General features: G+C 28.7%; 4 protein-coding genes across 7 annotated transcripts; 2 read left to right on the forward strand and 2 right to left on the reverse strand.

Moving 5' to 3' along the window:
- Positions 1-2,339: 2,339 nt before the first annotated feature.
- LOC123269840 (chaoptin) lies at positions 2,340-44,783 on the forward strand. 3 transcript variants are annotated; one of them, XM_044735710.1, is made up of 9 exons: positions 2,340-3,236; positions 5,407-5,590; positions 12,919-13,066; positions 15,205-15,315; positions 19,296-21,007; positions 26,124-26,878; positions 40,783-41,299; positions 42,862-43,229; positions 44,757-44,783. In XM_044735710.1, the coding sequence occupies exons 1-8, from the start codon at positions 3,210-3,212 to the stop codon at positions 43,191-43,193; spliced, it is 3,786 nt and encodes a 1,261-aa protein (XP_044591645.1). In that variant the 5' UTR covers positions 2,340-3,209; the 3' UTR covers positions 43,194-43,229; positions 44,757-44,783. The 3 variants fall into 3 exon arrangements, with proteins under 3 accessions (XP_044591645.1, XP_044591646.1, XP_044591648.1); XM_044735711.1 differs by lacking the exon at positions 44,757-44,783 and having other exon boundaries at positions 2,344-3,779; positions 42,862-43,312; XM_044735713.1 differs by lacking the exons at positions 2,340-3,236; positions 44,757-44,783 and adding an exon at positions 3,909-4,219 and having other exon boundaries at positions 42,862-43,312.
- Positions 34,476-36,442, forward strand: LOC123269842. 2 transcript variants are annotated; one of them, XM_044735715.1, is made up of 3 exons: positions 34,476-34,742; positions 34,811-35,130; positions 35,200-36,442. In XM_044735715.1, exons 2-3 carry the CDS (start codon positions 35,121-35,123, stop codon positions 36,012-36,014), a joined length of 825 nt encoding a protein of 274 aa, XP_044591650.1. In that variant the 5' UTR covers positions 34,476-34,742; positions 34,811-35,120; the 3' UTR covers positions 36,015-36,442. The 2 variants fall into 2 exon arrangements, with proteins under 2 accessions (XP_044591650.1, XP_044591651.1); XM_044735716.1 differs by having other exon boundaries at positions 34,476-35,130.
- LOC123269841 (probable chitinase 10) lies at positions 44,413-102,779 on the reverse strand. The gene is made up of 16 exons (XM_044735714.1): positions 102,438-102,779; positions 79,712-79,796; positions 76,730-76,920; positions 75,393-75,630; positions 73,137-73,316; positions 71,425-71,548; positions 69,170-69,479; positions 65,705-66,131; positions 61,501-61,718; positions 54,483-54,637; positions 54,153-54,293; positions 52,304-52,451; positions 51,573-51,758; positions 51,225-51,347; positions 46,781-46,982; positions 44,413-45,085 (listed from the first exon to the last, which is right to left on the reverse strand). Exons 1-16 carry the CDS (start codon positions 102,438-102,440, stop codon positions 44,874-44,876), a joined length of 2,943 nt encoding a protein of 980 aa, XP_044591649.1. The 5' UTR covers positions 102,441-102,779; the 3' UTR covers positions 44,413-44,873.
- Positions 102,780-105,142: 2,363 nt separating this feature from the next.
- LOC123269843 (guanine nucleotide-binding protein subunit gamma-e) lies at positions 105,143-120,211 on the reverse strand. Its single transcript, XM_044735717.1, has 3 exons — positions 120,060-120,211; positions 113,707-113,868; positions 105,143-105,867 (listed from the first exon to the last, which is right to left on the reverse strand). Exons 2-3 carry the CDS (start codon positions 113,817-113,819, stop codon positions 105,762-105,764), a joined length of 219 nt encoding a protein of 72 aa, XP_044591652.1. The 5' UTR covers positions 113,820-113,868; positions 120,060-120,211; the 3' UTR covers positions 105,143-105,761.
- Between the last annotated feature and the right edge of the window lie 21,524 nt (positions 120,212-141,735).

A 141,735-nucleotide genomic window follows, 5' to 3' on the forward strand; every position in this document is an offset into this window, starting at 1 on the left:
AGTTTATGAAGTATTGTTTTGTATTTTCTTTTGGAGATTACAGGAAAAAATATTAAATAAATATATTGGAGATAAATTTAATTACGGCGAGAGATTATTTATTTTACACGCTTATTTGGAGAAATTTTTTAATACAAAATAATTATTGAACCTGGTGACCCATGCAAATATTTTGATCAAATAACAATTGTAGTTGTTAATTTTATAATTTGTAAATACGCCTGATACTTATTATTGATATTAAAAATAAATTATTTTTCATTAGAAAATATTTTCATTTACTCATTTTCATGGAATATAACTATCCGTTCTTTCATTACGATATTTTGTGAAATATTTCGTTGGTAACATTAATTTGTTCAGTTTATTTATGTATGAACTTAGTGGATAAGGTTTTTGCACTCGTGCGTTAATGCACACGCTTCGCTTGTTGCGCTAACACACCCTTAGTTAAAACCCCATCTACTCAGTTACATAGTTAAATGTATTGTCAACAGACGGTGTTGCATGTTTTCAAATCAAAAGTTTTTAAGATAAATTTAGTTATTAATATAAATTTCAAGATAGAATTTTAATTTTTAAGGTCGGTCAAAAATTAAAAGATATCTAGCCGTAACATATAAAAATACTTTTTAAAAATACTGTACTGACATGGGTTTTCTCTGTGGTTTCTCCTTTTGTCACTATTCCAACAGCCTATAGAAAGAGGTGAGGAATAGGGCGAATACAGTACAGAAAGCACAAGTTGGTCCACAGCCGCAGTGATAATAAGGAAGCTGAAAGTTTGAATGAAATAAATATGTGCGAAATATAAGGTGGATAATAAGGAAAATATAGGAGTGAAAACGAGACGTGCTGAGGTCCAATAGTAAGTGCACTTATTATCATGATAATAAAAAAAAATTGAAAGTAACAATCAGCCTTGTAAAAACCAAGACCGGTATGCAAGTAAAAAGTGGATTATTATTATTATTACTTTTTAGAAATAAGAAACATGATGACGATTTTCATAAATATTTTTTAAAGCTTACAAATTCGTAAGTCTACATTTAAAACTTTAAATTGAAATTTTGTCTAAAAAATTGAAAACTCAAAAAAATTGATAAGGACAGTTTTATTCAGTACATACGGATTCAAACTTTTCTTAAAAAATTTCTACTTTTTCTTAAAAAAACTTTCTGAAAACAATAATTCCGTAAAATTTAAGATTCGTGTCCCTATAAATAAAAATTCATACGTTTAATAGAAAATATTGTTGCCCCCAGGACCCCGAGTCGTAAAACGGGCAGAAATAATTCCCAGTTGAATAAACTTTTCCCGTGGCGACCTGAGACAATCATCAATCGAGTCGGGCAATCTCCAATTTTCCGGCTCGTATAATCTCGAGAGAAATTTTCGTTTAGCTGCGGTACGACGACGAGCTAGTAAAGTGGGTAGTGAACCCATCTGTACACGAACCTCCGTCCACGAGAAAACGTGGAATAACCCATCACTTGTACATATGACCGATACGAAACTAATTCCCCTTATCCCACCGGGATTGATTGATTGCACAAGATTTCATCGATTGTGCATTTCTATTTGATTCTATTCTATTCTCTAGAATTCAACCTCCTTTTCTTCTGTTCCATCTATTTGTCTTCGTCTGTTACGGTTTTCAGCCAGGCGTCTCTCCAAATCCTGAGCTTTTAGCCTTAATAGAAACAAACAGAATTAGAAACAGGAACCGAACCAAACCAAACCAAACGTAAATATGCAGAAACAGAAATAAAGGCACCACCTAAGAAAGCCACCTCCATACCTCAAGTTACCCCTAAGTACTCGTCTCTAATAAAGAGAGCAGTGCTGACCTGTACAGGCAAACAGTAAGTAAAGTGATTCAAGATTCAACAGCTAGACAACAAAGAGTGAATCTATGTACGGCTTCCTTTCGTTGGATCTCGACGTAAACGCACCGGATCAACAACCCTTTCGATAAATCCTCGGGGTATTTTGCGGCGATCCATAACACACAATCCTAATGTAGAGTGTAGAGTGCGGAGTGTGCAGGTGTGGATGCACCTATCCCGTCGAAGCAATACAAGCTATAAGCCAGAAGCTTGCACCGTACTACCACGGTACTAGTCCTACTCCACATCCACAATAAATGTAGTAAGCGCCTGCGTTTACCCCGGCACTTGCGCAACTTCGATTTACCCCGCATATATCCACAAGCTCCCTCCCCTGGAACTCCTGCCCCTTCTTCAACTTGTTCTTGCTTCTTGCTTCTTCCTACAGCAACCCCTATACCTATATTCATAGATACTAACTAAACCATTAGAGAGAGAGTTTGTCTGACTACGACACCGACTATGACTATGACTAGTCTCTTCTACCCCTGGCTAACCGTCGGCTCACTACACACTACACGCAACTCTACTGCTATACTGTTGCCAACCCTGCACTCATCTCAACTACCCCTTCTTTTACTCCTTCACCATCTACCATCCACCATCCACCCTCAGAGTCTACACCACGCTGTCTACTCTCCTACTATCAAAATGTGTGCATCCCCGTTGGCAATTCTCGTCACGCTACGAAGGAATCAGCAGTAGCATTGCGCGCTGCTACGCGAAACGATCTTACGCGTTATTTATTGTATTAGATTGTTTTGTACAGTTACGCTTATTTATATTTATTGTGATTTTAACATTGTTGGTATTCGAATTTATGGTAAAAAATATTGAAAAAATAACAAAAAAAAAGTTCACCAAGAGAGCTGTTTTTCAATCACTTTAGAAGAAGGAAACAATTTACCGTTGAAGGAGTTGATTTCTTACCTGTCTAGTGTAGTTCCTCTGCAGAATATAAGGAATTGGTACGGCGGAACCCCTGGAGAATGAGGTCCCGCCGGAAAATCTCGCCGGCCGGCGGGTAACGCTGCTCTGTTAAAGTTTTTGTTGGGTTGTTTATGGAGATATTTATGTTTTAATGGGAACATGTGCTGGCTAGAAGTATACAAATCGGTTAGATAAATGAATATACTTATGAGAGAGTAGTGTACCTGCGGCTCACCACTGACATCCTGAGCAATAAACGTCCATGACCGTAAATGCCAGAAAGTTGGGCTTTGGAATTTAAACCGACGGATATAACGACAACCGGGACCAGGACCAGAGAAAAGGAAGAAAAGAGAAGAGAAGTTAATAGAAGAGAAAGAGGAAAAGTGGATGGGAAGAGAACGAAAAAAGGACGAGGTTCGTTTCTGTCTATACATTATTCAACGGACCGTGTGTTTTTGCTTATACACAAACTAGTTTTTAATTAACGTTTTTCCGGTAAATATATGCAGTGGTTACGCGAATTTTAGCCTTTTTTAACGGAAAAAGGATCTTTAAATAATTTATCTGCTTTTATTTTTACCCTGGGAATACTTTTGTGGGGATGGTTGGTTACAAATGCACTGTTTTTAAATTTCGTGGTTATTTTTATTGTGTTTGTTGTTTCTGGAAAATGTAAATTAAACTTTTGATGATTGTGTTGTTTTACCGCTTCCGAAAGTTGTGGCAGAGTAAGGAATTTTAGTGTTATTTATAATGTAACACTCAATAACTGCCAAGTTAACTTTTTTGTGACGGTTTAACTCTGAGAATGTGTTGCTTGTTGTTAATGACGTTGATGTGTGGGAAATTACCACACTATATATGTTTTTTTGATCACGTTAATGCATCGATGTCAAGTAGCGCTTTTTGAGTGTTATTGGCTAGAAATATTTAAATGTTTTGGAATTTTTTAATACTGTAAGCTCGCTTATTTTAATTTCGAAATTTAAAATTTATGTACCGACGAATCATATCAGAAAAATCAATTAAAATGATAAAATAATGATCTAGTAACTTTTTATATAATTAATATACGGTAACTCAAATTGTAATTTTGATGAGAAGTTTAAACTTTTAGATTAACAAATTTTATTTTGAACCAACTAATTAAATCGTGTTTGCAAAATTTAAATAGACTATGTACATTTGTAAAGCTCAATACCACTAGTAGCGGACGCGGTTACGATGCGACTTTCAAGCCAATGATTCCGGGATTTAATAATTCATTGCATTTCAAGGAGTTTCAAATTCTCTAGTTTCAGTAAATGTTTATTAGTAAAACAATATACTATTACTACCATGAATTCAAAAGTTGGAAAAAATAATACACTGACAAAATTAATTTTCTTTTAGTGCAGGTAAAGTTTTTTGTTTTCATATAAAGAACAAAAACGTGTCAAGTAAGACCAAATTAATGTTAACTTGTTTACAGAATATACTTGAGTTTCTCTTTCACGTCCTTGCATATGTTGAGTCAACACAAAAAATGTAAATTTGAGTTTCTTGTTTATTTAAATTCAACGCTGTGTTTATGTTGAAAGTACCCTACAAAAATATTAATAAGTTTACACATTAATCCTGTTAAATATTTAACACACAACTTTTGTTAAGGCAGTCACTTTTCATGATTTGTTTTGAATCAACACAAAAATTTGGAGTTAGTGGTAAATTTAACAGAGTAACTGCTAAATTTTTGGTAATATTTTTTTTTCGGTATTGCTGAATTTTTATTACTCTAAATAAACAACTTGACATGTTTTTTCTTATATATTTTTACTTGGTATATTTTCGGTGTATAAATCAAATTTTTTATCGATTTGGAGTAAAAACTTTTTTATTAATTCTATCAAACAAGGGGTAGTTAAAAAAATTATTTGCACACTTTCTTAGATAAAAATTTTTTGTCAAGTTTCAATTTTTTTAAATGATGGCAATAATCCGAGCTAAAATTAAATTTTAATTAAACGAACCAATTTAACCGAACATCGAATCTGTATTTTCTTAACACACTGGAATAAATGCAACAATCTAAAGATCGTATAAATTGAGAATTTTAAAGTAACTTTTATATTTTTCAAGCAATTTCATTTCTGCAAAATTAAACTGAAATTTTTCAAGTATGTAACTGATGAATAAAGTTGATTTAAAATTAAAGTTTGAAAGTGTTCTTAGAGACAAGCCTTTTTGAGGTATAAGGTACGACTTTAAAAGACAAACTGAAAGAGCTTTGTTTACATTCAATGTGCATTTACCGAGCTTTAAAGTCGAGTTCATCCAATGTACACGGGCTTATAACTAATAGCATTTGACGCGACTCTACACTTTTCTTCTTTACTTAGTTCCTTACTTTGCCAAAAACTAAAAAAGTCATCCTCGAATTCGTACTCATACTCATACTCATATTTACTTTTACGGACATTCTAGCTTGCCGGGGATCATTACACATTTTCTTTTTACTTAAATTTATTTTAAAGTTTTCCTTTACTTTGCACTCGGCTGTAGGATACGTTTCTCTAGTGATTTGGCTGTACGTTTGACGTTGTAGATGGAGACCACCGGGAAGTTCCTCTACTTTACGATAATTCTGCTACAATGTCACGTACACCCTCTCGAGTCTTACAACGTGCCCTGTGCCTTCAATTCTATGTGTCTCTGCTGGCTACAAGACGAGGATGAGTTTACACGGATGGACATCAGCTGCCTGGGTGTTTCTTTTTCTCGATTTCCCGGTAGGTCAATAATATGTAATCACGTCATTTTTTTCTTGCTTCTCCTAAAATATGAGATCCTAATATGATTTCTTACAAGGCAGCCTGGCAAAATTGGATTTTTCGCTCGATAAAATATTATTTCAACTGTCAATATTTATTTTTGTAATGAAATATTTTAACTCTTAATCGATCAAAAATATGAAGTTGAAAGTTACAGACATTTAATATTTTTTTAAAAAATAAATTAGTACAGAAAAACAAAAAAAAATTTCACTTGAAGAAATTATAAAAAATTATGGATGCAGATTTTTAATAACAATTTATTTGATTAAAAAATTATGAAAACTGTCCAACGTCGGATAATTTCAGTATAATTTATTTAAGAACCAAAAATATAAACTAAAAAATCTGGAGTGAATTTTTAATTCAAACCCACAATGTCATCCGAAGTTTTAGAGTTAAATTAAATTAAATTCTTCTTTCTTCCGTATTAAACACGGTTTTTTGGCAGAGTGATTTTTAAATGCGTAATTTTATTTGAATTTACATCTATGCTGATTTTGTTGTCTTCTGATCTGGAAAAAAAAAGATTGTTCATATCAAAATAAAAATATTGTGATACTCTGAATACCGATACTTTGCTCAAAACAATACCTAGCTTAGTTGTGAGTTTACTTCAATAAAATATTGAAATTAATTAATTAATGTCATCAATAGATTGATATAGAAAGAATCTTAATAATTAAAACTTATTATTTTATTTTCCATCGATTTTTACAGCCATCAAAAATGTGAATAATGTATACTTTTGAGCAGTTTGGGTATAGTTCTAAGCAGAGCAATAACAAGTTTCGTTATCAGAACAAGAAATATCATTAGTGAAAAAATATTGTTTTTTTTTAGTGTATAGTATTTTAATAATACTTTTGTTAAAAGGTTCTAAAGAGATATTTTCTATCAGAAGTTAAAAAAAAAAAAATAAGTTTGCATGAAAAAATTAATACTAATATAATATAGACACACCTTTTTAGTAAAAGCTTTTTGTTTCTTCGGTTTTTTCAAACTATTGTTATTATTCGAGATTTTTTGTTATTTATTTGACAAGTCATTTAATTTGGATAATAGAATTATTAAGGTGGGTGAAACATTTTCTTCTTTATATTATTAAAACAAATCATATTAATTTTTTTATTTTTATTTTTATACGGTATGATATTATATGACTAGCCTTAGGGTATAAGTTGTAGCAAATAAAAAAAAAAATATTTTCTTCTACATGACTCATAACGCAAACCGCTTCAAGATATTTTCGAAATTGATATCGATTTATAAGAAACTTATTACTTATGACGAAATGTTTGTCGAGAAAAGTCCAAATGGCGATCGGAAAAAATGGAATAGGTGATAAGAAATCAAATAAACTTTGCGATCATTTATTATAAAAATTTATTCATAGTATCTATAATTATGCTTTGGCAGAATTACAAATAAAAATTTTTAATTGAAATAGTACCGAGGTATTTAAAGTATAGTTTTCCACCAAATCAATTTTTTTAAATTTACTTAACGTTTATCATTCAAATAATTCAACATCAATCGTTAGAAAATGAGTCATGCATTAGTGTGTTAATTAAGTGCTATGGGAATTTTTCGTAACATACTATTGCATAACAGGGTTCAACTAAGAAACTCTTCCTAAGATTTTTATAAAAAAATAAACTTACATTATGTCAGACATAATTTTTTTTAAAAAGCTTCATAGTTACATACTGAAAAAAAATATAAGCCCGACGTCGATATATTTTGGTACTATAGCAATATTTATATAAGCTATGCACTAATACACTACAATATTTTTTCAGTAGCACAGCGATACTTGTATAAGCACCAAACTAATATGAAGTTTTAGTCCGTCCACAATACGTATGAGCTCAATTTTTAAACGGATTTATTAAAATTGAAAAGTAAAACGATATAGAAGTTACGATATAGAAGACGTTATAAACACCGTTATAAATAAACTATTAATATAATCATTTCTCATGATACTGAAATTAGTAGATATCTGACAATTTTAAGAATTTTCATAACTATTCAATTATTATGAAAAACCTATTTTTAAAAATTGACACTTGTAATTTTTTAAAATTTCTATATGTCCAATTTTTTCGTTTAATTTTTTTCGTTATAATTTAATTGCAATAAAAATCTAAAAAATTTTTAGATGTCCGTTAAATTCAGTATCATTAATTTCTTTCGATTTATTACTATTTGCTGCTAATAATATACTGCAATTGACTTTTTAACAATCAATTAATCAAATAAATTTTTAATACATTAAAATTTTAAAAACTCTATAATTAACAAAATATCTATAAGTACATGAATTGATAATATAATATACTTTAAACGCACAAGTCTATCCTGATTTCATATTTTACCGTTGAACAATGCAAACATATGAGCGAATAGATATACGGGAATCTTCTCACTTTATTAACTGTTAATTTGCTATAGTATTGTACAAGAAATATAATCCCTATACTGATACTGATTTTTCTGATAATTCAGACACTCATATTAAAACCACTTTAATTGGTATTTGTATAATAGAAAACTCATTTTTTGTTTCAATACAATATAGTTTTTTTTTTTTTTTTTCGAGTGATTTCTAATTTGTTTTTTCAATGAAGTTAAAATAATAAGAATCTTTAACGAGAAAAAAAATAAAACTTTGGACTATTTTTAAATTTTGAACAATGAAAAATTTGAAAACAGATATGAATCTGGCAACTTGAGAGTGGGTTTGGATTAAAAATAAATTCGTATCTTTTGTAAATAAAGTGAAAAATTTGAAACACTGAATTATATTTTTTCATAATAAATTTGATAAATTAAAAATAGAAGCAATAGCTATCTAAATTAAAAGAAAAATAATATTTCAATCCCCTAAAAAACATCCTTTTCAAACACTTGCAAAAGCAACAAAACCAATTACTTAACTCCTACTAAAACTCATCTTCTATTTTCCACTGCAAGTTCTACATGCATTGTTCAAAATTATCTAGTCTCCTTTGAGAACCCTCGCTTATCTGGCAGTGAGTCCCAATTAATGTACAATACACACTATTTCGGGTCGTAAATCCCTGACATAATTTTCGAAATATAGCTAAAGAAATCTCGAAAAATGTTATTCCGGGGCGAGTTTTCCCTTAAGTAATAACTGTAACAATAAAAGGGTGTAAATTATTAAGTATAAAGGAATAAAAATAGAGTAATAAAGCTGGAATTTTCGAGCGAAAAAATTTCACGTTCCATTCATGCAACAAAGTCTATTGTACTCCTGTATACTTGAAGCGAAAAAAAAAACAAGTCCACCACTTGATGTACAATCGCACCCATATGCACCAGATTTTTACACAAGAGTACGTACACGTATCCAGTGCCGCACCACACTCATATTTTTTTCATCTATACAGTCATATATATCTTCACAAAAACGCAAGGGATGCCTTTGATGATCGACTAGGAGGTACATTCGAGGAAACCACATCAAAGACATCTCGTATCATTTTTCAAATTGTATACACGTTTTCTCGCGTTTTTCACTTACACCTCAACATACGTTTATGCATGTATATCTTCTCACATATATGGAGAGTTTCCATACCAGTTATCCACACGAATATAAATATAAACTCTTATTCTCAGGTATAAAGTATGAATGTACATTTACTATTTCGTATGCACTTTTCAAAAGGATATAGACACATTTCCGTAATTTAGTCTTCAACATTTTTTTAACTATTTTCCCTAGTACTCCGACGTAAAAACACTTGTTCTGTCTGGAGTACCAACCTAGTTTACTACACTAGTCTTCATACCGGCACAGTTCGTATAGTATACACGACTCATATTCATACATCCTCACATCCGAACATTTGTATACATGAAAAGATTCCCACAAACTTTAATGAGTATTTTTGTTTTTATTTAATGAAATTATAAAAAAATATTTATAATCTGGATATAATTAAGGTAACTACACCCATAAACATTGAGTATGAATGTGGGTGTAATATAGTGCAGTAGTTAACGAATGATAAGTGACTTTTAACATCTTATGAATCCCCTAAAATCTAGCGTTAATCCGTTCCAAGTTCCTTTGCTATACTCCACTGGCTACGATCCTCCAGTGCAATAATTTTAAAAGTGCGGGTGGTTTATAAACTGGTAAATTCATAACTACTTGAGCACAAAAACCCACTGTTTTACTGTATACCTGCTCGAGATGGTACAGCCGAATGGGTTTTTCACTGTAATTTTGTAAAAATTTTACTGAATAGTACAGATGATTATTGTGAAATTTTTATATACTGAATTTTGTAGTGAAAGAACAACTTTTTTTTCTATAGTTCAATTTTTCTGCTTCCAATCGTTGTATTAAATATATATATTCATTTATTTATTACTACTGCACTGACTACTAACATGCAGAATAATATCATGTGTACTAATAAGGTTACTAGATGAGTGATGCAACATAAGTTGCAATACCATTTACAACACTAACTAGTAAAAATTACTCCATGATAAATTACGACTGTAATTTTTACTACTACATAGTTCAATTTTTCTGCTTTCAATTATTTTATTGAATAGCATTTATTAGATTTCATCATTTTTCGTAAAAGTTAAATTTTGGATGATTAAAATATATCATATGTATCACGTATTTAGAGTTAAAATTTTTCTCAATTGAGCGACAATTAAATAAAAGCAGATGAAGAATTAAAAATATTACGAGTCCTAAATTTTTTAAACTAACTTTCAATTAGTAAATATGTATATTTTTTCAATCACGTTAAAAAGTAATTAGACTGATTCATATTTTTATCAGTTGGTTGAATGTAAAGTATTTTCCAATATAAAATATAATAAATTTGTTAGTTCAGAAAATCTGAATTTGAGAAGGTTGTGATCTAATAATGATTTGAATAATGTCGAAAAAAAGTCGAGCTGGAGAGGCAGCTTTGAAAATTTCAAATATTTATAATTTATTTTTCATTAACTCGTAACTAATTTTTTCATACTAAAATACAATGATATAAGACAGTGAAGTAACAAAGTTTTCAGTATTACTACACTGTAAAAAAAGCGGTGTTAAAATGGACTCATTTTAACACCGCTATGTAACACCTGTGTATTAACACCGATGTAGCGTCGCTCTTTTGCGGTGTTAAAAATCTGGTGTTAAACCGGTGTAACAGTAGAATAATTTTACACCATATCGGAGTATGAATATTACATGATCCATAAAACACAATTAATATTCAATATTTATCAAAATGAGACAAGTAACATTTATTTAAGAATTTTCAATTTATAAAATTACGCAGAAATCGATTTAATGAATGTTATACAAGTTAAATAGTATTTACAATATTAAATGTTTAGGAACAATATAATAATTATTTTTATCGTAACCATGATGTTTCTCATAATATAATGGATGTTTTAAACATGAAAAATCTACAGCTGTGCAAAAATAAATTATCTATATGAAAATCATTTAAAAAACGTTCAAAATTGTCGTAAAATTGTTCTAGAAATGTTTCAAATTTGTTGTAAAAACACTCTAAAACTGTCCAGAAAATGTTCCAAAATTGTCTCAAAAATATCCGAAAAATGTCTCAAAAGTATTTAAAATTTGTTCTCAAATAGTTAAAAAAATGTTTTAAGATTATTCAAAAAAGGTTCCACATAAGATTTAAGGACAAAATTTTAACTATATTGCTTCAAATAAATTGCATTGATTCTAAAATTATCTTAGAAGTATTCCGAAAATCTTAAAAAAAATACTTAAAAGTTATGAAATAATTACTAAAATCCACTATTTTAGAGTTTCCGATTATCTATATGATGTCCTAAAATTGTCCTTTAATAATGGTGTTGAAGTAACACGGATCGAAAATTTACACCGAGAGAATTTCACACTACACGGCCATGTAAAGTGCTCTGGGTCCATTTTTACATCGAAATTTTTTACAGTGTATTTATTTTAATCAAAAACTTTTATCTACTTTATATTTTATTATTTTAAACTTTCTAAATTAAATATTAACTTTTTTTTTATTATTTATCTTTAATTATTAAGCACAAAAAGTTTAATTATAAAAATTGTGTTACATAAAATATTATCAACACCGGAAAATTTATAACACCGATTTAACACCAAGAAAAAATATTTACACCGCGACCGGTGTTACTGCTACACCGATTTCGGTGTTGAATTTAACACCGGAATTTTTAACACCGTCCACCGCATGGACTCACACCGGTTTTTTTTTACAGTGTACGATTGCGTCTTTAAATACCACACGGTGTAGTAAAAAAATTTTAAGATGGCATTAATGTTTTTTTCTCCACTGAATTTACTTCAAGATGTAGTCAATCGTACTTACAATGTAGTATTATATCGTTTACGACAAAAATAGTATGAATACAAGTAAATATAAATTTGTGTAGTAACAAGAACAACAGAAGTTGTTTATTATACACCAATCAGAAGTTATCGTACTATATATTTAAACTTTATCATGGTAGTAAATAGGAGTACTGCTGGGGCTGAATACTCGAAGTGTCACTTATGCTGGTACATATGTTGATGCGATAACCTCAAATTGTACTTAAAATTTAACTAGTCTAGTGTTGTTAACGTTTACACCGCTTTTTTGTGTACATAACAATGAAAAGTAAAAATGAATGTAAATTTTCACGGTGCAGTATATTCTAACTGTGCTTATAGTTGCTTATAGTATGATAGTAATAATATTGTTTAGAATATATAATGCATGCATGAAGGGTGTGCAGTGGATATTGGGTAGCGTGGAGACTAGCATACTGAATACTGCATTTTCCTCACAATTTATATCCATTATTTCCTGAATACCGGGAGAAAGCATTAATACGGATGTACAATGGAAAACAATAAGCGGTGTACAGGGATACCACAATGCACTTTAACTTTACCTTCTGGCCCTTTCCCTTCTATATCCCCGATTTTCTCGGACCAATGCCGCCTACCGCCTTATTACCATTGTTGTTGTTAAATAATTTAAGTACTTTATATACAAAACATTTAATCTATTGTTGACGAAGAGAACTTTCATAGCAGAGGTCTCAGTCTTTTGTTATTGACTCGACAAAGAGAAGTTTGTTTGATCTTTGACTGAAAAATCCAAGAGAAGAGGAGCTGAAAAAGAGTTGGGAACAAGTTTAGATACAGAAGAAGAGGGAAAAAGAGATGAAAATTAAAGTTTATCCAAAGTTTTATTTATCCTCAGATGTATCGGTGAGTTATGTGGCGCAGCTGGACATCGTGAAATCGGGGATGCTGGCGCTGGAAAATGACGCACTGGTGAGCTTGTCGGGAATCGAGGCGCTCGGGCTCATGAGCAATCGTCTGGCCACCGTCGGGGAGAAGTCTCTCGTGTGAGTGTTTGCACTACTTGCTCATATGTATGTAATACTGTTTTAGGAGCTACGCTATAGTAATAGTATTATATGGAGTATGGAGAATGGAGTTCTACTACTTCGACCTTTACTCTTTACTTGCCTCTCCAATCTTCATCGATTTGGGTTATATGTATATGTATAGAGTTACTGCACTTGTACTTTTATTTCATTTTTTTGCTTCCCCTTTTTTTTTATTTTAGAGTTTTGTTGATCGCGACCCGGTGTATTTTACGCCCACGGAAATTGTCTTTCATCGATTACCTGGGCTCTCGGTCTCACTCGATCTTTATTTTTCATTCTAATTTTTTACCTTTTGTTTATTTTATTATAATTTATTTTTTTACCTGGGATTGAACTTTTTATTAGTCGTATACTTTTTTTTTTATTTTGTTATCGGGTCGTTTTTTTTATTCTCAGGTAAATTAACGTTTATTCAATAGAAATTCTGTCAATGATTTCGTATAGCAGCGTTGTGAATAAAGTGTCGAAATATCAATTTTCTTTACAAAAAAAAAAAAATTACAATAAATTAACATGTGTATATTACCGAGGGTGATTTAAAAAATAAATTTTTTTACTCAGAAACAAGCTCTAAAGTTATGTATAGGCATAAAAATGAGCCTGAAAAAGGCGACGCGCAAAATTTTAATATTAATATTAAGCTTATCTTCTAACAGCTCACTTTTATACTTAAACGGAACTTTTGAGCTTGTTTCCGAGAAAAGAAAATTTTTTTTTTTTTAATCACCCTTTTACCATTATCACTTACATGAGTGATATTGGAATCCAAACATCGTAATAATTTTTTTTTTATGAAAAGAAAATTTATTCATAAGATATATCGGCTGTCCGTATCATCTCAATAACTCTCTAATCTCCTACCTTTTGATATATGTGATCTATTATCAACTAATTTGATATAAAATTTATTTTACCACACTCTGAGGCTTATATTCCTTGAAAAAAAATTACTCATATCTTAGCAAAAATAATCATTGAAACTAGGTTAATAATATTCACATATAAAGCCGTGACAAATATTAACAATTTATAAAATATTAATTTTTATGTTAAGCAATAGTAATTCTGTAATAAATCAGCATTATTTACTTTATTCTATAATACATGTTACTGATCTAATTTTATACATTATTAATTACCATTAAATATATATATGATACCTGAAAAAAAAAATTCCATGTCAACAAAATGGCATTAATTCCATAAAAAGTTATTCATTTAAATTTGATTTTTTGATTAATTAATTAATAACTAATTGTTCATTGAAATAATTTTAAATTAAGGAATTCAAGTATCCGATGACGATGTCGATATTTATTTTTTTCTATGATATTTTATGTTTCAATAAATAAAATACTGTCAATATTTTTATAATTAGTCATATTGATTCGTGATGTTTACAAAAAATATAACACTCCAGCGTATAAAGTAGTAATATAGTTTTAAGTAATAATATTATCAAGTAAAACTTATATTATTGAAATAACTGTTTGAAACTTCAATTTTTTCAATTTTCTAGTGGAAGCACTAGCGTGTTACTATTTCAAAGTAAAACAGTTTCCATTTTCTTTTTTCCGTGCAAATAAAAAAAATTACTACGAACACATTCGTACCTGACAATTTTATTTTTAAAAGTTTTTCGCTCTAAACTAAAAATAACCGTTAAAAAAAAATTCCTTTGAGCCGAAATTATGACTCCGATCAACGAAGGTAAAATATCTGACCGATTTACAATTTAACAGGATTACTCGGCTTACAAACAAAAAATCCGCTTAAATTTTTTAGCTGAATCGTGACCTAAATTCACCAAAAAAAAAAAAAAAAACGTCATTTAAAAAGTGCTAATAAGTCGTTGATAAAAAAAAATAATAAACGACTCTAAATTCAATATAATAAATTTCAATTCTGCTCGAAAGCTAAAGATCAAATCTCGAATCCATACCCACGTAAACGTAAAATTTCAAAGCTGAGCAGCCTTTTTTTTTATCAGTATTTATTAGCTTCACAAATATCGCCTCAAATCGAAAGTTATTGGAAAAAATTCAATACGGCGGTTTTTAATTTTAAAATATTTCTTTGCTTGACCATTGCAGCGAAGTATCGAGCAGTTTACGATCACTGGATCTGAGCTATAACTCCCTGGAAGAAATGCCGTTCAAAGCACTTCGAGGATTGAAAAAGTTGAATTGGCTCAACATGCACAGGTAAGAAAGAAGGAGTAAAAGAAATGAGTTGAGTGTAGTCGTATACCAAAAAAAGAAAAATCTTAAAGTAAAAGTATAAGAAGACGACAAAGTCACACAAAAAAGATCGTAAAGTCCAGAAGTAGAAGTTAGATTTGACTGTTGTCACGCTCTTACCCTAAATCGATCTTACGTCAGTACACGATTAATAGTTTCTACGGGCGAACAATATTCAACTCTTCTGTTTGTTTAATAATTTATTATTTTTCAAAATTATTCAACTGAAATTCTTATCTGCCAGAAAAAGAAAAAAGACTTAGAATAAGAAGAAGAAGAAGAAGAAGAAGAAGAACTCGAAGAAATCTTATTATTCATGAACGTAACGAGTAGTAAACAAAAAGTTTTAGTAAACGAATATCAATTATAAAAATTCTTATTGAAATTCAATATTATTTAGGTTTTGTTTTATTTGCTCCGTATCGTTACACCGACAACTACCTGATCTACAATGTATATAATACATAATTATTATAAATCGGTAAATATATTTTATATTTATATATTTTGCTGGGCATCATAGATATACATTATAGATTTTTTCAACCACTGCACAGCTTTTTTCAGACACCCGATACGCGGATTAAAAAGTATTCGATACGTTAATTGCCCGCGGGTTATATTTGCCACGGTCATACCATTCTATTTCTCGTTTCCGAGCATCATATTTAGTTACATATACATTTATAAAATGAAATAAACCCTCTATTATCTATAAATTTTTTTTTTTAAATAATCCTCCCCGAATCGCTCAATAGATACATAAAAAAAATATTCAATAACCATTTATTAATCTATCGAAAAAAAAAATTCACTTTTAATTGATTTTATCATTTATTATCATACTAAACTTTTATCTCCCGGAAAATGCTGTTACGAAAATCAAATAAAAGATAACTGATTTAATTATTGAATCTAGCCGTCAGTGGTGGATTCAGGGAGTGACTTTCGCAAAAAAAATTCGGTTTGTTTAATTATTTTTAATTGATATTCATCGCTGTCGGTTTCTTAATTTTGAGATGGAAAATTTTTCTGGTTTAATTAAAGGGGTTTTTTAAATATTGAAATTTTTTTAATTACAAATTTGAGAGGATGAACAATTGACAATAACGTATAGATAATGTTTGTTCAACATTTAAAATTTGATCTGTATTACTAAAAATGTTTTCTTCATTATCATACTTTCGTTATAAACTTCTCGGTAATTATTAAAATTACAAAAAATAATGTTTTGTAAACATTAATAAAAAAAAGTCAATCTTATTAGTATTTAATGAATTAAATTGTTTTATTTTTACAAAGAAAAAAAAAGCTGGTTAAAGATCACAATTATAAATAAAAAAAAAGTCTTCATTTTCTCCTAATTAAAGGGATGCGTTGAATATATTTAAATTTATATAATGAGGCGTTTTGTAACTACAAGATGAGCTTACATGAATTTATGAAAATTTTAAGCTAAAAAAAAATTTATATTTCACACATAAAACTTTTTTTGCCTGCTACTTTGAACTCTCGATTTTGTAGCTTTATTACAGTAAAAAAATTATAATAATTACTACGAAAAAAAATTTATCTTCATTAAAAAAATTCTTATTATAATAAACAATTAACTATTTTTAACAACGAATTGTTAAGAGATAAAAAACCTTAAAACGTTGAGGTTCGGATTTTAAACTTTAGTAATACGAATATTGATCTAATAAAAGTTTTTATACTCAATTTATAATATTATCAAAGCCACATGAATTTTTTAAAAAAAGGCATAAAATAGGTTTAACTAGTGTTTGCTTGAGTTTATTTTTATTGCGAGCATCCATATTGGCTGAAAAATGACATAAAAAGTTTAAATGTAGCAAAGTTCAAATCGAGAAGCTTGGGATTAAAAGGCAACATTTACATATCGTATAGAACCGAAAGTAAATAGATAATATATTGGAGTATTCTCAACCTACATAATTTGCAAATTTAAACGTGGTATTTTTAATTCTTAAATTTTAAACAAATATACTTCAGTGGTATTTTCTATTAAATCATTTCACCGGTACTAAAAATATATATCTCTAGTTACAACCTTATAAATAAGCTTTTAGCCAATTAATCCTGTTGATAACATTAATTTATCAATTATTAAAAGTCAATGAATTATTGTATTTACTGTCACGTAATTAATTTTTTCGTTATAAGAGTTTGTTCTGAAGCAAAAAAATTAGAACAGATAATGTTCCTTCGGTTAAATATCGGGAAAAGTATTTGTCAGTTTTTACGTAAAAGATTCATTGTCATAATGTTGAATTTATTCATTTTGCTCCAGAGCATATGTTATATAGATTCATATGAATAAAAATTGTTTGTACTCATTTCATGTATGAAAAAATATTGATATTTTATAGTTGTTAGATTTGTACATTCATTTAATATTTTCTTGTGGATATATTAGTTTTTCTCATTATTTTAATGTTAGAATTTAATCAAAAATTTTTTGAATGTCGCAAACTGATATTTTTTTGAACGAGCACATTAATCGTATACTGACACAAAAATAGCTCGATTTACTTGAACTAAGAAAATCATTTTGAACAATCTTAAATCAAGCGGAAAAATTGTTAAGTTAAGTTGTTAAATTAAATCTTCAATCAACTATCGTTACTTGTGTTACATTCTGGAAATTTCATAGTTCCCAGAAAATGTTTTGATTTAATTTTCAACTCTAGGTTTGGCCGCGCTTGATGATCTATAGATCACCTAGATCATCCTATGGGCCTGTTTTTTAACTTTCTCTCTTAAAATTGGTTTGATGAAGGGTTTTAGTAAAATTAAACACATCAAGTTCCAATAAATTAAATATATTGCCTAAACTTAATAATTTTGGGTGGAGTTAGTCTGTCTCCGGACATAATTTCGGAACCGAAGGTGTTCATCGGCTGACTCCCTGAGACTAACTGCTTTGACTTTGCATCCAGAGTACAATAGTCATCGTAATAATTAATAAACTGGGCAACGTTGCATCTCAGGTTACCTTATAGAGAAGTCGTAGGAGTTCTGTTCTCACGATGCTTAGGCTGGAGCCCGGCGACTCTCTTATCAAAGCGATTTCCGTTACTTTATTCATCACCAACGAAGCATTTATTATTCTCGAATAAATTAATTTAAATAATATTTTTAATTTAGCAACAACGTAACACTTGATTCAAAAATATTTTTCAGCCAGTAAAATAAAATTCTTTACCCAAGAACAATTTTCTTCAACTAAAAATAATTTTGTTTTCCTTTAAGAATTTCATATTTTGGATTCAAGAGGTTTTTTTTTTGAAAATAGCAAATTTGCTTAAGTAACTTAATAAAAAAAAAATAATTAATTTTTTACTTCAATTAATTCGAGCATTGTTGTCATTTTTTAATCATAGCATAGTACATAGCATAGTACACAGAAAAAAAATACTTTTACTCAATTAACAATTTCTTGGTTCAAGAATATAAATTCTTGTGACAAGAAAATTTTCTTAATAAAAATATTTTTTTTCTCAGTGTATTATGTTGAACTCGTAAATTTTTAAATAAAAAATTTCTTATCTTTATCAAAGGGTTTTATTTTCCTGTGGATTTTTTAAATGGAATATTTCCAAGCAAGAGTGAAATTTTAATAATTTCCGTGATTCAAGATTATTTTTCTTTTGAATAAAGTCAATTTTTTCCCAGCGTACCAAAAGCGAGTATAGAAAAAACTAAAAACAATTACGCGCTATAATTATTTAATGATAAAACACTTGACCACACTGTCAGGAAAAAAAAAATAAACTCGGCAACAACTTTTAAAACCGAGCTTAAAATCCCCTGAAAGGTAAAAGTTAGCAGGATTGACAGTAGGGATTTAACCCTGCCCCTTCGGTGTAAGAGCGGATTAATTAAACACACATTTATATCCATTTCGTTATTGACTTTTTCAGTAATCACTTGACAACTCTGGACGTTGATTGGGGCCACGTGTCAGAAACATTGACCAACGGATATTTCGGCGATAACAGCATAACCGAGCTTCCGCGAGTAATATCCCACTTTAAAAATTTAATATCGCTCAATTTGGACGATAATAACATAAAACAAGTGCCAGAAGAGTCGCTGCCTCGAAACATCCGTACACTAAGTTTGAACAATAATTTGATAACTCATTTCCCTCTGAGTGTTAGCAATTTAGAGTCCCTGAGCTGGTTGTATCTGCGCAGTAACTTCATTAGAATACTAGAGTTACCCTCGTCTTTTAAAAGTAACTCCCTCGAATCGATAGACCTGAGTGACAATTTAATAGAGTCTATTCAAGTTATCACGACATCTGTCATTAGTAACACCGTAAACAAAAATTCAACATCAAAAGTTATAGTTAAAGATTTTAATTTGTCAAACAATAAGCTGTCAGTAATAGCATCTGGCGTTTTCCGGTTTCTCGAAACTCGTCGGCTCCATCTGTCATCAAACAATATAAGTTACATCCATGAGGAAGCGTTTACCGGTCTCGATAATATTTTGGAGTACCTAAATTTGGATAATAACGATCTACATAATATCCCAAGTGCATTGTCGTCTCTCACGAGGATCGCTTATCTCTACCTTTCTAATAACAATATTTACAATATCACCAGTGACACTTTTGAATCATACAGTGGGTACTTACGAGTCCTGTCTTTAGCGACGAATAATTTAGCAGCAGTGCCTGTTGGAGCGTTCGCTCCTTGCAAAAGGCTCCAGCATCTAAATTTGGGTTACAACAAGATTACCCACGTATTTCCTGGGGATTTTGAGTGGGCAACCAACCTCGAGGTTCTCCTCTTACGGAACAATGCTCTGTCTAAACTAAAAGCCGACACTTTCAAGGGCGCTTACAAGCTTAAAGAACTCAGCTTGTCATTCAATCAATTGACCGAGTTAGATGACAAAGCGTTCGCTGGAACAGAAGAGACCCTGGAAATGCTCGAGCTGAGTTTCGCCTTTTCCACAGACATTTATCCAAAATCGGCGTTGTCTCCGCTAACCAATTTGCAGTGGCTGGTCCTCGACAACAACAATTTCCATTTACTAGAACCGGATGTCCTCTATCCGTTCAACCAACTCCGTTACATTAATTTGGAGTCGAATCGATTGCATTATCTCCCGGACAACCTATTTTTGCCGCAAGTTCACGGGGAATTGCGTGACATCAAAATGGGGTATAATTACCTAGAAGAGCTACCAGCTAACCCCTTCAAAAATTTAACGGAACTGAGGACGATTGATCTGACAGGAAATCGATTGAGTTATTTGTCAAGTGGGACTGTTGAAGACTGTGGGAAATTGGTGACTGTTTCGTTGGCTTACAACCGAATAACTACTATGGAGAAGGCCGCGTTTCGACGATTGTCAGCTCTCAGGTTTCTAAATTTGGAATTTAACGGTTTAACTACTCTTGATCTCGACGCTATTGTTGAATGCGGTGGATCAGTATTCTCGCTAAATGTCTCTTTCAATTCAATCTCGGTTATTAATTCCGAGTTCAGACTGATCAATCTCACGGAAATTGATCTGGGGTTCAACAACATCACTACGCTACCCAGCGACACGTTTGATGGATTGCCAAATTTGAGGACTCTCGATTTGAGGGGCAATTTTCTTACTACTCTTCATCCTGGTGAGTTTTTAAAACAATTTTTTTTGTGTTTTGTTCTTAGTTGCATGATAGTTCGTTTTTTAAAATTTTATTATTACATCTGTTTGTTACGAAAACAGATCAATTTTTGAACATAATTTAGAAGTAGATTACAAAATATTTCAACTTAAATACAAATTACATAAATAAAAAAATCATTTCAAAAATATCAATTGTCAATTTAAAAAATTTTTTTCAATTAAAAAAAAATATAAGTGAACCCTGCTTGTAAAAAATCTATACTAATAAATGGAAAGCCGGTTTTTTTGTCCAGTTATACTGCGAAAACTACTAAACCGATCGGAATAATACTTATACCATAATATGCAGCGTGTTTTGGAGAAGGTTTTAGTATATAATATGGTGGTGATTACTTATCCGGAACCTATTTTTTTTGACTTATATAATGAATTTTATTGCAACTAAATTTATTCTATTTGATTGTCATTTGTTTAAAATAACTTTTTTAGTTCTATTGGTTATGTTTATATACTAGGCAGATTTTTTCACTTATGAACCCTGCAATTTCTTTAATTGAAACTTTCAATGCTCATTACAAATTTTTTTTTTTCATATCAATTATTATTCATTCTTATAAGAAAGATAAGGGAATGTTATAATGATTGCACATTGAAAGTTACAATGAATATTAGCTAGAATAATTACATGGATAAAAGGTGCATGCCAGTTCGATAGAATTGGGAATTTGTGCAAGTCAAAACAATACTCTAATTAAATTTCAAGTCTAGATCTAAAAAGGCAATTCTACAAAGCGCTCAGCGGAGCTAGTATCTCATTAATTTACTATAATTATATTAATTAAATCCTTTAAAATTTTTCATATTCCCTAAAAAAATTGTTTTAAAGTCATTGTCTAATTTCAAATTTAAATGATTAATTTCTTGAATGTATCCACTTTCCGAAATTATATTTTTGTACTTTGTTTTATTACTTTTTCACTGTAAAAGTTGTTATGTTTTATGTCTCGGGTTTATTCAGTAAGTTTTTTATTAACCTTACACAATAGGTTTTATGACACCGTAAGTGCTGTAAAAATGTTAAAAAAAAAAAAAAATCAACACGGAAAAAGAAAAAAAAAAGGTTTTAATGAAGTGCAGGATAATCAAGTTACGAGTTGTTGTTGCTGTTTCTGGATACGAATGTACTAACATTTAACATATGCGTGTACAAATGGAATAAAGGTAGTCGAGTGTAATTTCTATTTCAAAGTGACATTTCTAAAACGTAAGGTATATTCATGTATTTATGTGCTTGCGTACATACGATACAGTATGAGTACGTATATATCTGCATATATGACTGCATATAGATAAGTTTGTATATGTGTCACAGTGTGTGTTAAAGCAACATTCAGACGCGGTGCTTTCATGCTCGGGTGCACTGAAGGCATAATCCTAGTTAAGCACTTGACTAAAGTGCCCATTAAAAATCATGATCTAAAAAGCGGTTAAATTAAACTACCTAATGATCACTCAGCTTTGAAAATAAAAATTTGATTTTAGTTGATACAACCATAACTCATTAATTGCCTAATTTCTTTTTTAATTAACTAATTTATCTCCCTTTAAAGAAATATTTGCAACCTTTTTTAAAATTAACTTCTTGAGAGCTTTTTAACCAAATTGCAGATTAAGTTTTGTTCGGTACCCGCTCCTAAAGTCTGTGAAATCCGAAAGTTTTTTTTCAGAGTGGATTATATCAAATAATAAACCATAATGTATCTTGTGGACTTTTAATCTAGTACTACAAAAAACATAACACGTTATTCATAGAGTTAACTATGAAAGTAGTATCCTTGAAAGTAGGATGAACTTTAGGTTAGGTTGTATTTACGGTTTGAGATTATCTTAAAGTAGAAGAAATTGCTGTTGTCATCTTTTGTCAGTAGTTGTAGTGTTCTACCGCAGTACACAGAGAATAAAATTTTATTTTAATAAAAAAAAAAAATTAGGAAAACGGTTGACCCTAAAGGCCATCCCTGCAACTTCACGCCAATCCTAAGCCTGAACGCTTGAAATTGCACATGACATTTTTGAGCTCTTCGAGCGCATAAATACAATTTGTGTATTATTTTGAGCTCTCCAAACTCAAAAAAATAGCTTTTGTATGCTTTTAAGCTCTTCAAGCTCAAAAGTTTGATAAAAGTTTGATAAAACACTATTTTTTGAATTTTCAAATCGCAATAACTTTTGAATGAATGAACCGATTTTCACGCGGCTGGTGGCGTTCGAAGCAGTTTTTTAAGCTTTATAAAGAATCAAGTTTAAATTGATAGACCAAGAATTTCGGAGTAATTCCAAAAAAACACTTTTTCGGTTTTTTTTCGTCAACGATAACTGACGAACAAATCAACCGATTTTGACCGGACTGGCGGCGATAGACGTGGTTTTTTGATGTTAAGAGCTGATTAGTTTTTGGAATTGATCAGTAAAGCCGTTTAAAAGTTATTCCTAAAAATCCCCATTTGAAAAAATTTTTTTTTGTAGTTTTTTTGCGATTTCTCAAAGTCTACCGGTCCAAATCGTTCCAAAGTATATACAAAATCTAAGTTCAGTCGAGCCCTTTCGAATAGCACCAACCGCGATCAAATCGGTCAAGCCGTTCAAAAGTTCATCGAGACACCATCGCGGGAATAGTCAGGGAAGCTTCCTAGGACCTTGAAACGTCGAGATTCGATGAAAACTCAATTTTCGTAAAACGGGGTGAAAACAATAACTTCCCGATTTTTGAAAATCTTCGATTTTCTTAGCGGGAAGTTAAAAATTGTACAAAAATTTTGGTTAAAAAATTTTTACATCAGTTAATATTCAATTTAGCAATTTTTATATTAATATGAAAGAAGGCTGGCAATAGTCTAGTCGGCTCGGTGCCCGCTTTTCGAAAGAGTGGGACCCGGGTTCGATCCCGGCACGCACCACTATTTTTCAGTAATTATAATTAAAAATATGTGCGTTACGTTGCCAACCTCTGAAAGTGGCAGAGATAGCCGGGCGGCACACGTCTGACTTGGGTTATCACCTATTTAAGCAACAACTTGAATGGGTGACTACTCTAGTCAGCGTTGGTTAGCGCGAGGGATCTCTGTACACTAGGAGAGGGGCCTAATGCTCCAGTGGTCGATAAAGAAGAGTTTCTTATCAATCACTGTAGACTTAGCCCAGCTCCGACTGTACTATTATGGGTTTTCTCTGTGGTTTACCCATGTTACTGTTGCAACAGCCTGAGAGGTGAGGTTCAGGGCAAATGCAGTACAGAAAGCACAAGTCGGTCCACAGCCGTAGTATAAAGCAGAGGAAGTGTTGGGTGGGACTTGCTGAGGTCCAATATAGAAGAAGAGCAAGGAAAGCGTAAATGCTAGGAGAAAAAGGGGAGATCAGCCTTGTAAAAACCGAGAAAGTTGTACAAGTAAAAAGCAATTCTATCTCTTCTATTAATATGAAAGATTGAAAATACAAATCATGTTTCAATAAATGTAATTTGAGTCAATTGAATCTTCTAAATGGGTAGAATGGATATCAATTTGTGCCGTGATATGTGATATTTTATTCAAGGATTCAATTTTATAAAATTAATAAGTTTTTCAACTTGAAACCGGATAATAATATAATTATTCCATTAATAAGCGTTTAGAAAATCGATATTGAAACATTTGAATTTTGGATTAATCGAGCTCAGTCATGCCAATTTTTCTTGTTCATAAATCCAAACAGAAAAAACTTTTTTTTTTTATTGTTGAAATAAAATAAAATGATTTCTTTGAATTTTTTATTTCGCAAAATAATTTTTTTTTTTTTATTAAATCAACATTTTTACACAAAATTATATATTAATAAAAGTAGATAGATAGATAGATTTGTTACATTGTACAGCAGTAAGAACTGCCTTTTACAATTTTTTCATCACAATTGTACTGCCTCTCTTTATTTCACTGCGTTCGAATTTCTTTCAAATTTTCACTGCGTTCAAAGTTTCTGCCTTTCAAATTTCGCACCTAGATATCGCAACCTGCTCTTTCCACTTTTTATAATCTCTGCGTATCTCTTGCGGCTGTGGGCCGACTTGTTCTCCCTGTACTGTATTTACCCTATTCCTCACCTCTTTCGAATGGCTATTGGAATAGTGGCGATGGGGAAACCACAGAGAAAACCCATGCCAGTACAACTCGGCTACCGGAGCGACCCCCGACGGTTGGTTTGGAACTATTCAAATAACCGTCGGGGCTCGAACCCTCGCCTCACGGCATGATGTACGAACGAATTAACGATATAATGACTTAACCCGCTCGGCCATCCTGCCGTTCCTTATATTAATAAAAGTATAAAATAACATTATAACACTTAATTAAGCTTTTGTGAGTTTTATGTATTATTTACACATATTTCTATTAAATAAATAGTATTTTCAATCATACAGAAAAATGAATGCAAATGCTTATAAAGGACGTGAGAACATAACTAAGCATTTTAATATGATTAAACATTTTTTTTTGTGAATTGAAGATGCATGAGATTTTTAAAATGTGTAATCGAAGTATTCGAATTTTTTAAAGATTATTTTTGGCCAAAATTATGAGTAAATATATAAATGTAAAAAAACGACGCTGCACTCATTGAGCGAGTGTTGAAGAGTTTTAAAAATACTGACTATTTGTGAATCTCAATTTCAATTCATAGAATCGAATTACCATAGTGTATTTAAACATTAATATTTCAATTTTTATAATGATCAGAGAGTAAAAATAGCAGACGGAAGTGAAATTGACATGGATAAAAATGCACATTTTAGGTAATTATCTCTAATAATCGGACGACGAATGACATTTCTTGCAAAGTTAATTCGAGAAGTCTAAAAAAAAATCGAACGAAATGATATCCGTCACTCTACTCTGCATAAAATTCGTTAATTTTATGCTTAAAAAAGATTAGATATATATTTTAAATTTGACTTTGGGAGCAACCACCTCTAATTTTTTCAGAGTTGTAAAAGTTAATTCCATTTGAAATAGTCTTGCCATGTATAAAATATGTTATCAATCATTTATATTGGATAAAGTAAAATAAGATGATTACTATTCCAGGCACATTTGCATTGGAACATCTGGAGACACTAAACCTTCAAGACAATCGACTGTCGACATTAAGAAAGCAGACGTTCCACGGGACATCATTTTTACAGGAATTGGATCTGAGCCGAAATTCACTGTCGCAATTATCTACGGAGCAATTTCGTAATCTACGTAATCTACGTATTCTGAATTTATCAGGGAATCACATAAGATCGTTATCCCGTGACGTGTTCGAGGGTACACGTATCGAGACACTGGATTTGAGCTCTAATAGAATCAGTATCGTGCCTTCCGCAGCATTCCTAGAAGTGGGTTACACACTGCGCGACTTAAATTTAGCTGAAAATTTAATAGAACACTTAGATTCATCTGCATTCCCAGTTTCTCAGCTTATTAACTTAAATCTCGCGGATAATCGTCTGACAATATTGCCCGACAATTCCTTTGTCGCGCTCAACGGACTCCTGAGTCTTAATCTCTCGAAAAATTACATCCAGGCTAACTTCAAAGAGCTGTTTCATTATCTACCAGATTTGAAGCGGCTGTACATGGCTAATTGCGGTCTGAAAATAGTTCCTGTCTTACCACTGAGCAATCTCAATATTCTCGACCTGTCATTCAATGCTATTCAAGTTCTTGACCAGGCCAATGTACAGTATCTGACCTCCCTCAAGGAATTGAGCCTCGTTAACAACTCCCTGAATGCCGTCCCAGACGTCAGACTAAGGATTCTACGACACCTAGATCTATCGGACAACCCCATTGAGGTCAGTACCAAATCACGCTTGTCTATTTACATCAATCTATTATTAGTTCGTTATCTAATTAAATAGACACTCTTACATGTGTTTATCTGATTTATTAGAATACTTAGAAAATAAATTGTCCACTTCATAGAAAATAAATAAGTATTGCTACTTTTAAAAATACACCGTAAATTTTTGGTATTAATGCGTTTACCATAAATTTACTGTTATAATTCTGAAATAAAACGGTATTTCTGTGGTCATTTTGGCCAGTTTTTTTACTATAGTTATACAGCATTTCTACCGTACTTTTGCTGCTAAGTTCAGAAATAATACTATAAAATTACTGTAAAACTCTAGAACTTTTACCGTAAAAAATCTATGTATTAACTATAATATAATTATAATTTTACAATAATAAAATCGTATTTCTACGGTAAAAATACCAAAGATATACTGTACTTTTGCCGCGTTTATACTGATATAATTAAAGATATAATGCTTTCTACCGTAAGATGGACGGTTGTGTTTATTACTCGGTGAGTCTTATTAGGTGACTGAGTAAATCGATACGGATAGTGTCTCTGATAGCTCAACTTGTAGAGCCTTCGGTGCGTAACTAAATGATCTGGGTTCGAATCCCGGTCTAGACTAAAAAAATTTTTAACAATAATAATCGAGAAATTAATTTATCAACCTCTTAAAAATTATTCATGATAATTTATAATATTATAAAAAAAAATTTAAGCTATTGAAAAATAGTAGTAAAGCAACATATTTTTGGTATTTTGCCGGTAATAGAAAGTAGGGATCTTTTTTTCCGGTTTTTTGCTGCAATAGTGCCACAGATGTACAGTAAATATACGGTATATTTACGGTTTAAATGCTGTAAATATACCGTAATTTTTCTATTGTATTGCCATAAATATTCTGAATTTATTTCGTAATTTTTTTGTAATAATTCGACAAAAAAACTGGCTAAAATAACTGAAGCATTACAGTAAAAATACAGCATTTATATCGTATAAATACCGAATCTTTACGGAATTTCCAAAACCGTGAGAGTGAATATTTATTAAAAATTGTAAAGTAAGGTAAAAGACCCAGTTATTGATACTGGCATAGTTATTGATACTTACAATTTCATTTTAATTAAAAAAAACAAATCAACCCTAATAAATTAATAAATATAATTTTTAAATTATAAATTTTAAGAAAATCGGTTTTTTGAGAACATGTAATTTTTTTAATCAGAATAAAATTGCAAGTGTCAAACAACTAAGCCAGTATCAATAACTGGGTCTTTTATCTTAGTTACTTTAATTATATTTAACGTTAAATTATAAAGGTTGAATGTAGATGAAAAATACAATTAATAGTTAATAATATTAAGTTTTATTATCTTAAAATTTTTTTTTAATTTTTCATCTAGTGTTTTGTCTATAAATATAACGATTCAAAATTTTTAAAAGTGAGCCTAAATTTAAGTCTGAGTATTTTCTATACACTATAAAAATTTTTATCATATCTAATAATGTGGACAGTGAAGAAAAATTCTTTTTTATATAGAGAACAAATTTTCTTGACTCAATAAAATATTTAGGAACACTAAAATTTTCCTGATTGAAGTAAAATTTATTTGTCTTAAGAAAATTTCTTCTTGCTCCAAAAAAGTTTTTTCTGTGTAGTTAAATAATAATAATAACAAAATACAGATGAAAAAGTATTTAACAAATTACGATCTAATAGTAAAAAAATAACACTAAAAATGATTAACGACTTACTGCAGTAAATATGATGAACATCAATAATTCAACTAGAAATATATTACCAACACAATAAATTGAAATATGATTTGTGTGCATAATCCTCTACTATTCACGATTAAAAAGATAAATCCCAAAAAATCGACAATTAAACAATACAATAATTTTAATTGAAATAAGTGAGATAGAAAATTTTCACCGGTATTTAAAGGATCATCTGGACTGTTAATTACTGCGTGAAGTAAATACGATAATTCTATTTTGAAACTATCATTCGTAATTATTAAAGTTTATTGGAAATTTCCTTATTAAATCGAGCGGGTACGCTGGAGTCACTTATAAAACGACCACGTGATCCTAAGGAAAGTTTTAGTTAAACTCGGTTGGCTATAATGCGCCCTTACTCTCTGTACTAATCCCTCGACGTTTCTAGCTGACCCTCAACTCCACCCTCGGTCCTCCGAAGGTCGCTTTGAAAGCGGACGCTGCGGTTCTGTTCTAAAATACTCACTGGGTTTATCTGCTCGGAAACCCATCCCGGTTTAAAAATATTGTTCTACCGGTTTTGTGAGATAAAATACCGCCGACATTATCGGTCTCAAGAATGCTACAGGTTCAGCTCTTCCGACATTCTGCAAACATTCTCGTTTGCTTAATCAAACCATCTAGTTTAATATAATACTAAAACAATATTCCTTCCTAGCCCCCAGTCCCTTGTTACTTATCCACACACAAGCAAAGGTAAAGGTAAAGGTAAATACCTGAGGCAAAGAGAGACCAATTGTCGAAATCTAATTGTCTAGTGCTTAATAATAGACATTTAAATGCACGCAGATAGAGAATTCAGGACAGAGAGGCTGCAGTGTAGTTGATTGTATAGGCCTTAAGTGGGTAAACGCATTCAAAACCTATCCTTTAATTGATCAGCTGATGAAGCAGTTTGTTGTTACAACTTTACCGTTATTGCTCTAATTAAGTAAACTCTGCTGCTCTGTGTACTCTCTATTGCAAAATGTCCGCGAAAAGCGCAACTCTGTTTACTATTAAACCCATTTTTAGATCGAGGATTCATGATAACTCTTTAATTGATGTATGAAAAATCGATGATTATAATCAAAACAAAAATATTTAATGTCGAGAAAAATTTGTGAAGTCAACGCAGGTTAAAGAGCTCCAATATCTGCGCATGAGTTTAGCAAACTGTAACAAATGAAAAAGCGTTACAATACTAACAGAGCAATTTTTTTTTGCTCGCAACAATATATTATTTTTTTACACGATTTTTTAATCTCAAAATATCTCTTAGACATTTAAAATAATTCATTTGTTTCAAAAATAGAAATTTTAGTTTGCTCTAATTATTGTTACGATTTTTTTATTTTATTGGTAACGGGGCTTTATATTAATCATGTAACTATTTCATTGGTAGAGACAATAATTTTAATTACAAGTTCTATTTGGATAAATATTGAGGTGGCGCAAAAAAGCTGACTCTTTTTTATTTTCAAGTTTTCTTTACACTTAGAAGGTTACAGTAATAATCACTATCGTTTATTTTTAATGATTGCCACCTTAGTCAATGATTTGACTATTCACTTCGGTGTTGTTGATTCAAATCAGGGATGACAACTATTACCATTCCCGAGAAATATTAATTATTATCTGAAATGATATAGTAACCGCTTGCGTGAAAAATCAAAACTGAGATAAAAGTTATTCAAAAATTTTTTTTCAGTACAAAAAAATTCAAATTTTGAAAATATTTTTTTCTTGCAGCATGAAAAATTTTAGAATGATTTTATCCTGTTACTGCAACATGATTTTATCCTGTCATTATCACAAAACTGTATCATGTTGCAATAACTATTTTTTTTCATGTGCTAAAATTCAAATTTGAGAAATTTTTACATCCAAAACTCTTCATCCAACTCAATTTTTAAAAAATTAAACCATCTTTTATCTTTAACCCTTTCTATGAAAAGAACATGTTGAAAAAAAAAATTGTGAAGAATATCTAAATTTTTTTATTTTTTCCACGTAATGTTATTTATATTCACTAATGTAGTTTATTGACAAGACACAAACATAAATAATTTATTAACTGTTAAATAAAATTTTAAAGTATCGAATGTTAACTTTTTACAACTTACCATCATATCTTATTTAGTGAACGAGTATTCAAACCAATGAGTTTTATTTTCCGTATATTGAATAAATTCAATTGATAATTTGTTTTTTTATCCGATATTTATAATAAAAAAAATTTAGCTATTAATTTATTCCCATTGATAATAAAAATTTATTAAATTACTTTTTATTGCATCATAAATTTCTATTTAATGTTTTACTAAAAAAAATATTGCCCATTATTAACAATTAAAATGAATGTGACTCTTAATTATACCTCTGTTATTAATTAAAATTATTTATAAACCCTGACTAAGAAATCTAATTTTAATTGATTAAAAATAATTTGAAACAATTTGAGTTAATTAATTTAACATAGATATACACTTTGCATGGATTGAATCATTCAAAATTAAATTTATTAATCGGAGAAACTTGACTTACTGGATCAAGAGTCGAATTAACAAAATATCAAAATTTTTGTCAAGCATTCCTGAACTAAAAAAAACTTCTAACTTAACAAGAGCTTGCAAGCAGTAATTAGAGTTAGTGGTTATTGATTATGGTCAAAGCCAAGATTATAAAGGTAAGCACATACTTGAGCCACCCGGAGTAATCTCTTGCCTTTAAGCAACGTATACAATATACTAACGACGCAATATCATCAGCTAATAATAATTAATACTACGGATTCACTGGGTTATGTGCATACCCAGTGGGCTTAATTAATTACAGTAATTATTCTTCATACAGAAGACGTTGGTGTTTGCCTTTGAAAAATAGTGTCACGATGCGGTGGTCTATAAAATATTGTTCATATTGATGATTAATGCATTCAATCGATGAATTTATTAGTAGTTGTTTTGTGGTCTAGCTTATTTGGTGATTATGTATCCCTTGAATACTATATGTAATATTGTCCGGAGAACATAAATAGCTTCTACAAAGTCTCGACTAACAATAATCGGTGACTTATTTATTATATAATATGTAGAAATTAATAGTTAATAAACATAAAACAAGATCGGTGAGTTAATTTTGGAAATTGCTGAAGAGTCATGATCTAGAGGGAGCAGAGGTATAATTAAAGTTTGATTTGATAAATTTATAAAAGGTTCAATTATTAAGAATTGATATAAAAAAATTATCTATACTTAAGAATAATTATTTTATGATGAAAATTGATTTATTTTATAAAAGATTGAAATATTAATTTATTTGTGTTTTTTTAAACTTTCAAATGCAATTTAAGAAAAAAAATCGCTTTTTTTCCACATGAAAATAATTTATTTCAAAAATGTATAAAATGCTTCATGGAAAAAAGTAAATTGTAATAAATAATAGTCTATTTATAATAAGTAATGATCAACTGGAAAAAATTACCATTTAAAACTATAAAATCGTGATTTTAACAATCACTTTATAATATTTATCATTTAAATGTTACAACTTCTTATTTACATAGAAGGAAATACTATTTCAATCAGTAATATTCTCTATGTGAAAGTCGAAAATTTTAAAGTATAATAATTAACCCTAGACTGATCACCCTTTGAGCGTGACGCCGCGATTAATTATATTTTTTTTATTACATCTTCAATATTTACTAAAATTATTCAAAAAAATTTGACTTTGTTCCTTGAACATTTTAGAATATATTAATAATTTTTTCAAACATCTTCGAAAACGTTAAATTGCTGAAAAAAAATTTCTTAAAAAAATTTGCGGGACTTTCCTCATCGCTTGACCAGAGTCGTAAGTAGTTTTTTTGCTCGACGGGCAGAAAGCATTAACTTTCGGCCCGCTGCGCTAAACGAAGTTGCCACATTTTGCTTTCGTCGAGCAATAAAATAGCATACACTCCTCGGAAAGAAAATAAGAAAGCCTCAGATCACATGTTTGTTGACCTCGGCTTCGCCTCGGCCAACCTGTGATCTAAGACATTTCTTACTTTACTTCTCTCGGTGTGTAATATACTATTTTGTCCGCAGCGTTGCTGAAAATACATCTAGTCTCTGCCTGTGAAACGTGTATGAACTGGCAACACTGTACGCTCTAAAAGCATTGCGGCAAATCCCTCATCACTTGACCAAAGTTGTTAGGTCGCGTTTGTTGACCAGTCTAGGGTTAAGAATTTTGACTTTGATACTTATCATTTCGTACCTAAAAAATGATCGCATGATATGTAAAAAATATAAACTACAGTTACTAAATTTCTATACAAGCAACGTCAATATTTACAAAGTAAAATGGTAAATTTTAAACGCAACGCTAAAAATCAAACTATAATTATTGATTTGCTTGGACTGGTAAAATATATATGGGGTATTCCATGCCAAATCGACCACTTTTGACCCCGACCCTTTTCGATTTGGCCGAAAGTTTTCCATCCTTTTCTACCCTATAAAAAACGGTTCTCAGAATTTTTTTGAATTTTTTTACCTAACTCCAAAAAAGTTATGAATTTTTCAAAAAAATGGCTTTTTTATTTTCAAATAGCCATAACTTTTTCAAAACTAAACATTTAGGTACCTTTTTTTTTTTTAAAATTTTTGTTTTTAGATGTACTTTCCGATAAAAATATTAAAAATTTTTGTAAGTCAATACATATGGAATTTTTCAGTTTTTGACAAAAATCAATGATTTTTCGAAGTTCGACATTTTTTTTTAATTTTTTTTCTACAATAACCTTTAATCAATTCCACAGTAATCCCTCTAGAACCCAGATTGGGCCGATTTCTCTATCTATTTTTTTAGTCAATTGAAAAAAAGTTGTTAAATTTTCAAAAATGGAAAAAAAATTTTTTTTCATAAATTTTATTTATATAATGAGATAAATACAATTCAACGATTTCACGGCATTATATTCACAATTTAGAGGCTTCATCGATGACTGTAATTAGTAAGATTCAAATTTTAATATATCAATTAGATCGATAAACTAGGGATAACAATTATCGACTTACCTATAGCCAGTAAACTAGATGCTATAAGCTAGTATGTTTTGATTAAAAGTGCGGCTTTTTCATTTTGAGATCTAAAACATAACCTATAAATCTTTTGTGCAATCTAGTGTTTTATAAAAGTTTGTCATTACATTTGTTGTATAAATAAATAATTTCTCTAGTTTATAAGCGCTTTTTTAATTTGTTTTTATGGCGTCAAAAAAGGTATTTGATCGGTGTTGTAATCCTTTTGAGTTGGAATCTCATTTTAAAAAAATTGGTTTACGTCCGGCGACTGATATTATGAAAGTAACGTTAGGATTAGATGATAATTATTTATTATGCAGTTCATGTCGAAAAAAAGCTTCAGAGTTAGTGAAGCAACAAACAAATGCTCGTAATGATCCTAGTGCTGATGTAAGTGACCGTGAAGACAACTATAGTGACAATAATGACAACAATGATCAGGCTGATAATGATAGTAATACAACTGCCACGGATCTCCCATTATCCTTATCATTCCGTAAGTTTTTTTAATTATTTATACGTTACTTGAATACATTTCTAGTAGCTATATGTTTCAATTATTTTTTAAGGTTCCATGTCATTTGATAGCGAACCCAAAGCATCACAATCAAGCTCAGGATCCCAAGTTAGCGCTGCAACTCAATTACCCGTAATAAACCATGCATTAGAATTGTTAAATCAATCACCGATTCCATCGAAGAAATTGAATGATAATCAATTTTTGAACAATAAAATAAATCGGGTATCCGACAGCTTGAAAAGCTTTTGCTTTCTTCTTCAGATGAAGAATCGATTGATGACGATGGTGAAAATTTTCGCTCTCTAATTAAAATGTTGTATGATAAATTCAACGATAAAGAAACTGATAAGTCTTTGAAAATACAAATTTTAACATTATTACCTGTAAAATGGAGTGAGAGACGTATTTGTGAAACTATGAATACATCAAGACATTTGTCAAGAGTAGCAAAAAATTGGTTGAAGAAACGGGTTTACTTTCTACACCTGAATCGAAATTAGGTATGGGTAGCGTAAAATCGATGTTTTAAATACACTTGAAAACTAAATTACTCAACATTTTTGTATAGGGAGGACAATTACTGATCAGGTAAAATTAAAAGTTGAAAATTTTTACAACGATGATGAGTATAGTGCTCAAATGCCCGGTATGAAAGACTTTGTATCAATTCGAAGTGATGATGGTAATCGGATACACGTCCAAAAAGACTTATCCTGTCTAACTTAAAAGAATTATACCAATGTTTCTGTGAAATAAATCCTGCTGAGAGAATTGGATTTTCAAAATTCGCTTCTTTGCGACCAAAACATTGTGTGTTAGCAGGGGCAAGTGGAACACACACCATCTGCGTGTGTACGATTCATCAAAACGTGAAGTTAATGATGCTTGGTAATTATCAAATTAATTAATAATTATAAATGCGTGAATTTTAAGTTTACTAAATTACTGTTATTTTAGGTGCAAATATTTATTCTTTGACAAGGAACACAGAAAAGCCCATTAAACACTACAGCGATTACTTGAGCATGATTATATGTGAAAATCCATCTTTTCAGTGTTATTTAGGTGGATGTAAAAACTGTCCTGGGGTCGATGAGTTGAGTAAAATTTTACTGAAATGTTTTGAGGACCGGGAAATCGAGAATATTACATATAAATATTGGATATCAAAACCGAGAAGTAGTTTAGAAACTATTATTAAGCCTACAGAAGAATTTGTGGAAAAATTTTGTAGTGAGTTAGAAATTCTTCTACCTCATTCGTTCATTGCTAAGGAGCAAGCCCAATTCTTGAAGACATTGAAAGAAACATTGAAACCAAACGAATACGTTATTATTTGTGATTTTGCAGAAAATTATGCCTTCGTAGTACAAAATGCGGCAGCTGGTTTTCACTGGAATAATAATCAGGCAACAGTTTTTCCAGTCGTTATTTATTATAAAGTAAATAACAAACTTGAACACAAAAGTTTAGTAATTATCTCAGATTCTAACAAACATGATGCCGATGCTGTTCATGTTTTCATCGAAATAATAACTGATTACGTGAAAAGTCTTCCTGAACGTTGTAACAAGATTTATTATTTTTCTGATGGAGCTCCTCAACAATTTAAAAACTTTAAAAACTTTGTAAATTTATATTACCACGAAGATGATTTTGATATTCCTGCTGAATGGCATTTTTTGCGACTGCCCATGGGAAAGGTCCGTGTGATGGAATCGGTGGTATTCTCAAACGACTTGCAGCGAGAGCAAGTCTCCAACTCGCGGTAGACAAACAAATAACGACACCAGAAGAACTTTTTGAATGGGCTTCTGCACCGGATAACTTGCCGAATATTATAGTGAAGTTTTCCCCAGAAGAAGATTATGACACAGCAGTAAATGATTTAAATGATCGATTTTTGAAAACGAAACCGATTACAGGAACTCAACAACTACATTGTATAATTCCGGACAAAAATGGTTGTTTACTAGTTAAAAACTTTTCGAATTCGAATGAACACAGAATTTGTAAAATATTTAAACGACAGAGAGAAAAGTAATTAATTTTAGCTGCATCAATTATTGATCTTACTAATTACAGTCATCGATGAAGCCTCTAAATTGTGAATGTAATGCCGTAAAATCGTTGAATTGTATTTATCTCATTATATAAATAAAATTTATGAAAAAAAATTTTTTTTCCATTTTTGAAAATTCAACAATTTTTTTTCAATTGAATAAAAAATAGAAAGAGAAATCGGCCCAATCTGGGTTCTACAGGGATAACTGTGGAATTGATTAAAGTTTATTTTAGAAAAAAAATTTAAAAAAATGTCGAACTTCGAAAAATCATTGATTTTTGTCAAAAACTGAAAAATTCCATATGTATTGACTTACAAAAATTTTTAATATTTTTATCGGAAAGTACATCTAAAAACAAAAATTTAAAAAAAAAGGTACCTAAATGTTTAGTTTTGAAAAGTTATGGCTATTTGAAAATAAAAAGCCATTTTTGAAAAATTCATAACTTTTTTGGAGTTAGGTAAAAAAATTCAAAAAAATTCTGAGAACCGTTTTTTATAGGGTAGAAAAGGATGGAAAACTTTCGGCCAAATCGAAAAGGGTCGGGGTCAAAAGTGGTCGATTTGGCATGGAATACCCCATATGTTTTAAGAGTATAGAATTTTTACTGTTTCAAATGTTAAATTATCCCAGTGTGAGACCTTTCCCTTCTCCTCATAGTATTGACTATATATTGAAACGGCAATTTTAACTGTTTGAAACTGTAATTTTTTAAGATGAGAGAGTCGTTATTTACTGCAGTGACAGCTGCTAATCCATATTTTCGATCTTGAATTATAAATAGTGGTTTTTACACTTTCTACATTAAGTTTAGTACACAGTAAAAAATTTTCCGTCAAATTTAACACAAAAATTTGTGTTGATGACTTTTTTTACACAATTTGTGTTGAATCAACACTCTATTGTGTTGAATCAACATACTAAAATGTTAAATTCTACACACTAAAATTTTAAATTCTACACAAACATTTTTACACTTTACACAATGACGAAAACTTTTTTACTGTGTAGGGTAGGGCGGGGCTAGTTGATCCTAGGGGTAAGTTGTGCAATCGAAATATCTCGAAAACTAAGCAACTTACAACAAAAGTGTAAATGGTGAAAAGAAAGGGTTATGAGAGGAGAACACATCGCGCGAAAGTCAACTGCCGTCCGATGTTTAGACTAACTGACAAAACGTTTTCTTTTTTTTTTGCGTAAAAAAAAACAGGTCTTTAGAATTTTTCTCTTACACTCGCTTAAAAATGCTATTTCGTGATCACGAAAGTATTCAAAGATGACTTAATGTTTGCCCTTTCGATTATATATGATTGTTTATTTTTAATTCTTATCATTCTTTTATAACCTAACTTTTATTTCGTTACCTCAATTGGGACTAGTTGAGCAAGGCGCTGACTGCGTGTTAAACCAACCCTACTAGATTTTCAATATTGAAAAATGAAATTTTTCTTCACTAAATTGATAATTATCAATTGATTTGTACATGTGATGATTTAATATCATGTGTAAAAATTAAAATAACTCATATTGATAATATATTAATAAATATATAACATAATTATAATTAATATTGTTATGTTTATAATTATTATTATAATCATAATTATACGTATGTAGAATTATAATAAATTAAATATTCGCTTGTTAATTACAATTTTATTTTGTTTTCATATCATTCTATACAGTCATTCCGTCTATTTTAGCCATTTCACAACTACACTGTAAAAAATCCGGAGTGAATCGGGAGTGAATTTCACTCCCATCACTCGGAGTTCCGGAGTGAAGTAATTAATCACTCCGCGTAGGGAGTGAATCCGGAGTTTTTATTTGCGGAGTGATTTCGAATTTCACTCCGAAAAACATCCGCGTTCGGAGTTTTTAAAATAAATAAAATAAGGATGAATTTTCGTTCTACAAAAAAATTTAAAAATTAATTTACTATAAGGGTAATTCCACGTCAAATCGACCAATAGTTGGATTCGACCCCTTTCGATTTGGACAAATTTTGGTCAGAAGTTTTCTTTTATCCTATAACGAAGTTTTGCCAAAGGAAAAAAATTAAAAAATTTTTTTCAAAAGTTATGCAAAATCCAAAATTTCACTATTTTCCATATTTTTTAAACTTATCTTTTAAAAATCTCGAAAACTATTGGAATTAAAAAAATCGCATTGAGTAAGTTTCAAAGGGGATACTTGGGGCTATCAAAAAAAAATAAATTTCCGAAAAAAAATTTTGAAAAATCTGCAATTTGTGAATTTTTGAAAATTGTCAAAATTGACCGTCGACAATAAATTTTTGGCTCAAATTTTTTTGTGTACTACCTTGTACCAATCTTAAAAGATCCTGAAATTTTTGGAACTGTGTTTTTTGTTTTTTCAAAAATGTGAATTTTTGAAATTTGTTAAAAAAAATTTTTTTCTTTTTTTTCTTTTATCCTAATTGTGTTTGGCAAATCACGTAATTTTGATATTTTGAACAGTTGAAATTTCATTTAGTGGCATAATGATGAGAAAAAAAACATTTATTGTCGACGGTTAATTTTAACAATTTTCAAAAATTCAAAATTTCTTAAATTGGAGATTTTTAAAAATTTTTTTTCGGAAATTTTTTTTTTAATAGCCCGAAGTATTCCCTTTGAAACTTACTCAATGCGATTTTTTTAATTGCAATAGTTTTCGAGATTTTTAAAACATAAGTTTAAAAAATATGGAAAATAGTGAAATTTTGGGTTTTGCATAACTTTTGAAAAAAATTTTTTTAATTTTTTCCTTTGGCAGAACTTCGTTATAAGAAAAAAGAAAACTTCTGACCAAAATTTGTCCAAATCGAAAGGGGTCGAGTCCAACTATTGGTCGATTTGACGTGGGATGACCCAAATAAAAACATTATAATAATAATTAAAATGAAATATTATTAAAAATAATAAATTTAATTTTTAATAATTAAATATAAAAAGGTTTTATAAAAATATTTTCTTTACAAAAATTCATTTATTTCTAAATTTATTTAATTTGGGAGTGAATGCGGAGTGAATTTTATTATTAATAAAAATTAACTCCTTCTCGGAGTAAATATCACTCCCATTGGGAGTGAATCAATTAAAAATCAAATATAAATAATGCTGTGAAGCGGGAAAGAATAGGAGTTACGGTAATTATTACGTGAAGCGTTCCACATTCACGTAACAGGATATTGGTAGGAAAGGATTGAGAAAGGAATGTGGAGAGGATCATCTTAATGTGAGTTTATAGAATATGCGAGAAAAAATTACTAGATAGCTCGGACTGGGATTCGAACCCAGAACCTTCCGAAGACATGTCGGCTACTCTACCATTTGAGCTATCCGGTCTACACTAAATTTCCTTTCGATTATTCTATATACATTAAGCCACACCGTCCATCTTACGGCAAGCATTTTTACAAATATAAATAATGCTCTGAAGTGGGAAAGAATAGGAGTTACGGTAATTATTACGTGAAGCGTTCCACATTCATCATACCCATGCTCAACTAGCCTCACTAGTGGGGCACGTTGAGCAATTTGGAGCGCTCGCGTATTTCCGGGAATAACTTGAAAATTTGGACTCGGATCGTTTTTGTGTCGCTAGACCTTTTGAAGAAGGACTAAATTACGAACCTAACAGTATATGATTTGATTAAATCCGATACATCGTCTTAAAATTATGGTAGGTCGAATCAAAAAGTGATCAACTAGCCCCGCCCTACCCTATTATTTACATTTGTGCCAATCCGACATCCACTGAACTGTTTGAAAGTATAAAAATTAACCGGAATCCGAATGAATTTTACAGTTTACTTTTTTCGATGTTGAGACAGTAGAGAGCGCTATATAAAAAAACTCCCAAAAAACAAGATCGATAAAATTTTCTAAAGAAAAAGTTCTCATATTTTCCGTGTATTTCTCATAGTTAATTGAAAAAAATTATTGAAAACTTTAAAAAATTTTTCCACAAATTTGACCGTGTAAAAGTCACAAAACACAACTGGAAAAATATATTTATCAATTCTGCTTGGCTTTCAGAAAAAACTTGTACAAAAGACTATTCCTTCAGTAATCTTCCTAATAGCTTCCTCTCTTTTGTCTCCATTTTCCACCTTACGAACATTTTTCGCAGAGTTGCATTTCGTGAAGTTTGCGTTATTTTGTTTTCCTAAAGCACCAATTTTAGCGAGTAGTGTATTTGAATAATTGGGAAGCAATTTAAAAAATAAATTGTCCTATGTCTTGCACACTTGAGGCGAGCATTGAGAAATTAAATACTCTATAACTCGTATACTTAAAAGAATTACCAAGTATAATTTTAATTAAACAGAGTAGAAAAGAAAAAAAAGCAAAAGACTGGGGCGAACTAGATTGTTTGTACAAAAGTTTTTAAGTATCCCATTTCCCATTTCGTAAAATCAATTTGTGATAGTGTGTGTTATATTTTTATTTCTTTAACGTTGTTTCAGGCTCTGGAGAAGGAGACTTTCTACGGGTATCCACGTTTGGAGAGCCTGGTATTACGTAAATTGCGTCGTATTAAATTTATCGACAATGATTGTTTGCGTTACTTAAAGTACTTGAAAGAACTGAGCATCCAGACGTGGCCTTTGGTTGATAATTTTAATTTACAACGAGTTTTAAGTGGATTACCTCTACGTACAGTGGAGATAGAAGTAACAGAGAAAGTCCTCTCGACGCAGATACATAATACTTTTACAAAACGACTGAGGGAGCTTACGATAACGGGTCAAGAGCTTGAGGCGATTTCCTCGGAAGCATTTTTGACCATACAAGCAGGGAAGCTTATTCTCAGAATCAAGGACACCCACGTAAGACGCTTCCAGTCAGATATATTTTTATCGCTGGCACGTACCATGTCCCAGCTTACACTTGATTTACGCAACAACCATATCAACGAGCTCAGCCCTTCAGTCATCTACGGCAATCTCTCATGGGAAACTGTTGGCACGAATCTCGTTGCCGGTAACTATAACTATTAAACAAACTTTACCTTCTACATATTAATACTTATTTTACAATTTATCATACGTACACATCTACACATCCATTATGCATTTTCAAATATTTTATTTCTCTTTTTTTTTTTCCATGATTTTTATTTTATTCGTTCGCATCAGCATGACAACCTTTTTCTACTTTTTTTACTGTACAATTATTCGTATTCAACAGTCATTTACATTTTAATTTGTTTTTACTCGTACAAATGTTATTTTATAATATATATGTATGTTTACCTTTAATCTCTAATTTGGATTTTTACATTTATTAGTCTTAATTCCAATTTGTATTTTTAGTATCCACATAAAATAAATTTACCACTACTTTTATTTACGTCACTCGATTTTAAGTTTTCGGTAATTTTTATTTTATTTTATTTTTATACGGTGACAGAAAATGTTTGGTCTATTTTTTTTTTTGGATAATAAACCAAGTTTTTTTAGTAGTTTGAAGGTGAATTATTAAAAAAAAAAAAATTATTTTTAATTCAAGATTTTTTAATGTAATTTTAAAGATTTTTAACGTTAACCTTTTTTTGGAGCTATAATTTTCTGGATATATTTTAATTTATTCGAAATTTAAAATCTAAAAAATATTCCTACTTATTCCAATCAGTGAAATTATTAAGATTTTTATTAGAGATGTTAGATGATTTAGTAACAAAATTAAATATTTTATTAATTATAAAAACAAAATATTTGTCTAATTTTTTTGATGACAAAATAAATAATTCTGGTCATTTAAAAAAATTTCGATTCATATATATTTACTATATACATCAAATACATTTTTAAATTCATAATTAAAAATCGTGTCACTCTCAATTAAATACTTTATCATACGCTCTTAATTACTTTAGCTCTCCAATTTTCATAAATAATTTTTTTTTTATTTGGAATTCGATGAGTAAATTAAAAAAATAAATAGAATAATTAATACTGAAAGTAGCCGACACTGAAAATTTTTTCATAATATAAAAACATTTAATATTGTTATTATTAATAATAATTATAAAATTTTTGCTCTAAAAAATTTGAATGTCCGCTACTTTCCGTATCGCAAATTTAAATAATTTTCGAGCTAAAAAAAGAATTTCGCCCAAAAAATTTTATATAAATAAAATAATATAACATAAAAATAAAGAAATGATACTGAAAGAATTAGAAATCTGACAATGTCTTAGTCCTAAAATAAACTGTATTTTAATTTGGGAAAATTTATAAAAAAAATTTTCTTGAACACATTTGTTTTTTTGAAAAATAACTTTTTTGTTGAAAAAAAAAAAAAAAAAATTGTTAGACGTCTGGTACCTTCAATATCACCAATAAATGTAAAGTATATAAAATAAAACTAACCTATGTGTATAAAAGAGTCGGTATACAAGATAGTATAATAATAATAATAATAATAAAAATAAAAAAAATAACAATAAAAGATATTATTGCTTTTTAGTTATGTTAGAAGTAGTGTGAAAACGTCCTTAGGTGAGTATATAATATATATTTATAGGATTTGAAATTCTCCAGGTGGTCTTCAGGTGTCGGGGAATCCCCTGGAGTGTGATTGCGAGATCGCATGGCTAAGTCTCTGGTTACGTCGATGGCTCCGTGAGGCCCGGCAAATTCACACAGCCTCCCAGTCAGATGCACGACAACTTCGTAGCCTCGCTGGACGAGCAGTCTGTACGGAAACCACCCCGTCTTACTCGTCAGATCGAGTGCTTCTTACCCTTGGGACGCCTCACACTGCTTGCCAAGCGTCCGCCTTGAGCCCCGGACACCTCTCACGACCGCCATTACCCAAGCGACTCTTGTTTTTCCTCCTTTTTCTCATCAGATTCAGCATCAACTCTACCTAGTGTTTCTGCTCCTACATCTGATCGCATCGCATTAAGGTAATATAATATAATAATAGCATAATACTTTCTTCAATTTTTATACAACTGCTAATACAACGATCTTACTCTTTATTCGTATTCGCCATTCGAGTATTACTCCGTTACATTGCTGCTCGAAAAAAAAGTTGAGTAACATTTACAACACCAAACTACTAAAATTTTAGTACAATTTGAGGCTATCTCATCAACATACGTGCCAGCATAAGTGACACTTCGAGTATTCATCCCCAGCAGTACTTTTATTTACTACCATGATAAAGTTTAAATATGTAGTACGATAACTTCTAGATTGGTGTACAATAAACAACTTCTGTTGTTCCTGTTACTACACAAATTTTTATTTACTTGTATCCATACAATTTTTGTCGTAAACGATATAATACTACATTGTAAGTACGGTTGACTTCATCTTGAAGTTAATTCAGTGGAGAAAAAAACATTAATGCCATCTTAAAATTTTTTTACTACACCGGGTGGTATTTAAAGACGCAATCGTAGTAATACTGAAAACTTTGTTACTTCGCTGTCTTATATCATTGTATTTTAGTATGGAAAAATTAGTTACGAGTTAATAAAAAATAAATTATAAATATTTGAAATTTTCAAAGCTGCCTCTTCAGCTCGACTTTTTTTCGACATTATTCAAATCATTACTAGATTACAACCTTCTTAAATTGAGATTCTTTGAACTAACAAATTTATTATATTTTATATTGGAAAAGACTTTACATTCAACCAACAGATAAAAATATGAATCAGTCTAATTACTTTTTAACGTGATTGAAAAAATATCCATATTTACTAATTGAAAGTTAGTTTAAGAAATTTAGGACAAGTAATATTTTTAATTCATCTGCTTTTATTTAATGGTCACTCAATTGAGAAAAATTTTGACTCTAAATACGTGATACATATGATATATTTTAACCATCCAAACTTAAACTTTTACGAAAAACAATGAAATCTAATAAATGCTATTCAATGAAATAATTGAAAGCAAAAAAATTGAACTATATTATGTAGTAGTAAAAGTTACAGCCGTAATTTATCATGGAGTAATTTTTACTAGTTAGTGTTGTAAATGGTATTGCAACTTATGTTACACCACTCGATTAGTAATCTCATAAGTACGCATGATGTTACTAGTTAGTGCAGTAGCAATATTTACTAAAAATTTTTTCAGTGCGCAATTTCTTTTAATTACGAACGCGGAAATAATAAATTTAATAATAAAGCCGGAAAGTACTGAGCGCTGACAGAAATAAATAAATAAAAGTATCTCTGTAGCTATAAAGACACAAGACATCAGACAGAAGACACGACTCTAGTTAGTTGCTGGTGTCAACAAAAAGTGACAGGTAGAGTCGACGCTGACAGATGCTCAAATTTACATAGTGACGCAGCTTGTTAAAGTACTCCTTTTTATTTTATTATATTTTATTTTATATTTTAGTATTTATTTTCCCTTTTTCTTCATACCCTATTATTAATTTTTTGCTTTTATACAAACTTGGAAACTTGCAGGAAAGTGAGCGCGAGGTGTGCTCTGAGGAATAAAAAAAGTGTCAGAAGGGAAGAGTTGAAAGGAACGGAAAGGACAGGAAAGGAAAGGAGGAAAATAAATTGAGGAATAGATTATATTTAGGCGGCAGGCGGCGCTGGCGTGTGTTGAAGACAGCCTTCGACATTTTCCGGCCAGTCGCAGACATTTTCATTCGGATTGAAAACTAAATTTACCGGACACGGCATGTGATGTTTACGTTCGCCCTCGCACATGTAGTACATTGTGCAGTCGTTTTTGTCGGGGTGATACGATATGTGATTATCCTCTTCGTCACAAGTTACCTCGTTAGCTGAAAATAACATTCAAGTTCTCGTTTATTGTCATGTGTCATGTTCACGAGTTTTATTTTGTTTTGGGGAACCGAAAATTGATGGGACATTGTTTTTGGAATTCATAAATTTCATACCAATTATTGATTTACTCCATTGACAGGCAAAGTTTATCACTACAGCCTCAAGGCTGATTACTTGTTAAAGATTTAAGAAATATGTACTACTAAATTTTATAATTTGCAATCACGAACTTTTAATTATTTATTGAAAGTCAATAACTTATGGGACTTGCTACTACGCGAATGAAACTCATTATAAAGTTTGGTATTACATTAAGTCTTACAATAAAAAAATTACATGGTTCAAAAAAAAAATTTTGTCTTGAAAATTTTACTTTTGTTTCAAGATATTTAGTTTTCTTAATTTAAGAAATTAACTCTTGAATTAATTTATTAAAATTATTGAATGAGCAAAAAATTATTAAGAGAAGGTTATTACATACTTTGTTCGAAAATTTCTTTCTCGAGTTTGATACGCTATAACATTGATTTAAAATTAACTTTTAATACGCGGAATGTAGAGGAACAGAAAAGTTAGTTAATACACCTTATTATTTTATGCGACGTTTCGCAGATATAAGATATATTTCTGCTTCCTCAAGCGATCTACGAAAACACAATGATAATAATAATTTAAAAATTCTTTACAATATAATAATGATAATGAAATTATTACAACCAAATTATTACAAATTGATCGTCAAATAACATGTACCATAACGTAGTAATATCTTTGTCAATGTAAAGAATTTTATAATAGTTATCATTGTATTTTCATAGATCGCCCGAGGAAGCAGAAGTATTTCCTGTTTCTCGACATTCCTCAGATAATAAATTAATTCACAGCTTATAGGATAGAAACCTGCAGCTTTTGGCTTAAATTATTACCAACTTGTTTTAAGGATTCCGTGAAAACAAATATTGTCGGATTTTTGCTACTTTCTGTCATAAAAAAAAATTCTTTATACTTTACAGGACATACTGAAATTATTTTTAGTCTAAATAATCGTTCTGAAATACATAATATGATCTTACAGATCGAAAATAATTATACATTTGAATCAAATGGTATTAATTATAGATCAAAGATATAATTATCCGACCCAAAAAATTCAAAAACTATAAAATATTGTTCAAACAAGAATTTTTTTGCTTATGAATTTATTAAAGTGAGCTATTAAAATTTTTATTAATTTATTGACAAAACATTTCAATATTTTTCCTTGTTTTTATAAGTAAACATACGAATAGCTTTATTTGATAACTGTCAGGAATATATGTTCTTTTGTAAAGAAAAGTTTCTTGACAGAAGTTTTTTTTTTTTCAATGTAAGAGAATTAATTTTTTAAACGTGACAACCGATTTTCTTCGTAATAGTTTTCTTGAATCAAAAATATAAATTATTAAAGTTTTTCTATTAGTGTATAACTCAAAATAATAAACTTTTGCCTTTTTTGACATAAAATATTAAAAAATATTTCAAATAAAAAAAGTAAAAAAAATATGAATACCAAAAACAACATTCCATTCATAAAAATTTTCCAATTATATTAAACCATTATACGTTATACTGAAACTTGTAACAATTATAATTGTGCGTCGAGGAGACGAGTTGTGAAAATGGTTTTTAATAATTAACGAAAGGTTGCTTACGGTCTTTGGTGGTGTACTTTCCGTTGCGAGTCGAGGTCTCGTAAGGGCCCTCGTACTCCAGTTTTACTGAGTAGTTTAATAATTCATTTTTCATTGCGCTTATCAAAGGGTACTTGCCCGCGCCACAGCTCCCGCGGAAATCATCCATGTCCACAGACCAAATCATAATACCACCGAAGCCCTCCTCTTTCAGCCAATTCATCTGAGTGAGAAACAAACATATTTGTTATTTGTTGATATAATATATTATATTATACTGTATTGTATGAAATTAGTTTTTTTATAACCGAATGATCAATTAATTAATTATTAATAATAATGAGCAATATAAATATATAAAGGCACTTTAGAGTCAATGCTAGATCGCTCAATATTCAACATATCAGTTCCCAGAGGAGTTTATAATTCCTAGATTGTCACGGGAATTTTCGTGTAAATTAATTGTAAAAAAATGATAGTGTGGTAGCTAGTATAAGAGTATTGGGGGTGGCGATCGAAATTCCTTGGCTGGAGATTAAATTTTTCTCCATTTTTCGAGGACAGTTATTACCTTAATGAAATACTGTTAATTAATGCCTTTTTATCGGGGTTATTAATAATTATAATTTATAACTGTGCTGGGAAATGTGATTGCTTGAATAATTTGATTATAGTTTGCGATATTTTTAAGGAATAAAAAGTTTTATGGCAAAAATTAAAGACAAATATATTAATTAATTTTTGGAGAAAGAATTCATGCGACTGTATTATTAAAAAGTTTGGAAAATCCAAAAGTGCACGACTCATTTAATAATGCTCATTTAATTATGAAATATTGATAAAAAATGTGAAAAAAATATATAAAACAGCTAAAATAATACGGTAATGCGTACGCACCTCCAATGGGATAAATGTAGACAATATATATACTAGGGTGCGTCAAAATTTAATCTTCGAAAGCAACCTTTTAAAATTGAAATTTTGAGTTTCACTTTTAACAGAAGCTGTATTTGGGAATTTCCTGATATATTTTGGTGTGTCACAATTTATTTGATATTCACATAATTTTTTAACAGGAGTTTCGTTTGGCTAAATTTTGAAATTTTTAAATTTCAGAAAAACTGCTTCAACAAAACTCCTGTTAAACAATTATGTAAGCATCAAATAAATCCTGACACATCAAAATATCTCACGAAACGCCCAAACCTAACTTCTGCTAAAAGCGGAACTCAAAATTCCAATTTTAAAAGGTTGCTTTTAGAGATTAAATTTTGACGCACCCTAATATATACAGTAGCGCTCAAAAGTATTTTGACAACATTGTGCGTTAGTTTTTTTCAACAATATCAAAATACTTTGGAGCCAACATTTTCCTAATATTTTAAAAATTAAACTTTCTTTTGTTACGAACTAGGACCACTTTGACACTATTCTGTAGATTATTCAAAAGCTGTTAAAAAAATAAATAAATGATTATTGTGTTTCATATTTATTTTTAATTAAACGATTTAAATATATTTGTCAAAATACTTTTGAGCGCTACTATAGATATACAGTCTTCTGGTTTTTGTTTTAATTTATTAATTGTACATAAACGACACTTAATTATCTAGCTATTCGCATTCGGTGACCTACAATTTTTCCAAAAAATTAAAATTAAAAAAATTGTATCCAATTAATGCATTTTTTAGCAAGTTACAGTGTTTCCGGAGTTTCATACATGACGGGCAGGAAAATATTTTAACCTATTTTGATGTCTTTTTTCCGTTTCTATTGCACTTAATTAATTTTTTAAAAGTATTAAATTAATCTCCATTAAATTATCTTGACAATACTACGCAAAATATCTTGATTCCGTGAACTAACAAGACTACAATAATAAAAATAGTTGCCGAAATGAGGTGAAAAAAAATTTTTCGATCGTAAAGCACTTTCTGATGCTTCGTATCATGAGTCGTGCAATTATTATATTATGTAAACACGGTTATACAATTATGTTTGTTATTATGAATATAGTGTTTATTATAAATGAATAAATTAATAGCCTAATAAGGGTTAATTAATAAGATTTATCTGTTAATTGCAATAACAATGACATTAACACAGTAGCTTTTTATTTTATGCACAAGAGTGTAATGAGTCTAAAATAGTATGAATTTTATTACGCAATCTAAAATCCTGCAAGTACATACTATGTAATCAAAGAGAAAAATGGAACTGAAGTGGTACTTATCGATAATCGGAGTGGTATCGGGAATTATTGAGTATTGAGCACATTTTAAATACTTCATGGGGTCATTATATATACAAACATAAATGATGATGATGAAGAATATATAATATGAAGTTCAATTCTTATTTTTGGTTTTATAGCTGAAATTATGTGTGGTCATGCATAACCATGTGTGAAATTATGCATGATCACGCATGATATTGTCGAATAACGTATAATGTTCCATAATAAAAACGCATGATTTAGAATTTTCTGTCGTATATGTTCATATGTATACAGAAATGGTTACGAAGAATTAAGCCAAATGATACATGTCATTACATATAGAATCATGCATGACTACATGTAAAATCGTATTTACAATTTTTTGAGTAAATTTTAAATTTTAATTTTTTATGATTTATATATTCATATGTACATAGACATGATTATAAAGAACTAGACATAATTATACATCATATCTTACATCAGCGTGCATGATTATTTAAAATCACATTTGTTTAATCAGTATTTTGGATTTTTACATGCTATTAAATATGATCAACAATCATGCATGATTATATGTAGAGTCACATCTAATGTATAAAAACACATGGCGGGGATTTTTGTCATAAATGTTCATATGCACAGTCGTAATCGCGGAGAATTGAGCTTTATGATATAACATATTACATATGGAATCATGCATGACCTCGGGTGGAATAATATGTCATTTTATAGAGTAATTTCTAGTTTTGAATTTTTCATGGCTCATATATTCATATGTACATAGACATGATTATATAGAACTAAACTAGTTATTTATGTACCTTGGGCGAGCCACGCGCCAATACGGTCGAGGTGATAAATATTTTCAGCAGGGATAGTATAAGGCTGAGGCCCGATAGGGCCGAGGCTTTATATCCCTGCTGCAAATAATTATCACCGAGACCGTATTTGCACGTGGCTTGCCCATGGTGCTTAAAAAATTTTTCGTCCTATGGCGGACGTATGCGGGTTTTTACGTGTAGGGGATACTCAATTTATAAATGAATAGCGTACGACGCCATAACCCTCTAATCCTCTAAACAAAAATACATGAAAGTCCTGAAGTTAGTCAAAGGTGCGCTTTTTAATTAAGACAGTTGAAACGTAAGCTACTCGGCTGTATAGAGATTGGTGACGCTTGCGTAACATTGTCCTCGACTGTATAAAGTTCTATACAGCCCCGTAGATACTGGCGCGTACGCGTATTATTTACAAATTGAGTGTCGTCTGCGCGTAAAAACCCCCATACGTCCGCCTAGGACGAAAATAATCATACATCATATCATACATGAATATACATCAATAGCGATCACATATAGAGTTCAATCACTACTTTGGTTTTATGGATAAAATTATATGTAATATATATGATCACGTGGAATTATTTATGATCGTGCGTGGTCATGTGCACAGTAAAAAATTTTGCGTCATTGCGTCAAAAAATTTTGTGTTAAAAATTTTTGTGTTAAATATTTAACACTTTTATGTGTAAATTTAACATTAATTGTGTTAAATTAACACAGAAAAATGTTAAATTAACACAAAAAAGTGTTAAATATTTAACATAAAAATTTTTAACACAAAATTTTTTGACGCAATAACGCAAAATTTTTTACTGTGTGTGAAATTATGTGTCATTACACCAAAAAAATTAGCTTGATTCAAGAAAAATTTTTTAATTCAAGAATTTTTTTTTTAATCAAGTTAATTTTTTTTTTCAGCGCATATGTGATCATATGTGGAATTATATATGATCATATCTTAAATTATGCATATAATATTTGATTAGATTAAAATGAACGTATGATCATTGAATATATATTATATATAGAATTTCTTTTTGGGGGTACTAAATTTCTACAGTGTTATAAAAATTCTGACTGTAATAGATAGTTAAAATAAATTTTTCGTAACCGGGTTGTAAATTTCCTTTATTTTTTGAAAACGAAGGAAATTTGTGAAACTTAAAAATGATTATCCAGATCGATCGCCACCCCGTTATTTAATTAGACAATTAAATTTTAGAGGTGGATTTTTCTTGACTTTTTATCGAGAGACTAGTAAAATATTTGGTTAGGATAGAAAGTCGAAAAAAATACTTAAAATAATCTAGAGTAACAATTGGATGTAAAATGTGATTTTTAGTAGAGTATGTATGTATTATTTGTTTTTCACAAAAAAGTATGTTTTTATAGTATAAATTACCTTGTTAATAAGACTCCTCTCGTCATCAAAACCGACCCACTGGTCATCTCTGTATGCAAACGGCACCTGCTGTTCGCTATCCCAGACGAGGGTCGTGTTGTCCTCGTTCAAGAAACCACACACCTAAATAAATAAAAAAAAAAATATTAAAGTAATATTTAAATTTGAATATTTATAATAAAATAAATAAAATAAAACAAAAAAAGAAGCGCAAACGGATTTAAAAAGTAAACTATACCGATGTGATAAAAATAAAATGTTAAAATAAAAAACAAACTAGTGCACGGCACGAAAGTAAATGCAACGAAGTATTATGTGAATTCTTGTCTTAATTTCCATAGAAAGTACCTCGTAGTAAGAGAGAAAGCCAGACTCGTTAGTAAAGTTCCCAGGAACTCCACCCCCGGAGGCTGGTGCACCGATGTCAAACTTGTCCTTGTCTACCAGCGTGAAGGATCTTCCGTACGTAGGCATTCCTATCATTAGCTTCTCCTTCGGCGCCCCCTGTTTCACCCATTCGCGAGCACTATAATCCTATTTGATGCAAAAAAAAAAATAATAAAATTTAATAATATTTTAATCTATTCCAATAAAAAATAACTACTTATGTATAAGATTTACTTTTAAGTGTATGCTAAATAATAAAATTTATTAAGAGGCAGCATCACTGTGAGTTTTAAAATTTTGACTTTTGGATTTAAAATATTTTACTCAAAAATTTCAATTAAATGTTTTATAATTATAAAATTAAACATTTTTACTGTAAAAATATTGAAAAATAAAAATTGATCTGATTTGTTTTTTTATCACAGGGGTGTTTCCGCTGAAATAATTATTAAGATAAATGAAATTTATTTTTTATCATGTAAGTAAGTTTGAATTTAGGTAAAAGTAATGAATGCATTGAATAAAGTCGTGTAATGCGAGTACAAACGAAGAGTGTTATAGCTATAAATAAAACTAAAAAAATATATATAAAAATATAAATATAAGTTACAAGTATATATAAATATATAAATATGTACATAAATAAAAATGAATATGAGTTAATCAAATGAAATAAAAATTTGTTTTCTTACCACGGTGAGTTTCTTTTGATAGCTGGTTGCACTCTCTAAGGGATGCAGCGGACTATTGTGTCCGACTTGTCTCTCCCAGTGCCCATGGAAGTCGTAAGTCATTACGTTTATAAAGTCCAGGTACTTAGATATTTCAGGAACGTCGTACCTGTAAAAATAATAAACCTCTTTAATTAATATAAAATGCTTGTAATAATTATATTTGTTGTATTATAATATTTAAAGTCACCGCAGCCTCAATTAGAAACAATTAATTCATTTTGATCACTAAAAAAATCAGGTGAGGGTGTTTGCGCACTCAATGACTATATTCACGAAAGATGTTTCAAAATCCCTCGGGGTTGCACGAGTCTCGACTTCTTTATACTTTGGCAGTTTCAAATGGAGGGTCGCAGTAAGTAATAACAAAAGTTTAATCAAATAAATATTTTAAGCTTCTTCAAACCCTTGCTTCAAACTTTTACGCTTTTACACTTTTTAGCGTGTTCTGTTGAATTTTGTAAATGCGAGTTTCGAGGTTCTCGAATTAAGGTAACGACTGTCAATAAGTTCAGATCGACCGCTAAAGTTCAGACTCCTTTTAAGGCTTATTTTAATAAATTCTCTTTTGTGTTCTTGATGATTTTTTATTTTATAACTTCCCAAGTCAAAATTTAAATTGTCGATTCAACGTCGTATTGAACGTTCAAATCATAGGTTGAGCGTATTAGACGTTGAAAACGTAGGATCAACGTATTGAACGTTAAAATCGTCATTTGAAAGTAATGGACGTTGAAAACGTATGTTGAACGTATCCAACGTATTATAAATGTGAAGAGAACCAATAATAGGTGGAAATAAGTAATATTAAAACTACTCAAATAACTACACATGTTTGAAATGTAAATAGACAAAAAAAAATTTTTTTTCAGTTCTGTTAGGGAGATTTTACATTTCTTAGCTTAAATTTACCATTTTTTTTTGACGGAAATGCTTCATCGAAATTTTGTACCCTCGGAATGGTTTCCAAAATGATGTAAAATTTTAAGAAATATCATTCATACGATTTTATACCAAAAATGGCCTCATAAATCTGTATATAAAATGATAACTTTTTATACAATTTTATAAAATTTTGTACCATTGGATTTTTGCAAAAAAAAAAAATTAAAATTTTTAACTTCTCGCTAAGAAAATTAAAAATTTGTAGTTATTTGAGTAGTTTTAATATTACTATTTTCACCCATTATTGGTTCTGTTCACATTTATAATACGTTGGATACATTCAACATGCGTTTTCAACGTCCATTACGTTCAAATGACGATTTTAACGTTCAATACATTGATCCTACGTTTTCAACGTCTAATACGCTCAACCTACGATTTGAACGTTCAATACGTTGAATCTACGGTTTAAATTTTGACTCGGGAATTTCTGCTGGAGTAATTACGAAGCTCTTTTGTGTAAAAAAACCGAAAACACTTATTTATTTGTTTGCATTAATTAACTATACCCATTAATGTAGTATGAACCGGTATTTACAGGCTTCTCAGACTTAAAAGCTTCCAATTTCAAATAAACTTTCTCAAGTATATCCAATAATCTGGTAGAAAGTGATATAATAAAGACATTAAAGATAAAATCCAAAAATATTTACTTATACGTGTTAACTGAAAGTGTAAATAATATATATAAATAACATGTTATAAAATCTTTTAGAGTTCTAAAAAAAATAAATAAAAAAAAAGGGAAAGAAAAAAAGTTGAACAAATATTCTATAAAGTAGTTTTGAAAAGTTATTACAGCGCGAGTAAAGCAATTTAAGCTTGAGAAGCATTTTATATCGAGATGTAGAGTAAGATTATTTACCCAGCGGCAATGGCTTCAAAACTCGCTGGTACTGCTGCTGAAAGAATCAATTTAGGTTGGCCAGAGTCTTTGGCTTCGCCTTCGAACGCAAGTCTCAGCTCTTTCAGAAGATTCACGTAAGCGGCCTTGTCGTCAGTGCCTCTGAAACATACAGATATACTTATACATTTAAATTTATATATGTCTAAACATATGTGTAGAAAGTATATATGCTCACGTGTAGAGTGAACACGTACATAGAGGACAATGCAGAAGGTAATTTATGAATGGTCCCGGTTTGTCTATTTTATAGTTTTAGCTTCGCATAAAATTAATCTGTATAGCACTTACCGCGGATATTCCCAGTCGACATCGAGACCGTTAAATTTGTACTCCCTGAGGAACTCGATTGCCTCGTAAACGAACTGATTCATACGGAATGTATTGCTGGTGAGTTCTTTGAATGGTGTTGAACCAAATGCCCACCCACCAATTGCTAGTAATACCTGATGTCAGAAAAAAAAATTCATTTTTATATTTTTTGTTATTTCTTCTTGCAGATAATCCTGGATTTAGTTCAACGATTAAAATATTCGAAATAATAAATTTTCACTCGAATAATTACAAATTCCTGTATGAGGTTTGAATATAATTATGAAAAAGTAAAATTATTTTTATAATTAAGCACTGTAAAAAATTTTCCGTTATTGTGTTAAATATTCAATACTTTTTTGTGTTAATCTAAGAAAATGAACACAAAAAATTAAATTTACACATACAAGTGTATTGGTACAAAGAATTTTTTTGACTTGAATTTCTGTCTTTTAAAGGCTTCAAATGATTTTCGGATATAGTTAATTTATTATAAATTTACGGCATAATTATAAATAGACTCAAATTTTTCGTTTTATAAAATTTGGTTATTTTTTTTTTTTTTTTGTAAATATTGAGGAAAAAATGTGAAAAATTGTAACAGGCATATTTTTATCTTAAAATGGATTTTTTTAGTTAAGTATGGAACCCGAGTCGAAATTCGAGTTCCGTTTTAACCGTAATTTTTTCCCATCTCAATTTTACGGTCAAAACAGACTTGGCGCTGTATTGATAGCTCATTTAAACTGAGCCTGGTTTCACCGTAACTAGTGGAGTTTTGTCCCATTCTACCACGATTACGGTCAAACCAGGCTTGAAATAATGATAATAATAATAATAATAAATAATAATAAATTAAATTTTAAAATTCTTAGGGGTCCGGGTTCAAATCCAATTGAAATCCCATTTATTTATTTTTTTTTTGTTTTAATCACTGCAATAATAATTATTATTATGAATAATAATTATTATTGTTATAAAAAATAAGTAATAGTAATTAATAATAATTGTCATTAACATAAAAATTTGTAATTAACAATTATTACAATTACTACTATCAAGATTGTTTATGAGCACAAAAAAATATATAAAATTAATTTTGTAATAAAAAAAACAAAAATGGATGATTTCCCAAATTTGAGTCTTTTTTTTACGAACAGGGGTTATTTATTGTCCAGTTTATACATATTAAGGAGTAAGGAAATAGGAGGAAAGGATTACTTATGGTAACTTAACCTAATACGCTTCGTAAATAAAGAAATAATTAAAAGTCGCTTTGCCTAACCGAGAACCGAACTTGGAACCTATCGCTCGTCAAGACTTACGCGCTACCCGCATCGCTACACTGCCGATTGGTAAAAGGCGAATCTCAGTAGTCTCATAAACTTTTTAAATGACGCGTCTTGAAATGACTAAGTTCTGAGTGGAATCTGAAAAAGAACTTAGAAATTAAATTAAATTAAATTAAATTAAAAAAGAACGGAGAAATTAAATGAATAGTAATAATTATATTTATAGACATTCAAAATTGAAATTTAGTTACCCATTCTCAATTATTAATCTTATACTTCTATTTTCAATTGTAAGATTCGGTAATTGCTTATTTTCACGGGGTGTGAAATCAACATGATTAGATTATTTTCTACTTAATAGATATTTTTTTTTTTTTTAGAATAAATCTAAAATAGAAAAATTTTTCAAAATTTTTTTCAAAAATGTTAATTTTGGGATAAGAAAAATTATGAAACATTTCAATTTTAACTAAAACAAATTATGAAAAATTTCAAATTTTGGGTTAAAAAGTTTTAGCAAAATATCGAAAAATCGATAATTAAAAAAATTTTTTTTTTCTACTTGTAAAATATTTTTTTTATCAGAGTAAATCTAAAATAGAAAAATTTTTTTTAATTTTTTGAAAAATTTCAATTTTAGAGTAAAAAAAAAAATATGAAAAACGTCAGTTGTTGGATTAAAAAAAAAACTATGAAAAAATATCAAAAAATTAATTACTTTTAAAAAATGTGAAATTAAACAATTACCTGCGATTCTTATATATTTTAAAACTTTTTTCAGTGAAAATATGTGAACTAAGCTGAATTTAGAAAAGAATAATATTTTTTTTCCAAAATTCAAATTTTTGAAAGAAAAGCCCTTCTCTGAGATTATTATTGTTATTATTATTATTATTAAATTTTTAATTTTTAAATGTCAACTTTTCATGTTTTTTATTAATTTAAATTTTCGCGCCTAAGAACTACAAGATGGCAAGAGAAATAATAATAATCAACAAGATGACAAATATAGTAATAATATTTATAATGATAATATTATACTCCTGGAAATTTTTACGGTCAAAACAGACCTGCGTACGCCTGTTTTAACCGTACTTATTCTCCGATACCATCTTGTACGGTCAAAATAGACTCGATTTTTAGCGGCATATTAGACTTCAAAGAGTTGGGACATTTTTACGGTCAAAACGGGACTCGAATTTTGACTCGGGAAGGTCTATATATTTTTTTAGTGATAGTCAATTTTTTATATTAAGTGTTGGAGAAGTTTTGAATGGGTTGTTATTTTTATTAATTTTTTCTGCCGCATTTTTCATTGAATAATTATTAATTGATCCTGTAATAGCGATATTATTTAAGTAATTTATAAATTACCTCAACCATGTGTATTGTAGTGAAAATATAAAACAAAACATAGTTAATTAACAATAGTATTTAGCTCCAACTAAATTTGATTTTCTACCAAAGTCTTGTTTCAACCAAAAGTTAAATTAAATCACACGCAAAAAAAAATTTTGTCGTGACAACATAAGATTTGTTGTGGTAACAAATGAATATATGTCAGCAGAGGGTTAACAAATCATATTATATTTTATTTTTTTATTTTTAAACAATACACTGAACCCTACAGCAAAGTCAATAAGCGGGTTCCATTAGAAAAAAAAATAACAGTTACATAATGTTTGAAAATAGTGCTTATAAGTAATAATAATAGTAATAAGTCCATAATTGAAGAAGCTAGTAAATACAAACATAAAGTGCTCTGACTCAGTCTCTATTTAGTATTTAGTAAACACAGTTTCGAGAAACAATCAACATGATTTATCTGATAGACATCCAGACTGTTATCAATATTATAAAACTTGTTAAAGGCACACATTAAACGATATATAGGAACATCATATGTTATAGTGAGTAAGATCACGTCAACTGGACCCCCTATTTTCCACTTGATTATGAAAATTAAGTTCATGTATTTTTTTTATAAGTATATATCAAGATAAAATGATCCGCGAAAGGATTTTTAAAAATTTCGATTTTAACAATAATTTTTTTTACAATGAAAATTTTAGGTACTTTTAATTAAAAAATGGATTGTAAATCAACCGTTAAAATCAAATTAATGGGACTTGAAGGATTTGTTTTTAAAATGTTTGTATTTTAATAAAATATTAATAACTAAAAATTATTTGTTTATTATCATATTGTTAATTAACTTTTAAGTTAACAAATGAAAATTTCACTGACTTCTCGGTGAAAAAATGAAGTTTTTTTTTATCGGTTACATGCGTTATTTATTAAAGTTTAAGATTTCAGAAAAAAATTTCACTGCTCGCGATCTGTTTAAACAATATAAATTTATTTATCACAGCGCGCCGAGCGCCAGGCGCTGTTAGAATACCGCGCCGTCGAACGTCAGACTATGTTATAGCTTCGATTAATTATAATTAAAAATAACAATTAAAAATATAATTATCAAACAAATTTTATTATTATTATGATCAATATTATGGCTAATAAAATAAGTAAATTCTCTATTATTAAAGAAAAATAGAAAAAACGAACTAGTATTAAATATTAAATTTTGTAGACATTTGTTAACTTTATTTTATTTTTTTTTTAAAACTTGGTTAATAAAAACTTTTTTATCTTCCGAAACATTATTATATTATTATTAATAATATAGTAATATATTACTATATTATTACTAGCGGACCAGATAGACGTTTTCTTGTACACACGTCTTAAATTTAAAAATTTCAAGCTTATTTGAATGAGCTGTTACAGTTTGGACCGTTTTGATGAAAATTATTATTAAAACGTTATTATAATGACATATTTCAATTAGCACCTGATTGATTTTAACACAATTACACAAAATTTTTTTGAATTTCGATTATAATTTTTTTTCTCAAATGAATATTCGATACTGTCTGTCAGATCCAATGTAAAACATTCCAAGATCAAGAACAATTTATAAATAAAAATTTAATTGAATAAACATTTTTCCGTGGACTGAATTGTGAAGCTAAACCATTTTCGAATCCACCTAAAGACACACAAAAAGTTTCATTAAAATTGGTCCAGCCGTTTAGAAAAAGTTCAGTGACAAACACACGCACAGAGAAAATATATATAAAGATTAATAATACAATAATGTGTCAGAAGATAAAAAAGTTTTTATTAACCAAGTTTAAAAAAAAAAATAAAATAAAGTTAACAAATGTCTACAAAATTTAATATTTATTACTAGTTCGTTTTTTCTATTTTTCTTTAATAATAGAGAATTTACTTATTTTATTAGTCATAATATTGATCATAATAATAATAAAATTTTTTTGATAGTTATATTTTTAATTGTTATTTTTAATTATAATTAATCGAAGCTATAACATAGTCTGACGTTCGACGGCTCGGTATTCTGACAGCGCCTGGCGCTCGGCGCGCTGTGATAAATAAATTTATATTGTTTAAACAAATCGCGAGCAGTGAAATTTTTTTCTGAAATCTTAAACTTTAATAAATAACGCATGTAACCGATAAATTTTAAACTTAAGGCGACCACCGAGAAGTCAGTGAAATTTTCATTTGTTAACTTAAAAGTTAATTAACAATATGATAATAAACAAATAATTTTTAGTTATTAATATTTTATTAAAATATAAACATTTTAAAAACAAATCCTTCAAGCCCCATTAATTTAACTTTAACGGTTGATTTACAATCCATTTTTTAATTAAAAGTACCTAAAATTTTCATTGTAAAAAAAATTATTGTTAAAATCGAAATTTTTAAAAATCGTTTCGCGGATCATTTTATCTTGGTATGTACTTATAAAAAAGATACATGAACTTAATTTTCATGATCAAGTGGAAAATAGGGGGTCCAGTTGACGTGATCTTGCTCAGTAACAAAATCTAGGTTACAATAAGTAATTCATATGTTATAACAATAAAACAGCTTTGTTATTATCGCAGAATCTTTTAGTTAATTTACCAAAATTTTTTAGTTGAATGAACAAATCGAGGATATATTAAGTCTATTTTAAATCTTTTAGTTTGTACATGTAGCAATGCAAAGCTATCAATTGTGTATCCCGGAACTTATCTCTAAAATAAATTGTATTCGATATAATTTAAAAAGATTGAAATTGAAATGAAATCTTCAATCTCATAAATCGTTTATCTTTCCCAGAGTCTATTAGTGAATCGTCTAAGTAAGGTAAAATCCCTAATAGATGATCACGTACCAGTATATGATCACTCCATGTATTTGTATATCTATATTCATAAATATAGGTATACAAATACATGGAGTGATCATATACTTGTACATGATCGTCTGTTGGGGCTTTTACCTTATCTATGAGTCTTATTGTCTACTATTTGTGTTTAATTGAGTCTTGACAAATCTCCAGTTTAAAAATTAATTTACTCTTATTCTTACCCTAACTCTAAATAGCGTAAATTAATTTGAGAATTTGAAGACCCTATAATATAGCAGAACAATTATTTAGACTTAACGTCTAATAACTTAATTAGATAGACTGTACGTCTATTAATTTCTAATACAGACGGAGAAATCAAATGTTGTTCCGCTGAACCGATCTCACTTTCGTTAAGCCGTACTCTGTATCTATCTCGCGAAAGTTTGTAATTTGCTGGATTTCTGATAGTCTCTATGGGTTTCACAGCTTGAATTGTTTCACTCTGGCTGCCGAAGAATCCCGAGTGCGGTTTTTAATCAAAATTTAGCGTTCAGTTACAATTAAAAAATTTATTTATTAAATTTAATTAAATAACTATGACTTTTACCAAAAGTATGTTATTTATTTTTGGATCTTCAAAATTTAATCCAGAATTACATTTCTGAGCTTTCACAAAAAAAAAAAAAAATTAAATCGGACCCTAAATGGTTTAGAATAGTTTGAAAATTTAATATTTTATAGTATTAAAGATAATTTTGTTTTCTGAACAAATTATCAATCATAAATTTTTGATTTGACTCAAAAAAGCTCTATTCTTTAGTAAAGATACGTTGTCACAAAATATTAAAGAATTTAATTTTTAGAGTCATGAAATATTAAATTCTTTAATATTTTTGCATCATAAATATATATGATGCAAAATAAAAAAAATAATACAATAATATTTTTGCATTATATATATATTTTGTGATAAATATTAAGAATCCTTAATTTGATTGCCCCAATAATCTAAAATTGACTAAGTTCAAAATTTTATTCAGAATTAAAAACAGCAATGCTATAAGTAGTATTCAGGTTGAAATATTTAACTGGGCAATTTAAAAGTTAAATGCCTCTTGAACTATAAAATAAAATAAAACAAATCTATTTTTACGTATTGTTTAAAAACTTTTATCAATCATCCAATATTACATAATTTTTCTATAAATTAAATTAAACGAGTTTTTATCGTTTAAATAAAACTTTTCACCAAACTAAATCGGATAATATTTATCTGGTGTTTTTTTACTGGATTATGCAACGTATTTATTGCCGTGAGACAATATAATTTAAAAATGTAAAATATAAATTATTAAGGCATAAATCGCAAATTTTTTTCACGTGACGTATTTTTTCTATTCCGTATTGTGCAGAGAAAATTTATTATTCCTCTCATCTATTTATTACCCAATGGACAATAGAAACCTTATATATAAAGTTAAATAAAAAAAGTACTCACTTTCAAGTCCGGATTTTTCTCTCGGAGTGCTATTAACCGTTCATACATCTCCGGGTCCTTTTCGTTGCCCTCCACCAGCAAGTGATTTTTCAAGGTTGCAAATGAGTAGACAACGTGGGTGCAGAGACTGGGATCAATGTCCTCGGGAATAAATCTTCCAGCACCCCCGCGTTTGTGTGCCCAGTTTGTTAAGTAACAAAACGTCAGTGGTTCACGTTCTAAATAAAGTAAAACTACTTTAAATCACTTCTTTTTTCACAGTTATTTATCTTATAAACTAATTTTTTAATTTAAGCAATTTTTACGGAAAAATTTTTGCATGACTTATGTATTTCATTTTTCAAGAGTTAACGGGCTTGTAAACACTATAACTTTTGAAAAATACAATTTTTAAATCAGACTTCTTCTTGAGTCCTTTCATATGATTAATCCGGAGAACCTTTTTGAAAATCTTTGCTCAATATTGTTTTGTTTAATAGTAATTAATATATTTAGGCCGGCAATCACACGCAATTTCCTACACTGAAAAAAAAAAATTAACTTGAACCAAGATGAAAAATTCTTGAATTAAGTAAAATTTATTTAAATCAAGAAAAATTTCTTAGTTTAATAATTTTTCTAATTAAATCAAGAAGAAATTCTACAAAATTATTTACTCAATTCAAGTAAATTTTTTTTTCTGTAAACTTTCTGATCAGCCGTGATATTTATTTTTTTTAAACATCCATTTATTTCATGAGTAAATACAGCTGAGATCGGAATTCTATTTTTCACTTCATTGTTGAAAATCACCAGAAGGTGGCGCGGTAGCGCACTTTTATCAGAACCTACAGTTTCTCTCAAACAAGAACGGCCTGTTCTAAAATTAATCGTTGAACCCGTAAGTTTAAAAATACTAATTATTGTGTACTTAGATACTTAGAAATTTTTATCACGGTCATAAATTTTATTTTAACTCTCGATATTAAATTTTTATATTCTAAACTTTATATGAAATATTTTTATTCCCGGAAAAAAATTACTTGATTTAAGATCCTTGAACAAAATAAATATTTTCAACTTTTTTTTTTTTATTTTATTTAGACTGTATTTTTTTTATTCTGCAATATAATAAAGGTGTAATTTAGTCTTCGCTTTTTTAAATTAACCTCTAACAGAAGATTATGTTAAAATTCAAAACTTTTTTGATAACTACTTACAATAATTTATCTATTGTTTAATTATTATTTTTAAAATATTACCAAACTTTTGTTCATAATATATTTTAGTTTATTAATTCAAAGTGTCTAGTAAGCCCAAGAAAAAAATTTCTTAACTCTTCTTGGCAATAAATCAATTTTACAAAGTACGAAGTGTTTAACTTTCAGATAATAAATTATTTAACAAAAAAATTTTATTGTTATTTCAAAGATTCCAGGACTTTTTCCTTAGAAAATTAAAAACAAAAATTAAAGAAGCGACTTTCAGAAGTGAATTACAAACAGATGTTGACATTTATAAGTTTTGAGGAGTTAATCTGGAAGATTTACTATTTTGCCGCATTAATACTTAGTATGTCTGTTGGAATTAAAACAAATAAAAAAAAAGAAAGTAAACAAAGCATTTAGAACTGTATTTTATTTTTCTTAAGAAAGAGGGAAGTTAACACCTTCTAATGAAATCGTAGAATGGAATTTTTAATAACAGTCTCAGCGACATTTTTAACGCTTTCTTCATAACCATTTCAAAGATCTCGCTCAGGGAAAAATAATTCATATCTCCGGAGAAATATGTCTCGATTTCGGATTCAAAATGGATTTACATACTATCGTAAAAAAAAGTTCAATAATGTTCACCGCGAAAATCGTTCGAATGTAAGATTATCTGTTGAAAAAAAATTCTTTCTTTTTTTTTTTAAAAATACGCTAGAGGTGAAATTCAAGATTTGTTGCCGGTTTAATCGAGAAATTATAAATTATAAATCTTCTTCGTCGAATACTGGAGGTTCTTTATCGCAAAAATGATGAAGTTTTTAAATTCATTGCGTTTGGATGTATTGAAATAAGAATTATATCGAAATTTTTTGAAAAAAAAAAAATCTATTTGATAATTGCATGAAAGCGGGAACTTGAACATTTAAAAGTTTAAATTTAACTCAACATATGATTTAGAAAAAATTAAAGTTTCTGGTTTTCGCTGTGGTGTAAATAATTGATGTGAACATTTCATTTTTTTCTGCGTTAATTATGTAGCTAAAAAAATTAAATGAAATTACATCAAATTAATTATTTTTTTTTCTTTATTACAAAAATAATGCCACAGAAAACAATAAAATTGTTGTAGTTTGAAGCACTGAAAAGGTTGCGCAAATTAAATCATTCGAGGTTAAAAAAAAATATAGGAAAACGGTTGACCCTAAAGGCCATCCCTGCAACTTCCCGCTACCTCCATACCTAAGTGCTCAACAATTCACTTATTTTTTAAGCTCTTCGAGCTCAAAAATATAATTTATGTGTAATTTTGAGCTCTCCGAGCTCAAATAAATCGCTGTTCTGTGCTTTTGAGCTCTTCGAGCTCAAAAGGCTAAAGGATGTTTTAAAGAACACTATTTTTTGAATTTTCAAACCGCAATAACTTTTGAATAAATTAACCGATTTTCTCGCGGTTTACGGCATTCAACGCAGTTTTTTGAGTTTTTTGGAAAATCTTTAATCAAAAACTGGTCAGACGAAAAATTTCATAGAAATTCTGAAAAAAACATTTTTTTCAATTTTTTTCGACAACGATATCTCACGAACAAATTAACCGATTTTGACCGAGATGGTGGCAATCGACGTGGTTTTTTGACGTTAAAAGCTGATTAGTTTTTGGAATTGATCAGTTCAGCCGTTTAAAAGATATTTCAAAAAAACGAATTTTTGGAAATTTTATTTTTGAGATTTCTCAAAATTGATCGACTCAAATTCTGTAAATTAGTATCAGAATTCTAGGGGCAAAGGAACTCTTCAAAATGCCGCTTATTTTGATCGAATCGGATGATCCGTTCAAAAGTTATGAGAGATTTACACACACATACATACACACAGACACCATCGCGGGAATAGTCAGGGAAGCTTCCTAGGACCTCGAAACGTCGAGATTTGATGAAAACTCGATTTTCGAAAAACGGGGTGAAAACAATAACTTCTCGATTTTTGAAAATTTTCAATTTTCTTAGCGGGAAATTAAAAAGTATAAGTTGAAAACTTGTATAATATTTACTGTTATGATACTGAAATCAGCAGAAATTAAACCATTTTTAAGTTTTGTATTTTAACAAATAAATTTGTACTAAATAAAAAATTTCCCGTTAAGAAAATTGAAAATTTTCGAAAAAAGGGAAGTTATTGATTTGCGTCTGATTTTTGAAAGTCGAGTTTTCATCGAATCTCCCCGTTTTGAGGTCTCAAATTTCTCAACCAATCAATATAAAGCTGTACATTTTTTTTTTTGCTTTAAAAACTGCGTCGAATGCTTTTTTAACAAACTTAACAGGAAGTTCTAGGGTTGGCCTGTGCGGTTAACCAATTTCCAGATTTTTTCTTTAATAATTAATTAATTTATTAAAATAATTTTTAATAATCTAATCGTTAAAAAAAAAGTGAAAAAATCACTTTTTGCTAATTATACATTTTTATAAGCGATATCGACATTTGAAGTTAATTTTAAACCATTTATAATTCTAATTCTTGAGAAAATATTAATGAACGTTGAAATGTGGATGAGTTTTGTTCAATTATTTTTTGATAGACCAAAAAATTTATAAATTACAAATACTAATTTTAACAATGTATACTTTTTATCTGTTTTTTACTTATTGTTAGTAATAAACATAAACTAAATTCTACAGTTATAAAATCCCTTTGACATTTCAAAATTCTTAGCATTTTCGTGACTCGTTACTAACTATTTATACCTTAATAATTGCTAAATAATATTATTGAAATAGGTAATAATAATCGAGTGATTACAGAAAAACTAAAGAAACTGATAGTCCATAACTCCTTGAATTTAAAATAAGAATCTGACATTTGTGGTTTCGAATTTCGTAATTAATGATAATGATCTAATTGTAGTGAGTAATGACTATTCTCGTTTATCATGAATGCCGTAGTATAAAGTAAAGGTAAACAGAAGGAACATCATAAAGACTAAAAGACATTAAATCAAGATAAAAGATAGTAACCTCTAGGCGGTGAATTAATGACTAGTGAGGTCGGTTTCGACACCTTTTTAGCCTTGCTGAGAACCTCTGAGGCTGGAATCTTGTAGGGCTCTGGTTTTTTAATGACAACTTCACTGACAGTCGCCGCGACGGCACTCCAATCAACATCTTTAGCCTTTACGCCACGGGATACGCCGAGGAGTTCCTCCCTCATTGCGCCTATCAGCGGGTACCTCACGTTTCCGGGACACGCGGTTCCATTGAAGTCATCCATGTCGACTGTCCAAACCATGGCACCTCCATATCCGGAGGCCTTTATCCATTTCATCTTCCCTCTAATGGACCTCTCGTCATCAAAGCCCACCCATTGATCGCCCTGCACTAAGTATGGCACCTTCATCTCGTCATCCCATACATATGCTGCTCCACTTTGAAGCATCTCGCATATCTAAAATGAATCGATTTTATTATTATTATTATTTAATTATTTTTAAACTATGTTTGATAATAGATAAAATATTAAACTGCAAATTCTACACTGAAAAAAAAATTCTTGGCCGAAGGGTAAATTTTTTTGGCTCAAGAAAATATTAAGGAAGATTGAAAATTTCTTGAGTGGAGTTAAAGTTTCTTGAGCCTAGAAAATTTCTTCTTGCTCCAAAATAACTTTTGTCTTCCTTAAAATTTTCTTGGTGCAAGAAGTGTTTTTTTCTGTGTAGTTTTATCATTTCTAAAAGTCGGAATTGAAATTTTATTATAAAATAAATTCTTAATTTTATTGATTTATATAGTAATAATTACACTCGGGATTTATACAATGATATTCCACATCTTAAGTTAAATAATAATTTAATAATGAATCTGAGTCTATAAATAAAAGTATCTCAATGAATGATTCAAGTCTTTATATTGAGTCTTACTGCACGCAGAAAAAAATTTTGTTAAAATAACCTAAGATATGTTCTAGTAACAAATGCATTTGTTAACATAGGGATAACAAATTATATGTTAAAATAACAAAATTTAGGTTATAGCAAGTTATTGGCTGCGTTCAGGTTTACTAAGTTCTGAGTAGGGCTGACTTTATCTACCAAAAAATTAATATTTAGACACACTTAAATAAATATATCTTGCATTGTTTTATTATAGGTTTTTTTAAAAAACAATATAGTTACTTTAAGTTGTTGCTACAAGATATGCTAAGATCTGCCAAGAACTTAGTAAACTTGAACGCGGCCATTGATTTGTTATAACAACAAAACAATTTGGTTACTATAGCAAAATCTTTAAGTAGATTCGCCAAAATAATTTAGTTGGTATAAAAAATTTTTTTGTTGAAACAGCAAAATCATTCTATTAAAATAACAAATAAATTTACATTAAATGTTACATTAAATTTTATAAGAATCCATAATTTAAAAATATGCTATAATCAGTGATATCTGATTTGGAAAATATTTTAGCAACAAATTAGTTTTGTTATTGCAATAAAATGATTTTGTTAGGACAATATTGTTAACAAATTAATTTGGTCATTTAACAGACTGGTTTGTCAGTACAACTTGAAACATTTTATTAATGCGATTAATGGATTTGTTACTATAACTAAACTCATTTGTTACCAGAACATATTTTTCAGTTATCCCGTCTTTTGTTATTTCAACAAAATCATTTTTATGCGTGTGTGACTACCGTTTAGTTTGAACTTATCTTTCATAATTGATTTGAAATGATAAAAATAAAACTTTTTCATAGTTAGATTAATATTTTCGTGTCTTCAATATGTGTCAATTTAGTTTTCGTAAATTTTCGTGAAAAATATAAAATTAAATTAGATTTCAAAAGTGTATTTATTGATACCCTTATGTTTATACACTATCTGTTTCTCGCTCACTTCGCTGAGCGTATAATAAAATTGATTTTTGAAATCTCGACTTGAAACTCGACTGAAATATTTCTCTTATACTTCTACTTCAACAGATTAAAATTTAAAAAAATACGTATATTTTTTAATATGTATTTTCTGTACATTTGTTGATTGTGTCTGATATTCTTTATGAGCTCAGACGTGCACCTATTATAACATCCACTAGTTTTCTTAAAAGAAATAACTATTCATACATAAATAATCCTAATAAATCCACGCCACACGAATACAATTATATTAAAAAGCCACCTTAAAGGCCTTACACTCGCACAACATGGATTAAAGGATCAACTCAAATTTTTCTACGGATAAATAGAGATGTTCTTTCTTAAAAATCGTTTTCATACTTATTACTCACCACTCTTACGCAACCTGCACAAGGAGTCAGTTTTCGCGAAATCTGATTTTAGTTAATTTCTAATTGTTAAATAAAAATCTGACAAATTTGAACTCTTGGTTCAAAAGGTTTAGAATTCGTTTTAGAATTCGTCAACCTTTGAGGACTTAATAACTTTCCTTTCGGAAATATCGTAAAATGTTTTAAGCTGAAAAAATTTTAATAATTTGTAAACTAGCTGCTTATTTTCAATAGAAAAAAAAATTATTTTTATTATTTAATTTATAGTTTATATTTTTTGGTATTATTAACAAATATTATAACAATAATAAAATTCTCTAATTATAAAATTATTATTATTTATTATTCAAAACTTTTTTTTAACTAACAACTAACTCTTGTTAGTTTTAAAAACTAGATGAAAAAAAAAGTTTACACAAAAGCTCATCGTATTTCCGCAAAAACCTTCTTCGATCCTAGACAACAATCCGAAAGTTTATTTTTTAAAATAGGTCATCTATTTTTTTTTTATTTACAAAAAAAAAGTTACTCTGGAAAATAAAAACTCGAGCATAATTTTTTAACAAATAACTATTTTTATGTAAGGTATAGAAATGCTTCCTAACTATAGACAGATGGCGTTGGAAGTAGAGAGTTGTAAGAGATTCTTATAAACATCAATCTATCAATAAAATTTTTTTTTAACTCATATTTACCAATATTTTTATTTTTTTACTAACGATTTTGTGAATTAATGATCATGTATAATTATAAAATATCTATAAATTATGGTTTATTTTTATTTTACCGCAAAACGAATTTAATTAACTAAATTAAACGTAATATTAATTAACATAAACCGATGCAATGTAACAGCAAAGATAATTAATTAAAAATAAATCAATATTAACCCCGATAACTCCGTGATGCAATCACCCAAGCCAATAAAAAGGTAATTCAACTTCAAACAACAACTCGATTCGCGGAAGTGGTTGATAATTTTCATACCGCAAAGAATGTATTTGCATTATTATCGCTAAATATCCAATCTTACTGTTAACAATTGTTATTATCGTTATTATTTATCAGATAATTTGCCGGGAAATAAAAGCCACGAGCGTGGAAGCTGTAAAACTAATTGAGTTTGCAATAAACAAATAAACTTCTTGAAAGTAATAATAATAAAAAGAAAGATATAAAAAAGAAAAAGAAAGGCAAAAACCTCATAGTAGGCCAAGAATCCAGACTCTTTGGTGTACTCCCCCGCTTTTCCTCCCCCGCTAGCGGCGGCATGAACCCGGAAGTTATCTGGATTTGACAGTGTGAATGATCTCCCGTAAGTCGGCATTCCGATGACCATCTTCTCCTTAGGTGCTCCCAGTCTCACCCACAAAGCTGCGGCATTGTCGACGCTGAGTTGCTTCTGCCACTCAGAGTCCAGGGATGACGCGTAGAGAGGGGCATTGTGTCCGGTTTCACGCTCCCACTTACCGTGGAAATCGTACGCCATCAAGTTTATAAAGTCCAGGTAACTACGATTATTAATTATCGTTTAGTTGATTAATGGATTGACGGCCATCTAGTATTATATACTACATTCTATACATTTCAGAATAGAAGCCCCAGAGTTTTCGATTTCCAGAGCTGATATTTCATTTCAGGTCGACACTCTATGAGAAAGGGTTTATTTGAGAGTAATTAACCGCGTTTATTGGAACTCTTTTGAACTTGTTGGAAATTGACAAATATTTATTTTAATAATATCAAATTTATAGCTGATGTGTTGAAAATAAATATTCGAAATATTTGTAACATTAACGAAATTTGGATTTGTTGAAACAAATATTTGTTTCAGGAAAATAATAATTATTTGCTCGAAATATATTCTGGTATACATTATTAATTAACTAATTTGTAATGGATTTCAATGATAAAAATGTGTATGAAAATATACACAAAATTTACATCCACACATAAATGTGTTTTATATTTATCACTGATAAAAAATAAACTTGATTTGCGAGAAAAATTCTTGAGCTAAAAAGTTGTCCTTGGCTCAAGTTAATTCCCGTTAAGAATTTTTCTGCTTGATTCAAAATGATTTTTATTTAAAATGATAATCTTGACTCGACAATTTTTATTTTCAATCAAGTTCATTTTTTATTAGTATATTTTTGCCGAAAACACAAATGAACAATTTTTTATACGTAGAAAAAGAAATAATTTGATTCAAGACCCAAAATGATTGAATCAAATAAAATTTAATTAAACCGAGAAGAATTTCTTGGTTCAAGAATTTTTCTTTTGAATCGAAGGAATTTTTGTGTCAGTGCGTATACATTATAACTAATAAACATATTTATTATCATTTATGTTCGCTAATATAATATGGAAAAATAAATATGTGTGAATATAATTTTTCATACGTTAAAAAAATATTTTATTCCATGGAGGAAAAAATAGGAGCTATAAAATAAATTGACGATATTTTGAAATTTTTTGTTAACATGTCACCTGTCAAATCGCACCCGAAAGTCACACGTTAAAATCAAACATTACAAAATTCACACTGGGCCAAATTGATTACCGTCTCTATTTTCTGACATAAAAATTTCTCATTCCAAAATTTGTCCCTGTGCTTCTCATGTTAAAATTTTTGTTAAAAAAGAAATATTTTTAAAAAATTCAGATTGTGCGATTTTTAAGGCATAAAGCTATGTACTTTAAATACAGTGATCTTCGATTTGGAATTAATAAATTTTTAGTAATGAAAAATTGATGGAAATCGATCCTATTTCTTTAAATCAATTTTTTTTGACAAAAAAATGTATAAATTTTAAATGCAAGTTTAAATCAATATTTGTCTGATTAAAAGGAATTTTCAGATCTTTATGACTCTCACTGAGCTTCAAACGTTGATTGAGGAATATTGAAATGATTTCTCAACATGTCAAACAGTATTTTAAGAAATGAATTGATGATATTTTATTTTATTTAAGTGTAAATATTGCAAAATTTTTATTAAGCAAGCAAATTTCATTAAATCCTAATAAATTATCGTATTAGTTTAGAAGACTACAGACAATAGATTATAGACTGTAGACTACTAAAGCTACAGAGTAAGTAGAGAAGGGGAAGGGCAAAGGGGTAATAGATTTTGTGCGGCAGTGGGAGTGGGTGGCGACAAAGATGGATGGATGGGTGTATGGATGTGGGGATTATTTATACAGTGGAAGCTTAAATTACGTGGGACACAATGTGTCTGGATAATTATAACTGTTCCTGATGCTTCAGCCGTCCGTTTAGTCGGCGCGCCCGGGTGCACAGACTACCCAGCGGAACTTGTACTGATAGGACCGGACTATCGCCATAATTCTATCAATTAACGATTCTACCACTTGATCTGGGACGCGTTTGCTGTCGATGTTGATTTATTGCACCTAAAGAGCTGTCTAACCAATTAGTGATTGTGATTACCTCGCTACTGCCGGTACATCATATCCGCTTTTCACGTTGTCCGGGCCAACTGGCACTGCTGCGGTCAACAATAGTCTCGGCTTCTTTCGCTCTTGGGCTTCTGCTTCGAATGCTTCTCGTAGTTCTAAAATTGTTTTTTTTTTTATTATTTTCGGGTCACTTTTCATTATCGAGAGATGTGATTCATTAGCTTGTGATCGTTACTGAAATCTTGTTAGAGAATTTAGTGTGTGAAAGGAGTTGATATACAATATCATGCTTTTTGTTCTGTCGATGGCTAGCTGTGTATGATATATTGTACTTTCGTTAATTAAAATTGCTAAAACTAGAGGTTCTTTTAATCAATGTATATTTTAATATTGAAATTATTTTACTAATTTAATATTTATTGATTTTATTGTTGCTATAAAAACTCAATTAAAATGTTAAAATTAATTAAAAACTTTTTCTTTCAATTATATTTTTATGAAAGAGAACAAATATTGAAATTTATTCTTGAAAATCAGTTTTTTTTCTATTATTATTATTATGATTTTATTAATAAGATGGGTAATTTTTTATTTATTTTGAAATTAAGTTTTCATTTTAGCGAAACTCCATCCATTTTTGACAAACATAACAATCTAATTAATTTGTTTCGTACGTTTTTAAAAAAATATTTTCCAATTTCTAATGAGTCATTCGAATACACTGAGAAAAAAAAAGTATTACTCTTGAGAAAATTTTTTGTCACAAGAATATATATTCTTGATAATTTTCAAGAATATATTTTCTTGTCTGAAGAATTGATCAAATTAATCGAATTATTTTTTGTTTAATTCAAGTGAACCTATTCGTTTGTAAATCTATCAAAATTCATGCCAATATTTTATTATCATGATAGATATTGATAGTCTTTTGTCAAAAAACCAAAATTTATTTTAAACGATTCTTCACAGTAAAAAATTTTGCGTCAATACATCAAAAAATTTTGTGTTAAAAATTTTTATGTAAAATATTTAACACTTTTTTGTGTCAATTTAACACAATAAATGTTAAATTAATTTACACATAAAAGTGTTAAATATTTATCACAAAATTTTTCGACGAAATGACGTAAAATTTTTTACTGTGTTGAGCCGAGTTTTTTTTCTGGACAAAATTTTTTTTTTCTCAGAGTAAATCAAATTAAACATATTTTCGCTCATTAAAAATGAAGAGCGTTTTTTAAAAAAACCAGGAGGGTACCAAGCCAAGAATCGAACCTGGATCCTTCAATTACTTGCCTAAAAATGAAAAGGTTCCCTTCCAAAATGGATGAAATAAATTAATAGTATTATTTTAATATTATGTTTGTCACGAATGAATTGGATTTGATTATTTTGTATAAATGTTATTAATAACTGAACCCAAAATAAATTTATAAAATGACTGAAATTTTAAGTTATATTCATTAAATTTATTGATAAATTGCCTAAAATATAATACGAAAAAATAGAACGATTGAATGGATTATAGCGCAAAAGGTTTTTTAGAAATTCTAAGTAATATAATTAATTGATACGGCACCGACATTCTGTTCGAAAGTCTTGAAAGGATGGATAAAAAGGATTAAAGCCGGAAGAATTCGGTTTAATGGTTTAATCAACTCGTTTATAATTGATTTATTTAATCAGTGAGCTTTTAGTTTGTCAGGTGTGTCTGTGTATATGTGAATTAATATATATAGATACCTTTTAAGAGCAGAACGTAGTTTTTTTTGTCATCGCCTCCCTTCGGGTACTCCCAATCGATATCCAATCCATCAAAGTTCCTATCACGCAGATAAGGTATCGCGCTGTAGATGAATGTCTGTCTTGCGTATCGTGTCGATGACATGTCTTTGAATTTCTGCGTTCCAAATGACCAGCCACCTAATTTTAGATTCCATTTCTTAGTTAATAATTATAAATAAAACTCAAAATACGAATTTTATTGTTTCGGATAAATAATCAGATAAATCTCGGTTAAATGGAATGCTTATTTAATTATGATGAAATTATTTCGGTCAATGCATCAATTATTGACTGCATTGAATAACGGTCGGGCACCAATATTTATTTATAACTTTTACTATGAATAATATATAAATTTTGGAGAAGATTCATCATGTCTTGATGAGTAATTGTTTAAATTTAATCAACAATTCTTATTGGCCATTAACATATATAACTTGCACAAAATGAAATGCATTATATGTTAAAACTGAAATGTGATACATGAATTATTTATGTGATATCTGAAGTATTTTGCAATTTCCGAAGACATCGAAACTCTATATTTATTTTATTTTATTTTATTTTTTATTTTACAATAAAACTTCATATCATAAAATTCAATAAAGTTTAAAGATAATAAAAAAAAGTTTGGAGAATCCAAAAGTGCACGCCTCATAACGCTCAATCATTTTTTAAGAAAAAAATTAATTGTGTAATTGATTAAAAAAAAAATTATAATTAAGTAATTTCTTACAGAGTATTTTTTATTTTTTTTTTAAATATCGGCGCCCTTTTTCTTGTCATATACGGCCGCAGTCTAAAAAAATCTAGCTTGATCAAGTGGCGCCATAGTTTTCACGTGACAAATAAGAAAAGTTCGTTTGGCTTTGTACGGTTGTATCCGTGAATTTTAATAAAAATTCAATTAAAAAAAAAATACATAAGCTAGGCCACTGATATGAAATACGGACCCAGTTCATCGAATTCTTAAACTAATAAAAAAGGTCCGGTCTTGAAATATCAATTTGTTCGGGAGTAATCGTTGGTACAACCAAAATGGGGTGACATCCGGACGTCCACGTAAAATTTTTTTCAAAACGTTTTTTTTTTTCAAAATAGCAACATGAAATGATTTTATAAAGTAAAAGATGGTTTAATTTAAGTGTTTTTCGGTGTACATCTACTTATATTAATGAATAAGTATAATATGGTTGCGATAGAGGCATTTAAAGATCACAAAATTGCTTGATCTTGACGAGTCGAGTATAAAGCACAAACTCACGCGCTTCGCGCTATGAGGCGTGCAAAACTAGTTATTTTTTAAAATATCGTGGAAAGTTTCGTCGATAATTAAATTAAATTGAAAATAGATTTAACTGTCAATAAAAGCTTTTATCTGAGAGTTAAAATTAAAAAAAAAATAACCTTATAGGTAAAATGCTTTTTAAACTTTTTCTTGTCAAAGTGAAAAAAAAATTGGTTTTTAAAAATTTTTTTATTAATGATTCAGAAATTCTACGTAAAATTTTGAATAAGAATAAATTATTTACTTTTTTATTTTTCTCAAGAATTTAACTTTTGAATAAAATTACAATTAACTTGTTTTACACGTACCAATAAAAAGTAAAAAAAAAAACTGGCAATAAAATGCACCATTAATTTTTTAACAACCAGACATAATCATTTGAATAAACACTTTACATTTTTTCCGTTTAATTGCTCTTTTTTTGTTATCTTTAAATTTTTATTCCATCTCAGATTTTATTGGAATTTATCTAAAACTATAAGATACTTTTATAAAAAAAAATTAAGATTAAATTATTAAAAAAATAATTATTTGTAATTTATAAAAATTGGCTCATTATATTTCACAAAGTAAAATATTATTAATTTACAGTCTAAAGACTTTGGTAAAAAAGTAAAACTAAATTTATGTCAAGAAACTTTTTATGAATATTTAAAGCTCAAGCCCAAGCAGAAGTGCTTAGCTATCTTAGTTTACGAGAAAAGTGATCCGGAAGTTAACGTCCCGTATAAATTTAAATAAAAGTCATAAAATCTAATCACACTTGAAGCTAGCTGCAAAAATATATTTATATATAGATGGTATAACATAAAAAATGTCAACTAATTCCATCAATCATTCGGAAATTTCTGGATGCTGTACCGATATCTATCGGAGGGGAATACGGTTTTTCTATTCGAATATTCTTACACTCAAAAAGTACTTACCGATAGCAAGAAGAATTTTCAAAGAAGGATTTGCTTTTTTGAGCGTCATCATTTTTTCATATAGGCCAATCTTTCCGTCCTTGGTCTCGTCATTTGACTCGAAGGAGGTCAATTTGTTTTTCTTCAACCACCCAAACGCATAAATTATGTGTGTACATAATTCCGGTTGGATATCCTCTGGCATGAATTTACCTATTTTCGTTCTGTACTGCGACCAGTTCGTATAGTAGCATACAATCTATAATCATATTATTGGTCTCAGTAATATATGATTAATGAAGTAAGTTTACATTAATATTACGCGAGTAGTTAAATAAATTTTTAATGCCTTCGACGAATTTAGAACACAATATTGAATTTTAAATGATTATTATTCAACATTATAATTTTGGTAATTGTTTAGAATCACGGCTCCACCTATTTTTGGTCATGTCATAATTTTTAAAATACCAAGAAACGAAAATGTTGATAAATTTTTTTTTTCTTAAAATCTTTTATTTTTCAGTCAAATTGAGTTTATAAATTGAAAAATTTACGAAAATCAAAATTTCATAAAGTAAATTCAATTTATAAATTTAAAAATTTTTGTCTTTCATCATTTTTATTTGGAATTTTCATGATTAAATTTTCTTCAAGCAATCGCACATTTTTATCATATAATTAGAGAAAAAATTTTTCAAAACATTAATTTTTCAATTTTTGAAAAGATTTTAATTTAAATAAAAAAAAAAGTGTCCCGGTCTGGGCTGTCCACTAAGGTCTACCCTTTCTATTCCCAGTTCCCAAATTTGTCTTTAATGACAAATTTAGCTATGAATTATGGCTAAACATTATCAAAATTTTTCTATTTTTGATTAAATTTAAAGGAAAAAAGCTATGAAATTGTTCGAAAAAAAAATAACTATGTTGATTTTTAAATTAATTACAATGGAGCCAGGATCCTTATTAAAAAAAATTACCGTAATTTTTATAATAATAATTTGACCAAGATTTGCGAAATTTGTACAAGATTTAAAAATTAAAGCAATTATTAAAAATTACATTTTCAAAAACCTTAATTTGATACCGTATACGAAAATTAAATAGTAGAAATAGTATATTAAATAGAGATTGGAGTAAAAGTAGCGAGTACGTTTTTATTATTATAGAGAGACGTGATACAATAGAAGACAAAGGGACACTAAAGTGATATTGTAACATTTGCGACATTTAAACCACGCTGTCTTATATTTCAGGTAATTTAGACAAAGTATAAGGTTATATTCTCTGGCAAGCAATACTAATTTAGCAGAAAAACATTTTACAAGCTGACTTTTGCTCCTCTTTGATCATTCTACCTTGTAATCATTTGACTTGGTACTGCTAGTGGCAGTGCTGTCGCTGGTTGGCTGAAGCTCATTTTTCGTGTTCTTTGTGCCCAAACGATTTCGCGTGACTTTGAATCTGTTTACACTGGCTGAGACTTCTTGATCGCTCGTCAACGAACCTGGTGACGATGTCGTTGGCCTACGGAACCTTTTTCTCGCACCTGATTGCCCAATAATGTTATTTGTTATTATTACTTTATTAATTCCCCTATTCGCTACCTGCTCAACCGGTGATCCTTTCAGTTTATTTATTATTAAAGAGAAATCAAAGAAACAAACAGTCTTTACTCTCAATGATTGTTAAATATTAAAGTATGATTAAATTTTCATCTCTTGGATCGATTAAATTATTATTCTTTTTTTTCTTTTTTTTTTTTTTTTACATTAATAAGTCCAATTAATTAGTAATACTTTAGGTTTTAAAACTAATTATTTTTATTTCGTAACTTTGCATGCAATAACTTTTTTTTCAATTAGGTAATATAATTGAATAAAATTATTGATTCAAAAATTTCTCTTTTCAATTATTAATTTATCAAATAATGAAAGATTTAATGAATATCTATTTTTAATGAGGAATTCATTATTTGAAATTAATCAATTAAATAAAATGAGGACGTGATTTTCAAAAGGGTATCTTTTCATATTTTAAAAGAGTAGTTTTTTTAACTTTTAAATATTATTTACTTCGAGAATTATAAAGATTTCTAAATGAAAATCGAATTGTAGCTTCATAACCGATAGCACTTTATAAATAAATTAAAAAAGTTTGATAAAAATATTTACACTTGAAAATAATCAGTTTTTTATCTCGATTAATAAAAAATGAAAAGATACCCTTTTGAAATTCAACTCCTCAAATACGAATTATTTAAATATATCATTTGTTGTCATGAGTTATTAATTTTTTCAATATGAATTATTTTCATAAAAAACTTTTACAGTCTCTATAAAAAAGAGTTAATTTCATGCATAAAGATTTTTATTAAAAAAAAAAAAAAAAAAGTTTGGAAAATCCAAAAGTGCACGCCTCATAACGCTCATTCATTTTTTAAGAAAAAATAAATTGTGTAACTGATAAAAAAAAAGAAAATTATAATTAAGTAATTTCTTACAGAGTATTTTTTTTTTTTAAATATCAGCGCCCTTTTTTCTTGTTATATGCGTACGCAGTCTAAAAAAATCTAGCTTTATCAATTGGCGCCATAGTTTTCACGTGACAAATAAGAAAAATTCGTTTGTCTTTGTACGGTTATATCGTAATAAATTTTAATAAAAATTCAATTTAAAAAAAAATACGTAACCTAGGCTACTGATATGAAATACGGACCCAGTTCATCGCATTCGTAAACTAATAAAAAGGTCCGGTCTTGAAATATCAATTTGTTCGGGAGTAATCATTGGTACATCAAAATGGGGTGACATCCGGACGTCCACGTAAAATTTTTTCAAAACGTTTTTTTTCAAAATAGCTACATGAAATGATTTTAGAAAGTAAAAGATGGTTTGATTTAAGTGTTTTCTCCGTGTACATCTACTTATATTATTGTATAAGTGTAATATGGTTGTGATAGAGACATTTAAAGATCACAAAATTGCTTGACCTTGACGAGTCGAGTATAAAGCACAACCTCACGCGCTTCGCGCTATGAGGCGTGCAAAAATGGAATAAACTTATTATCATCCATGATTAACTAATGACTATAAATTTTTTTTTGCTCATTCTGATGACTAAATTTTTTTAAAGTTATTGCATATCCAATAAAAGTCTATTCAATTTTAATAATTATATTTCATCGTAAGTTTATCATTTTGTCTCGAGTGTGAATAATTAAAAATTAAAGTAACAAATCATGGTTATAAAAAATAAAAATTTTCCCGAAATTGATGGTATACCTATTTTTTTCTTACCACTATTGAATTTTAAATTTAAATTCACGGACATAAAATATCAAGAAAAATGGATTCTGAAAATTTAAAAACTAACATAAATACTGTCACACCTCTTTTCGTTCTCCTTCAAAGAGAAGTGGAAAGTCGAGAAGAACGACAAGAAGGAAGAGGAGGAGGAGGAGGAGGAGGAGGAAGCAGCTCTACTTGTCTTTGTCGAACAAACTTTATTTTTAAATATTCTCTTAAATATTTCAATGGGTTTAAACGCCGGAGAATTAATGCTTCACCAAACGCGAGTAAATACATTTAAGAATAACTCATCTTTTCACAAATGTTTAACTATATTCATACATATGTGTGTGTACATATGAATATAAAATATATATATAAAGAAAAAAAAAAAAATAGCAATAAGAAATAATAAAACGAAAATGTATGCTAGCGATTTTTATGACCCGTACATTAGGCGGGATAAAGTTACATTGTCCGTAATAGTTTATATCGATGTACATAAAATCCTCGCGAATCCTTATTTTATATTCAAGACATTAATTTTTATTTTCCCCATTCCACCCACCATCTTATATTTTTATATATTTAAATTATGTTTTTTTTTACGACTCTTATTTTTATACAAAATTACGTAATTTTAAATCCTGCGTACACAGTAAAAAATTTTTCGTAAAATTTAACACAAAAATTAGTGTTGATGACTTTTTTTACACAATTTGTGTTGAATCAACATACTAAAATGTTAAATTCTACACACTAAAATGTTAAATTCTACACAAACATTTTTACACTTTACACAATGACGAAAAATTTTTTACTGTGTAACATTTTTCTTATCAATATTTACTAGAAATTTATTGGAGAAATAAAATGAAAATAAAGTTTATTTAAATGGAAGCTGCTCTCTGATTATTTTATCATCGAGAAATCAATTAAAATTTTAAAATAAAATTAAAGTGCGCTCACATGTAATATATACATATATAAGAACCAGAGTTACACAATACAGTACAAAATAAAATAAAATAATAATATAACAGGCGTTACCTTCCGCATGATTGGTAACTTCGACAAGTAGAAATAGAAAAGCCAAGCAGATAAACGTCGCCGTCCTTGTTGTACCAGACGACACCTGGAAATAAAAAGAAAGTGGTATAGCTACGGATCACTGAATAATCACGACGTTATTTACTGTCTGACGTATAATAGACATTCGAGACTTTAGACTTACAGTTCTTGCCTTCAAGATCCACCGTTTTCTTTATTTCAAATAAATTTTCAGGTGAAAATAATTTTATTCGTAAATCTAATATTTTAACGCCAAAGTGGGATCATGATAATTGATGATCGGAAAGGGCGAGAAAAAAAATAAACTCTTTTAAGTTTTTTTTTTTTTTTTTTTTTTTTTTTCCTTTTTAGATATCTTCATATGGGTAATTTACTTGAAAAAGTGTTCTAGACCAGAGATACCAATTTAAAGTATTTTTTTAATTTCATGGAAAATTAAAATTAAAATTTTTTCACCAGATTTTTATTGATATTTTAAAAACATAAAAAAAATTCAAGAGAAAAATGATGTAATTTTTTTATTTTTGGATTTTTTCAAATGGTAAAAAAATTTTTTTGACATAAATTTAGTAGGTGCAATAGAAAATCATATTGAGAAGATCCGTACCAAATTTTAAGTCAATTAATTCATTAGAACGTGAAATATTTAGTCAACCATTGATAAACCAATTTCAAAAAATCGTGTGTAATTTTTTCATTTACAAATTTTTTTGTAAATTCAAAAAATGTGAGTGTAAGTATCTAACAAGTAGATGTATAACACTATTTATTTTTTTTTCTATTAAACTAAAAAAAAGCGCCTAAAATTGACAGTCTATAGGCTAGAAAATCCCCTTAAAGGATATTATCATTATTTTAATTGAATTAATTAATTCACTGGATTATTTTTAAGACGTATAATGATAATCATGGTAGTATAGGTTTTTTAACGGAAAAACTGTAATGCAGTACTATTATTCGTATATGTAAAAGTAAACTTGAAGTTTAAACTGACAAGACATGATAGCAAAATGTATAGGAATTTACATATATATATATATATATATATATATATATATATATATATATATATATATATATATATATATATATCTATATATATATAGAGTATGAATAGGAAAATAGTCAATTAAAAGTTGCAGAGAAAAGTATTGTTTAATGTACAAGCAAGCTTGTCTGAAAGTTAAATTGAAGTTTATTAATTAAAGATGTTTTCAGTAAAATATAAATATAAAAATATTAAGTAATTAAAAAAGAAGATTATGAATAAGATCAGAATACTGTAGAATTAAAATAAAATTTTGCAACACAGCTCATTACTTTTTTTTTCATAATTAGTTGGATGCAAGTATGATACATGACATATAATCTAATAAATGATATGCATGGAAGTATATGCGTATCTGGTATGTGTAAGAAGTGTAGTTATAGATATAGATATATGAGTACAACAAATGCAAGTACTTGTGCAAAAGGATGTGTATTAAGGTATAAATAGAGATGAAATAGAGGACAATGTTAAATAGAGAAGACACACGGCAAACTGTACTGTTGATTGCATCGACATTGTCTCTCGCCTTTTCATTGTACTTCACACCAGCGATGCAACAACGTGGCTTAGTAATTACAAACGTATATTCATTTTCATTGGGAGCTACTGTGCTATATCGGGGTTGTTGAGACAGCAGTTTGTCGTATGAGATGGGGATGGAACAGGATGGGAATAATATAAGAAGAAAAAGGAGTTGAGTTGAGTTGTGCTCGGTACCAACTGCTGTGAGCAGTAGATGCTGTGCTACTGATGTTGATGTTGAGTGTAAGCCAACTTGAGACAGGTACATCTTGTACAAATAACCCTTTTAAGAACTAACTAACGATCCGGCAATTTGTCTTTACAGACTTGCTAATAGATTCATTCTAGATCTTACATTCTCAATCACACTCTTTTTTTTTTTATTTTTTATCATTATTTTTATTTTAAATAGCAAATGATTAAAGGTACTAGCACAATTAAAAATTATTTTTTCATATTTTAAGAATAAATTGTGTTTTTAATGTCAATAGTGAGTACAAAAAACTTTTTCTCTAACCAACAGAAATGAGAAATGAAATTTTTTTTTGACATTCGACTTTTTGAATTTAAAACAAAAATTTTTCTATGGAGAGCTAATTTTCTTGACTAAAGAAAATATTTAAAAAACAAAAAATTTTGATGTCTCAAGAAAATTTTTTCTTGCTCTAAATCAACCAGATCTTTGAAAACATTTACTAGGTTGAAGAAAATCTTTTTTATCAGTGTAAGGATATATGATATTGATATTATCAAAATGTCGATTGAGTTCGATTTAAGCTACAATTTAAGATATATTCGTTCAATATCACTAATAATTGATATATATGTAGAATAATTAAAACGTCTTCGAAAATAATACTTCTGCCCATCGAGATAAGATTTTACAACTTTTATGTGAGTTTTAATTGAATAATTTACACATGTCAGAGGAAGAAATATTCCAACCATAAAACTACTCTATTTTATTATAATTAACAAAAATGTGAATTAACTTGAATTTAGTGTCAAAGTATCATTCAATAACGGCTTGAATTAAATCAAGTTGTCTTTATCTAAAATATCAGATTTCGCCGATTTATTATTACTTAATCTATTTATATCTCAGAGGGAAAACTGGAAAATTAAATCCCGTGGTTCTGAAAATTGTTCATTTTGCTGCATAACTGAAGACGTTAAATTTAACCGTATGAATATTGTATTAGTGTGTAACAGTTAAATAAATTTATTAAATTAACAGAAATATCTGAAATAAAGATGAGAAAAAAAAACTGGAACTACAAACTACAATAAGAATTGGCCAGCTTGTAAAGGGTTATTATAGTGTATAAGCACGAATATAGAACATTTTTTTTAGTCAAGAAAAAAAAAGTCAACAAATATTTTTGCGATCCATTTTTTTGTCATCTATTTATTCATATTTTGAGAATAAGTTAAAACATTTTCTAGCAAAAATATTTTAAATTGAATAAGTTTTAGTGAGATAATATGGAAGGGTGACACCTGTGAAATAACCGTCAATTTTAACTTCGGTCAAATCACGACCAATTGATGAACATTTGTCAGTCACAAATGGTTATGGGCATTTTTTTTTCAGTTCGACAAAATACGAGCGAAACTTCGAAAAAACAAGTTCAATAATAACGATACTTTTTACGAATTTAAATTTATTAATAAATAATTATTTATTTATAATCATGCTCAGAATTTAAGACATTATTTCTTCAAAACTTCAAAATTAAATGTGAAACGACCGTCAAAACAATTTTAGTCTTTTTTTGGTCAATTTATTAGTATAATAATTCGTGACTATAGTCACATCTTCGCATGCGTTCGCAATACTTCGCATCACTATAGTCACACCCAATAGCGCGCTCTAGTTGATCTAATTTTAGCCCTTCTATAGTCAAAGGAAATGAAGGAAAAAAAAACGATTCTTAATCAAAAAGAATGTCTTTATAGTCGGTAACTCAGAAAAGAAAAAAAAATTATTTTCACAAATTAGCGATTGTTTACAAAAAGAGGTTGATTTTTTTTCCTATTAGTTTTCACTTTTTTTAATTTTTAAAAAATAGTAAAAATGAAAATTTTAATTTAATTCCGGTACAAGATGTAGAAGGATATGCAGAGAAAATTCATAGCAAATTAGAAGTTTATCAGTTATCACACTGAAAAAAAAAAATTGACTTTATTTAAGGAAAATGTTCTCTTAAAAGTTGCAGTTTTGAAAAATCTTTATCCAGATATATTCTTGAATTCATTAATTTTGAAAATATGCAAGACAGAAAATTTCGATTTTTGTGAGTTTCTTAACTAGAATACCCCCTCAATTTGTAAATTCTAGGTAAGGCTTTATATTTAATGCACAGCATTACATCGGACTAATTGGTAGAATTTTTAATAAAGTCTGAAGCTTTTAGATACAAGAACTCAGGCAACGGTTAATAATCGCGGGATTTATTTTCTATCGTCTTCAACCTCGAATAATTATAACCAATTCATTAACTGCGAATGAATGTAAAATTCAATTGGAATTGAAACTCCAACAATAAATTCTTAAATAATCCGACAAGAAAATTCATTTATTATTATCGACTTTAAAACAATGAATAATTTATATTTATACATAAATAAATACTAAAGAGTCTGATTAAAATACTGAGATGTTATTATGAACTATCGCAAATTATTTAATGATAGCTTAGTTTATAATGAAACGGTGTATTGTTCACTTGAATTATTTTTTCTAAATGCGAAATAAAAAGACAATTAACCTATGACCTATGATAAATGAGTATTAATGCAAAAAAATTATACAATGATTTATTTTACGTTTATAAAAAAATCAGTTGAAAGTTTAAATACATTTTTCAAGCAGTGAAAATTAAAAATGAGAAAATTATTTGTCCAGTGTACAGAGTAATTTGTTTTATGATGCCTCTGTATAGATAAGAACCTTCTGATAAAATCCTTTCAGGGTGATTAAAAAGTTGAAAAGACTGGATCTGATTAGATTTCCAAGTTGACTTTGCCAATAGTTTTCAAGTTCTTTAGAGACTAAGGATTGAAAAAAACTTCATTTCTTTGGAGGATTGTTTCGAAGAAACTCAATTAATTTGTCCCAAAGTTAAAGTCTTGATAATAAGCAATTTTATTTCATGGATGTAAAGTGTATTCAAGTACTTGGTTAGCTCAAATGACAGGTTTGCGATAAAGGAAATCCGTTCTGAAGATATTGGATTAAAACTTTGATGAATCCAAAGATAGATAGAATTTTGAGAATCTATTGTTGGAGAAGAATTAATTCTCTATTGATAACCTATATTTTATTGATTGTATATAATTTTATAGTACTTAAATTAGCAGAGATCTAACTATTTTTAGCAGATTAATAATAGAAATAAATATGATTTTCAAAAAAATAAATTTTTTAAAGATTTGTGGTTTTAAAAATTTCTCAAAATAAAATTTTGATTTTCGATCAACAATTTGGAGGTGATGTTTTATTTTTTTTTCATGTTGCTTATCAAAAGTAAAAGTATTTAAAAAAAAAATTTGCTGATACGTGAATTTTTCAATTTTTGGGAGTTCTGTCAAACAAATGAAATCGAAATCATCACCATCAAATTGTTCATTGAAAATTAAAGCCTTAATTTGATTTAAGCTTTTAATGATTTTTCAAATCCAACTGATTTTCGGAAAATTAAACTGGTTATTCTCTTTAATTTGTCAGAAAGTGGAACATTGATGAAAAAAGAATGTGATAATCTTAATTTTTCAATTTTATACGGATAAAAATAAGTAAAGCCCTATACTCCTATATAATTACCAATTTTTTATTTTTGTAACAAGTTTTAATCACTAATTTGATTTCTTTGAAAATTTAATGAATTTATAAGCTCAGTTTAATAGAATTCAGTGTTAAAATAAATAAAATAATGACAGCGTAAGAGCATGAGTAATTGTCGGTAATACTATCATCAAAGTTTCTAGCACAGCTTATGTGTTTTGTAATTAGTTTATTATAATGGCAATAATTAATAATAATGCATTATAAATAATAAATTATAAACATAAAATTTTCTCGAATGACGCAGCGATTTATTTAAATGATTCATAACAAAGTGAGAGATGTGGAATGCGTACAACCTTGCGCGCCTTGCTAATCTACATTTTATTACGTCCGTTATGCAACATCTCCGCTGGTGAGAGACACCGCAGCATCTCAGAAGATTCAGAAGCTCTGGGAGTTGCTCCAATGAGAAAAAGATAAAGAGAAACGTCGGATAAAAAAGTTGAAAGAAAAAATAAATTAATAGTTAATACGAAGAAAGATGAAGTAAAGAGAAAGATAAATAGCGTTTACTTTTTTTAATACTCCCGGTGATCTTAGTAATATTAATAAGGTAAGCAAGTTCAGCTAAAACTTTTTATTGCTTTGTTTTGTCTCCTTTTTTTCTATTTGTTTTCATAAATATTTTTCAATTCATTATCTCAGAGTCCGTGAATAATTACAAGCTCTACTAAATAGTTAAAATTTTAAAATACTTATTTTTTAAAAGTAACATTACCTTAATGAAAATTTATGATACGAAATTTTTTAGATTGGAAATATGATAAATATTTTTTTAAGATCGTATATTTTTATAATTTGTTGTTTTTTAAGGAGGTCCTTTCGCCGCCAATGTAAAATAAAAAATATTAGATTATGAGGAAATTTAATTTTTTTCTAATAGTTAAGGTCCTTATTTATCTTATAGTGAGGTTTAAATTATACTTTACCAGACAAATTTTTGAAAAAATAAAATTTTTAAATGTTAGTATTTGTTCAGAGTCTTACGAGAAAATCAGACGTTTGCAGTATTTCTCAAATTATACTATCAGTCATGGATTAGATGAAGTAAAAAAAAACTAAAAATCAGATTTTCGAAATATTCAGGTTTCTTTTTTTGCAATAAAATATATCAGTTACCGAAATATTTATTGAGAAATTAATATTTAAAAATCACAAAAAATTCTCAAGTTACCTACAATAAAATGGAGTCAAAAGATTTGGCAACGTTGCGAGCTTCAGACCATTCAATAAATTCAAACTAAACTTTAACGCGCTTATGTTTTTCATGCATACTTATTAGTTAATTTATTGTTAACAAATTTTCATAATTCATAATTTAAAAATAAAACAATAATTAAAAAATACTAGCATTCCTGCCATGAGACATTAGAATGTTATGGTTTTGTGACTAAACATTTTTAATTAATTTATTTATTTACACTGACTGCAAAAAGTTAAACACGGTTAAGGTTATATTGTGCAAATAAAAATGTAAACAACCGAAATAAAGCGTTGCCAAATCACGGACAGGTTACTAACAGCTGATTTACAACAGTCAAATTAATTTTTGTATTCAACTATTTTTTTTTTTAATTTTCAAAATTTCAACGATTAATGCCTCATATACTATTTATTTTTTAATTTTAGGAATTTTTATGGGTTTTGTATTTTAATTTATTGAAAATTTACTACTACAGTTGTTATGACTCAACTGGAGCGAAAGGACTTCCTTAAGTAAAATTTTTTACTGGCGAATTTCATAAAAAGTTTCTATCATGAAATTATGTTTCTTCTCTGTCAAAATCTTGACCAGTGCCTGAGCTCAAACCCTGAATCTTTTGCATTAATCTTAAGGAGGTTCATCGGCAAGAAAAAGACACCAATAGGTTATGGCTATTGGTTTCTTTTTCACGCACTAGTGTTTCCTCTCTTTACAGACTATCGTTTACTTACTTCCACTCACGTAAAATATCGAAAGTCGCTAACTTCAAACATTTTTTATAAAAAAATCAATACCGCTCGTTTATGTTTTTTTTTTTTTTTTTTTTATAAAAAATTTGTGTTATAACTTAAATTAAATATTCTCAGTTTTTCAAAAAAATCCTAAGAAAACTATAGTTGTTATTCAATAAAATGTTCACTCTAACTACGGTCAGGATAGGGAATACATGTTAGATGTACGATTTTTAATTGCTAATATTTAGAAAATTAACATCACAAGGACTATTAAAAGAAGTTTATTCGTATAGAAGACACTTAAAAGTACGTGAATTCAAAAATTGAAGAATATTGTAAGAAAAGTGATTTTTCACAGAACCTCCTTAAGATATGAAAATTATTGTAACAAAATTGTCAAGCATGAAAATATACTTTTACTTTGTTGTATTTTATAGTGTTTTGCTTCATAAAGTCTCAAATATTTTTAAATATGTCCGTGAAATAATTTTTAAATATGGCCATATATGACTAGCTTTTGAATCTGATTTTCTTGTGTTTCATTTTTTTTTTTTTTTTATATGTGTACGTCAATTAACATGTATCATACAAAAATTAGATTAATAGTTTATTGACCTAGAATTTAGTGTCACATAAGCTTTCTCGAAGAGCAAAAAACTAATTTTTATTTTATTATTTAAATTCTTAAATTTAAGTCTCTTGTGGAGAGAAAATTCAGAGATCGTGCGCCATCTGTCAGAGATTTTTAACATTACACATCGTCAAAAAATTATATATGGAGATATATGAACATATCAGACCATATATGGACAAGGAAAGTCATATCGAGCTAGATGTGACTTAAAATGACCTAATATTGCAAATTTTTCAAGTATGGACCTATTAGACTAAATCAGAAAATTTTTTTACGGATATAAATTCAAAAATTACTTTAAATAAAAAAAATATGGAATAAATTTAGTCCACTGACAAAAAATAGGCACAGAGCAAAATACAGATAAAAAAAACTATCCATATCAATTTCACTTCTCGAGCATTTAAACTTTAAAAGTGGAACACAAAAGCTTTTTCACCCTTTGAAATAATTCAGAAAAATCAAAGCTTACGTAAAAACCTTGATAAAAAGTATTAAAAACCACTTTGCCCGGATACGTGATAAAAAATTTAAGGGATTACTCCATTAAATATTTAGTATCTAAGTTTTTCACCGTCCAGCATCCCTTTCCCGCGTATTATCGAGTTATTACTAACTCTCTGTGCAATATAGTATGTGACTGGGACAATTAATGTTTAATTGATGACATTCAGACAATAACTCGTAACTTTGAATAGTTTGCTCACTTGGAACTTGCAATTAATTATTTTTTTATCATCTAAATCTGCGTCTATATATTTCTCTAATAATTACAACCGAGTAATAGAACTTGTATTATCAGTTATCTAGTCTAGTTACTGTAAATAAATCACTGTTTGAATAGTACCAATTTATGTAATATTGGTAAATATGATAATCATAGTTCGCGATAAAATGTCTCTATCCGACGAATGCAAATAACAATAATTAATGTTTACTTATAATTATATCCATTGTTAGTTGGCACTAGAACGCCGACCGGTGAGCAAACTCAATTTAATAAGGGGAGATCTAAAACTCGGTTTAAATAATTCGAGTCTAATTGTGAGTTATATTTTTGTTCTGAAAGTTTATTTACTTTTTATCGGTTCTGAGAACTATTGGAAGTTGATTAATATAAACTTCTGTAATAAAAATTAATTATTTATTAAGAAAATGACATAAATTTATTTTATTGCTCCTGTTATATTAATTCTTTTAACACATAAAATTTATAATTGTTATACATTAGCAGTTTAATTTAAATTTCTTTAATAATTTTAAGAAAATAAGAAAATTTATGCTAACTTTGAATTTAGTATTGAAATTATAGAATTGATTTTATATACTCCATTCATATATATATATATATATATATATATATATATATATATATATATATATATGATTCATGATATCTATATTCAGTAGCACTGTAAAACGAATTTTCTTGATTTATTTATTTATACCTAAAAAAATGATAATAATAAAATAAAAAATATACGACCAATTATTTTGCGGATTTAAGATTTGATTTAAAACACTGTAAGGTATAGTAATCTAAAATTTGTACTCAGTAAACCTGAACGCAGCCATTGGTTCCGCTTAAGTACATTGTTCCTAGCAGGTCTTATCCTAGAAATTGAACGTGGCTACATTTTTTTCTAACAAGATCTTTAAGAAAAAAATATAAGTTAGCATGATCTGCACTGATAAAAATAAAAAATATTATCTAAACGAAGATTTTTTAATGCAAAAATTTATTTAAATGGGTCGTTTAATTTATTATTTTTCGATAAAAGAACATCTGCCTTTATTAAGATAAACAAATCAGATTATGTATGAGACTAAAAAAATAATTTTTTATATTTTTTCTAGAAATGTTTGCGTCAATTAACATATCATATTAATATATTACCATATCATGGTAATATATGACCATATCAGGCCTGATATACCATATCAAACTAGATACAGTAGTGCTCAAAAGTATTTTGACAAATATATTTAATGGTTTAATTAAAAAATAAATATGAAACACAATAATAATCATTTATTTATTTTTTCAACAGCTTTTGAATAATTTACAGAATAGTGTCAAAATGGTCCTAGTTCATAACAAAAGAAAGTTTAATTTTTAAATACAACCTGGTTATAAGTTACTCGATTATAAGTTACTTCCCCTCAATTTCTTTTCACTCTTCTCGGGAGGGTTCCCCTACTACAGTTCTACTGACGTTTTTCGGTTATCGCAGAGAAGTTTGATCCCGCAGACCTTTTATAAGTTACTCTTATATGTACTACGTATACACGAAAAACAGCATTGTTATACGTAAAGGAATGACAAACGTCAAGTAACTTATAAAAGGAGTGTGGGTGCAAACACGAACACGATGCACACATATGCACCAAACCAAGCGATCTCGAAGTAAAACATAGTGGTGGGGGACAAATTTTACCAAGAATTTTTTCTCCTACAGCCCCAAACAGTAACTTATAACCAGATTGTACTATTAGGAAAATGGTGGCTCCAAAGTATTTTGATATTGTTGAAAAAATTAACGCATAATGTTGTCAAAATACTTTTGAGTGCTACTGTATATCTTGATAAACTCACATATCGACGGTACTTTGGTAAAACTTTGTATTTTAAATGAGAGATACAAGGTTTTACCAAAGTACCGTCGATATAGTCTGATATAGTTCATTTTATAGTGAAATATTAGACCATGTGAGGGCATTTCTTCACGGCTTCTCAACAATTATAAAGAATATATGTTCATGCGTCAATAAAATGTTCTTAATAAAAGTATTCTCTTTTTTCAGCATAAGCTCAAATACTATTATTAAGTATTGATTAAATCCAAACGCAGCCATATAGTCACATGCTTCACAATAACTATTAATATACCCACAAATATTGAACACAACATAGCATATGAGTATTTAGTACAAAAGTAATTTAACTTTCCATACATCTGTGTGAGAATAATACCGCCCGGAAAACAATAACATTAATAATAACCAACTCAATAACAATAACGAAGTAGAATTAAGGGTTTAAAATAGGCAATAACCAAACAATATCGAGACTTTGTTTTGGTTGAAAATAAAAGTAAAGTATCGTAGACTAGAGTGTGTCGGTAGAGTACGTACTATAGTATATAGTATGTAGCCGCAGCGAGAGCCATCACTTCTGGCATACATTTTATTTGCCACCGTTTATTGCCAATTCTAGAGTTCTATTCTCTATACCCTCTTGTGGCGGCTCCGGGCCATTCACTTGACGACTCGGTTGGCTTATACTTTTAAAGCTTTTGCACGTTATACACTTACTACTCCGTACTTTCGGTACCCTTTCCGTATCGTATGGTTCCCAGTGTACTATATTGTATATAGTATTTTGTACTTTGTACTATTCCTTGTATTTCGTATTTTGTATTCCGTACTACAGTGCACCAGTACCCGCTAAGCATCCACTGGAGAAGAAAAGGAATAATGCCGTCGTCGTCGTTACCCTCCTCAATTTTGTCGGTTGGAAATTCAACCAAGTACTCGCTCGTTTGTACTCCCACTTTGTCTCTGGGAAATGTATGCAATGAATTCACTATTTCCATTTTTTATGCAACTTAAATTTATTTATAAAATGAGAAAACCATGTATATCTATACACTTGCATCGTATAAATATGTGAAAATAAACTGACGTTATTAAAGAATAATTTAAGCGTGATATAATAAGTTTTTTAACCGAAATCCTCTCACATTTTAAAGAACTTGACGTCGCCTCTTCCTCAATTTGAATAAGTAATCATACTCCCTAGCGCTTCACTTTTTATTATAAAATAAAATTATAAAAAACCAAGAAAATATAAGAAAAAAGAAGAGGAAAGTATGAAATAAAAAATGAATAAATAAAATAAGATAGAATAACGTGTGCTGAGAAAGACTCTCGCGGTTTTTCCAATTCTATCTGTTCTTATTTTCAACTACATTTTTTTTTTTTTTATTTTATAAAAACTTTGCATTATCCTCCCAAATCCCGAAGGTAGGCACCTCCCGATTTAACAGTCTGAAGTTGTTGTGTTAAATATTGCACGCCTCAAAGAAAATGTGCTAGGTTAAAATGAAAAATAAAAGACACACTTATCTTCTGTAATTTCTATCATTGATAATTCGGAATTTTTGTTTAAAGGTTCTAGAGATTTAAACGACGAAATAATTCTAAAGTATATCAACATTTTTCGTGAATAATACACTCGATGTGAATTTTACAATTTAAGTGTCAAGTTATGCACATTACTGATACACGTCAGAGGTATAAATATTTCAATTATAAAAGCATTCCATTTTAAGATATTAAATCATTTATACATACATTGGGTCAATAATTTAAGAAGAAGTAAAAATCTCGTTCAATAATAAGTTAAGTGATGTCGGGATTTATTCATCTGAAATATCAGAAGTTAAAATTTAAAGCCAAAATATAGCTGTCAGTGTACATGAATATTCTATATGTTCTTTTGGACAAATAATATAAAGTGTGATATAATATGATTAATATACACAGATAAGAAGTTCATCGGAGATATTGTTACTTGTATGTTGGAAATCTTACAAAAATGAAATTTACTCTTGTATCATTACTATTTATGTTACTGCGATATTCTGTCGAGAGTGGATAAATTAATAAAATGATATAATTCTCTTATGAAAAAATTAAGACGTGGGAGAGAATTAATATTTCTGTACTAACTTCAATAATTTTAATTTTTACTTTAAATTAAAAAATTAATTTCTTGAGCTGTCAGATTAACTTCATAAATCTCAACCAAGTGTTTTAGAATTTAAATCCGGGCTTCACTTTTTAGAATATTGTGCTGCACTGAACAAGAGAGCAAATATTGAAAAATAAATATTTGACTTCCAAAATTGTTATAATACACAATATGAAAAAATAATAAAAATTAAAGTTCGCAAACTTGGATGAAGCATGAGTACACAAAAGTTTGTAAATAAATAAAAATACTAACCAAATGAAACCATATCTATCAAACCATATTTTCAATCAAAAAAATACATTTTCATATATTTATATTTTTCTCTTCTCGAATTATTTTTTTAATCTACACGGAAAAAAATAAATAGTAAATGCAACATGATGCAGTCTTGGTAAATAAACATGATGAAATCATGTTGCATCCACATGATTTGTCATGTTTCGGCCACATGACAATCATATTGTGGTAACATGAGAAAATCATGTGGCATTCACATGATTTATCATGTGGATGCCACATGACAATCATGTTGCGCACTGATAGAAGGATTTCTTAGTATTTAAAAAGATTTCTTTGTATTTAAGAAATAATTTCTTAAACATCATTTCTTAGTATTTAAAAAATATTTCTTAGTATTTAAGAAATATTTCTTAAATACTAAGAAATATAAATACTAAGAAATATTTCTTAAATATAAAGAAATATTTCTTAAATATAAAGAAATATTTCTTAAATACTAAGAAATATTTTTTAAATGCTAAGAAATGATGTTTAAGAAATGATTTCTTAAATACAAAGAAATCTTAAATGCTAAGAAATCCTTCTATCAGTGCGGTAGCATGAGAAAATCATGTGGCAGCAATATGATTTTCATGTAGCCTTAATAGCATAAAATTAAGCTGCAATAACTAAATATTTATGCTTCAAAACATTATTTATTATAAAGTAACTAGGTTTTTTAAGATTTATAATATTGCAAATGAAAATAAGAGTCAATTATTGAATTATACAATTTGTGAACGATATTTTTGTTTATTCAAATTATATACAATTCTTATTGCCAATAGCTTTGGTTTGTGATAAAAGTAATTAAATTATTATTAATTGTTATTATTTTCGTATACCAAATGCAGTTTGACTTCGCCAAGTTGCAGTAGATCGCTGTCTTCCTGCGCATGCGCAGTTGAAATGCTGAGTGATTGATTCTCATTTGAATAAATTTTCTCGCGGAGCTTTTTTTGAAAAAATTTTATTCTTTTCTATTAAAAAAATTTTTTACTACGTACTAATGTTTTTGACTAAAAAAAAATTGTCAAAAAAATAACATAATTTATTTAAGGGGTTAGGGGTAGTCAGACATGAAAAAAATGAGAATTTTTAATAATTTTTTTTTGCTAGCAAATTATTTTATTTTTTCAAAAAGTAATAGTATGGCATCATTACTCAATGTTTTGACTTGAGTTTACGAAAATTTGAAAAAAAAAAAAAATTAATTATTTCAAAAGTTATGACTGTTTGTGTTGACCCAATTCAAAAAAAGGTCCTTGCGGTGACCATCATAAATCTTTAAAGATTCATATAAAATATCTCGGACAAGAAAAAATAGTTTCATTAATAGATAATCCAGTGCCTGATCGATACTTTTTTTTTTAACATTAACAAAATGGCGGCCTCAAGAAATTTTTCTCTAGATTTTAGGGAAAAAACCAACAGTTAATTGTTTATAAAAAATCAAAATTTTTGAAGAAAAAAAAATCCTTTGATCAGACACGAGATTTTTATGTTTTCCAAAAACTGTATGAGTTTCATTGAAATCTACTGAGCGGTTTTCGAGTTACATTGGTCACCAGTTTAAAAAACATAGTTTTGAGAAAAACGCATTTAAAGTTTTACACTACCTGCTCTCGAGCGTTCTGGAGTGCCTGAGCGTTCTTCGTTATTTGTCGAATAACTCGAAAAGTATTCGTCCGATTCAGTTCGAACTTTCAGACAATATTTTTATGATACTACACTTAAAGAAAATGCAAAAAAAAATCGATTTTTTGAAAATCCTGACTACCCCTAACCCCTTAAGCAAAAATATCATTACAAATAATTTAATTTGATAATTTACTCTAATTTTCGTCTACAATATTATAAATCCGAAAAAATCTAGTTGCTTGGTAATAAATAATTTTTCTGAAGCATAAATATTTAGTTGTTGCAGCTTAATTTTATGCTATTAAGGCTACATGAAAATCATGTTGCTGCCACATGATTTTTCTTATGCTACCGCAATATGATTGTCATGTGGCAGCCACATGATTTATCATGTGGATGCCACATGATTTTCTCATGTTACCGCAACATGACTTTCATGTAGCCGAAACATGACAAATCATGTGGAAGCAACATGATTTAATCATGTTTATTTACCAAGACTGCATCATGTTGCATTCACTATTTATTTTTTTCCGTGTATGGAACGAACTCTTCGATAAATTTTCAAAACTTTCTGTCACTTAAATTTACCCCGAAAACTCAAAAATTCTTCTGCCATGTAGAACCTTTAAAACTTTCCAAACTTCAAAACAAAAACAAATCTTGCTCCCCACCGGAAGTTTGAGTAACTACAAGTTTTACAAATGTTTCCCTCGACTAAAATCCACCGGAAGAAGAGTAGCGAAATTAAAATTCATGGGTGAATAAATTGCGTGTAATACCATATCGAAGTTATTATCCTCATTTCTCACTTAATTTCTCTGTAATATTTTTTTTTGACCCTTAATTTTTTGCTCAGTTCTTAATCAAGTTAGTAGTTGCTGGCTCGTATCTTGATAATTCTCTTACAGGTTTATTTTATTTTTGTTTTAATTAAAAAATAGATAAAATAAAAATTTAATTAATGACACAAAAGAGCAGAAGACAACGCCGGAATGAGATAAAGACGGGCTGGGCGGGCGGGAAGAGGAACAGGAGAGATCTAAAGGAACTGAAGAAGGCAAAGAAGACGATGGTGCAGCCTCTACTTACCGGGTAAAGCTCTAGTCAGTGGTTATAGATGTGGATGTGTATGTATTTTTTGAGAAAGCCTTTCAAGAATAAAACCGGTACATTCACTCATCTCGAGAACAATTTTTATCTATTTAGCAGGCCACCGAGACTCTGGTATAGGAAGAAATTTATAGACCGTGTCGACTAGTATCGGAAGTAGGAAACTAAGAAAGAATAATAACAATCCAAAAAATAATTTCGTGACCTCGATGCAGTTTGTAAAACTTCTTACTTCACTACATTTATATTTATATTTATATATATAATATTTATTATTTACTACACGAGACTTTTCGTTTCTTGGATTCCGAGAGGAGGAAGACTCCTGGATGACGAGAGTCTGGAGACGACGGATGTATTCACACAACTCGATCGGCCGGACAAAGTAGAGGACGAGAAGCACACCTATACCGATGATATAGAGATAGGCGTTTTACGGATAGGATACGTAGAATATATATGTATATTTATAATATAAGAAAGACGTAAACTTTGAAAGTACCGTTGGTTCCCACCACAAGGCTTCTATTCTATCACACAGCTTTCCTTTTGATCGGCCAGCGTTACGTTTACTAGCAAACAGTCTACAGTAGTGATATAAATATAAGAGTAGTAGATGTATGTATGCTCTATATAAATATATATATATATATATATATATATATATATATATATATAACTCTTAATATATATATAGCGTATATATATATATATATATATATATATATATATATTTGCAGGCGTTCACGGCTGGTTTCTTATCAAGAAATACCTGAGTGCATCCACAAACATACGCTCAATAATGCAAGTAGGAAGTGACGATATTGATGAAAGTATGCAGAGAATCGAATCGTATATATATCGAGTTGTTAGTCTCGAGTTTCGAGGTTGCTAGATACAAACTACAGAGGTCTGGTGTGATTATTAGTTATTTTTTTGAAACTGTGGGATAGAGAAGCATGTGGGGATCAGATGGATGCGGTTTAATTTCACTGACTCGTTTTATGATAATGAAATCCGATCCACCTTGACCTCCAACAAATGTCGGCTGACTTAAACGAGAACGATATCACTGGAAACTTGTTAATGGCTTATTAACATTTTTTAAAATTTTGATTTTTTTGAAAATTAACAGCAATATCGGTGTTGTGTTACTGAATTAAATTTCTCAGAATTTGTACTTAACTTTCTGCGCTATAATTCTGAAAGTGTTGTGTTGTATTTCAGCCAATCTATCAATACAATTAATGATAATTACTTCCATTGTTAATCATTTCATGAATTTACTTTGGGTTGAATTAAATTAGTTTATTAATTAATTAGCTTTTTTTTCATTTAATGATATTAATTTTACATAATTATCAAATCCAATTAGTTTGTGACAAATGCAATAATACAATTAATTTATTTCACCCATTGCGGAAAGGAAATTTTTCATTTTTAGATGACAAGTAGTTGAAAAATCCAAGTTCGATTCTTGGCTTGGTACCGTCCTGTATTTCTTAAAAAACGCTCTTTATTTTTAACGAGCAAAAATATGCTTAATTTAATTTATTCGAATGGTTCATTACATTAGAAATGAAAAAACTTCTTTTTGAAATCGTATGAAATAAATTGATTAGATAATTACGTTAGTCAAAAATGAATTGAGTTTGGCTGTAGTAAATAAAAAATCACCCATGTTAGTAAAAAAAAAAAAAAAAAATAATAATAATAATAATAATAAAAGTAACGACTAAACTGTAATTAAATTTTCCATAGTTTTTATCATCAATTGAACTTTGATACTCTAATTAATGGTAATTAACTTGGATAATATTTTAATTAGCTCCGACGTCACTAATTAATGTCGTAAAAAAGATTTTTCATTCAAAAGTTAATAAGAAAAGTTTTAGGATGATAAATTAAAGGGAAAAATTGTCGAGTCAAGTTAGAGTTTTACTTTTAGAAATAAGCTTTAATTTTTTCTTTTGTGATTTTAAATTTACTCGTATAAAAACACTTGTTTTAACATTACTATTACTTTTACTGTTTTACTTTGTTTCTTTTTATCTCTGGGACTTTTATCGATTGGATAATGGGTGATGTGTCTGGTATCTGGATGTTTATTTAGCAATCGAGAGATTGTTATAGAGGATGAGAAGCAGGAGGAGAAGGCGGGTTAGTCAGGGGCCTTTAAATATCCTCTCAAGTGATATGTAATGGTCAACAGGTTGTTCCCAGTACAGGCGAAAGACTCACCTGCCACCGAGCCAGACTGCCTGCCTGCCTGGATGCCTGACTGCCAGCCTTAAATCCAACATGTAAGCTTATATAAGTCCAGAAATAACGTTATACTCCGTTTTACACTGGTTGTCGTAACAAAGCGGACAATTTCTTTTTCTTTTTTTTTTTATTTATTTATTTTATTTCTCAACGCTTTGCAACGACAAAGTGTTTAAATGCCCGGCAATTATTTCGCGAGAATTATTTAACTAATTAAATTTTTTTTTCCTCAAACTTTTCACTCACTATATTATTTTTCTCTATTATTTATTAATTGCCACCTGGAATTATTATTATTATTATGGCTGTTACCACGATTATTTTTTATTATTACCGGCAACGTTTTGTAGCAATGTCATGGAATTGCATGCGAATACTTTATGTAGATTAGAAAGCAATCTCTTGTACTCTTTCTCTTTTATTCGTCCTCTTTCGTCAGACAGCGGCCCCCTATCGGTACCTCCTTCTCTCTCGACATCGTTACACTATCTTTTTATTCTTGATGTGGACGATACGACGGATTCTCGATGGTTGATCGCATCCAGAGAACGTAACATCTGAATATTTTATCATGCTCTAGACATGTATAAGCAACCAGCGCAGCGCGAAATTCCTCTTTTTTTCTCTCTCTCTTTTATCATCTTCATTTTATTCATCGAGTCACGCTAGGTCAGTGTAATAATTAACGTTTAGTCTTACCATAAGTAAATGACCTTTGGAAACTTACATGATTAATTTGTTATTTTTTTTTCTTTTTAATGTACGAGTGATATTTACCTACTTGAACTGATAATTTTTATAACTAGTCACCTGCAGTCATTATATAGCTACTGAGAGTTAAGAATTTTATAATTTAAAAAATTTTGGTTGGGTAATTTTTTAATTTTAAATACAAACGAAATAAATTTAGAAAAATGATATTGTAGTAAATTAATGGAAGATATCATTGAATTAACTTGTAAAATTAAAAATTAAATTCCTCGATCAAACAGTTTTACTATGGCATAAGTTTTATAATTAAACTGCTGAAAAAATGCTTACTAAAACCAAAAAATTACAATAGTTCTTAGCTCAAATAAATTTTTTACGGAAGCAAAAAAACAAAATTCTCATCGTTCAAAAAAATTTTATTTTGTTCAAAATAATTATTGTTTTCATAATTATTTTATTAAACCAAGAAATTTTTTTTTCTACCCAAGAATTAATTTTTTTTTTCCATGTGAAAGTTAGTATAAAAATTATAAGAAAAATAATAATTATTTTTACAAAAAATCGATGGTTCAATTTTCTTAAAATTTCTTTATTTCTATATTAATTTTTTCTACATTCATATCGACGGTCTAATTAGCAATTTGTCTAACTCCTTATTTTTTAGAGGGTGATTTTTTAACATTCTGATATAATAAATTTTGAACTAATTATTTTTTTCGTACAAATGGACGATTCTCTAAAATGGAGTTAGACAATTTGCTAATTAGAACGTCGATATATATAAAAAAAATACATGAAAAATGAAAAAATTTTATCTAATGCGAAATTTTAATCTATAAATAACGAAATCTTAATAACGATTTATAGTTTTTTCTCACCTTATTACAAGTAATTTATAAAAGACAACTTACGAAACTTTATTGAGATTTTATTGTATAACTACTTCGACAGTTTTACATAAGAAATTAACTATCACCGACGAACATATAAAACCATTAAAAAAAACTGCAAATTCAAGTCAACACATTCTTTATGATACCAAATTTGACTCTAGAAATTTATTTGATCTCACAAATATGCTGAAGATAAAATATTCCTTATTCTCTAGATTATATCGAATATTATTATTATTTTTAATAATACGATCAATCCCAATTGTTATCATCAATAAAAAAAAGGAGTAAGATTTCATTTCATAGATAAAAAATTAGAAATTTCGATACCCGAGAGTGTTATTTTTCAATTAATAAGATATTCCCAATTAAAACTCATTTTATATCAATAAAAAAAAATTTGGATTTTTTTCCATACATAAAAAACAAAAAGAACCTACAAATACATTCATATAAAAAATTGTTAAAACACAGACTCAAATATTTTTTTCTCTTTACCTAAAAATCCTAAATTTAATCATTAACTATTCATAGACATTCCAAATCCACATAAGTGCAAAAAACCACAGAGTGTATCAAGTAGATCCTATAAAATTTATACGAATCCACTAAAATCACCTCCAAAGTGTTGACTTTATATAAAACCCCTCAATACCTACAAGACTCCAGCCAGTCATCTGAATACACAAAACCTCATAAATATTCATGAGTACACGTTCCTCCTTGTATTTTTCCGGCGCGACAATCCTAAGTAGTCCTTTTTATATTTTATATAACATGCTAAAAAACCATATTTTTCATTACTTAACATAAAACTTTCAACTTAGAATTTTTTATTAATTACTGGATAACAAAATCTCACACTGATTTGATATATTTGAAGGATTATTGTGCTGCCACTTTTGAAAAATTATTTTTTTTTAATTTTTAGAAATCTAATTATTTTTACAAATATTCTTTGAAAATTCTAGAATGATCTGAGTATTCTATATATTATTTAGAAAGTATATTTATTAAACACAAAAATTTTTACATTAACATCTATAATGAAAACTTAAAAAAAAATTCGTTAAAATAGCCTTTTTCTAGCGCGCAAAGTAGACTAATCTCATTAAAAATCGTCCTTTATCACACTCAACATGAGTTGGTAAATTTCTTAAACGAATATGCAAAAAAAGTAGAGTTCATGATAAAGTATAAAAGTTATTTGAAGACAAACATCCAAAATTCATTTTTTGAAAAACTTTTTAAAATCTTCCATGCTATGAAATAAATTGAAAAAATTGGACAAATAGTAGCTCAAATAAAAGATGATTGCATAAATTTTATAATAAATTCATGAAAGTTCATAGCTGAAAAATTGTTTTTATAAAATTGACTAAAGTTAAACTTTTTTGGGAATTAAAAAATTTTAAAACGTTTATTACCCGCAAACTGACCGATCGATTTAACTCATCTTCGAACTTGATCAAAGTATTTGTCCACAAAGCAATTAAAAAAAATTCTATTACGATTAGTTTAAAATTGTCGGCGCAATATATCAATATATAACACATACACTCTCGAGCCAATCTAATTTCTCGATATAATTAAACAAAGTAAAACATACTACAACAGTTACTTTCATTATAGCAGTTAAATATAGACCTATTATCCAATCAAAAATTTCATATACAATAATAATATGTAATATCACATAATAATAACAATAATAAATGATAATATAATAATAATGATAAGGTTTAAGCTAATTATTGATGCGACTCACGATCCGATCGTTTTCACCACTTCCGGAGGGTTACGAGCGACGACAAAGGTAAGAAATGTATTTGCTTACTTATGAAATATGTGTACAGTATATACATAGTGCGTACATCTATTTACTCAATACTTGTTAATGTATGAAGAAATACGTAAACGATACAAGTTGGAGCTCTTTATATAAAACACAAATATCTATATCAACAGCACACACACTTACACACCTAATAATCTAATACTTTTACACTTAATATACCCGTATAAAAAGTAACAGCTAAGATTAAATCCATTGCAGGCAACGACCACTTTCATCAATTTTCTTTTTACCTATTAAAAGAGTCGTCTTGTCTTGTATTATACACATATGTAATTCCTAATGCCTAAATCCATTACATACCCGTACTCGGATCTCCGATCGATTTAAAGTTGTCTTGGCTACTTTATAAACGGATACAGCGTTAGATTTAACGTTTACGTTCAACATTGGATCTTATCAGCCGGAAATAGGTCGAATTCTGTTTAGCCGTGGAAATGGAAAGGTAATGCTTTAAAAAAAACTCCGAAAAAACGTTCAGATTAAGAAAAAACAAACTTAAACTACATCTACAAGTACATGTAATCTATATATATGTATATAAATCTACCTACAAAAAAAACCTTTGATGCAGCGTTAGTAGTGTACAAAACAATAGTATTCTATTTAGTACAAAACATATGTAGCTACCAAGTGCTCACAGTAATGTGCTTTCACCGAGCAGACTGAGCACCAAGTATATTCCATTGCTCCATTTTGCCCTCTCCAAGTAAAGTTATACCACACCGTAGTTGCCAACGAGCAGATATTTGTGCTCCTAGACGGCATTGAGATTTCAAAAATTCCAACCCAGCAAATGGATTAGCAGAGCTAATATTAAAAAAAAAATCCCCATCGCCATCCCAAATCTATTTCTAATCAATTTCATTCGAAAAAACAATCAAGAATAAAAAATAATACGCGAATTCGATCAGCTCGATGGTAATTTCGTAAAGTGTATCGCTGCCGAAATTACGTATTGCAGGTTATTGAACGTTGAAAGTGAGAGGAGATCCAGATTTGTATGATAGAAAACGTGCGACCGCAAACGCTGGACCTGTTTCAAGTTCTTGCTCAACTTTTATTTTTTGGGGACTGAATTTTTTTTATTGTAAATTATAATATATGATCAAACTTTTAAAGTGAAATCTTCACTTGCAGGTCATGGTAGTTTTATAATAATTTTTTTTTGTAAATATTATTTTTTGGACTTACCATTTTTGAGCGATTCAAAAACTGTCGTTGCTTGAGTTTATTTTTGGTCCAACTGTTTTTTATTTGCAAGTTGTTCACTTAAATTCAACAATTAATAATAATAATAATAATAGTAATAATGAAAATATTTTTGGTCGATAGTTAAATACAAATTTTGAATCACCGCATTTCACTTTTTGACACTCACGTTTTTGGGAAATTGTTTATTTTTTGTGAATTGTTTACAGAATGGCTAGTGTCGATGTGAACAGTGTCGGGCGTTGTCTAACACTGACAGACGGTCAGGAAATACTGAAACTATCATTCTCAAATTTAGTACTTGCTCGAGCAATATTATAGACAACAATTAAGCCGCCTTTCATTTTAACTATAGTGGCGAACACCGTTATGTTTCTGTGTCGCGATCCCCACCGTCACCGTCACTTTGATCTGTATGTATGTGTATTAACATACATATCTTTATATTTGTGGTAAAGTATATCTAGACACTGCAGTAAAGTGTGTAAGAGTGTAAGAGTATAGGTGAATAAGTGTGTGTGTGTTTATACAAAGTCCGAATGGAGGTAAATGGGAACGCGAGAGAGTGAAACGTCGATCCTATACTTCGCGAATGCATTTATAATGTTTACGTTGACGATGAGGGACAACGAACCAAAGGTAAGTGGTGAGTGACAATCCAACCGGAGAGCAAGTGGGAGAGAAGGAGAGAGAGGAACAGATAGAGAGATGGATATAAAATACTTTTTTTAGGATATCTATTACTTGTTTATATCTTCTTATTAGTGGTTAAATGTCACATTAAAAATTAAATATTGCCGGGGTTTTATTTGCTTCATTTATATTACATAGAACTGACGGAGAGGGAGAGGTCAGTAGAAATTTAGTTTTGAAACTTTGGTAATTTGGATAACTTTTTTTTTTTTAATTACCATTGTTAATTTTTAGATGAGAAACAAGTGTAATTTCAGGCATTTGTCATACCGGCTATTGCTTTAATTAGGCGAGTTTAATTAGTTGAAATTATTATTTAAATTATGGAGATTTCGCTTTTTTAATTAACAGTGAGAGGGAATTTTGGTCGGGGAAAAATTTTTTGCAGAAAGTTTGGTGAGTTTGACGCTTCAGAGAACTTTTTTGAACCAGGTAATTGAGAGAGTGATGAATTGGAATAGATGGTTTTTAAATGAGGGTATTTCATAAGTTATTAAGGGTAAAAACACCAAACAGTTTGCTTCAACTATTATTGAAATAATTTAGATGAGTTTTAATAGCAGGGAACTATTTTAGATAGTTCTCGCGTATTGTTCAAATTACTTTACTGAATTATTCAAGTATTGAAAATTTATCTCCTAAAAATCCATTATTTGTTCAGATTTTTTATCCAATTATTAGAAATACAATTAACTATTTGTTACAGTTATAATTAATGTTCAAAATTTTTGTCTTTATGCAATTTTATTTCAATTAATAGAAAATAAGAGAATAATTCAAAGATTTCCTTTAGCTACTTAAGAATAATGTCAATTTATTACGAAAAATTATTTTATTGTTTTTGTTTAATTTAAGAGAAAAAGATAATTTACTAGTCGCTTAGTACTAAAACAAAAAACTTTAGTAATACCTGTTTATTATTGTTATTATTGTTGTTAAGTTAAAAATAAGGTGTTGAATTGAAGTTAAAGACTATACTTAAGTACAATAAATTTAGTTATAATTTCTATCGGAAAAAAAAAAATTATAATAATTGTTTATGACGTAAAAATAATAGCATTTATACTGTAAGAACCAACCACTTTTCTTTAACACTTCCTTACAAAAAATATGAGGTATTCTTGAAATATATACATTTCTTCCTAAGAAGAAGCTTATAACTTAACTGCTGTTAACTTAATTACTGTTAAGTATGACTCCATTCTAAGCTGCATATAAAAAAAATCGTCTTACTTGAATCGTAAAGTAAAAAAAGTTTCTTATTTTTTTAATAAAAAGTTCAATTTTTCTAAAAAAAATTACGAAAATCGAAACATAAATAAAATTCTTCATTCAAACCAATAAAAAAACTAATAATCATAAACATGATTTTCAATCCACTCACACTCTTTCATAAAACAAAATTTATTTTCCCTACATTAAGCCTATAAAAGTGCCAATTTACAAAATGTCACTCGTAAAACACTTTTGCAGGTCACTAGTTCAACAATTGCGATAATTATAATAAATAAATAATAAAATACCTTATTTCTAATTATCATAAATATTACAAGAGGATAAATGAATCAAAATAACAACGAATAAAATCTTAAACTTTTAAATCGTTTAATTTAATAATTTTGTTGTTAAACGTTAAAGCATTGCACAATGTATAATATTATCGTAAGAAATTTTTCAAATATGATAAATATCAATTTCATTATTTTATCGATTGATCATTAATAATATCATAATAATAATAATAATAATAATAATAATAATAATAATAATAATAATAATAATAATAATAATAATAATAATAATAATAATTTTAATAATTTTAATAATAATAATGGTAATAATAGTAATTATTATTATTATAATGATAATTACAATAAGATGATGTTTTTTTTTTTTCATTATGTATCAGTGTATACAGTTTTAAATAAAAGCATCTGCAATATTGCATGATAAAAATTATTTGAACCCAATTAGAGATTGTAAACATGATATACGATTGACATTTGAATTTTATTATTTTATTTATTATTTAAACCTCTTTTTTTCACTATTGAATTCATATTTTAATGGAGTAGATTTTTATAAATAAAGTTAACGGTTAATTTAATCGAAGGTGATATTGATCTCTGATTGATTTATGTTCCTATTAATTAACGACTTCAGAGCTATGATTGGCGAAGTCAAATAAATTTCAATACAAGTATTTGATACATGTCTTTCAGCAATAAATAATTATAAATAAATAGTAATTAAAACAAACCATGATTGTATTGTTTTGTCCCTTTGTCATTTCATTAAATTTAATTTAATAGTAATAATTAATTAGTTTCTAATCGTCACTTTTAATTTATAATTATATTTATAAATATCATAATAAAAAAGACGAATAGATCCAAGTCAAAGCCACAATTACGATGGCTTTATTTATAATGAGCAATCAATAAGCTCGTGGATATTAAGTGGTGACTTGAACCTGAGGATCCATCTCAACCATTTTTTATTTTTATTTTGAATTATTAGTTAGCAGTCGCTTTATTTATTCGTTAATTGCAATCGCTTTTGTCGTAGGTGTTTATTGTTATTGTTGCTTAAAATAAGTGGTAGCCTCGAGGCTTACATGATGATACATTTTCCCTTTTCAGCCCAGGGGTTGTTCTTCTTGTCAGGCGCGTGGATCAGTGGATCGCTTTTCTCGTGCTCCTCAACGTATTCTCGCATTCTGTAATTTTAATTGAGTTATAAATAATACTATTAAAATAAGATAAAAATATTTAAATTATCTTGAGTTATTTCGAAAAAATGTATGTATTAATTTTATGGTCGAGTTTAAATTAAAAAGAAAATTCAACTGGGTAAAATAAATTATTTATTTTTAATAAACGTACATTTGTTCGTGTAAACATTTGCTGTGTGTGAAAAGAGGGTAATTTCTTTTTTAATATTTAATTTACGACTTCAATGATAGAATAACTTTTAGAAAATTTAAATTATAATAACAAGAGACAATATCCAAATTTTTTTAATTAAATAAGATCAATATCCTCGACTAGAAACTTTTTTTTACTTACAATTAAAATTGTCAAATAAATAAATGAAAAATTAATCGAAAATCTATATTGATAAATAAATATTTAAACATTTTTAGTAGAAAAAATTAGGAAAACGGTTGACCCTAAAGGCCATCCCTGCAACTTCCCGCTACCTCCATACCTAAGTGCTCAACAATTCACTTATTTTTTAAGCTCTTCGAGCTCAAAAATATAATTTTTGTGTAATTTTGAGCTCTCCGAGCTCAAATCAATCGCTGTTCTGTGCTTTTGAGCTCTTCGAGCTCAAAAGGCTAATGGCAGTTTTATAGAACACTATTTTTTGAATTTTCAAACTACAATAACTTTTGAATGAATCTACCGATTTTCTCGCGATTTGCGGCATTCAACGCAGTTTTTTAAGTTCTTTGAAAAATCTTTAAGCGTGAACTGGTCAGACTAAAAATTTCATAGAAATTCTGAAAAAAACATTTTTTTCAATTTTTTTCGACAACAATATTTCACGAACAAATCAACCGATTTTGACCGGGCTGGTGGCAATCGACGTGGTTTTTTGAGGTTAAGAGCTGATTAGTTTTTTGAATTGATCGGTTCAGCCGTTTAAAAGATATTTCAAAAAAACGAATTTTTGGAAATTTTATTTTTGAGATTTCTCAAAATTGATCGACTCAAATTCTGTAAATTAGTATCAGAATTCTAGGGGTAAAGGAACTCTTTAGAACACCGCTTATTTCGATCGAATCGGTGATCCGTTCAAAAGTTATAAGAGATTTACACACACACACACACACACACACACACACACACATACAGACACGGTGACATCACCGCGGAAATAGCCAGGAAAGCTTCCTAGGACCTCAAAAGCTTCCTAGGACCGTCGAGATCTGATGAAAACTCGATTTTCGAAAAACGGGGTGAAAACAATATCTTCCCGATTTTTGAAAATTTTCAATTTTCTTAGTGGGAAGTTAAAAATTTTTTTCATAATTGTAAAATCAGAAAATCTTAAAAGTGAATCAGATTTTGAAAAATTAAAAAAAAATTCTCTCGATTAAATAATAATTAATTTTAATAATTAATCTTATCAATTCATAAAGCTCACTTACTAAACTGGTTTAATATTTCAGAGAAATAAAAATTTTATTTCTATGCCAATAATATTCGAAAGAAACCCCGAATTTGAATCATTGAAAAAAAAATTCAGCAGACGATGGAAAAAATATGAAATAATAATTTTTTCAATTTTTGTCAATTGAATGTAACTGATGCAATTTGCGAACATCTAAAATTAAAAAATTTTGTTTTACTTTGGAAAGTAGCAATACTTATTTCTTATCCACAAAATAAAAAAGTTGTGAGTTTAAAATAAAATTGTTATAAAATCATTAAATTCATAAAAAAGTAGAGCATGTCATCTTAGAATGTCCTTAAATATCTTAATCAATTATCATAAATAAATAATTTATAAATGTTACTTGTATCAATTAGCAGTGACAATAAATAAGAAATAGAAAACCAAATTCGTTCATTTGACATATATATTGAATTTTATTCCTTTTTTTTGTTCAATGCTGTAGAATAATGAGTTAGAGTGTTAGTGACTGATAATAAAAGATAGAAATGGTAAGATTACGGTTTCTGAGATATGGCGAAGAAAAAGAATAAACTAAGATGGTATAGGATAATGGTTGGTGCTTGGTATAAAGGTTAATTCAGGCTTTCACTCTTCTAACGTACATTGACGTGTCGTAAGGTAGACAGTATTATAAATTTAAGATTGAAAGTATAAAGAGGGATATTATGTGTAGTCTAGTCGCAGGTATTAAATGACTGATACACGACATTGATCTATTATTAACCCATTAAAATGACGCTACATAAATAAAAGGATTTTTAGGTGATACAAAAGATAAAGTAGACATTCTTTGATAAAATTTATCTAAATAATTCATTTTTCGTATCAAAAAATTTGAATAGAAACTTATATTGACGTATTTTTTCTACAAGATCCAAGAAATTTCATTAAAAATTACGTTCATCTCAAGTAATCCTCATGAAAATAATTTGTATCAGTAAAGTAGGTACATATTGAAATATGAAACTAAATAAAATATGTATAAAAATACATTTTCAACAGTTAACTTTTGGTCGATTCCCATATATCTTAACTTTGATTGAAGTATATTGAAATATATTCTAAGTTATACCTTAGAATAGATAAAAATATAATTATGAAAATATTACATAGTTTAAAAATAATTGTTTTTTTTTTTATACACGTACAATCGCACTCAAAAGTATTTTGACATTATGCGTTAGTTTTATTCAACAATATCAAAATACTTCGGAGCCAACATTTTCTTAATATTTTAAAAATTAAACTTTCTTTTGTTACGAACTAGGACCACTGACACTATTTTGTAGATTATTTAAAAGATATTAAAAAAATAAATAAATGATTACTGTGTTTCATATTTATTTTTAATTAAACCATTAAATATATTTGTCAAAATACTTTTGAGCGTTACTGTATTTCTCATATATTTTTAATATATTAAAATTATGATTCATAAAATATATTCGAAAAAACCGCCAAAAATTAACTTTTGAACCCGTGAATTAACTTTTAAATCAATTTTTGTTCAATAAGACTTGTAAATTTACGTACACATTTCTGCAAAAATTGAAAAATGATAACGAAATATTTTTTTTATTTTTATATTTAGCATGATATGAGCATATATGGCCATATCAGAAAATTTTTTCACGGGAAAATATTTTTTATCGATATACATGTACAACTGAAATTCGCTGTGAAATTCATGATGAATTTCGAAATATTATTTTGCATTTTGTGTTCTTTTACTCCAAAAAATTTATCCAGATAGAAGTTTAAGAATCGTAAATTATGAGTCAGTATAAATTAAACTAAAAATTCCAATATAATTGACTGCGAATATTTTTTCATAGATTAAAAAAATTAAGTTTCATATACAATTTGTTTCAAATTCATCATGAAATTCAGCTGGAATTCGCCCTATAATTCATGATCAATTTCGAATTATTATTTTGCATATTGTATTTTTTTGCTTCAAAAAATTATCCAAATAGAACCTTAAGAATCGTAAATGTTAAGTCAGTGTAAATAAAAATAAAAATGCCAATATAATTGACTCAAAGGTTTCTTTACTGATTATAAAGAGTAAGTTTCATACACAATTTGTCTCAAATTCATCACGAAATTCAGCTGGAATTCGCCGTGAAATTCATTATGAAATTCATATTTGTTTCACAATCTGAAGTTCATCCGGAAATTCATCATGAACCAAAATTTTTTTTTTACGGGTATATTTTACATATTATCGTATATTTTTTTTAACATATTATATTTCAATATAAATTTTCTTCATAGGAGATAGTAATTAGTAGGTACTTTACTAACAAGAAGATGAATAAAAAAATAGTAGGATTGATAAAACTAAAAAGAAAGGGATTTAAAACAATGAATAACCCTGAATCAGAAATGCAAAGGTAATAAATCAAATGCAAACATCCATCAGCGAATTAATCCTCCGAAGACACGTAGAATGACGTAGACTATCGCGTTAATCAAGAGATTTTCGCCTCAAATCCCACCCATATCTTGTCTTTTCACGACAGCGCATCTCATCCCGGCTGTCGACGATCGGTCTCGGTCTCTATTTCCGACATGACCGGAGCCCGTTAATTTACAGCCCTCTACCTCTACTTCTACTTCTACCTCTACCTCGGTTAGCATAAACCAAGTCCCAATGTTTAGTTTACAATTCATTTTATTCTATTCCATTCCATTCTATTCAACTTCAACTTCTACTACGCCTCCATCTATCTCAACTGCTCCCACATCCATACAAAAGCGGATCGATTCGCTAAAAATAATTTTATTCCATTTTAAAAAAATAATCCTCGTCCCCATCGGATAGAGGCAAAAAGCTAAGCCCTTCACTCGAACCGTCCCAGAGCTTACTTAAAAACAATGACCCCGCTAAATGCGTCGCCTTTTAAAACAATCCTTCTATTATTTTCTTTACTCTTTTTTCTATACTAAATACTGTATGCTGTACGGTCATATTAATGAATGCGTGTTTAAACACACTCTTTAGTTACTCACACTCAAAGGTATCACACACATCCATCGGATAGAAATTAAAATTCTGGATGCAGCGCATTGCCTGGCGATCGTTGCATTAAATACCTAGCCCGCCGTAGCACATCCGATGTATGAATACATCAGTTACTGCTTTCAAAACAATTTTGCTGGGCATTCTATCGTGAATAAATTGCGGTATAAAATAAAAGGAGAATATCAACGTCTACAGCTTCTACTGTTGATGCACGTACCCGTCATGCTGAATATTGATTTATCTCGACTTCTATAAGCCTTTTTTTACTCCAGTTTTATGGAAAAAAAAAATAATAATAATAAAAAATATGATTATTTTTATAACAGAACATTTTCTCTGTTACCGCTGAATCTATTCCCTTCCTATTTTTATTCACCCGAAAATAAAATCTTTTTTCATTTTTTTATATTTTTTCAGTAATATCATATGATTTATTTGAGTGTGATGAGATTTTTTGTTTTTCAATGTAATAACATCACATTTAACATGTGATGTTATACATAAAATTTTTTAATTATGCACACTGATAAAAGGATTTATTTATAGTTAAAAATATTTTTTAATATTTAACAAATCATTTATTAGAGACCACTTTTTAGTATTAAACAAATATTTCTTAGTATTTAAAAGGATTTATTAATATTTAATAAATGAATATCAGATTAACTATAAACAAATCCTTCTATCAGTGCAGGGGTTGGCAAAAATAAAAAGATAAAATTATATTTTTTTTTTATGAAAATTTATTATATATTTTAAATAAGAATTTTTCAGAAAAATAAAATTTTTTAATGCATAAAATTTGTAATAAAATTGTTGAAGAATTTTTCTAATAAAATAAGTTTAAACGATTTTTAATAAATCTGGTTCGTTATTTCCGAATAAATCTTTCAGCCAGTGTATTACTTATTATAATTTATAAATATGTGTCTTATAGATATCCCGAGTGATGGAAACTCCAGTGAAAGGAAGTTTAACTACTGCAGTGAAGCAAAGATTTGCGTTCAAGGAGTTTTCAGAGACTCAACTCAACAACATTGATTTTAAGCAAAAAAAGGATAAATTATGCTCGAAACTTTGCGCAAGAAACCTTCAAGAGAGAAGAAAACCAATAGGATGCTAATACGATTAATTTAATAAAATTATAATTATAATTTTCATAAATAAATATCAGTTTAAATAGTTAATGGCCGTATACTATTTGAGGTCATTGCTTGAAGTTAAAAAATTATTTTGTAATTTAGAATTTAATATTAAAGTGCATGGTAAAATAAGCCGGGGTTTACGGGATTTTCAAGGCTGATTTATTTAAAAATACTGTAAGAATATTCGGTAATTTATAACTTTAATTAAATAGTAAGTAAGTAATTTATGTTAAACAGAGATTGGAGTCAAAGGAATAATAATTTAGTATTCAAATGATATTTAAATAAAAACTGGTGTTTAAAATGATAATGTATTTAAATTAAAAGTGAGGATAAATCTTAAGTGAAGAGTTCTTAACAAAATATATAATATATAAATAGAGCTGCTACGGAAAGAGAGGAATTGTATATAGAGAAGAATATTTCTATCCGGTTTGCTGTACTTTTATAAACGCACCTTTCACTCTGCACTCTCATCGACCGCAAAACGGAATAATATTTTATTATATATTTTATTTATATCTTTTTTAGGCCTTAATCTTTGACAGCCAAAATCAATATTATTGTCTATTAAATATCAACAAAAATAATGATAATAATAATAATAATATTAATAAAATTTCATTGTAAAAACATAAAAAGTTCTTATTTAACTAAAAAAAAATGTTAAATTTAATTTTAAATGAGTTGAAAAAGTTGATTGTTCATTCAGGTCAAATTTTTAAAGTTGAATTTCAAATTATTAAAATTTGATCAAATAATAAAAAGTTATACATAGTAAAAAAAACTAAATATACATTTTTTTATTAAATTTCTAGTCTGTTTTCTAAAACACAATATTTTATTCCAACTAAAAATATGGTGACTTAAAAAAATGTCATCAAATTTTGTTAAACATTGTTGCATTATTTCTTCTATCATTGATTTGTTTTGAAATCATCATACTTTAAATTTAAATCAACGCTTCTATATTCATAATATCTCTATTACAAATTCTAAAGGGCACTAAGCTCTCCTTAAAATAATATCAATAATCATAACAATATCAAAGCATATAAAAGTAAACAAAAAAAAAAAAAAACAGAAAGCAGATCAACGATCTCATACTACCCACCAGGAAGGGTTTCAAGGTTAAAAAATCAAACGAGGACAGTCCCAAGGCTTCAAAAAAGTTTCATTAATTTTCGAAAGTGCCACTAACCGTGTCATTGAAGTCTAACATAACAATTTCATCATACCCATCATAATTAAGTCAATTACCTATCTAAAACTCAATCAAAATCTAAATCCAAACCCAACGCAAGTACCTCTTATGATCTTATACTTCTTAAGCGTATGCGATCTAAATCTAGATCACACATATCATATATCAACAGACTAAGAAGAATGCCAGCAGCGCAGTCTAGCCAGTCGAGCACCGGTAATGGAACTGAAAGAAGGGATTCATCAAGGAGATCTTGTTCTGGTAACAATCCATTGTACTTTTATTTATTGTATATTGTATATCAAACATTGTACATACAATAATGGATAACAGCCTTGACTGTCAACTAAAACATGAGAAGACATGTACACAAGCGCCAACTACTTTCCGATTCGCGTAACCTCTACACTCCTGTCTTTTCCACAGTCCGTATTCATATCCACTCGTGCTTCCCCCTTTTATTTCAATTTTGAACAAGAATCTCCGCTTCACCTCCGTCTTCGATTTCCATAAAAAAAAAAAAAAAAAAAATAAATAAAATAAAATAAAATAAAGCTTTCATTTAAAACTCGTATTATTAATCAAGGATTTTTCACGATTCAATTCAATTGAATTCAATTAGATTGTAAGAGTAAATATTATTCCAATCACCACACTCGAGGTCTTTCGCTCACTTCAATACTAGACTCTCACCTTATTCACAATGCTAATTTAATAATTCACGTATAATTATCACTAAATTGTCAAACCCAAACAAAGTAATTATATGTGAGCAAAAACATGCATTCACAAAGCATTAATTTACGTGAAAAAAAAAATCTAAAATTTAAAATAAAGATGAGGGAGGCTGGAGGCTGGATGATGGAGAAGAAGATGGGCGAGTAAGGGTTAAATAAAATCATAACATAAAATCATAAATGGTGTTATTGTAATGTAAACAAATAATATAACAGGTGTTGTGTAAAATAATGGTAAAAGGTGTCCAAATGAACTTACGCCGCAATACTTTTGGACAGGGGCCACCGTTCCATAGTGGCTTGATACTTCATGTTTTCGATCTGTTTCTTCAGTGCGTCTTTATCCATGTTGGCGAGTACACTGGGATCCATGGTAACAACCGCACCCCCCTGACGCAAGTTATAATACTAGCGCTTGCGCCTGGAACCATCATCAAAAATCAATATTACTTCCTACTGTACTCTGTACTTTATATACTGCTTACACCTAACCAGGATATCTATTTGTCAGATGTATTTTTTCATACCATAATTTTTGACATCTTAAAAACCTCATATGTTAACATAAATGTTCTAATTTAAAGCTATGTAATAAGAAAATTATATTATTTAATATTTATAACTAACGAGATCTACAGCTCGTAGCCAGTTAGTACAAATTACACTAAGTATTGCTATGTTAAAGTATTTTTAAGTAATTTTTATACTTATTGAAATTCTGTTATGTATTTTGAGAGAAATTAATAAACTTACTTTTTTAAAAAAAAAAAAAAAAAAAAAACAGGATATCTATGTAAGGTAAAAGCCCCAATAGATGATCACGTACCAGTATATGATCACTCCATGTATTTGTATATCTATATTCACAAATATAGGTATACAAATACATGGAGTGATCATATACTGGTACGTGATCATCTATTGGGGCTTTTACCTTATATATGTTATATGTATATGTGTGTATTTACTTATTTTAAGTACAGGGATAGGATACTTTCAAACAATGAGACATTTCTATCATGCATCTACATCCCTGCTTCTTTATTAATGGGTTTTTTCTACACAATGTATTTTTTTTATTATTGATAATTTTTGTTTTCTCGTCTATTTTGTTTTTGTTTTTATTTTCAAATGATTTATTGGGGTCATTTTTTCCGTCAGGGTTCAATGGACATTTTCGGTTTCTGTGGTCAATAATACATATAAATATATAAATAGAGGGGTGTTTGACAACTGAAAATTTTTTTATTTTTTCGAGTTAACTGAAAAAAAAATTTCCAATTCTACCCAACATTTCAAAACTCAAAAATTAAATCGTAAAATTTTTTTTTTCAATTTCGATTAAAGCATTTAAATTTTTTATTAAAAAAAGTTTTTTTAATTTTTTCGTAAGTTAAGAAAATTTAGTTCTATAAAATTTTTGAACAAATGAAAATTATTAGTTTATTCGTTTTTGAATTTTTTTTTGTTAAAATAATAAAAAAATTTTTTTGAATTTTCATAGGAGACATTTTTAAATTCAAATTTATTCCTTTAAACAATTCTTTAATTGACATCAAAATTATCAAATGTAAAAAGTCTAGAAGTATTAAAAAAAATTTTTTAATTATTTGTTATCACTCAATTTTCAATAAATCTATTATCATCTTTAGTTCGTAAATTATTTAATATTATATAATTGGATAGTTCGTTGTGTTTACAACGTTTCAGCTATATTGATGAACATTACCAGATTTACTAAGATTATTTTTAGTTAAATTTTCCATTATTTTTAAAACGTACTGTTTCAGAACGATCTAACTTTTTAGTTTTATTATTTTCATTCAACCTTTTATATACTTCCTGTGTATAAATTAAATATAGTACATAAAGTTGTAATAATTAACTAATATATTCAATTTTAGCCATGTGGCTCGTGCCTTGGCGTACTATAATAAATTATAAAAATAATAATAACAATTATTATTTCAGTATCTGAATACTTTTATAAATTATTAATAATTTTTATCATAAATCCATACCAGTCATCTCAACAGAATTTTCTTCCAATAAATGTCACTTTATCGTGTTTGATAAATTTATTTTCTATCAAATAATTCAAATGATTTATCGATACAATTTTTTCGAGATTGTCAGAGTTCATTGGACGTTTTTAGATTCTGTGGTTAATGTATATCTATATAATGTTGAAAAGAATAATGCAATGGTGGATCCTGGCAATTATCTGAATTTATATCCTTGCAGTTTTACCACTTAGACCATCAGAAATTTTATTTTTCCCGGCAATTTTTTTACCCGGATTAACTGTAATCACGATAACGTATTTTAAATTTTATTTTATAAACCATAAATGTTTTATGTCAATAACTTGATCTTTAACTAAACTATAATATAGATATATATTATGTATAAAAAAAGGAGAGAAGAAAAAAAAGTTTTGAGTATGATTGGATTTTTGAAGCAGTTTAAATAAAAAGATTTTTGATACATGGGATTACGCTTTCTGAATGAGCATATTCCGCGCAGTACCGATGGATCCAATGACGAGGGTGTATAAAGTTCGGGAGTCGAGAGTCACATATATCCGGGTGTATTTAAGGGATTCGAAATTCTCAACTACTGGATTTATTCTCTCTGGTGTACTGAAATAAAAGGAATCATGTTTGAATTTACTGATGTACTTTATACAGTACTTATAGCTACTCTATGAATACATAAAAATGCTCGTTGAATAAAGTTACTCATGTCCTAGATTTATGGTCTACGGATATTATTTTAACTTATCAAAAGTGTAACATCTTTTTGTTTTTTAAAGTGTTTAATTTAATAAGCGTAATAACTAAAGTACCTGCAGGTTATGAGCCCAGGCTGAACGATTTTGTGATTACACAAAAAATATCTAATCTAATCAATAAATTTCATTGTTAATTGTTATTTAAGTATGTTTTCTATAAAATGTAAATAAAAAATGGTGATTTTTACCATAATAAAAAAAAATATTTTAACATAAAACATACACTGTAAAAAAAGCGGTGTTAAAATGGACTCATTTTAACACCGCTATGTAACACCTGTGTATTAACACCGGTGTAATATCGGTGTAACCGGTGTAACAGTAGAATAAATTTACACCGTATCGGAGTATGAATATTACATGATCCATAAAACACAATTAATATTCAATATTTATCAAAATGAGACAAGTAACATTTATTTAAGAATTTTCAATTTATAAAATTACTCATAAATCGATTTAATGAATGTTATACGACAAGTTAAATAGTATTTACAATATTAAATGTTTAGGAACAATATAATAATTATTTTTATCGTAACCATGATGTTTCTCATAATATAATGGATGTTTTAAACATGACAAATCTACAGCTGTGCAAAAATAAATTATCTATATGAAAATCATTTTAAAAACGTTCAAAATTGTCGTAAAATTGTTCTAAAAATGTTTTAAATTTGTTATAAAAACACTCTAAAACTGTCCAAAAAATGCTCCAAAAGTGTCTCAAAAATATCCGAAAAATGTCTCAAATGTATTCAAAATTTGTTCTCAAATAGTTAAAAAAATGTTTTAAGATTATTCAAAAAAGGTTCCACATAAGATTTAACGACAAAATTTCAACTAAATTGCTCCAAATAAATTGCATTGATTCTAAAATTATCTTAGAAGTATTCCGAAAATGTTAAAAAAAATACTTAAAAGTTATGAAATAATTATTAAAATCCACTATTTTAGAGTTTCCGATTATCTATATGATGTCCAAAAATTGTCCTTTAATAATGGTGTTAAAGTAACACGGATCGAAAATTTACACCGAGAGAATTTCACACCATTATTTCACACTACACGGCCGTGTAAAATGCTCTGGGTCCATTTTTACATCGAAATTTTTTACAGTGTATTTATTTTAATCAAAAACTTTTATCTACTTTATATTTTATTATTTTAAACTTTCTAAATTAAATATTAACTTTTTTTGATTATTTATCTTTAATTATTAAACATAAAAAGTTTAATTATAAAAATTGTGTTACTTAAAATATTATCAACATCGGAAAATTTATAACACTGATTTAACACCGAAAAAAAATATTTACACCGCGACCGGTGTTACTGCTACACCGATTTCGGTGTTGAATTTAACACCGGAATTTTTAACACCGTACACCGCATGGACTCACACCGTTTTTTTTTTTACAGTGTAAGCAAAACTGAAACCTTTTAGAAAAACTTCGCGAGTAGGATTTGTTTTATTATAGTAAACAGTAGTAAGGTTACTTAAACATAATTAAGTAGTTTAACTATTGTTCCAATATATTTGGTATTTAATCACAATAAGTACAATGTTATTACTGTATTTACGAGAATTTTCCTTAATATGCTCAAAACCACACTAAGGAAATTTTACAAAGCTCTTAATACGCATTTTGTCATTTTTTACAAATAAAGTTTTTTTTTAATTCAATAAAAAGAAATATAGAATTTACTCCTCAATGTTTTTTTGATTATCAATATGTGAATTTCAATAAAATGTGAATGAGTGAATTTCACTTCGAAAGGATTAAATCAATTAAAAATAATTCTTTTCGCAAATCACACCGCATATTTTTTACAGTGTATGCGCATGAGCAAATAAAGGAAATTTTTACTAAATTTCGTAGATTTTTTCTTTACACGCTCATGAACATATTAAAAAAATTTTCACACAAATCTCATACATTTTTTCTTAATATATTTAATCACCAAATTTTTAATTGAGTTTCATTGATTGTACTTCAATTTGCAATTCTTTATAATGATATAATATTTTCGGACTGCTGACACCTTTATCATTGTTATCAACACTGAACTTCAGTTCTGCGGAAACAAAATAAAATATTTTATCTTACCCTACTGACTAACAAGGATTGGATTGCTGTGATGCAAAAATTCATTAACTTAGCTTGTATTTATTTGTTGGAAAAAAATTTTATACTTTTATAAAATTGATATTTAAAATTGTTTATTTTTTGCGAATACTAATAAGGTAAAAGCCCCAATTATTGACGGGAGTCTAAATATTGACACCCTAAATTATTTTTAAATATATTAAATTATCTGTAATAAGAATAATGATCAAATACATTTTTATTAAATTCTAATTAATTAAAAAATTGAAAAAAATCACATTCAGTTCAAAATAATAAATATTAATTATTAAAAAAAAAATAAAGTTAGCACCAGTTCATCAAATCAGCTTACGAGCGTCTATTTTCTTATCAACTTTGGTTAGAAAAGCATTTTTTTTAACTGCCCAGTTTAAATTAATTTTTTCATGTAAATATATGATCTATTTTTTTTTTTAATTAACAATATATGAAATATTTATAAAATTAAATAATCGAAATTAATTGTATGCTTTATGATATTTAAATAATGGGAGTCAATAACTAGTTCATAATTTTTATGGTGAATCCCATATTGACAGCCAGTCGACAGCGCTATGACGCCTTTTTTTTTAAGTATAAAATACATTATATACGCGATTATATTCAAGGTTTTTAACTGTCAAATAACTCGGCGTGTTTTAGTGTTAAATAAGTTTTTAAATAAATTGTTATATTTTTCATAATAATTATTCATTCATAGAAATTATTATTAATTAACTTTAATAATATTGATTACTTTATATCAAGTTTTTGATAAATAACAATATAACCAAATGATTCGACGCATGTGCAGTAGGGGCGTCAATAATTGGGGTTACGGTACGTCAATAATTAGATCAATCAGTTTTTTAACCCGTCAAATTTTTTTCAGGTCTATTTTTTCCGGGATTCGCGCAGTATAGGTGTCAATAATTGGGACTCAGGTATGTCAATAATTAGATCAATCAGTTTTTTAACTTGCTAATAATTGGTGTATCCAGATCATATATTTAATTATTTAAAATTAATTAGTAAATATCACTAATTATCATTTAAAAAAAAGAAATTGATTAGTTAAAACATTACTGAAGACATTACCACAAACAAAATTCATCGATATTTATATTTGATTGCTTAAAAAAAATGAAATCATAACTTTGTCTCTTATAGCGTCAATAATTAGGGCTTTTACCTTATATTAAAAAGAAAAATGAAATCAAATAACGTAGCCGTTCAAGCCTATTCATGTTTATATCCGTACATTCAAACTACAAAATAAAAATATCTTGTTTTCAACAATAAAATGTTAAGCAGTGCATTTCAACAATAGTATGAGTGCTTAAACTCATACATGATGCCCCATATTTATCTTGACGACAATAAAACACAACAAAGTCTCTCGGCCGTGCAATTTTAGCAAAGTTTATTGAGCAATCATAAGAATCTTATAGCATAACTTATGACGAAATTTATTTAGTACTCGGGTATTCTTTAAGCGATCTAGAGATAAGTATAGATAGGATTATTTGCTTAGCCATTTGAATCAAACTCAAGGCAGACCGCTAATAATAGTCTGTATTTATATTATATTTAAGATTCTTTTTATGCTCTTTCTCTTTAAATTAAATAAATTGTTTAACTTGAATAAATTTATTTAAGAGGAAGCTAATCATTGAATTAACTACTTACGTAAAAGTTGTAGAGGATGTCACTGAACTGGTATCCTGTGGATTGTTATTCGCACTACGGACGTTTCAGATATTTTTTATTTAAAAATAATAGCAACGCGAACCCGTGTACGGTAGCAGGTCGGAAAAAAGTGAGTCCCGAGCACGGTTGACGGTCTTCAGATTGGTTTATAGAAGCCTAACTACGGCTTACTACAAATCTAATAATAAGTAATAAGTAATAAAGCTAAGAGTACATGGTAATAATTAGACGCGAAACAGTATGTAATCATACAGATGATTACGGCAAAAATATTATTTTATCTGCTGTTAGGTGTATACTTAAGGTTTTGTATAATATGATAAAATAATAATTTATAATCCCATATAACGAGTGTGTTATTTCTTATTTAATCGTTTGAATAATTTATTACTTGCCTCTCGATTGTTGTAAAAATTTATTTCGTTGATAACCAGGATTACCAGGTATCAAGATGATGGATATTTTATTCATGTCAATATAATAAGAGAATTTAGTTGCGATCATCTGATTACTATTTCTTCGGCTAATCTAGAACTTTCTTTTTTGCACGAAAATTCAGATAGTGGTTTTTTTGTTATTTTTGCAATACATTGATAGAATGATTTTTAAACTAATGTGGCATTATTTATTTTCTTTTTGTAAAAAATTAATTATTGTTTGAAAAATTGAAAAATTCGACTTAGTTGTTAATCAAAATAAAAAATAGAAAATAATTTTAATAAGTTTAAAATAATTATAGAGTGACTTACTCAAAAATTTATTTTATTGTAAAGAAGTCGGGGATATTTAATATATGATATTAATTGTTATAAAAATTTTATTTGCTAGATTTTTGTAAAAGAAAAGTTATGACTAAAATGTTTATTTATTTATTTATTTATTTATTTATTTACAACCAAACCCAACAGCCGTAGCCATTAACAGGATTAATAATCTTTGTAAAGTAATTATTTTTAAATTATTTTAGTAATGACAAGATAACCAAGAAAGTTAAATAATAAATTCTAATAAATAATCTATGTCAATAAAAATAAAATGCCGCATGTATGTCCACGCATCACTTGAGAACGGCTGGACCGATTGAACTAAATTTTTTTTTGTTATCGTCAGAATTGTTAGGAGAAGGTTTGTATGTAAAAAAATTCTTAAAAAATTTTCCCCCAAAGGGGATTGCGGGAGCGTTAACAATGAATTATTCCGGTTTTTGAACTATAGCTCCTATAGTTCCCAAATTTGGTAGAAATCTTTTGTAAGAGATATAGAAATAATTTATGAACGAATTTTACGATAGCTCGCTCCACAGGGAGTTGCGGGGGTGGATATTGACAATGAAAATTTTTAACTTTCAAATTGTAGATCCTACAGACGTCAAATTTAGGTAGAGTCTTTCATATGTGATGCGGAAATGATCTAAGAGCGGATTTTACAACCCACCCCTAATAAGTATTACGGGGGTGGGTGTTAGAATGTTAAGTTTTCATTTCCAAACTGTAACTTCTACAGACTCCAAATTTAGTAGGAATCTTCGTGTATGATGTTAAGTTCAGCTAAGAGTGCATTTCATCAAATTCTAACCTCAAAAGGGATTGCGGGGGCGTTAGCCATGAAAATTTCTCATTTCCAATCGATAGTTTTTATGGACTCGAAGTTTTGTTGGAATCTTTTATTTACAATGTAGACATCATCTCGAATCGGATCTTACGAAATTCTTCCCCCGCATAGGAGTGCGGAAGTGATAATCGTCAAAAAATTCATATTCTTCAAATACAGTTCCTACAGATATAAAATTTAAAGAATCTCAAGAGATACAGGAAATTACAGGGATGGCCTTCAAGGTCAACCGATTTAAATATTTTTCTTAGTCAATGATTAGATTTCAACCAAAAACGAATTTCGTGATAATTCAATTGATATGTAGGTTGTGTCAGAGTGGTGAGTAGAATGTAAGAAATATTTTTGTTCATAAACTAAGACTTTTTGAGACATGAAATTAAGGACATATCTATTAAACTTCAATAACATTTAATAAAAATTTCCTTAGAATAATCGTCTCTTTGGCAGCGGGGAAAAAGTCATTGTAAGGTTTTCAAAACTTAACATGACATGTAGTTATTCAGTCAACGGACTAAGAATTTTTTATACATGTTATTTTTGCTAATCACATAACTAATTAATTGATTTTATGATTGCGGAAATGTAACGGTTGAAAATGAATGCATTTTTCAAACACTTGATTATTAATTTCAAGCCGATTAATAAAATCTATTTATCTATTTATCTCACGTTCAAACCGCACAGACGATCATAAATAAATCGCCAGGCCAGTCGTTGAAAATTTACGGAATCAAATCGGAGTTTCCCTATTTCGTGCATGGGAAATTATACGTCCTGTGTTCGTGAATCGGAAAACCATCATCTTTATATATTTACGCACCGCAAAAAAAGATAAAAAATGTAGTCTATCAAAAAGCTTTAAATTGATTAAGTGTATAACTATGTTGCATTGAATGTAAATAAGAATTTTGTATTAAATTTTGACTATACTTTTCACAAATATATGTAGGTGATGCGAAGTTCACCGGGTCGTCTAGTAAATAATAAATATATTAAAAAAACACCGCATGTTTTTATTTTTTGAATAAAATGAATTTTATTTTTTTGGTAATCACTTTATTCTTATTTTGAACTATCGATTTTTAAATATTTTCTATGCTCCGGTTTGGTTTACTACTAAAGCGTATTTTTTGACTTATTACTTATTTTCTAATTTCTTAGTATAAGTAAAAATCAGAAGCATTGAATTGTAATATTTTACTTAATTAAATAAAAGAAAATATTTACTCTCATTCTATGGATGTTGCATGTTTAACCGGAAGAATTAGTCATTTTTTTCATCCTGATGTTCGTGATCAGGATAATAAGATAAAGTTGCTTGGATAGTTAAAAATAGCTGTAAAATCATGTCGTACTAGGTGAAATTTGGAGCTCTTTGTATTTTAAATTAGCGGTAATTAGCTAGGGTGGCCTGGAGGATCAATCGTTTTTTTTTTTGGTCCAGCTTCTATACCTCTTTTTACAAGACAGATTTAAAAATATTTAACTAAAATCACGATTGAATTAGTATAAAATACTTATGAGTAAAATTTAAATTTATAGATGCATATCGACGGTCTAATTAGCAATTGGTCTAACTCCTTATTTTTTAGAGGATGATTTTTTAACATTTTGATGTAGCAATAGTCCAATAATAAATTATTTGATTGATCCAAACAAAAATATTATACCTCTTTTAGATATAAAATGGTTTTTTATAGATGATTCTTTAAAATGGAGTTAGACAATTCGCTAATTAGAACGTCGATATGGTCAATTTTATTTCGTTCATAAAAAGCAACAGAGCCAGTATGATACAATATAAAATTAGTTAGCAGTTCGATTACCCGCGCTTTTTTCTAGCTGTAATAATGAATCTAAGTAAAAGTAACATTTGGTTCAGAACTCACTTAAAATCTCATTCGAAGTAATCTCAAGTGGTAGAGAGCTAAAAAACTACAGCCAGTAACAATGAATGGTCTTTGATAAGATGTACGCGCTAAGAATCGTTGAGCGGCTGAAATCAAAATGCTTTGGAAGAAAATTAATTTCACTGCATTAATTACAGCGGTTAGGTTACCAAAAGGAGAATTTTAATCCTGCGAATCTTGTTTAGAATGTTCATTTTTTGCATGCGATTAAAAAGTTTAATTGAATCTGAGGGTAACGTTGATTTGTTATCTTTTGAATGGAGTTTTAATCACTGATTTTTACGATAAATGGGGTGTTGATCATTGCAAGAATCTAGATAGAAAGGATTTATTTAGAACAACAATAAAATCATGATAAAATTACTGTACACGGAAAAAAGTTGACGAACTGAAAAATGAGTAAAAAAGACCAAATTGATCTTGGCTGAAATCGACATTTTTTGTAAATAAGAAAATTTTACTTCGACCAAGATAATTTTTATTTTCATAAATATTTTTTTAAACCAATAAAATGCTTTTCAGAAGTCAGGAATTTTTTTTCTGTGTAATAGCGTATATTTTTTTGCATGAAATTAGCGAAAGCGTGATTCAACTTTTTACGATTCTGTAGCAAATTGATTCCGTGTTAACTTATGCTAGTTCAATTTATTCAACCATATCGTAGATAATAATACTTTCTGTGAGTGTATATGACCAAATGGTTCAATCTCGGTTTTAAACAGCAGAACCGTAGTTGTTAGATTCAAAAGCACTGTGTAGAGCGATCTAACAATCTAGCTGTTAACTATCAAGTCAATTTTTTAATGGAGATAAAGTTGGAATCATGTAATGATAAAACTCTAAGTGTGAACTTACTTTCACTTTAAACATCAGATGGTTGGTCAACAGGTAAAGCAGAATGTTGAATAGTTCCCTACTGTGATTGAGATTATTCAAAAGATAAATTTCTACTTTACTGACAAAATAAAATGAATAATAACCCTGATAGCCAAGTTGGCTACAACTTTTTATCAATCTAATGCCGCAACTTGTCACCAAGTTGGCGGCAACTCTTGGAAATGAACTCGGTTGGTGTCAACTTGTTGACCAAGTTGTCGACAAAAGTTGCTTCTGAAACTTTTTCACACCAAGTTGACGACAAGTTTCTCAAGAAATTTGGCGACATATTGCGACAGTAAATTGGGCTCTTTTTTCTCAGAAACTTGTCGTCAACTTGACGCCAACAGTTACAAATTCGAAAGTTGACCGCGAGTTGTCGCTAAGTTGGTGGCAACTATCTGACACCAACTTGGTTGGTCTGAAACTCTGGCTATCAGGAAAGTTGATAATACTAATCATTCAAATAATTTCATATATATCATTTTATGATGCTTCATTGGACAGTTATTTGTGATATAGGGACAAATTAATGATTTATTTATATTCTTAATCATGGAGCTAATTTCTTGTGATCATAAATTCTGCATCATATTCACATAAAAATAGTTAACTATCAATATCAACTATAATTAATCTCTTGATAGTTATTTCATGAACTATGGAACATTAATCATCAATTATCAAACATTGTGAATCCATTATATTCATATCAAACATTCGAAATCATGATTAATCTATAAAATTGATAAGTAAAGAATGATTTATAACTTTATTTTTCAAAACCAAAAAAGTGTAAAATTTTTATTTAAAAATTTCGAACTGCATGCTGTGGCCATGTGTCAACATGAAATATTTATAATTAAATTACAGTATCGACTCCTGAGCCTTATGAGGATTCTTCCTCCGTATATCCAATAGTATCCATGACTTTTTTAATTATTTTATTGACTGTTTCAATTCGTATTTTATCGGATTCGACATTTTCTTCGGAGCGCTTAGCGAAAATGGTCGGTCTACCTACTCTCACTAAAATGACTATAACTCCGAAAATTTTCGAAAGTTTTATCTAAAATGTTATATACATTCGATTCGTCACAGTGGCTATCCCCCTTAAGCGTACACTGATAGAAAAGTTAACTTGATTCGAGATAAAAAATCTTAAATCAAGAACACGATTTTAAAGAAAATGAGTTTCTTGAATCAAAAGAAAAAATTATTGAGCCAAGAAATTATTCTTGATTCAAAAAATTATTCTTGGCTCAATAATTTTTTTTTTTTTTTCAAAATGGTGTTTTTTGTTCAACGTTTTTTTTCTCTAGTTAAGTTAACTTTTTATCAGTGTATTATATTATGGAGGACTTCTCTTTACTGCATAAATCGCTGTCGTATAACAAAACTGAAAAAAATCTTTAATTTTAGCTCTGAAATAAAGAAAATTTATTAAATTTAACTCAATGTTCTTTTTTTTAGACATTTTTGTAAGAAAGTTGAAAGATGTTTATGATAAATCTTTAAGAAAACCGTGTTTGCTTCACAATTTGGATTGAAAGATTAGATTTATCATGAGGTATACATTTTTTCGCACGAATACTTGCATTTACATGGATTAGGAAATGGAGGGGCTAAACGGGGTACAAAAGGCAAAATTGAGTACGCCAAAAATTTTGTAAAAAGATTTTTTTCTCTTAAAAACTTCTAAAATATTCAAAAATAAAATATTCAAAAATGAAATATTCAAAAATAAAATTTTCAAAAATATTTTAGAAGTTTTTTTTTGCGTTATTTGGGATTATATATGGGTATACAAGACTTGATATATGGCTTGATCTGGTCATATATAACTAACTATGCTCTGTTTAACTGTATAGCTATATATGAGTAGGTCAAGCCCCATCAAACGTGATATGCCCATTTAGAGTTTGATGGAATAATAAAATCATGAATAAAATTATTTTCAGTGACACAAGATTGTGTTAATAAAGTAAACAACACCGTGTGAAAAATACACGAACAAAATTTTTACATCACGAAAATTTCGCATTGTTATTTACACTTCCACGGCTGAGTCGAGTTCAGAGAGACCATTTTTACATCGAAATTTTTTAGTGCGCTTTAGTTCCATTATTGAAAAAAATATCATTTTTATAAGTTATTTCATTTTCTGAAAATAATTATTTTATTTCGCTTTTTAGGGGGCACCGTATTTCGCCCCCAGAAAATAAACAAAAAAATTTGGCAGCAATTGAAAGTTTTAACATTTACTAAGAAAAAAATAAAAAAAAAAAATATTCAGCATATTTGAATACCCAAAAACTTGGTATTTTCATTAATACCTCGCCTTGTCCCTACCTTACTTACATAATCAATTGGGTATGAAAAGTTCAGTTAATTATTTAGATAGATCATTTAAAAGTAGAAGGCCAAATAAAATAAGCGATTTTAAAGTGTATTATTAAAGACACACTTAAATTGTAGTGTATGAATAATGTTTATCGAATAGATAGAAGCCATCGGCGTTACGATCAACGATGTAAAGATAATAATTATCGTAATCGAGGGTGGAGTTGGATTTTCTTGGAGTTAGTTTACTATGATATGATATGCTAAATCACAATTGATTATATGAGAGTTAAGCATTATACCTACTGTATCGTACCCTAAAGGCATTGGTCGAGCTTGATTCATTGGCACGACCGAACGCCCGTGACAATACAAGATTACTGCCCGTCAAATCACTTTACTTAGTGAGCAGAGATAAATTAAGAATATACATGTAAGTATGCATACAAGATACTAAACTGGGCCAGAAGGAGATAATACAACAGGCCAGGGGGAGAAAGAGAACGTATGGAAGGGTACAACGTGTCCTTCATTCGAGTATTTATTTAATAGTTTTATTTATTTTAGTTTATAAGTTGGTAAATTATTGTATCTTGATAGCCCGAATCGCCTGCATTCAGTTTAACACATGGCCTCATTGCAGGATGACCTTCAAGTGATAAGTGTTATGAAATAGCTGCAAGGCGTCGACTTTCTTCTGAAGCTCGGATTTTATGTAATTTATGGTTTAAGATTCTTAAGTATTATTTAATTACTTATGGTATTATTTATATCAATTTCCAGAAAGTTCTCTCGTGTAAATCATAAAAATTTATGAATAAATTGCATGTTCGGCAAAATAAAAAAATAAAATTATGAAACGAGCTCAAAAATTCCCTAATATGCTAATAAGCATCTTGAGAGAAAATTAATTACATTATACCGAAAATCTCTTAATGTACTCGTAAGCACATTGAAAAAAAAATTCGAAAGATTTATCAAAAATCATGAGCATACTAAAAAAAAAATTTGAAGAACGGTTAACCCTGCAGGCCATCTCTAGAACTTTCCGCTATTATATGTTCATGCTCAAAATACATGAAAATGAATAAATTTGTGAATATTTGAGCTGTTCAAACTCCAAAACAATTATATTTGCGTTATTGAGCTCTTCAAGTCATTATTCTATTAAAAACTTTTTCTTGAAAAAGTCGCAATGATTAAAATTTTTTTCAACGCCCAAGAGACTCAAAAAAAGGGTGCACTAGAGTTAATTTTGATAATTAAAGAATAAAAATTGTTAATACACTTTGAAGAAGTTAGAAAAAGCGGAAAAATTTTGTCATCGGTATTTTCAAGTGAAAATCTATGCGATAAAGTTTTATACAAGGATATTAGAAAAAAATATGCGATTTCTGATTTTCATCTACTAATGAGAATATATCATTTCCATTTTCATTTCTCGACAAGAGAATATCTTTTTAAGGTCGAAAATCTAGCAGTTGTAATGTTCAAGCACTTTTTGAAAATTTTTAATAGCGACATCTCTTTAACGAATCAATTGATTTTGATACCGTTTGCACCAATTATATATGCCCACACTGATAAAAAAGTTAATCTTAAGAGCCAAAATCTTGAACCAAGAATACCATTTTGAAGAAAATGATTTTCTTGAATCAAGAGAATAAATTCTTGAGTCAAGAAATTATTCTTGATTTGAGAAAAATTTTCTTGTTTCAAGAATTTACTCTCTTGACTCAAGAAAATTATTTTCTTCAAAATGATATTCTTGGTTTAAGATTTTGGCCCTTGAGTCAAATTAATTTTTTTATCAATGCATATATGCCTTGATTTGGCAAATTTTCTTATGTGGCACTTCATAAAAAATTTCTTAAAATCCTCATGAGCATATTAAGGAAATTTTTATGACATCCGATAAAATATCCTACTAAATTATACCACAGGCCATTTTTTTCCAAAAACTCCATAAAAGAACTGTCGAAATAGCAATAAAGCACCGCAATACCCTGTAAGAATCTCTATCTGGAAGCTCGTTATCATCAACCTTCTCAATTATTCCTCAACCATCTAAAGTAACAATCATTGGCAATTAAGACTATGATTAAGACCTTTCCCGGCCTTTGATATCCGATGATGTAGTAAATAACAATCGGGTTGACTTAATTACTGTATTGTTCATTACTCTGGGTTAGCTTCTGAGGAGGCAGGCGCGTGTCTATTAAGTAAGTATAAGTATAAAATTATAACTGGCCGGCGATTGGAATCAAGGAACGTGACAAGAGCGAACTGATTTGTTTTACAATCGGCAGTTTGATTTAGTACCTCAATCTCTCGAGCCCTCTCTTTCTCAAGGGTTAAGCCAGTCCGCGGGTAACATTATATGTTATGTATAACGTGAATGTTTACTGTTTATTACGTCTAATATTTTACAATCACCAAATCCCTTCTTATCCAGGTTGATTTATTCCTTGCTATCTACCGTTTCTGTAGTTTTGACTCGGCTTATGCTTACTTATAATACTCGCCATTCTTGCTCTTGTTCTCGATAAATTGTAAGCATAAGCGTAATCATAAGTAAAGTAATCAGACTCTCGATATATCGGGTAGTAAAACTGACTGCTGAATTAGATATTTGCGAAACAACCGGAAAAATAATGAGTTGCCAGCACTCAGCACTCTCCACTCAACATTTCCTCGATCTCGACGCTCGTTATATGTATGAGAATTTAAGACCTACAACACATAATAGAGCAGAGCAGAGCCAGCGGGGGTGTGGTCCTGCGAACTTCGCCTTACCTTCAGGCAACGAGATCGAGATCGAGAGTTTCTTTAACTTTCGCCAACTGACGACAACACTTGAATGCCCCGGGCCAAATTACCAATTGTATACCGAGTATTTATTATGTTATGCATCGCGAGATATATCACCCTCTCGATTTGGTTTTTTCCTATTTTTTATGGTTGTGAAAGAGTTAAACGTAAACTTTTATTTTTACATCTGTATGCAATTGATTTTAAAGTATCGGTTGCATTAATTAATTTTTTTATGGCTTTTTGATTCGCAAGGTATTGTTATGTGAGGAGAGAGGTGAATGCCTTTGCCCCGGGGGATATTTTAATGGTATGGTTTTAAATACTGCACACCTTCGGCGCGAACGGATGGTGCTTTACGATCCCACGTCGATTTTTGAGTAATTTATTTGGGATTAATAACTTTCGGTTATTTAGGACAATTTGGTGAATAAATATAAGAGCAATATAAAGTTTATTCTGCGGGTTCAATATCCGAACGACAAAATACGTTGTATTTTTAATTGTGACAATGATCATAATATCGATTAAAATTAGTGTTATAATCATTATCGTTGATGATAAAAATGATGTTTGGAAATTTTCAAATAGTTAGATTTTATACTTGAATAACATTGAAGCATTTGATTTAAAAGTTTTTTTGTAAAGCGTTAAATTCCCTATAGAAATTTCCGTTGTTCGTTTCATTATGCTTCTGAAATTTTTCGACTCTAGTGTTTTGTGATTTATACGAACAGAAACTATTATAGACAAAAGAAATTTTTTTTCTAGAATTTTCAAATTTTAAGATTCAATATCTTTCAAATGGTTAGACTTATGAAAAAAGTGTTTCAAACCTTTTTAGTAGAGCGTTCTATTCCCTACAAGAATGCGTGCTTTTCATTTCATTATGCTTACTATTTAGCGAGTTGTATAAACTGAAACTATTATTGAAAAAAAAAATTTTTTTAATTTTTCAATCATTGACTTAATATCTTTCAAATAGTTGAATTTATAAAAAAAGTGTATAATACTTTTTTCTAGAAAGTTAAATTTTCTGTAAAATCATTAATCGAGATTTTTGAGTAGTTTAGTAAATGTCTAGATACAGATTTTTTATGACATTTAAATAAAGATAGAAAACTGTAATGAGGAGAACAATTTTATAGATATAAAGAGTCAATATTTGGCAAGTAAGATGCTTAGTAACCGATTTTTAAGTATCGAAAAAAATTGAATCTTTATCAAAAATGTGTAAAAAAGTATGAGAAATAAAGTTCTAATGCATATAACTATTGCTAAGACTAACTTATCTTAGTCAGCACCGATTTATCGCATCTCTAATCCGATAAATCGTTTTTATCAATTGAAGGCTTCACTTAACCCTTTGAACTGCCCTGATGGCTATGTAACAGCATTACTTGGCAAATTAGAAAATAAATGGCATTGAATATGTGCAATTGTATAATTGTTATAAGTATTATTATTATTATTATTATTATTATTATTATTATTTTATTTTGTTTTTCTTTTCTTTTTATTTTTGTTCATTAGTCTTTTCATTTAGCAATTTAACTATTGAATTACTATCCTAGCTATAAGTCATCTTGTTATAAATAAAAAAATTCTCTATGTACTAACCATTGTATAATTATTTACCCTGTTAATGGCCTAGGCTGTTTGGTTTGTTTATTTAAATAAATAAATAAATAAAAAATTTTGTCATGTGTGATAGATTAATGATTCATGAATATTTAGCAATAATTAACTTCACACGACATGAATTGAGTTAATATAAAGATTCTATTGAAATGCTACATGTTCACTTGAATACTGACGGTATTAAGGATACATTTGAACTATTGACACCAATCTACGAATAATAGACATCAAAAATTTAGCGTCAATCATTATTCATGTACCTTCAAAATTATTATTTTAATATTTAAAGGAACAATTAGAAACTCGGCTAGTCATAATTGGGATTGAATAATAAATTCGTTGACAGCAGTGTTCCGCCAAGCGTATCGACCGCGACGATCGTTTGAGCGTAACGACCCTAACAGATAAGTTATTATTACCATTATACAATGATCGATCTTCTAGCTTTACCTTGACTGTAATACCTGCCGCTTATCTCTCGTAATATTAAATTAATAAAATTGCAGTATTACGTGCGTAGAGTAATAACTCTAAATTAATTAATTTTTTCTTACACTATCCACATTTCATTCTATAATTTGCAACTCATAATCATTATCATGAAATCTCTGCTATTTATAAAATATCTCGTGCAAGTATTTAAATATAAATAAATCACTTTTACCACTGTAATCACAATCGCTCACTATTTATAGAGATTAATGATCTATAATTGATCTTACGATAAAAAATCAAGGAGATTGAATGATAGAAAATGTTGGAATTGAAATTGGAGATTTATTGTAATTTAACGATCACCAATATATTTTATATTAGATTATTCTTATTATTATCATTATTCCAGCGGAAATAGATTGAATTATGTATTATATTTAAATGGTTATACAATTCGAACTGATTTCAAATAAGGCAGAACGTGTTTTCAGTGAAATGTACATATAAATAGATTAACGATTTGTCATCACACCGGTCACGTACTTGAACAGATTCCTCTGGTTTTCAAGAGGCTACAAGACGAGCCAGTTAATGAGCCAAGTACGCTACTCGTTCTTGTCCCTCTAAAGACGTAACCTCGAAGCCGACAATTTTAATATTTTTTATTTACTTTTCTTGTTTATTCAGCCCTGAAAAGTCTCACTTAAATTAATACACTTACTTTTAATAAAAACGTTAACAGACTGAACGAAATAGTTTTACTCACCTTGATGTTTATTTATTGATTAATATAAAAATATTATATTACAGAGAAATCTTATTGGCGCTAAATTAATGAGAGCTTTATGGCAACAATTTTCTTAATGTTTTTATTAAATAACTAATAACATTATTTTTTATAAAAGTATGTGTTTCAAAAAATTTTTTAAATGTCATTATAGTTGTGGTTGTATTTCAGCCCCAAAAATAAAGAGTTTAATGGGGTAGCTTTATAATTATAAGAGTCATCAATTAATTGACATGTAATATAAGTAGGTCATTAATGTCTTACTATCTATCAACAATGGAAGTTAAAATTTTGACTGTTCGAATTTGATAATTTTGAATATTTTATATCAATAAAGATCACACTAAAATTTTTAAACCTCAAGTCCTCTTTAAAATACATTAATGTACTCTCTGAAACCCTTAAGTGATGTCTGGAACTCTTGAGTACTCTTTCATGATTCACAATACTTTCTACAAATTTTAATGTTCGCCCTAAATCCTTAAAATACTCTCTCATACCCATAAAATAATAAGTAAAACGCTAATGTGATCGCTAAAACGCTAGAGTATTCTTAAGCTTTTAAAGTTTTGCGTAAATTCTGAAATGATTTTCGAAAACCCCGGAATATTCTTGAAAACTCAAAAGTAACTTCTAAACACGTGAAAAAAATTTTTTTCTTTATACCTCGGTCGAAAGTACGCATCTTTTGCACCTATTAGGAGGCAGAAAGTTAAAGATTCGTGCATTGATTAAGCTACACATTCGCCTTCTATAACAGCGGGAGCAAATGCTTTCGCTACCGCGACTGTCATTAGTCATTTTTTACTAACTATGTTTTGTTTACGCTGATCATTTACGATTGATGGTACAATACAACTTGGTTATATTTCTTTCTTTCTTCTACTTACATGAAATATTTCATATATAGATAGAGATATAGATAAAAATATAACTGTCGTAAGAGTGAGTAGATCATCCGATGTAACTTATAACCAGGTTGTACTGTACTGAGATTCAGTTTGACAGTGTAAAATGGATCAACTTTATTTAATTAATGAATTATTTAGAAAAATGTACGCAGTAACAACAATTTAATTTGATTTTTATTAATTATTGTTAATTTTCAGATAATATGCTCGTTTTTTCTATTTTTAACCGAAAATAATCTTTATTATGTTTGTTGAAATCAAGAAATTTCAGTTTTATTTAATCTAAAAATTAAAAAAAAAAATGTTTTTTAATTATTTTTTATTTGATTTTACATTAATTATTTTTTATTTGATTTTACATTAATTTTTTTTTTATTTGATGCCTGCCCCCCCCACCCCCCCCGACCAGCAGCACTCGCTTCGCTCGTGCCACAAATGTCGGGGGCAGGCATCAATTTTTTTTTGTTACAGTACATGAAATATTTTACGTACTTTCGACCGGCTATAAAGAAAAATAGTATACACTACACGGGCAGAAGTTTGAGAGCTCTGAACTGCGCGCCGTGATGAAATCTCAAACTTTCTGCCCTAATAGTGTAATATACTATATATGGCCACATATTATCAAATCTAGTCATATGTGATCATATTAGACTATACATGAGAATAAAAAATAATTTACTATAAATTTTCAATACTTTTATTTTTTCGATCAAACTAAATTCCAATTTTTGATAAAAACTCTTTAGGAGAGTAAAAAAATAAATTTTTCTGTAACTTAATTTCTTTGTAAAGAGAAAATTCAGCGATCGTGCACCCTCTGTCGGATATTTTTAACACCACTTTTGGTCGAAGAAATATATATGGACATATATGACTATATCAGACATGATATGGACTTATATCAAGCCAGATATGTTCTTATTTAGTCTGATATGCTCTTGTATAATTTGATTGAACCAATTGTCAAATCAGGCCAAATCAGGACGGACATACCAAAAATTATTTATGAACAAAAATTATAATCGGACCATGTCAGAAAATTTTTCACAGCAAATTCTAGAATTCTCTCTAAGCCTTTGACGTATTCTCTATAAACTTCAATATACTTTTTAAAATTCCAATGTACGCCCTGAATACTAAAATCTTCTCTAAAACTATAACGTATTTTCGAAGACCTCACAAAAGTTCTTATAATACTTTATAAAGTATTCCCAAAAACCTCTAATCTACTTTCTTTGTAATTAATACTTCAAATTCACAAAAATTATAAAAAAAAAATACAAAAATACCAAAGCTCTCGCACCCGTTACACCTAGTTTTTCAATTAAACGTTACAATGCCCCAGAATTCAAACGTCATCCAACCTTCAATAAAATACCAACCCAAATTCTACCAGCAGCCCATAAATAAAGTCTCCTCTGAGCAAAATAAAGCTAGCCATAATCCATTTAATTTTCATTTGTGGAACGAGTAATTACATGATTTAAATATTGAACTCACCGCAGCATCTGAAATTACATGGACGGATGCAATAGTACTTGCTACAATGATGCAATTCTGCGGAGAAAGTTTCCTGTTTAATACTCGGGACGAAAATAAGCATATATATTATATTATATTTTTTATTTATATATTATATTAATACATCGAAATTTATTGCATTCTTTTTAATCCTTTTGTTGGGAATTCGACACACCGCACACGCATTTCGATCATACTGTCATTGAAGTCCGGCATAGAGGGTCCACCTGTCACGATTCGCGGAGATACAACTCAAACTGTGCAAGGTGAAATTATTGTGCAAGACCCATTTTATTCGTCTTACAGTCAAGTCTATTAAAGGTTATCTATAAGCATCACATCACAGCCGCGGAGCCTTCACACAAAATAACTGGCAATGTGCAATAAATAATATATATATATAGATGTTTATATCTTTTTAAATAAAAAGAGTACCCATACATAACACATAACAACGGCAATGTGGTTGAGTTGCAAGTGGAGGTGAACTCAACTCACTTAGACCGGTTTTATTATTAGGCTCAATGGTTAAACGCTTAACTTAAATGTTTAAGAGCAAAGAAAGAAATTAAATGAAAAAAATACCTATAATTAAATAAGCGTGTTTGTATTGTAGAGATCGGGCGTATGATCGGTATGAAAAGCGAAAGCATGTCACGTCTTGCGATTAAGATTCTTTAGCTCTAACAATTATGAAAAATTCGTCGATAGTGGACAGCGGGTGACAGGGTGACGTAAAATAGAGACGGAGACCAAGATGGAGATGGATAGTTTACTTTTATTTATTTTGTTGACTTTATAGATCGATATGTTTATGTATGTAATTGTAATTTTAATTGTTATATATTGTAGCTTTTTATCCGAGGGAAAGTGGGGACAACTCGATCTAATGACTTCATAAAATGTGACGTATTTACACGGTTATTTATCTACAAGCTACTAATTTCAATTATATTATTATTAAGCAACGTTATTTTGATAGTTATTTTCTCACAGTTGCTACATTTTTTTATTGCATTTTTCTTTGTAATTTTCTACCAACTGATATAATTTTTGTGCTTGTCTATATGCGGAAAAAAAAACTGAGAAATTACTTGAATCTCAAGAAAATCATTTATTGATAAGTTATTAAAAAAATTAAAAAATCTAAAATTAAAATTGAGGCAAAATATGAGACTAAATTCAAGATAATTTTGGCTTCTTTTTTCTATTGACTTGTGTCTAATCTTCAATAATAAATTTTATCTTATTTTTCATCTTAAATTTTATCTTGTTTTTAATCTTAATTTTTGTCTTGAATTCCATCTTGATAATTTTTTAACTTCCTGCTAAGAAAATTTTAAATTTTCAAAAGTCGGGAAGTTATTGTTTTCACCCCGTTTTTCGAAAATCGAGTTTTCATCAGATCTCGACGTTTTGAGGTCCTAGGAAGCTTTCCTATTTCCGCGGTGACGTCACTGCGTGTGTGTGTGTGTGTGTGTGTGTGTGTGTGTGTGTGTGTGTGTGTGTGTGTATGTATGTATGTAAATCTCGCATAACTTTTGAACGGATCATCCGATTCGACCGAAATAAGCGGCGTTCTGAAGAGTTCTTTTGCCCCTAGAATTCTGATACTAATTTTTAGAATTTGAGTCGACCGATTTTAAGAAATCTCAAAAATAAAATTTCTAAAATTCGTTTTTTTGAAATATCTTTTAAACGGCTAAACCGATCAATTCTAAAAACTAATCAGCTCTTAACCTCAAAAAACCACGTCGATTGCCACCAGCCCGGTCAAAATCGGTTGATTTGTTCGTGAGATATCGTTGTCGAAAAAAATTGAAAAAAATGTTTTTTTCAGAATTTCTATGAAATTTTCAGCCTGACCAGTTTACGTTTAAAAATTTTCAAAGAACTCAAAATACTGCGTTGGATGCCGTAAACCGCGAGAAAATCGGTTAATTCATTCAAAAGTTATTGCGGTTTGAAAATTCAAAAAATGGTGTTCTATAAAACTTCCATTAGCCTTTTGAGCTCGAAGAGCTTAAAAAATAAGTGAATTGTTGAGCACTTAGATATGGAGGTAGCGGGAAGTTGCAGGTATGGCCTTTAGGGTCAACCGTTTTCCTAATTTTTTTTCTTGACAATCGAACATAATAGATTTTTATTTTTGGAATAAATGGAATTTTTCAAACAAATAAATTATCCCCACCACCCCAAAATTATAACCCTGATAATAACAATAATGATCGATATATCATCTCACATTTGATGACTTTTTTCTTATTAACTTTAGTGACATCAGATGTTTTTGTCACCACGAATATTTATAAAGAGTGAATTATTAATTTTGAGCTTACAATTGTCGCTAAATTTACGGAATGACTTAACAAGGATATCCCTTTGAGTCACCAATTATGATTAGTTTTTTCCATGAAGGAATATTTTTTTTATCAATCAGTCGTTTATTAGGATTATCATAATCTAAGAGCAATTATTAAATTAATAACCACCCAAGGAAATTTAATAATTTACTGAATAATGTATGTTGTATTACATCATTTCATTACTTGGTAAAGCAGCCTTGACAATGCATCTCGTTGATGAGATATACTAATTTATTATTCATTGTAATTAATGCATTATATTATTTAATCTCCAATAAAATATACAATTATACACTAATTCTATTCTAGACGTCACAGTTTGACTTAAAAGTTACATTAAGTCTTATTATTCTATACACTTCTCGATAACAAACCTGATATAAATTTAACACTTGACTGATCCCTTTAAGAGCTTAATTAAAACTCCACCAATCATATTTTTTTATTACAACCCAAGTATTCACCAAAATAATTAAAAAAAATTAAATTTTGTCTCTTGAAGGATTAAAATGTGTGGATAATTTTTTATGATTGTTTAAAAACGTAAAATTATTAAAAAAATTTTTTTTTTTTTTAAATTCAATATGATGTTAAATTGTCGGTATTACGGAAATTAAAATAATGAACTAAGTTTTTTATAATTATTAATTATTACAAAGATAAAAGCTTAATTATAAATTAAAATCAATGTTATCACATGTGGCAAGAAAATATTTATAAAAAATTGCATTCATTGCTTTTTTTTTAATTTTCACGTGGAATGTTTTTCTTAATTTCATTTATTAAAAATTGTCAGATGTCAGCTAATTTCAGTATGAAATTTTTTGAGTAAATGATTTTTTTTAATTTTTATTTTGCCGTAACTAAACTTTTTAATTAAGAAAAAAAAAGAAAAAGAAATGTTGGAGATCATATTTTTTATTACGGATTTTCCCATTATTAAAATTTTCCAGTCGACTGACAGAAAAAAATTTTTCTCCATGCGCTCTTATGTCACTACTACCACAATTTATACATCGAAAGTGAAGAAGAAAATTAACGTCATAATAAACCCGCTACTCAGATTAAAATGGAAAGTAAAGTATATCCTCGGGCTTCCGTGACTTTAAAATATCGATATTAGCTGTTAAAACAGCCCGGAGCTTTTATTTTGATCTGCGTGAAACTCCACCCACTTAAAGTGTATGATCGTCACCATCAATGTGCGTAATAATCATTAACAAAAAATATAAAAAACAATTTGTGTGACGTGTTAAGTTGGATATAAAAAAACATTAACCTGACAGATTAATTTTTTCAACTGTAATTGCCGTATTCGAAGACCGAAGATTTCATTTAATAGCTCCTTGGTAGAAGTGGGGTTGCCCATTACGAAATAGTCAGGTCTAAAAAAGCCATTAATCTATGATTAACAATACACCGGCAATGTGTTATTGGTTTAAAAAAATGTAAAACATTAAGCGGCATTGTAGTTTTTTTTTTAGCTTGCGAGTCAATACAATCTTTTAGCCTCCTTTGTGTTAAATAAATGTAAGCCAAGAAATGGTATGATCGGTTTACTTCCTTTTAAGTCTCAACGCATTGCCGCCGGGCAATAACATAAGAGAGATCCACTTGTTTTTTACCACAATGGATTGTTTTATAAATAAAAAATAGGATTAAATAAAAAATAAAACGGTGTCTATGAAACTCTAATGTTTGTATTTAACAAACGCACACTTATCAGAAGTGACCGCACAACAATTGCCACGCGGTTTATAAAAAATGACAACTGCAATTCCAATTATGGGATTAATATTTCACAATTAGTATAGTTCCCGCGATAAAGACAGAGGTTTTAATTCAAACCCATTAATCTTTCAAATTGTAAATCTGAATTCGTAAATTCACCCACGCTACAAATAATCCTTAATTGTTGTGCTCGTGAGGCCGTATTACTATTATATTAATTATTCATAGGACATATAATACATAGTATGACTGGTTTATATCAGTATTAGTTTTAGATTCCTTTTACTTGGAACACGGGAATGGCGTGGTCATCATACGCCTGTACTGATGGAATAAATTTCTGTTGCACCAGATCGCCGGGAGCGGTTAGTTCTGATGACCGCGTATAGTATCCTGACTTTTCTTCAATATTTTTCATCGGTGTATTATGTATACGGCTATCGCGCTAGTTGGAACCAATTTATCAATCAGTTTATTTTGTGGTTATGTATGGATGGATGGATGGATAGATAGATGAAATTTACTGTTATTTCGAGCCAATTAAATTAAGAGTTAATACTCGTTTCAACACTTACTTGTATCTATAGAAATCGATTATTAAAGTCTTATCTGACGGGTTAAAAAAGATTTATTGCAAACTAATGAACAGTCTTTGTAGTAATATTTTTTTATGATAATGATATTAATTTAACTTTTAATATTTTTTTCAATTCTTGTTCCTGACCGGACTATTATTATTATTAAAAAAAAAAAAAAAAAAAATATTTACAATTTTTAGGTTCAAAAAAATTGTTCTTTACCGCACACAGTAAAAATTTTTCGCCATTGCGTCAAAAGAATTTTGTGTAAAATATATTAAGCGTTTATCTGTGAGTTACACAAAATTTCTTATTGAGTATTTTTTCAAAAGTAAAATAATATTCTTTTCACTTGAAAAATTTTTTTCTGAGGCTTACTTGAGACCAAGTATCCTTCCGTATTTTAAGTACAGAGAAAAGATATTTGAATGATAACAATCATTGAAGACTTTTGAACAATTTTTATAAAGTTCCAGTCGATACCACTCAACTTATTAACGAAAATATGATCAAATAAAAATAATAGAACTAAATTCTGAGATCTGAATGCTAAAAATTGAACAAAAACTGATTTTTAAATTTTTCAATTTCGAAAGATTGATTACTGAATGACGAGAGTTCAAAAACCGGCTAAAAAAATGGTTGATATTAAGTCGATATGTTCACACCAATGATTGTTTCAGCATAGAAAAAACTATTTTTTCATTTCAAATAAACAAAGCGTGTATTATCAAAAAGAATTTATTATAATTCTAGAAATAAAATCATACACAGTAAAAAACTTTGCGTCAAAAAATTTTGTGTTGAAATTTTTTATGTTAAATATTTAACACTTATATATAATTTACATATAAAAGTGTTAAATGTTTAACACAAAAATTTTTAACACTAAGTTTTTTGACGCAATGACGCAAAATTTTTTACTGTGTATAAAAATTTTTGAAAATGATCAAATGAGTAATCGACGGTACTTTAGTAAAACCTCGTATCTCTCATTTAAAATACATAGAAGATACATGGTTTTACCAAAGTACCGTCGTAATGCGAAGCATTCATTTTCATTTCAAAAATATCTTTATTTATGTATTTAAAGTCCATGGTAGAGTTACATGAGTTTTATTTTTTTTAATAGTTGTCCCTATCCGTAGATTTAAACAAATGTTTGGTTTTATAGATTATGTTTATGTATTGCTTACAAGCGATGTACTAAAAGTTATCATGGAAAAATTTTTAAAAACCACTTGATTTATCGATATGATGCGAAGCTCAATTGTTTTCGAACTTTTATACTTAATTTACGACTTAAGCAAAAACTGAGAGTGACTTTTCGCTATCTATCGATCATTATGGAACTATTTAACTCATAGGTAAAATTTAAAAAGAGATTTTGTAATTTTTCTTTTATTTTTTTTGTATAGTGTCATAATGAAATATATGACACACTTAGTGTTTTTAATTAAAAATAAATTTATTAAAACGTTATTTTAAACTGTTTAACAGTGTAGATAGTAATTTTTTATAAGAATGAATGCAATTTCTAATTTGTAATTTATATGTAAGCTATTAAATTCATTTCATCAAAGCACTGAAGACAATAAAATAAAGAAGAAACAAACGATTATCCACGATCGTCACGATCGTTATCATTGAAGCTATTTATCCTTGTTCAAAACTGATGTGATGATTTGATATATTCAATGGTAATAGTTAATTATCCCATCAGTTTGTAATAAATCAAGTAATTGCAGTTATTAATGTTATCATACTCAGAAATGCATTAAATATTAACAGATGCAAATAAAGTGTTTATACAACTTTAATGGCGTTATTGTCATGAGCACGAGGAATGTTCATGAAGATGCATAGAAATTTAGAGGAAACGAGAAACAGCCGAAGGATGGTAGTTGCGCGCGGTAGTGTGGGTCATACACGCGTAAAGATATTATCGTTTTGCTCTTTATATTATTTTTATTGTGTATGAATAGCTATTAAATAAGTCTGTTTACGATTTTTTGTTTATATATACAGATATATATTATATATATATTAATTTTAATTAACTTACTAAAATGGAATTATGAATTATTAATAAATAAAGTTGTTAACTTCATAAATTACATCGAGTTTT

This window comes from Cotesia glomerata, linkage group LG7 (assembly GCF_020080835.1).
Source record: "Cotesia glomerata isolate CgM1 linkage group LG7, MPM_Cglom_v2.3, whole genome shotgun sequence".
NCBI classification, from domain to species: Eukaryota; Metazoa; Arthropoda; class Insecta; order Hymenoptera; family Braconidae; genus Cotesia; species Cotesia glomerata.

What these genes read in the sequence shown, in the direction of transcription:
- LOC123269840 (XM_044735710.1), top strand. Translation starts at nt 3,210, where the DNA reads ATGGGAAGAGAACGAAAAAAGGACGAG. An exon ending in TATCGGACAACCCCATTGAG is followed by an intron (nt 26,879 to 40,782) that starts GTCAGTACCAAA and finishes ACGTTGTTTCAG; the next exon opens with GCTCTGGAGAAGGAGACTTT. An exon ending in TGGCACGAATCTCGTTGCCG is followed by an intron (nt 41,300 to 42,861) that starts GTAACTATAACT and finishes GAAATTCTCCAG; the next exon opens with GTGGTCTTCAGGTGTCGGGG.
- LOC123269841 (XM_044735714.1), bottom strand. An exon ending in AGAAAAATCCGGACTTGAAA is followed by an intron (nt 54,638 to 61,500) that starts GTGAGTACTTTT and finishes TTCTGACATCAG; the next exon opens with GTATTACTAGCAATTGGTGG. An exon ending in GTCGACTGGGAATATCCGCG is followed by an intron (nt 54,294 to 54,482) that starts GTAAGTGCTATA and finishes TGTATGTTTCAG; the next exon opens with AGGCACTGACGACAAGGCCG.
- LOC123269843 (XM_044735717.1), bottom strand. Translation starts at nt 113,819, where the DNA reads ATGGATCCCAGTGTACTCGCCAACATGGATAAAGACGCACTGAAGAAA. An exon ending in CTGTCCAAAAGTATTGCGGC is followed by an intron (nt 105,868 to 113,706) that starts GTAAGTTCATTT and finishes TTAAAATTACAG; the next exon opens with AATGCGAGAATACGTTGAGG.